At 38.3% G+C, this 144179-nt stretch overlaps 7 protein-coding genes and 1 long non-coding RNA gene across 16 annotated transcripts; 5 read left to right on the top strand and 3 right to left on the bottom strand.

Moving 5' to 3' along the window:
• Positions 1-14001: 14001 nt before the first annotated feature.
• On the top strand, positions 14002-14361 carry LOC138906048 (uncharacterized). The gene has a single exon (XM_070194568.1). It carries the CDS (start codon positions 14002-14004, stop codon positions 14359-14361), a length of 360 nt encoding a protein of 119 aa, XP_070050669.1.
• A 9363-nt stretch (positions 14362-23724) lies between these two features.
• LOC138906047 (uncharacterized) lies at positions 23725-25097 on the top strand. Its single transcript, XM_070194567.1, has 2 exons — positions 23725-23928; positions 24759-25097. The coding sequence occupies exons 1-2, from the start codon at positions 23725-23727 to the stop codon at positions 25095-25097; spliced, it is 543 nt and encodes a 180-aa protein (XP_070050668.1).
• Positions 25098-48121: 23024 nt separating this feature from the next.
• Positions 48122-48592, top strand: LOC138906046 (uncharacterized). Its single transcript, XM_070194565.1, has one exon. The coding sequence runs from the start codon at positions 48122-48124 to the stop codon at positions 48590-48592; it is 471 nt and encodes a 156-aa protein (XP_070050666.1).
• Positions 48593-73277: 24685 nt separating this feature from the next.
• On the top strand, positions 73278-103546 carry LOC104110603 (uncharacterized). Of its 9 annotated transcripts, none has more exons than XM_070196301.1 (9): positions 73278-73413; positions 73501-73556; positions 73661-73807; positions 76836-76915; positions 84230-84269; positions 84361-84468; positions 92985-93065; positions 101830-101952; positions 103283-103546. In XM_070196301.1, the coding sequence occupies exons 2-9, from the start codon at positions 73545-73547 to the stop codon at positions 103343-103345; spliced, it is 654 nt and encodes a 217-aa protein (XP_070052402.1). In that variant the 5' UTR covers positions 73278-73413; positions 73501-73544; the 3' UTR covers positions 103346-103546. The 9 variants fall into 9 exon arrangements, with proteins under 9 accessions (XP_070052402.1, XP_070052405.1, XP_070052410.1 ...); XM_070196302.1 differs by having other exon boundaries at positions 73302-73409; XM_070196304.1 differs by lacking the exon at positions 92985-93065.
• LOC108945359 (uncharacterized) lies at positions 95619-98293 on the bottom strand. Its single transcript, XR_004507301.2, has 3 exons — positions 97611-98293; positions 96759-96844; positions 95619-95920 (listed from the first exon to the last, which is right to left on the bottom strand). It is a non-coding gene; the product is annotated as an uncharacterized lncRNA (long non-coding RNA).
• Positions 103547-114103: 10557 nt separating the features above from the next.
• On the top strand, positions 114104-114487 carry LOC138906044 (uncharacterized). Its single transcript, XM_070194564.1, has one exon. It carries the CDS (start codon positions 114104-114106, stop codon positions 114485-114487), a length of 384 nt encoding a protein of 127 aa, XP_070050665.1.
• A 15461-nt stretch (positions 114488-129948) lies between these two features.
• Positions 129949-130621, bottom strand: LOC104097419 (uncharacterized). Its single transcript, XM_070194563.1, has 2 exons — positions 130436-130621; positions 129949-130365 (listed from the first exon to the last, which is right to left on the bottom strand). The coding sequence occupies exons 1-2, from the start codon at positions 130619-130621 to the stop codon at positions 129949-129951; spliced, it is 603 nt and encodes a 200-aa protein (XP_070050664.1).
• A 26-nt stretch (positions 130622-130647) lies between these two features.
• Positions 130648-131502, bottom strand: LOC104097418 (uncharacterized). The gene is made up of 2 exons (XM_009603968.1): positions 130941-131502; positions 130648-130790 (listed from the first exon to the last, which is right to left on the bottom strand). The coding sequence occupies exons 1-2, from the start codon at positions 131500-131502 to the stop codon at positions 130648-130650; spliced, it is 705 nt and encodes a 234-aa protein (XP_009602263.1).
• Between the last annotated feature and the right edge of the window lie 12677 nt (positions 131503-144179).

The raw sequence follows: 144179 nt of genomic DNA, 5'->3' as shown, positions 1-144179 counted from the left end.
GTCAACTAGATGTTGACCTATGTGTAAATTATCTCGGATTTGAATTTTGATGGTTCCGCTAGCTCCGTTAGGTGATCTTGGACTTAGGAGCACGTCCGAAATGTGATTTGGAGGTCTGGAGTGGAATTAGGCTTGAATTGGCAAAGATTAGAAATTTGGCGATTTTGGTCGGCAGTGGAAAATTTGATATCAGGGTCGGAATGGAATTTTGGAAGTTGGAGTAGGTTCGTAATGTCATTTGTGACGTATGTGCAAATTTTGAGGTCATTCGGACGTGGTTTAGTTGGTTTCGGCATCGGTTGCCGAATTTGGAAATTTAGAAGTTCTTAGGCTTGAATAAGAGGGTAATTTGGTGTTTGGATGTTGTTTTGAGTGATTCGAAGGTTCGAATAAGTTTGTATGTTGATATATGACTTGTTGGTATTTTTGGTTGAAGTCCCGAGGGCCTCAGGGTGATTCCGGGTGGTTAACGGATTTGTCAAAGTTTGAAAATGCAGCTGAAGCTGCTGCTTCTGCTATTTCCGCACCTGCGGAAGGGAGAGTCGCAGGTGCGAGGCTGTTGATGCGCATGGGAAGTCCACAGGAGCGGGTAGTGCTGGGCTAGGTAGGATGTGCAGGTGCGAGACCTGGGGCGCAGATGTGGAAATGAGGGCGTTGGGCAGGCTTCGCAGAAGAGGAAGCAAATGCGCAGGAGCGCCTTCGTAGACGCGGGGTTTTGGGCCGCATATGCGGAACCTGGGCTGCTAAGTGAGTTTCGCACCTGTGATGGATTTTTCGCAGGTGCGGTGGCGCAGAAGCGTAAAATTTGTCCGCAGGTGCGAAAAACCTGGGCAGAAACCATAAATAGAACCATTAGAGAGTTTAATTTAAGGATTGGACCAAACGATGTCGGATTTTGACAATTTTTGTATGTATGGACTCGTGAGTGGATGAGCTTCCTAGTTTTGTAAATTTCGTCAAATTTTGAGACGTGGGCCCGGGGGGGAGTGTTGAGCTAATTTCAGGTTTAGGGCTAATTTGATAGGAAGCATATATTGATGGTATTGTACTGATTGTGAATAGATTCGGAGCATTTGGAGGCCGAGTCGAGAGGCAAGAGCATTGCGGGGTAGAGATTTGACCGGTTTGAGGTAAGTAACGATTGTAAATCTAGTCCTGAGGGTATGAAACCCCATATTTCGTATCATTTTACTATTTTGAAGTGACGCATATGCTAGGTGACGGGCGTGTGGACGTGTACTATTAGGGATTGTGACTTGGTCCGTCCCGTAGCAACTGTGAAGTTGCATATTTTGTTGAAACTATATGATACTTATATGTTTTAGAAAGAGTTTCTATAAATTAGGCTGAATGCCATGTTTTGGGCCTTGTGCCAGTGTTGTTTGGACCTTAGGGGCCTTTTCTTACTATCCTATCACTATTTTCGATTTAAAAAATTTATACTCAGTCATGGTTATACCTGTTTACTGCATAACTCAGTTTTCTTACTCTATTTTGATGCATATAAATGTTGTTTTGGGCGGAGTACCCTGTTTTTACTAAAATGACCGAGTGGCTTGAGAGGTTTATGACTGAGTGAGGCCGAGGGCCTGATTTGTGAGGATATTTATGGGATTGGGCTGCACGCCACAGCATGTTCGATATAGGTCGAGGGCTTGAGTGATTTATGACATGATTTGGCGTGATATAGCGCTTGGGCTGAAGGAGCCCCTCCGGAGTCTGTACACACCCCCAGTGAGCGCAGGTACCTACTGAGTGCGAGTGTTGAGTGACTGGGAGGCATGAGTGATTATGAGGTATGCCCGAGTGGCATGAGAGACTGTGAGGTATGCCCGAGAGGCATGAGTAACTGTGAGGTTTGCCCGAGGGGCTGTATATGAGTGATGTTTTACCCGATGGGTTGTTTATGATTTCATCATTTGTTTCTCACCTTTGCATTTAGCCTCTGTTTGAAAACTGTTGAAAAATATCTTTAAATGATTTTACTGGAACTGGGTTTAAACGAGATGTTTTGATTCAAATCCTGATTTTAAAAGGATATGGTATTTTATTGAGATTTCATGATATGAACTTTTTATGCTTTATTTCTCGTCACTACTGCTCAGTCTTTATTTGTTGTTGTTACTTACTGAGTTGGCGCACTCACATTACTCCCTGTACCTTGTGTGCAGATCTAGGTGTAGCTGGACACGGTAGCGGTTGTTGTTATTCTTGTTGCAGATTCTCGCGGGGATAGCAAGGTAGCTGCTTGGCGATCGCAACCCCTGCTCTTCTCCCTCTTATCTTCCTTTAGTTGTATTTAGATACTTTCCAAACTATGTTAGTCTTGATATTGTCAGACAAATGATAGTAGATGCTCATGACTAGTGACACCCCGATGTCGGGCTTTTCGTTTCTGCACTTTTATTTTGATTTGAACTACTTTACGAGGTTTTTATGTTAAATAACATTGAAGTTATCTTTGAAATGAAAATATCGGTTTGTTTTGGAAATGATTCGGCTTTCCTAGTTCCACAATAGGCGCCATCACAACAGGGGTTAGTTTGGGTCGTGACATCGGTACGTGCGGGATGGTGTTTCTAGAGTATTGTTTGGCTTGCTCGGTATTGGATTCAGCTTGTTCGAGGTAAATAACACTTCTAAACTTGGTGTTGAGGGTGTGATCCCCTGAATATGCATGTTATGTGTTTGGTGTTGAGGTGACGCACATGCTAAGTGACGAGTGTGTGGGCATGTACCATGTGAATTATGACTCGGATGATTCTGTGGTACCGTGTAGTATTCTATCTTGCTTTTATCCATGAAATTCCTACGTGCTAGAATAATTGAGTTGTGATCCATGTTAAAAATCATGTTTAGGCTATGTACTTATTGTGTTGGTGTCACGCCCCAAACTCAGGGAGCGCGACCGGCGCTCAACCGAGATAACCCGGCCGAGCAAGCCTCTACAATACCTTCTACCTGAACTTACTCAAGAATAACAATAAAAAAATCCAATTCATTAATTAAGTGGTGAGGAGGATTAAGTAAACAACAACACTAATTCGTTATCAGCCGTTACATCATTAATAAGTTTCATAATACATACTCTTTCATAGTTTGATATGGAACATGTGATACAATTACAACATTACTAGTTTGAGTTTCCCCACACCAACATACCACCCACACTATGTCTATGGAGCCTCTATTAGATACAAAAGAGTACAATGATAGTGCCGGCAACAAGGCTCCGGCTATACCTCAAAACATGGTGATATAATGAACAAAAGATACATGACCCCGTGTGAAGTGGGGCTCACCAAGTCAGCTGGGAAAAAAGTGTACTGCTATCACTGATCAGTGCCGCTTGTTGTGGAACCACCTGCATCCATTAAAGATGCAGCGCCCCCGGCAAAAGGGACGTTAGTACTGTTGAATGGTAAAGTAAAACGAACTAACTGTTCAGAGAACTCAGTGGAAATCTTTTGTTTAAGGATACCTCCGTAACCAATATCTGAAGCATCTGTTTCAACTATCATAGAAGCTTCTGGGTTAGGGATTCCTAAGCAAGGAAGGTTTTGTACAAGTTTCTTAACTTGAATGACTGACTGCGTCTGTTCTTGACTCCATGGGATAGGATTCTTCCTAAGTCTTTTGTAAAGAGGTTCACAGACTTGTCTAATGTTGGGGATAAAATCAGCAACATAAGACTTCCTAAGAATCTCTGTAGTTGGGTTTTATCACTAATCTCATTAGGAAATTTGGACGAGAACTCTATGGCTCTGCAAATTGGTTTATAAGATCCTTGGTAAAGGTCGTGACCTAAGAATCTAATAGAGGTTTGGAAGAGTTTAATCTTCTGGGCACTAACTACCAAACCTTTTTTCTTAACAACTTTCAGGAAGGTGTTGAGATGCTTGAAATGAGAATCTATGTTATCAGAAAATATAAGAACATCATCTATATAAACTATAGACATATAACTGTAATCGTTAAAGATGGAGTTCATGATATTCTGAAACTCAGATGGGGCATTCTTGAGCCCAAATGGCATTACATTCCATTCGTATTGACCGAAAGGAACATTAAAAGTCGTTTTGTATCTGTCTTTCTCGGCTACTTGAATTTGCTAGAAACCAGATTTCATGTCGAACTTACTGTAAACATTGGCTTTGTAAGTTCTTTTTAGAAGATCCCTTTTGTTGGGGATGGGATATCTGATCCATTTAAGGACAGCATTCAACGGTTTATAGTTTATAACTAATCGTGGGGCACCTCTCTCTTTCTCTGCACTTTTGTTAACATAAATTGCAGAACAACTCCAAGGAGATTTAGAGGGACAAATAATGTTGTTTTATAGGAGATTTGAAATCTCTTTTTTGCAAACTTCCATAATTTCATGGTTCATCTGAATAGGTCTTGCCTTGGTAGGGATGACCTGTTCATTGAATCCTTCAGTGTAAGGGAGTTCAACCAAATGCTTTTTTCTTTCCCAAAAAGTGTTAGGAAAATCAGAACATATTTCTTGTTCAAAAGTGTTTTGAAGAGTAGCTATTTTAGTAACTATCTCCGGGGTTTTTAAAATCTGTTCGATTTTCTTAACTCTAATTTCATCCTTTAAAAAAGGTGATATGCTGAGAGAGTTTATTAATCCGAAAAACAGTGTTTTTTCTTATAAAATCACTTTCATCTTGTGAAAGGGTTTTAACAAAAGGAAAATGCAATTCATTTCCTAGAATTTGTGTAGAAATACCGTCTAAGCCAGTAATGAAAGGTTTTATCTGTGTGATAAAAGGAATTCCAAGAATGATATCTTCATTAAGATCTTCAGTAATAATAAAATTATTTGTCAAGCAAATACCATTATTACAAATATGAGCTTTTGAAAGCTTATAATTAATACGAAGTTGTTCTCCTGTGGCGGAGTATAATTTGGAAGTACTCTTTTCTAAGTACTGGGTTGGAACAATACCTTTCATGATGCAGTTACGATCTGCACCACTATCAAGCAAAGCGATTTTGTTAATAGCGAAATGTTTGCTAATAACAATCTTGATAGGTATATGGTAACTTTGAGGTTTGATACTCGTAATGACCATAAGGCCTGGAGCTTGAGAGGATGAAGTCTTATCTTTGGTAAGACGGAGATCAATAGAGTCTTCTTTCTCAGAATGACACTCACTTTGGCGGGGACTAGGTTCTTCTTCGTTTTCTGACTTATATTCATAAGTCTTAGCTTGTTTGAGAACTTGTTCTGTTAAGATATCAACCTCGACTTTTTCAAGTCTTGATTTAATATCTTTGATTTCATTTTTAAGTTCTGAGACTTCATGTCTCAAATCCGAAATCGATGATTCTGTTGGTTTATCGAAGCGAGCCATGACTTGCTTCATGCTGAATGGTTCAACAACTGGCCTAGGCTTAGGTCTGTCATTCTGATAAGTGAGAATAAGGTTCTTGAGTTCAATCAAGTACTTCTTCCTAGACTCATCGTCTGCGATGTGTTGGACAACATCAAACAGAGCTTCTTTGGAGCTGTCTGATAGTACTTTGATAGAAGCTTGGGTTTTATCACAAGTACAAAAAGCTCCAGAACAATGGCATTCACTGCCAGATTGGCTTGAGTCAGAGTTATAGGCAATGTTGATATCATCTTCATCGCTATACTCATCTGAGGAATAATCAGGAGAAGAATCTGAATTAGGTTCTTCTAAGATAGAGAAGAGTTCCTTTTTGGTATTTTCACTGATTTCTAGAAGATTGATCTTCTTCTTCTTTCTGTCTGATTTGCACTGGTTGGCCCTGTGACCGGTTTTACCACAGTTCCAACAGACTTCTTTGGCATTGGAAGACTTTGAAGTTCTTCGGAATTTAGATTTCTTTCTAGGAGGATCATCAAAAAATTTCCTAGATTTGTGGCGATGGGTCTTTTTGGAAGACCTGTAAGCCTTGTCCTTCTTGGAAGAATGAGTAGAAGGAGCGACTATGTTTGTGTAACCGAAGTCTTGACAGAAACTTCCTAATTCTCTTCTAGAAGAGTGTTGCTCTTTTTTGAGCTAATTTTTAAGCTTGATGTCTGTGCAGAGTTCGAGCCCTACAACGTTGATGATGCTAATAATGTCACCATAGGTCATTTGATGGTAAGGAATCTTACCTTCACAATGATCTTGGATCTTGGTTCGAACTTTGCTAGTGAACAAAGGGGGAAGACTGCTGATGAAGCGTTCTTTCCAGAAGTCTAGATGACAGTCAGGTCTAGTGATAACCTTAGTGATGAATTGGTGTTTATACCAGATAAAGTCATCTAAAGATGGACAAGATAGATTATTCAGAATTTGTAAACTTCTGTCTTGGAAGAATTTTGGCTCCAATGAAGTGTTTTGCTATGTGGTAGAGAAGGGTAGCACAGGCATCTTCTCTAGCTATCTGTGAGGTTGTTTCCATAGGAGTAACAGTCCCACCTATAACCACAGCATAGGAGGTTCCTTCTGATTTAACTACGGTTTCAACAGCCATAGCAGAATAGATAGCGTGTCTAACATCATCAGTGAAATAATTATCCCACCAATGTTTTAGCATGCCAGTAAATCCAGCTACAATCATAGAGGCGGCTTCTTTATCAGAAGATCCTCTTATCTTGTAAGCTGTAATACAAACTCCCATTTCATGGAGTTTATGGTATATTTGATGTTCTGCAAGAGCATCAATGTTCCATTCGATTATGCTTCTTCCTTCATGAGAAGTAGAGGCAAGAAAATGATTTTTTTCGTATTGGATATCTGGAAACGAGAGACGCTTATGATAATTTTTGTAATTATGAAAGCGTTTATTTGTAAGTCTATGAAGGAGATATTCCTTTTCTTGGATGGTAGATATTTTACCATCTTTGGGTTTCTCCTTAGAAATGTTGAGATCAGCCAACTGTTTGTTGATTTTGTCAAGAACATTACCACTGACTTCAAATGTATCTTTGAGTTTCGGATATTTATCCTTTGAAAACTCAGCGATTTTGAAACCTGGGTTCGATTCAATGTTCTGACTTGTACTGGGTTGTGAAAAGATTGGCTTTCCACTAAATAAAGATTTTTCTTTGGAGTCTTCTATTTGTCTGGAAATGACATGAAGGAGCTGATTCGAGTAATTGTTTTGTTCAACAACTCGATCAAGATCAGAACAAGTAATTATGTTCGTTGGTTTTTCGCTTTTTATTTTGAAAGGAGAAGCGGAGATCACAACGTTTGAAATAGGGATTTTTATTCCTTCTAGAGGAGGAGTGACAGATTCAACAACTTTGTTGTTGGCTGTATACCATTTGTTAATGAGGACTTGCAAGCAGTCCTTCTGATGTTCATACTTACCAGATATTTCAAACCATTTAAAGAAATCGATTTCGCATCTCATTCTTTTCATGTCTGATATCCAGCAATCTCTGAAGTCTTTTCTCTGTTCAAGAGAATATGTAGCAACATACCATTTTCTTTTAGGTACGTTATCAGGATGTGACCATTGTTGGTCGATCTTCTTCTGATCTAGGATATATGGATCACCAGATCTGATCATTTTGATATATTCAGGGACTTCTTCCTGAGGAGGATACATATCGCTAGGGGTTGGACTAGCGGGATGATTCTGGTAATAAACTTTTGGGACTGTATGGGAGAAATCTACTCCCGTAACTTTCCCTTTGTTGTTACCAGTAGTTGGGACAGGAGTTTCAACGTTTTCTGTTACGTATTCCTCCGGGGGTTTAGAAGAAAAAGGTACGGAAGGAACAGTAGTCCTTCTTCTAAAGGAACTAGTTCTGCTCGAGAGATTAGAACTTGATCCTAAGAATTTTAGATCAATAGATCCATCAGGGAATTGAATTACCTGTTCAATCTGAGATCTTTCAAGATTTGAAGTGGAAGGTTGAGTTATAGAATCAAAGTGCCATTCATCACTTGTGAGTATATCATTCCAATTAAGGAGTCTAGGAACAAATATTGTGCTATGGTCAGTATTTGCTTCCATAAGCATGGTGACTCCCTTGACACTTTCAAATCTAGCTCTAGGTGCAAGAGTAGTGTCCATGAGTCTATAATAGACTCTGTGAATGATAGCTACTTCACGAGTATTGATTTTGCTATTCATGTTCTTGGTTTTGACGTTCAAAGTCAAAGTATCCATGATGTTAGGGTCATTGATATCTACCGATAAATTCGGATAGCAGTTAAAGTATACCGGGCCATTGGCTAGGTTACTTTGAAGAACTCCTAAGAGAGAGTCATCGAAGTTCAAGAGACGAGCATCTCTTAGAAGGACGCAAATGGGTACGTCTAAACCTTTCCTGAAGAGAGGTTTGACAGCAATTTGAACTAAACCAATATGCAAGTAATTGAATCAATTTTTGTATCTATTCAAATCATGCTCAGAAAGTAATTTAATAATTTCTAAAGAATTATTAATAGCAATAGTGGACTCACAGGTCTTAATGTTATGCTTCTTAACGAAACTGAAATTTCCTAATTCATAAATATTTTTAAAAGGTTCATTAGGGATATTCCAATTTTGTAAATCAGTTTCTAATTTAGCAATCTTAGTTGCTGCAAAAGATAAATTAACACTATTCAAAACATGCTGGTTTTGATTCATATTTTTGGAAATACAGTCTAGGGGCTTATAGAGCTTGAAAATAACTATTCAAGTACGTATAATTAAACAGTATATATGTATAGCAAGGTACAGTACCTTAATTTCTTACATCTAATGGCTTCTCAGTAATGTCCTCTTGGTTTTACATCCTTTTCTCTAAAGTCATCTTAGCGACGGGAACACCTAGCAAGGTCTAAACGCCTACCTCGGCAACAACGACCTATCTCAATCAGGCTTGCCAATGTCTGAACCGGATATTAATCGGTGACTTCATACTTATAGATAAACTACCTCATACTAGAACTTAGAAGCAATTAAAACCAGAAATAAAAGAACTGTAAACAAGACATACATATATATAGTTTAAAATCATATATGAAAGTATTTTGCCATGCCCTAGACAGTATATGTACTTAGCTGCTCATACTAAGTACGCATACTGCCAATCTAGCTCTGATACCAAGTAAAACGGAACGGGATGCAGTATAAAATACTTAACAAGTATAAGAAAAGCCCTTAAAAAACTTACAAGTTTTATTGATTGAAAGTAAAAAACATTGCAGCGGAACTCTGTGTTTGTTTGAGGTGCCACTTTTATGGAAAATACTTTCATTATTGATTTTATCTATAGGTTATTTAAATGGAAAATTTAGTTAATAAGATAAACAAATCTATTTATTTTCTTAAGTTATGATTTAAAGGAGGTGTTGTTCCTTGATGAATTACCTTTCAGTTCATGTTGTTTAAAATTTGGTATTGAATTATAAAGGCCGTGAATCATATTTATTTAAAGTGCCAAATTATAAAATATTATTCGTTTGAGTTGTTCACTCCCAAACAAATTGATAAAATGTTGTGCACATTATGGTCGAGTCGTGGGCTCCTTATTGTGGAAAATAATATTATTGTTGATTTATGTGGCTAGTTGTAATAATTGAGCACTTGAGGTGGAAATTGTGATATCTTGTGATATTTGAGCACTTGTAGTAAAATTTGTGAATGATGTGATAATTGAGCACTTGAGGTGCAAATTGTGATATGTTGTGATATTTGAGCACTTGTAGTTAAATGTGTGAATGATGTGATAATTGAGCACTTGATGTGTAACTTGTGACATGTTGTGATACTTGAGCACTTGTAGTTCTCCTGTTGATGCACATTTACTTTTGGGACTACGAGACGGTACCTCGAGAGATCCCCCTGTCTTGTATATTTACTTTTGGGACTACGAGACGGTACCTCGGGAGATCCCCTTGTCTTGCATATTTACTTTTGGGACTACGAGGCGGTACCTCGGGAGATCCCCTATTGAGCATGTACTTTTGGGACTACGAGGTGGTACCTCGGGAGATCCCCTGTTGAGCATTTACTTTTAGGACTACGAGGCAGTACCTCGGGAGTTCCCCTATTGAGCATTTACTTTTGGGACTACGAGACGGTATCTTGGGAGTGCCCTTTTGTTGATATTTCTCTATGGTTGCACTTGTCTTTGGTTATTTTGTATTTCCGTGATAGGTAAATCCTTGTGTTCTTCTGTGATGTATTATTTGATTTTATTATGTGTTTGTATTCCTTGTTGTAATGTGTTGGCTTTCGTTCTTTGTACTAGACTCTGAGGATTTGTGTTTTTGGTTTTTACTAGTTTTCAAGGTTAAGTTATTTTGAATAAAAGAAACTGTTGTATGCTTTAATTCTTATAAGCTTACATCCAAATCAGCAACTATCGGGTTCTTCATTTTAATTGAAATGTTATTTTCTTCACCCAAATGATTTCTAAAATAAATTCATTTCTTTGTTGATTTCTTACTTGATTTAAAAAATTTACCAACTCACTTTATTGGAAATAAATTGATCGTGTAGATCTTATATACATTGATATTATTGGCATGTGAGTGGTCCATGCAGTTGTGATAGAAATATGGGCACGAGGTGTCGTGAAAATATAAAAGTGGGCTAAGACCCGTATTTTATGATTATGAAATGTGGTGTCACAGGGTGACTTTTATTTGAAGGACTCCCCTACTATATGAAGGGGGTTTAATCATTTGTAAAATGATCAGATTCACTCAATTCAAAGCAATATACTATTCTTTAAGCTCGCAATACTCTGTTACTTTATCCATATCTCATTTTGCTCATTCATTTGGTTCGAGGGTAACTTATCTCGAGGGCCAAAGTTGCACGTCTCATTTCGTTTGCTTTTATTTTTCTTTACAGTCAATTTCAATATCTGTTTACATATTTTCTCAGTTTGTGCCAAGTAAAATCACGTGTCCTTAAAATCACATATAAATTCAATTGTTATCCGTTTTTAGGGTAACCAGACTCCAAGGGACTGCAGCGATCGAGTAGCTCTACCTTGAATCCTTGCGATAAGGAAACTAACACCGCCTAGGTCCACAACCTCCAACACTTGGATCTGCACAAAAATGTGTAGAAGCATAGCATGAGTACACCACAATCGGTACCCAGTAAGTATCAGGACTAACCTAGGTAGAGTAGTGACGAGGTATAAGTCAAGACACCTACTAGACATAATAATATGTACATTATATCAATATAAGGCTAATAATGGAAATAAGAAACAGTAAATGGCATCAAGGAATAAACATGTGGTAAAACAGTAAAGTAATTCGAACACAGTTAAAGTAGTAGTGAAACCAATTAAGGAAAACAAATGACAACCAAATAATCAAGTCGTTCTAACACAAGTTTCACAATAAAATTACTCCGAGATACCAATCCTCATAACCACAAGCCACGACTCCCAAATCACAACTCATATGAACATGGCACCTCATGTCCACATTATCAATCACAACCGCACGGATAACTCACGTGCCAATATCTCAATCCGCCCGGCATGGTCATAGGCTTGCTATCACAATCCGCCTAGCATGGCTAGATGCTCAATATCACAATTTGCACGGCGTAGTCTAAGGCTCAATATCACAATCTGCCCATCATGATCATGGGATCAATATCACAATGAAAGTAGATATACAATAATACGTGTGCATGATCAATGAATATCAAGTTTCATACTCCTAAACTGGTATAACTGACATGTTACATTGTATGCATGTGCAAGTGTACTATTACAGCCCAAGTCAACAATAACATAAAAGACATTGGCCATCACATTGGAAACAACACAACAAATCACGTAATGTGCATTACACACACAAGGAAAATCACATCATCATATGAATATCATCAATAATATGCCCCCAGACCATAACATATCATCTGTGACATAGCCAACTTTATCCCACCGTGCTGACAATATCATATTAGTCACCCGTATCGTTTTGCCCAGACAATAAACACAATAGTCACCCGTATCTCTCCACCTAGACAATATATCAATATCCACCTATATCACTGCACAGACAATATATCAATAACCAAATGTATCCTCCACCCAAACAATATATCAATAGCCACCCGTATCACTCTACACAATGAACAACAGTGAAATGCCACCCTTATGCTCCGCATAACAACAATCAATCCACACAACAAATCCTCATGTGCCAACATCACAACAACGCGATATATCAACTCGTACCACACGTGCCCATAGGCCACTACATTTTTAAAAAACATTACTAATGTCACCACAACACATGGCCCACAGCTCAACCACCATGTGTACAAGAATCTCTATAACAGCAGAATGATACGGAAATAACTCAACAATGAAATATACTCCATAAAACAACAACTTCAACTAAAACAGGTTAATAGCTCTAAATAACTTCAACTTCAATTACTTCCCTAAGAGTAAACATAACAATGAAAGGCATGACATGTAATAACAACCTCAATTGAACACATATAGGAGTAACTCAACAACGAAAGATAGAACCTGTACTAGCAAATTCAATTAAATCATATAAGAATAAACTTGACAATAGAAGATAGATCATGTAATGAAAAATTCAATTAAATCATATAAGAATCCTAAGAGTCTAAACCGGTCAATTTTCACATTTAAGGTTATGTACACAACCATCACCCCATGTACACGTCTTCCATATAATCCAAATAATGCAATTAAACCAAATCCTAAAAGGTAGTTTCCCCCACACAAAGTTAGGAAATATATTTACCTCGAAGAAGCTAAATAAATACTCTAAGAAGCCCTTCCAGTGTGAAACAACCTCCGGACGGCTCGAATCTAGCCAAAATAACTTAATATCACAAATAAAAATCATAGAAAACAATTCTGGATAATAAAGTTTTGATCTTTAATGAAAACCAAAAATCCAACCCCTGGCCCGCACCTCAGAACTTGACAAAACTTACAAAATTCGAACACCCATTCCGATATGAGTCCAAATCATCTAATTCCGACCTCAAATCGGCCTTCAAATCATCATTTTTCATTTAGAGGAGTTTTTACTAAAATAACCAATTTCTCCAATTCAAATCACCAATTAAATGATAAAAACAAAGACAAAATCATGAATATAACCAAATCTGGGTCGAGAATACTTACCTCAATCCAAATCGTGAAAATCCCCTCAAATATCGCCAAAACCTGAGCTCTCTAACTCAAAATATGATATAGTAACTCAAACTCTCGAAATAGAGTACTTTATAATTTTTCCCAGTAAAATACACCGCGATCACGGATAGTATATCGCGATCACGAAGAAAAAACAATGTTGCCCCCAAAATGAACTACGCGAATGCGATACCCACTCTAAAGAGCCCTTCTATGAATTTGAAGTTGTTTCTCTAACCTCTCTGATACTGAAATGTAAAATTAATAATGATAATAAATACAACAAGTCTCAGCACTATCCCATGTAAATCTCATATCTTAATCATATACCATTCCATGGAACCCTCAAATACCACATATATGTCTCAAACCAGAACTAATATACACATGACCATGCAATTTGGCCGTCTTTTGCTACTGAGATCTGGAGTTTTCTATGTTTGGATGGTTATTATCGTCGTTTTGTATAGGGATTTTCATCTATTGCATATCATTTGACCAAATTGACTCAGAAGGGTTCTCCATTTAGGTGGTCCGACGAATGTGAGGAGAGCTTTTAAAAGCTCAAGACTGTCTTGATCACAACTCCAGTTCAAGTTTTGCCTTCAGCATCGGGTTTATATATAGTTTATTGTGATGCATTGTGGATTGGAATTGGATGTGTATTGATGCATGAGGGTAGGGTAATCGCTTATGATTCGCGTCAGTTGATGCCCCATGAAAAGAACTACCTCGTTCATGATTTAGAGTTGGCAGCCATTGTTCACGCATTTAAGATTTGGAGGCACTATTTCTACAGCGTGTCTTGTGAGGTATTCACATATCATTGAAGTCTACAACACTTGTTTAAGCAAAAGGATCTAAACTTGCGGCAGATGAAGTGGTTAGAGTTGTTAAAAGACTATGATATCACCATTCTGTATCATCCCGGGAAGCCTAATGTGGTGGCCGATTCCTTGAGTATTAAGGCTGAGAGTATGGGTAGCCTTGAATATATTCTAGATGGAGAGAGACCATTAGTATTGGATGTTCGGGCTTTGGCCAATCAGTTTTTGAGGCTGGATGTTTCGAACTCTAGCCGAGTTCTTGCTTGTGTGATTTCTCGATCTTCTTTGTATGAGCGCATCAAGGAGCTTCAGTATGATGACCCCCATTTTCTTGTCCTTAAGGACACGGTGCATCACGATGATGCCAATGAGGCTTCTATTAGAGATGATGGGATGCTAAGGATGTAGGGTCATATTTGCATGCCTAATGTAGATAGGTAGCATGAGTTGATTCTTGAGGAGGCCCACAGTTCGTGGTATTCCATTCATCCTGGTGGTGCTAAGATGTATCAAGATTTGCGGTAGCACTACTAGTGGAGAAGAATGAAGAAAGATATAGTGGAGTATGTGTCTTGACGTTTGAACTGCCAGCAGGTGAAGTACAAGCATCAGAGGCTGGGTGGTTTTCTTCAGAGACTTGAGATTCCATAGTTGAAGTGGGAGCGTATTACCATGTATTTCATTGTTGGGCACCCACAGACCTTGAAGAAATTTGATACATCATGGGTTATTGTAGACAAACTGACCAAGTTTGCACATTTCATTCTGGTTGTGACTACCTACTCTTCAAAGCAGCTAGCTCAGATCTATATCCGTGAGATTGTTCGTCTTCATGGTGTGCCGGTGTCTATTATCTTCGATCGAGGCATGCAGTTCACATTATATTTCTAGAGAGTTGTGCAACGTATTTTAGGTACACAGGTCAACCTAAGCACAGCATTTCATCCCTAGATGGACGGGCAATCCGACCGCACCATTCAGATCATAGAGGACATGCTACGTGCTTGTGTTATGGATTTCAGGGGTTCTTGAGATTAGTTCCTACCACTCACAGAGTTCTTCAACAACATCTACCAATCAAGTATTCAAATGGATCCTTGTGAGGCCTTATATGGGAGGCAATGTCATTCTCCAGTTGGTTGGTTTGAGCCGGGGGAGGCTAGGTTATTGGGAACTAATTTTATTCGAGATGACTAGTAGAAATTCAAGTCGATTCAGGATCGGCTTCGTACAGTGCAGTCTAGGCAGAAGAGTTATGTTGATCGGAAGGATCGTGATGTAGCATATATTGTGGGAGAGAGGGTGTTTCTAAGAGTTTCACCCATAAAAGGTATGATGAGGATCGAAAAGAAGGGCAAGTTGAGCCCTAGGTATATTGGTCCTTTTGAGATCCTTGAGAGAGTTGGTGAGGTAGCCTATAGTAACTTGTATTAGATTTCAGCTCAGTCGAATTGCACAAGGATTTAACTTATGTTGAGGAGCCAGTGGCTACCTTGGACAGGCAAGTCCGAAAGTTGAGGTCAAAGAACATCGCTTCAATGAAGGTCCAATGGATGGGTCAAGCAGTAGAGGAGGAGACCTAGGATACCGAGCATGACATGTGAAGTCATTATCCTCACCTTTTCATTACTTCAAGTATGTCTCTATGCATGTTTGAGGATGATCGTTTGTTTTAAGAAGGGGAGAGTGTAATGACCCGACCGGTCGTTTTGTGTATTTGAGCTGCATTTCCCATTTTTGATGCTTCACACATGTTCATTTGTGGTTTTATGACTTGCAGTGTTGGTTTGTTTGTTCAGCGATGGTTTCGGGTTGATTTGGATCCTTTGGTCTCGTTTTAGAAGCTTAAGTTGAAAATTTGAACGAAGTTTAACTTTAGATAAAACAACCCCAAAACAGTGTTTTCATGGCTCTGATAGGTTCTTATCGTAAAATTAGACTTGGGCGTATGCCTGAAATTGAATTTGGAGGTCCCTAGGTTGATATGACTTATTTTGCTGAAATTTGGTAATTTGAGGTTTAGAAGTTTTCTCAAGTATGAACATAGGATGACTTGTGGATATCGGGTTGGGATTTTGTTTTTGGGACTTGGAATAGGTCGTTTTTTGCTATTTGGCACTTGTCTGCAAAATTTGGTATAATTCAAAGTGGGTTTGATAGGATTCAGATGCTTGGTTGCAATTCTAGAGGTTTTTGAGTTTTCATTTGAATTTCATGAGTTTTGATGTCCGATCTGTAGTTCTAGATGTTATTTTGGTGTTTTGATCGCGCGAACGAGTTCATATGATGTTTTTAGACTTATGTAGATGTTTGGTTTGGAGCTCCGAGGGCTCGGGTGAGTTTTGAACGTGTTTCGAAATGATTTTGAGCTGGTTCAGGTTTGTTGTTGGTCCAGTTATTACAATAGTGAGCACTAGCTTCGCAATTGCGATCATAGCAGAGGGGTCTCAAGTGTGGCAATTGTGATACCATGATCACATTTATGAAGTGTGGGCTAGGTTGTGTAGGTATGTAATTGCGACTAATTGGTCACATTTGCGATGGGAGTAGGCTTCGCAAATGCGAAGCCAGTGTCGCATTTGCGACAATCCCTCTAGGCTGTCAGGTGCCGCAATTGCGAGTCCTTCATATCAATTGCGACGGTTCGCAATTTGTGAACCCAGGGTCACAAATACGACATTCACACCTAAACAAAAGGGTTGGGAAGTTGGGATTTGAGTCTCATTCTCTCATTTTAGAACCCTAGACTCGGTAGGAGGCGATTTGGAGAGGGTATTTTCACCTATAATCATTAGGTAAGTGATTTTGATCTATTTTCAATTATATTACAAGAATATACATGAGTTTTAACATAAAATTCATGCAAAATCCAAGAGCAATTTTGGGGATTTTTGCCTATGTTTTGAAAAATTAAAATTTTGGATTTCACAATCGAATTGGACTCGGATTTGAAAACAAAACACATATATGGATTCGTGGGGTTATGGGTAGCCGAGATATACCCTTGGACTCGGGTTTTGACAGGGCGGGATTGGGGTTGACTTTTGGGAAATTGTGTAAAGATCATAGCTTTATTAGTTGTAAATGGTTTCTCTTGCATTGTTTGATGATATTAAGTCATTTTTGGTTAGATTTGACCTGTGTGGAGGCGAATTTTAAGGGAAAAGCTATTTTTGATTGTTGATTTGGCCTAGTTGTGGTAAGTATCTTGCCAACTTTGCGTGGGGGAAACTACTTCTTAGGATTGGGTTTGATTGTGCCATTTGAACAATATGGAAGATGTGTACATGAGGTGACGAATGTGTACACGAGCTTATATGTGTGAAAATTGACTGGTTTAGACTCTTAGGTTACTTATAAGAAATTAATTGATGTTATTATTGTTTGTTCTATCTTTCGTTGTCAAGTTTAGTCTTACATGCCTTATTTGTAGCCGATATTACATGTTCTAGTTTTCATTGTCAAGGTTACTCTTACATGCACTTATCTGTCATTGTTGTTACATGTTATTCTCTCCATTGTTGAGTTATTCTCATACATTTAGTCGCAGATGCTATTTCATGCTACTTCTTACATTGTTAGGCTTATGTTATGTACTTGGATTGAAGTTGCCATTTCATGGTAATACCTTCATTGTTGAGTTATTGAACTTGTACAAGCTATTAACACATTATGGTTGAAGTTGTTGATTATCGAGATATCTTTCCTTGTTGAGTTGTTTCTCATTCATTTTGTTGTCGTTGAGATTCTTGTACATATTGTGGTTGAGCCGTGGGCTATGTTTTGTTATAACATTAGTATTGTTGATTTTGGCAATGTTGTCGCATATGGGCATGTGTGGAGCGAGTTGATTATTGTGTTGTGATATTGATGTGCATACGACGGTATAATAATAGGGGTTGATGTGCATGCGGCGAGATAGGGTGTTAGGAAACTTTTGTTTCTTCATCTCCTATCGTGCAGTTGATATTATGCTAAGTGTCTTTCTTTTATTCTCTCACAGATGGTGAGAACGCACGTTACGGTTGTACCTGGAGGTAGAGGGGCTGCTCCCCTGGTTGTTAGGGGCAAAGACAAAAGCCGAGAGAGGGCCACGACTCTTGCTAGAGGATGAGGGCGTCCTAAAGGTGCTACTGTTGCACCATCAACGGATCCAATGGAGGATCTTGTTATTGAGGAGAAGGATGAGGCGCATGCGGCTGAGCCGGCCCCGGCGGATTTTATGGCCGCACCGAGATTTCAGGAGGTCATGGGTCGTATGCTGCGGTTCATGGATTCTATGACTCAGGTCGGGCTATTTTCCACTGACAGGCCATATCTCAGGTGGGAGGGGGAGCACAAACCCCTACCTCTCAGGCTCCAAGGCACGTTGCTGCCATTTACCAGATCCCAGGTGCACTACCAACGAGCAGGGCCCAGCCAGTTGTGGCAGTTATCCCAGAGCCCAAACCAGCCGCGACCATTGAGTAGAAGAAGCGGCTTAATAGATGGACTAGGCTTCATCCTCCTACCTTTGGCGGTGAGCGGTCTGAGGACCCACAGAATTTTATCGATCGTTGTAGGGAGAGGTTGCATAATATGGGAGTAGCGAAGTTCAACGGGGTGGACTTCACCACATTTCAGTTGGAGGGCAAGGCTCGTAGATTGTGTAAGTCTTATCTCTATAGCAGACCAGCAGGTTCACCTCCCTTGACTTGTGACCAGTTCACATGTCTCTTTTTAGAGAGATATATTCCAACCTCTCGGAGGGAAGAGTTGTGGGGTTAGTTAGAGCGGCTCCAGCAGAGGGAGATGTCTGTGACCGACTATGAGGCGAGATTATCTGATTTGTCTTGCCTTGCACTTATAATACTCCTCACAGATGCTGAGAGAGTGCGAAGGTTTATTGCAGGCTTACATTATGGTATCCATGTTACTATGGACCGAGAGGTTGAGATGGGGAATCCTTATGATCAGGTTGTGGAGATAGCTCAGAGGATCGAGGGTATCCGCAACCAGGGCCAACTGTATATGATAGGGGAGAAGCAGCCTCACCATTTTAGCGGATTAAGTGGTTATCACGCCCCAACCTTGGGGAATGCGACCGGCGCTCAACCGAGTGAACCCGGTCAAGCAAGCCTATTAAACCTTTCCTACCCGACTCATTCATAATCCAAAAAGGGATCGCATCACCATTTGTAAAGCAGGGGAGAGATCAGTTATATAAATATATAAACATTGCTAGTTCATTTTTCCTTATATACATTATGCCATTGTTGAGTTTCCAAAATACAACTCAATCCAACGACCACCCCAACATACATACATGACCCACATAAACGTCTACGGAGCCTCTAAGAGTACAAAAGAGCAACATGACAATGCCGGCAACAAGGTCCCGGCTATACCTCAAAATATGAAAACTTATACAAAAGAAGGACTACATGTCCCCTAGGAGAAATGGGGCTCATCAAGACTGCTGTGAGGAGAGAAAGAGAGCACCACTATCTGCGATCGGCACTATCTAAGATGGAACCAGCTACATCCATTCAAAGATGTAGCGCCCCCGGCAAAAGGGACGTTAGTACTGTCGAATAGTACAAGTATGTAAGGCAAACACCAATCTTAGTAGAATGAACAGTAAAACAAAGAGAAGGCAGTCATAATAATTTAATAAGTACTTCATAGAAATATAAAGAAACACCAAGTAAGGATCACATAGTTTCCAATTCAATCTTTCCATCTTTTTAGATTAATAATCTTTAGTGTCAAAGCCACAACTCACAATGCCACCATGTTTTTACACGGAGTCTGATCTTGGTCCGACCGGCTAAGCCATCTCAAGTGAGACATATCCATATCCACCATGTAAATGAATAATTCCAACACAAATGCCACCATGTGTACAGCATGGCGTCCGATCTCGGTCCGATCGGCTAAGCCATCTCACTTGAGACATAACTTCTTTCAATACTCAATTCACATTTCTTTCCCATCTTTCGTTACATGGCACAAATGGCCTCATTTATTAAGTAGTTCTTGGCACTTGGGAACATTTTCCAATTCAAGTCTTTCCCTTTTTATTTATTCAAATAACATCATCATTCATGTCAATAAGTACCATCACATAAGGCATTTTGCACATAAGGGAAGGAGCTTGGAAAATCATAATTACGTCCTCAAATAGCATGATGACATGGTAACCATCTAAAATAATTAGGGAACATGAATCTTTCAATCCAGCACACTAAGGAAAACAATTCTAGTATGATCAAGTTGGAACTTACACCCATTATTCGGACACCAGGAGTTCGATTCTAGGAAGAAGAGAGCTAGCCATACATACCTCAATTGTGCTTCTTTAGACTCGACAATTATCCGGAACCCTTAGCAACCTCAATCTATTTTAGCAATATACAAATTAAACCCAGAATTAGGAAAACGTTCATGGTTCTAGCCCACTTTTTCCCCACACTCTTTATCACACATGCATGCAAGATAAACCACCCTCATACCCATGAAGTATCACCCTAGTACCCCATTATAGCTATGTTTGAAATTAAGAGTTGGGGTGATGAAGTCTTACCTTTTTGGATGAAGAATTTGGTGCTCTACTTGAGTATTTCCAAAGCTTAAAGTGATGGTTGAAGATCAATTTGATGAAAAATTAGGCCCTCCCTCTAGAACCCTCTCTCTCACTCTAGAAATATCATAAATGAGCTTCAAAATAGACTAAAGGGGTGTCTTAACGGAATGGGGGTCGGGTTTTAAATTAAGGAAAATGGTGCTCCGACACAGGTCTACGGTCGCATATGCGACCACATAATGGTTATGCGGTCCGCAAAGTGACCGCAGAAATGGCCCTCAAGGGCCTAAACTTTCGGCTCAGGTATGCGACCAGTATGCGGTCCGCATACTTGTTCTACGGTCGCATAATGCACCGTAGAACTCCCTCCGCAGAAACCCAAGAGGAATTATGCGACCGATATGCGGTCCGCATATCGATTATGCGGTCGCATAATCAACCACAAAACTGACCTCAAATTGGCCAAACTTCTGCTTCACTCTGCGGCCATTATGCGGTCCGCAAAGTGATTATGAGGCCGCATAATGGGCCGTAGAAATGCGTTCTTCTGCGAAATATTTTTCTCTCAGTCCGTAGGGTACTGTTCAATCCAAAAAGTCTGAATCGCGTATAATAACGCAGGAATCTATCTCGGCGCCACGAAACCCCGAGTTTTAGGTTAAAATTTTTACGGGTTCTTATAGTGGCTCCCCGTCTGGTGACAAAGGTCAGACCATGAGGGGCCAGTCTAGCAGGCACATGTATTCTAACTGCTTAGGGTGCTCCAGCTGCAACCCTACATCATCTCCATTCCATAGAGTACCTACCGTCCACCGGATATTCAGGGTTCCTCCAGTGGGTATTCAGGTCACCAGGTTCAGACTCAGGATTAGCACTCTTCCGCACCGAGAGGTGGCTACGAGTGTGGGAAGCTTAGTCACATGAGGAAGTTTTGCACCAGGCTTTGAGTCAAGTCAATACAATAGAGCCATCAGCCCATGATCACCGCACCAGCTACCGTACTGCTTGTCCGGCCGGCCAGAGGCAAAGGGCAGGGGGTAGGGGTCACCCAAGAGGTGGAGGCCAACCAGGTGGATCTCCAACTAGATTTTATGCTTTTCCAGCCATACCAGATGCAGTAGCCTTAGATGCCGTGATCAGAGGAATTATTTTTATCTGCGGTAAGGATGCTCCGGTACTATTCGATCCAGGGTCTACTTATCCATATGTATCTTCTGTATTTTCTCCTTATCTGTATGTCTCTCATGAGTCCTTGGGTGTTCTTGTATATGTGTTCACACTAGTAGGTGATTCTGTTGTTGTGGATCGGATTTACTGGTCCTGTGTTGTGACTTTCTGTGGTTATGAGACCAGAGCAGATCTTTTGTTGCTTGATATACCGACTTTGAGGGTCATCATGGGCATGGACTAGTTTTCTTCGTACCATGTCGTTCTTGATTGCTATGCCATGACTATTACCTTGGCGATGCCAGAGTCTAATAGATTGGAGTGGAGGGGCTCTTCTATTAGTACATCTAGTCGGGTTATATCTTTCTTGATAGCTCAACATATGGTCGAGAAGGGTTGTTTAGCGTATCTAGCTTATATTTGGGATACTATCATGGGAACTCTCACGATCGATTCAGTGCCCGTGGCGCAGAAGTTCTCTGATGTATTTCTTTCCGATCAACCAGGCATGCCACCAGATCGTGATATCAATTTTAGCATTGATTTGGCGCCAGGCACCCAACCTATCTCTATTTTACTGTATCGCATGGTTCCAAAAGAATTGAGGGAGTTGAAGAAGCAGCTTGAGGAGTTGCTCGAGAAGGGGTTCATCAGGTCGAATGTGTCGCCTTGGGGTGCACCGGTATTGTTAGTAAAGAAGAAGTATGGAAGTTTGCGGATGTGCATTGATTATCGCCAGCTGAACAAAGACACTATCAAGAATAAGTACCCATTAACGTGCATTGCTGATTTGTTTGATCAATTACAGGGTACTAGAGTGTTCGCTAAGATCGACTTGAGGTCTGGGTATCATCAGTTGAGGGTAAGTGCTTCGGATGGTTCGAAGGCGGCTTTCCGGACTACATATGGGCACTATGAGTTTCTAGTGATGTACTTCGGCTTGACTAACGCCCCGACGGTGTTTATGGATTTGATGAATCGGGTGCTTCCATATCTTGACTCATTTGTCATTGTCTTCATTGATGATATATTGATCTACTCACATAGTATGGAGGAGCACGAGCAACATTTGAGTATTGTGCTTCAGACCTTGCGGTAATAAAAGCTATATGCTAAGTTCTTTAAGTGCGAGTTCTAGTTAGATTCGGTGGCTTTCTTGGGGCATGTAGTATCAAATAAGGGTATCAAGGTGGATCTCAAGAAGATTGAGGCAATTTAGAGTTGGATTTGTCCTACCATAACGACCGAGATCAGGAGTTTCTTGGTGCTAGCAGGCTATAATCATCTATTTGTGGAAGGCTTCTCATCCATTGCAGCTTCTTTGACTAGATTGACCTAGAAGGGTTCTCGGTTTAGATGGTCCGACAATTTCGAGGCGAGATTTCAGAAGCTCAAGACCGTATTGACTACAACACCAGTGTTAGTTTACCCTCCGATTTAGGGATGTATACTGTGTATTATGATGCTTCATGCGTTGGCTTGGGTTATGTATTAAAGCAGGAGGGGCGGGTTATTGCATATGCTTCACGTTAGTTGAAGCCTCACGAGAAGAATTACTCTATGCATGATCTGGAGTTGGCTGCGATAGTTCATGCTTTCAAGATCTGGAAGCATTATCTTTATGGGGTTCGTGTGAGGTCTACACCGATCACTGCAGTTTCCAGCATTTGTTTAAGCAAAGGGGTCTTAATTTGAGGCAGCACAGGTGGCTTGAGTTACTGAAGGATTATGATATTACTATCCTCTATCATCCGGGCAAGGCAAATGTGGTTGCGTATACCTTAAGCAGAAAGGCCAAGAGTATGGGTGGTTCTGCATTTATTTCAATAAGGGATAGGTCATTGGCTTTGGACATTCAGTCCTTAGCTAATAGACTTGTGAGGTTAGATATTTTAGAGCCTAATTGAGTTCTGGCATGTGTTATGGCTCAGTCTTCTTTATTGAGCGGATCAAGGCTCGTCAGTTAGATGATCCGCACTTCCTAGTTATTATAGAGACGGTGCTATGGGGTGATGCCAAGGAGGTTACTATCAGTGATAATGGTGTTGAGACTCCAGGGTCACCTATGTGTCCCTAATGTTAATGGCTTGAGGGAGACAAATCTAGTGGAGGCACACAATTTGCGATATTCTATTCATCCAGGTGTCACGAAGATGTATCGTGACCTGAGGCAGTATTACTGGTGCCGACGGATGAAGAAGGACATAGTTGAGTATGTGGCGAGATGTCTCAATTGCCAGCAGGTTAAGTATGCACACTAAAGGCCAGGTGGCCTACTTCAGCAGATAGTTATACCTGAGTAGAAGTGGAAGCGCATCACTACGGATTTTGCAATTGGATTGACACGGACTTTGAGGAAATTTGATGTTGCTTGGGTCATTGTCGATAGACTGACCAAATCTACACACTTTATTCCGGTGGTGACTACGTACTCTTTAGAGAGGTTGGCCCAGATTTACATTCTAGAGATCGTCTGGTTGCGTGGCGTGTCTATTTCCATCATTTTATATAGATGCCCTCAGTTCACTTCACATTTTGGGAGAGCTATTCAGAGTGAGTTAGATACTCAGGTAGAGCTCAGCACGACCTTTTACCCGCAGATCAACGGGCAATCAGAGCGGACAGTTTAGATTCTAGAGGATATGCTCAGAGCATGTGTGATTGACTTCGGAGGGCAGTGGGATCGATTCATACTTTTGGCCGATTTTGATTATAACAACAGTTATTTGTCCAACATTGAGATGGCTCCATTTGAGGCCTTGTATGGTCGGCGATGTCGTTCTCCCATTGGTTGGTTTGAGCCCGGCGAGACTTGGTTATATGGTACTGATTTGGTAAAGGATGCCTTAGATAAGGTAAAGTTGATTCAGGAGAGACTTCGCATAAGTCAGTCTAGGCAGAAGAGCTAAGTGGATCAGAAAGCGCGAGATTTATCATTTATGGTGGGCGAGAAGGTTCTCTTGAAATTCTCGTCGATGAAGGGTATCATGAAGTTCTGAAAAAAGGGCAAGTTGAGCCCGAGGTTTATCGGTCCATTTGAGGTATTGTAACGAGTTGAAGAGGTTGCTTACAGGCTTGCTTTGCCTCCCAGTCTATCGGGAGTTCATCCGATTTCCACGTGTCTATGCTCTGGAAGTACCATGCCGATAGGTCATATGTGTTAGATTATAGTATAGTTCAGCTAGATGAGAGCTTGGGTTATAAGGAGGAGCCAGTTACTATTGTTGACAGGCAGGTCCGTCATCTGAGGTCTAAGAAGATTTTAGTGGTAAAGGTCCAGTGGAGGGGTAAGCCAGTTGAGGAGTCGACTTGGGAAACTGAGGAGGACATGCAGAGTAGATATCCACACTTATTCAGCACTCCAGGTATGATTCTAGACTCGTTTGAGGACGAATGTTTGCTTAAGAGGTAGAGAATGTAATGATCCGACCAATTGTTTTTCTTTCTAGATCTTGTTGCCCCATTTAATACTTCTCGTATGTTCTTTTACTATTTTATGAGTTGCAGGGATGGTTGATTTGGTTTTGGAAGGGTTCGGGTTGAATTCGAAATACTTAGTTCCATAATAGTGGCCTAAGGTGGCTAAATTTGATTTGAGTCAACACTTTAAGTAAACGATCCCAGAACCGGGATTTTAAGATTCCAATATGTTCGTATGATGATTTTGGACTTGGGAGTATGTTCGAATTGAGTTTCTGCTGAACCGGGAGCGTTTGAGCGTTTATTGTTGAAAGTTGATGCATTGAAGGTTTTAGAGTTTCCTAAATTTGGTTTGAAGTAGACTTTGGTATTATCGATGTTCGTTTGGGATTTCGGGGCAGGGAATAGGTTCGTATTGGGATTTGTGACTTATGCGTAAAATTTGGTGTCATTCTGAGTTGTCTAAGCATGATTCACCGCGTTCGGAGCTAGTTGAAGAAGTTTGAAATTCAAAAGTTGATTAATTTGGTTTGAGGGTGCGATTTTTGGTTTTGATGTTGTTTTATGTGTTCCGAGATCCGTATTATGTTTATGAACTTGTTTCCGCCTTTGGACGGGGCCCCGGGTAGCTCGGGTGTGTTTCGAACCACCTAGAGTTAAGTCCAAATTTGCAGATTTCACGGGTGCTGGTTTCCTTCTTCGCGAACGCGGAGGGTGTCTCGCATTCATGATGAAGGATTTGGGGGTTGGGTCATTTTGTGCTTCGCGCTCGCGATGGATGGATCCCATTCATAAAGTCTTGAGACCAATGGCCTCCGCTTTCATGATGTTAGTCTCACGTTCACGATGTTAGTCTCGCGTTCGCGTAAAAAGAGCTGAGTCTAGGGTCAACAGGTCGTTACCCTTCGCGTTCACGATGCATTGGCTGGTCTAGCCTTCACGATCGCGAGGGTCTTTCCGCGATCGCGAAGAAGGACCATTGAATTTAGAAAACCTAGGGTTTGGTAAAAATGAAATTTGGCCACGAAATTAATGTTCGAATTGGGTATAAATTATATATTTGAATTCGTAAGGTCATAGGTAACATTTATCTACGAATATTTACGGAATCCTGGTACGTGGGCCCGAGGTTAACTTTTAGGAACTTTCCGAATGAGATTGAGAAATTACTCTAATAAATGAATTGTGAACTTTTGAGTATATATTGATTAGTTTGTATGGCTTTTGACTAGTTTCGGGTTGCTCGCGTTATTTTGAGGCTATTTGTGTGATTTGATGGATGGGAAGTGGACTTGGAAGCGAGGTAAATCTCTTGCCTAATCTTGTAAGAGAGAATTTTTCCTGTAAGAGCTTAATTGTTATTTTCTAGTAATTATGGGTGCTACATACGCACGAGGTGATTAGAGGTTGCAGGTAGCTAATATCGTGTTTATGTTCGGGTAGACGTAGGACTTTATCATACAATATTTATATTATTTGAACTCAACTTGTTAGTTTACTTACTTTAATTCATAATTCAAATTGATTAGAAGTTATGTTAGGTCGAGCTTCATTATCTTGATTTTGACACGACCCTCAACCTCAGCTCAGTCATCAATCTCTCCAGTCTCTCGGGCTCAAAAATCTTATGCCAATCAGCCCAAACAATGATAACATGATGTAACAATGATGATAACAGAGAGTGAGATGAGATATGCAAATGAATGAATATGACTGAGTATGTAATTACAATTGAAGAAAATAACTCAACAGCAAAAATGACCTCAGTGGGTCTCAACAGAATAAGTACACAGCCTAAACATGATTTCTAACATGGATCACAGCTCAATTATTCTAACACGTAGAAATTTCATGGATAAAAACAAGATAGAATACTACACGGTACCACAGAATCATTCGAGTCATAATTCACACGGTGCACGCTCATACGCCCATCACCTAACATGTGCGTCACCTCAACACCAAATATAAAACGCGTATATTCAAGGGTCCATACCCTCAGTACTAAGTTTAGAAGTGTTACTTACCTCGAACAAGCCGAATCCAATACCGAGCAAGCCAAACAAAACTCTAGAAATACCATCTCGCGCGTACCGACCTCCGAATGACTCAAAACTAGCAAAAAGCAAGTCAAACACATCAAATAATGCCTAAAGAAAAAATTCCAAATGATAAAGGCCGAATCGTTAATCAAAAGCCCAAAGTCAACCAAAAAGTCAAACTCGGACCCGCAACTCGGAACCTGACAAAACATGCAAAATCCGACAACCTATTTAATACGAGTCCAACCATACTAGTTTCAGTCAAATCCGACTCCGAATCGAGGCTCAAAACTCGAAAATTCACTTTATAACATTTTAGACAAAAACCCTCAATTTCTCTTTTGAAATCATCAATCAAATGCCAAAAACGAGGATAGATTCATGAAATATAATCAAAACTGGGAAGAGAACATTTACCCCAATCGATATGGTAAAAATCGCTTCAAACATCGTCTCAATCTGAGCTCCATAGCTCCAAATATGAAAAACAAATGACCAAGCCCTCAATTTTTTATAGCTTATGCCCAGTCATATCGCATCTCCGATAAATGAGCCACTTCTGCAACGTCGCTTCTTCAACGTGACGTCTGCTTCTACGGAATCAGCAGGAGAAATGTCCCCTCGCACCTGAAAAATATCATCCACTCCTGCGACATCGCATGTGCGACAAATAAATGCGCATCTGCGCAAAAGCTTGCTCCTACGCCAATGATCTCTCTTCTGCGCGCACGCATGTGCGCTTCTTACTCCGCATCTGTGATGGTCCCCCAGCCTAGCTTTATTCGCAGGTGCGCCAATGACCTTGCATCTACGACTACCGTACCTGCGCAACACCAATCGCAAGTGCACAACACCAGAACCATCTCCTCTTCAACAATGCAACACGGGACAAAATAATCTGAACCTTGTCTGACACTCTTCCGAGCCCCTCGGGACCCCGTCTGAATATACCAACAAGTCCCAAAGCATAACACGGACATCCTTGAGGCCTCAAATCATGCATAACAACATTAAAATCACAAATTGCACCTCAAATCAAACTTAAATGAACATTTGAACTTTCAACTTCCAAAACTCGTGCCGAAGCATATCAAATCAACCCGGAATGAACGCAAATTTTGCACACAAGTGCCAAATGACATAACAAAGTGATTCAAATTCCCGGAACCACAATCTAAACCCGATATCATCAAATTCAAATCCCGGTCAAACTCATAAATATTTTAAACCTTCAAATTTCCAATTTTCGCGAATTAGTGCCGAAACCTTCTAGAAATAATGAAAATTTGGGCATACGCCCAAGTCCAAAATCACCGTCCGAACCTAACAGAACCATCGAAATTTCGATCCGGGGTCAAATGCACAAAAGTCAAACTTGGTCATCTCTTCCTACTTTAAGCTTCCTAGTTGAGGACCATTATTCCAAATAAACTCCGAATAACCTGAAAATTAAAATCAAAAATTCACACAAGTCATAATACATCATACGATTACTCTCAAAACTTCAAATAGCCGAACAGAATGCAATTGCTCAAAACGACCGATCGGATCGTTACATTCTCCCCCACTTAAACCTATGTTCGTACTCGAATGTGTCAAGAGTTGTTCCAAATCCATCAAATTGTCGTGTAACCTTACTATGCACATAGCCAGGGGTGATCCTGCATCACCCCAATCGAAGTAAGCCTGAAAACTCAACATAACTAAAGATCACTACTTTAACCTTAGTCCGTAAGCCTCAAAACCTAATTTCCAACATCCAAAATTCTATACAAGACCTGAATCTCGCATCTACACATTGTGTAAGTTTGAATAGGCTGTATCAAGCCATAACCATAACCCAAGATGTAATCACATGATATACCACACAACTCACATATTGTAGCAATAATTCCTAATCACAGTAGTTGCTTGAAACAAACCCTACACAGATAACAAACCTCATATAAAACAAAACCTCAGTCAAAACCTTTGTTTACTACCGATGATGAAAGAAACACGCAGAAACTCATAACCACTCATTAGATCAACAAGTTGTGGTCTCTCGTCCGACAAAACCAAAGCCAAATCCAAGCTGACTTCCGATATTATTCCTCCAAACATACCGTAATCAAATCTGATAGTATCCATTCTAGGCCGAAAGACCTTATATCTTCAAACATAACTATTCTACTGGAATGCTACACCAATACAACCTTAAGCCACAAACCGTGCAATCCATGCACCAATATGCAAACATTCAAATGCACCCAAAAATGGAAAATTACTCGAATGAGAGAACCGTCCTGCAAGCTCAACAAGTACCACCACAACGCAATGTTAAGAACCCATCACACACAGTAGGACCAAAACACATGAATCTATCACAAGGATAATATCCCATCATAACCCTGTTACACTACGTGACCCATCCAACCACTGGTCCATATGAAATACCTCAAGTCATAATGCTCAAAATAAACAACCACGTGCAATTCGACATCAAGTACACAAAGCGCATGCGATAACTATGGAGAAGCGAATAACACAATATACCACAGCCTGGAAGGATCATAACCAAAGCACAATCAACCATTCAATACCTCAATAACTATCTCGCTCGAATTCCGCTACAAGGCCCAAATAGAACCACATCATGTGTGCATATAACAAACAAATCACAACCCCTCGTATCATAGAGGAGTAACACATAGGACATATCAGAACACGAACAAGATAAATAACCGAATGCCACACCCCTCAACACAAACAGTTCTGAGTAAAACAATTTGACCCGGTGTAGAATACACATTCTCATTGGGCCTATCAGTGGGCCCTCAAACCAACTCCGGCCATCCCCAAATGGATAATAGCCCACCAAAGGTCCACAATATCTAACCATGACATGTACTACCATCTAGCTAACTTGGCCACATCTTCACAGTCTGCAACCCGAAACAATCTACTTCTGAGAACTCCTAGTCTCCAAATCCATAGAACACATGAATCACCGTAGTAGATCCCAACTCTGCCACTCGAATGACTAACACATCTATCATACATAATCATCCCCACAAGAAATACTTCAAAACACTCGATAACGCACAATGCTCATACTCTATTACTGCCATAATACCACAGTGAGATTTAACTAAATCCTTCATAAGCTCATGTAACACAAACCATATAATACCTCAAATCATCTGCGAAGTTTGCATTCATCCTCGTGACGATCAGGTCAACTTTCTCAACCAAATTAAACTCAAATCGCAACACATATACCCACTGGTAGAAAAGAAAGCCTCCACACAATATCATAAGGATCACACATCCGTAGATCACTCCGCAGGTGATAACCCACTTGTTTAGCCTCAAACTGACATCTCTTTATAACCTTTCACAGCCACAACTACTACGCAATCACTTAATCTTCCTCAGTCCGAACTCATCAACAAGACATGGGAATCTAATTCATTCCACAATGAAATAACACGAAAGAATCTCTCAGAAACCTTCATAACTCAAGACTGTATGACATATCCACAAAAATCGAGCATCCAATAGTCCTTCTCACATCTCAAGCAAACTCTTCTCGTCACATCCAAACCATCTGAACACACCCTGCTGTCACATCCTACTCATCATATAGCCATCCAACCACACATCGAGCCATAATTTCACCCATAAGAACACTACCAAACATATAAGTCCAAAAGCACATGCTCATATAATCAAAATCGATGTTCTTAAGCTACAGTCAAAACCTGACCTCAAGTCCTCCAGACTGGCCTATCATTAGCACACAAAAAACACATCTCGCACCCCATCCATGGATTCACAACCCGTCGAAGCACAGCTGATACCGAGTGCTCACGTACGCATACGAGTGAGTGGAAGGAAATTCAAGCGATATGCTTCAAGCTGAATTAATGTTGCATGATAAAGAAAGAAAGATGGGAAAGTTATCCTAAATGCCCTGTAGCCTCTCGAAGATAGGTATGGACGTCATCATACCGATCCGCAAGACTCTACTAGACACTTGCTCATGACTTGTAGAATCTATGAACCTAGAGCTCTGATACCAACTTGTCACGACCCTCAGCCTCACCTCAGTCATCAATCTCTTCAGTCTCTTGGGCTCACAAATCTCATGTCAGTCAACCCAAACAATAATAACAAGATATGACAATGATGGTAACAGAGACTGACATATGATATGCAATGAATTAATATGACTGAGTATGTAATTACAATTTATGCAAATAACTCAACAACAAAAATGACCTCAGTGGGTCCCAACTGTAAGGCCCCATAAACTTTTTCCTAAAACCCGGGGTTTCGTGGATGCCGAGGTAGGCGTATGTGTTAATGAGGTACAAACTCTTTGGGTTGAACAATGCGCTGGGGAGTTGAAGGAAAATGTTTGGCAGAAAAGGGCATTTCTGCGGCCCATTATGCGGCCGCAAAATCATTCTTCGGGCCGCAGAATGGCCGCAAAGTGAGGTAGTCATTTGGGAAACTTTTGGATGTCATTTCGCGGCCCGTTATGCGACCGCAAAACAATTTTGCGGGTAGCACATCGATCGCAGAACGAGCATGGAAATTTTTCAGAGGGAAAGTTCTGCGGCGCATTATACAACCATAGAACAGGTTTGCAGACTGCATAACGGCCACAGAGTGGGGCAGACCAGCCCAGTTCCGGAGGGCCATTTTGCGGACCGCAAAAGCATTATGCGGTCACATATGCGACCGTAGATCCCATTTCAAAGCTTCATTTTTGAATTTTTATAACCCGACCCCCTTCTCATAAAACACTATTAGGGGTCATTTTAGAAAGATAAAACTATATTTTAGAGAGAGAGAGAGAGAGAGAGAGAGAGGTGTTCTAGAGTGAGAAGAGGAATTCTAAGCCATTGTCATCAATCTTTGGCCAAATCTTGGAAGATTAACAAGGAAAGCACACTAGGTCTTCATCCTAGAGGTAAGATTCTACACCCTAACTCTTCATTTCGAAATTTAACTAGAAATGGGCAATTAGTAAGATAATTCATGGGTATGGGAGTTGTTTATTTTGCATGCATGTGTGATCATGGGATGTAGGAAGATTGTTGAGCTAAAATAGTTAAGAATGTGTTGTGCGATGTTGGACTCCTCCATAAAGGACCTTGAAACCTTAATGTACACCTAGTGCTTGATTAAATGCTCAAATGAGCTAGAACCATAATCATCTTCCTAATTTTGGTTCAATTTGTTACTTTTCTAAAATAGATTGAAGTTGCTAAGATTTCCGAAATATTTTAGAGTTTAAGGGAGCTCAAGTGAGGTATGTTGGCTAAACTCTTCTCTTAAAAAAATTGAACCCCGCAATATCCATGTAAGTCCCGAGTTGCTCATTGTGAATCGATTACCCGGATAAGCTGGTGTCAAAAGACATCCGTGATCAATATGTAATTCAAATGCTCTTATTATGTTGTACTACTATTTGAGGATGTGTTCAAAGTATGGGTTGCATATCTAAATGCCTTGACTTCAAGTTGTATTACAAATGAAAGCTAATGAAAGATTGGGTAAGAAATCGTAATGTGCCTAAGACTACTATTTGCTCAAATATGTGCTTAAAAGTCTTCAATAGAAATGCCCTGTTATTGGAAAGTCCATGATGATGCTTGAAAGTAAAAAGGTGTGCATGAAATACGAAACATGAAATACGAATCACGTAATGCAAAATGTGAAATATGAAACACGAGCCCCACTTCACTCGGGGTCATGTATCTTTTGTTCATTATATCACCATGTTTTGAGGTATAGCCGGAGCGTTGTTGCCGGCACTATCACTGTACTCTTTTGTATCTAATAGAGGCTCCATAGACATAGTGTGGGTGGTATGTTAGTGTGGGGAAACTCAAACTAGTAATGTTGTAATTGTATCACACGTTCCATATCAAACTATGAAAGAGTATGTATTTTGAAAATTATTAATGATGTAACGGCTGATAACGAATTAGTGTTGTTGTTTACTTAATCCTCCTCACCACTTAATTAATGAATTGGATTTTTTTATTGTTATTCTTGAGTAAGTTCAGGTAGAAGGTATTGTAGAGGCTTGCTCGGCCGGGTTATCTCAGTTGAGCGCCGGTCGCGCTCCCTGAGTTTGGGGCGTGACACCAACACAATAAGTACATAGCCTAAACATGATTTTTAACAAGGATCACAACTCAATTATTCTAGCACGTAGGAATTTCATGGATAAAAGCAAGATAGAATACTACACGGTACCACAGAATCATCCGAGTCATAATTCACATGGTACATGCCCACACGCTCGTCACTTAGCATATGTGTCACCTCAACACCAAACACATAACATGCATATTCATGGGATCACACCCTCAGCACCAAGTTTAGAAGTGTTAGTTACCTCAAATAAGCTGAATCCAATACCGAGCAAGCCAAACACTACTCTGGAAACACCATCCCGCACGTACCGATGTCACGACCCAAACTTACCCCTCTTGTGATGGCGCCTATTGTGGAACTAGGCAAGCCAACTCATTTCCAAAACAAATCGATATTTTCATTTCAAAGATAACTTCAATGTTATTTAACATAAAAACCTTCGTAAAGGAGTTCAAATCAAAATAAAAGTGCGAAAACAAAAAGCCCGACATCGGGGTGTCACTAGTCATGAGCATCTACTACCATTTGTCTGAGAATATCAAGACTAACATAGTCTGAAAAGTATCTAAATACAACTAAAGGAAGATAAGAGGGAGAAGAGCAGGGGCTGCGATCGCCAAGCAGCTACCTTGCTATCCCCGCGAGAATCTACAACCAGAATAATCAATAACCGCTACCGTATCTAGCTACACCTGGATCTGCACACAAGGTACAGGGAGTAACGTGAGTACGCCAACTCAATAAGTAACAACAACAAATAAATACTGAGAAGTAGTGACGAGCAATAAAGCATAAAAAGTTCATATCATAAAATCTCAATAAAATACCACATGCTTTTAAAATCAGGATTTGATTCAAAACATCTAGTTTAAACCCAGTTCCAGTAAAATCATTTAAAGATATTTTTCAACAGTTTTCAAACAGAGGCTAAATGCAAATGTGAAAAACAAATGATGAAATCATAAACAGCCCATCGGGTAAAACATCACTCATATACAGCCCCTCGGGCAAACCTCACAGTCACACATGCCTCCTGGGCATACCTCATAGTCACTCATGCCACTCGGGCATACATCACAATCACTCGTGCCTCCCAGTCACTCAGCACTCGCACTCAGTAGGTACCTGCGCTCACTGGGGGTGTGTACAGACTCCGGAGGGGCTCCTTCAGCCCAAGCGCTATATCAAGCCAAATTATGTCAGAAATCACTCAGGCCCTCGGCCTATATCGAACATGCTACGGCGTGCAACCCGATCCCATAAATATCCTCACAAATCAGGCCCTCGGCCTCACTCAGTCATAAACCTCTCAAGTCACTCGGGGATTTCAGTAAAAACAGGGTACTCCGCCCAAAATAACATTTATATACATCAAAATAGAGTAAGAAAACTGAGTTACGCATTAAACAGGTATAACCATGACTGAGTATAGATTTTTAAATCGAAAACAGTGAGAGGATAGTAAGAAAAGGCCCCTAAGGGTCCAAACGGCACTGGCACAAGGCCCAAAATATGGCATTCAGCCTAATTTATAGAAACTCTTTCTAAAACATATAAGTATCATATAGTTTCAACAAAATATGCAACTTCACAGTTGCTAAGGGATGGTCCAAGTCACAATCCCTAACAGTACACACCCACACGCCCGTCACCTAGCATATGCATCACTTCAAAATAGTAAAATGATACAAAATCTGGGGTTTCATACCCTCAGGACTAGATTTACAATCGTTACTTACCTCAAACCGGTCAAATCTCTACCCCGCAATGCTCTTGCCTCTCGACTCGGCCTCCAAATGCTCTGAATCTATTCACAATCAGTATAATACCATCAATATACGCTAATGGAATAAATTTCACAAGAAAAACTATCAAATTAGCCTAAAACCCGAAATTAGCTCAACCCCCCCCCCCCCGGCCCACGTCTCAAAATCTGACGAAATTTACAAAACTAGGAAGCTCATCCACTCACGAGTCCATACATACAAAATTTATCAAAATCCGACATCGCTTGGTCCAATCCTTAAATTAAACTCTCGAAGGGTTCTATTTATGGTTTCTGCCCAGGTTTTTCGCACCTGCGGACAAATTTTACGCTTCTGAGCCACCGCACCTGCGAAAAATTCATCACAGGTGCGGAACTCATTTAGGAGCCTAGGTTCCGCATATGCGGCCCCAAACCCCGCGCCTGCGAAGGCGCTCCTGCGCATTTCCTTCCGCTTCTGCGAAGCCTGCCCAGCACCCTCATTTCCCTATCTGCGCCCCAGGTCTCGCACCTGTGCATCCTGCCTAGCCCAGCACTGCCCGCTCCTGCGGACTTCCCATACGCACCAGCAGCCTCGCACCTGCGACTCTCCCTTCCGCAAGTGCGGAAATAGCAGAAGCAACAGCTTCAGCTGCATTTTCAAACTTCGAAAAATCCGTTAACCACCCGGAATCACCCCGAGGCCCTCGGGACTTCAACCAAAAATACCGACAAGTCATATATCAACATACAAACTTATTCGAACCTTCGAATCACTCAAAACAACATCCAAACACCAAATTACCCTCTTATTTAAGCCTAAGAACTTCTAAATTTCCAAATTCAGCAACCGATGTCGAAACCAACCAAACCACGTCCGAATGACCTCAAATTTTGCACACATGTCACAAATGACACTACGAACCTACTCCGACCCTGATATCAAATTTTCCACTGCCGACCGAAATCGCCAAATTTCTAACTTTTGCGAATTCAAGCCAAATTCCACTCTAGACCTCCAAATCACATTTCGGGTGCGCTCCTAAGTCCAAGATCACCTAACGGAGCTAGCGGAACCATAAGAATTCAAATATGAGATTATTTACACATAGGTCAACATCCAGTTGACTTTTTCCAACTAAAGCTTCTACTTTAGAGACTAAGTGTCTCATTCCACTCTGAAACCACCCCGGACCCAAACCAACTAATCTGGGATATCATAATATAGCTTAAAAGTATAAAGGAAGCAGAAATGGGGAAAACGAGGCTATAACTCTCGAAACGACCGGCCGGATCGTTACAACCGACCTCCGAACGGCTCAAAACTAGCCAAAAGCAACTCAAATATATCAAATAATTCCCAAGGACACAATTCCAAATGATAAAGGTCGAATCTTTAATCAAAAGCTAAAAGTCAACCAAAATATAAAACTCAGGCCCGCACCTCAGAACCCTACAAAACTTATAAAATCCGATAACCCATTTAATTACGAGTCCAACCATACTAGTTTCAGTCAAATCCGACCCCGGATCGAGGCTCAAAACTCAAAAATTTACTTTATAAAATTTTATACAAAAACCCTCAATTTCTCTCTTGAAATCATCAATCAAATGCCAAAAATGAGGATAGATTCATGAAATATAATCAAAACCGAGAAGAGAACACTTACCCCAATCTATATGGTTAAAATCGCTTCAAACATCGTCTCAATCCGAGCTACATAGCTCCAAATATGAAAAGAATGATCAAGCCCTCGATTCTTTTATAGCTTTTGCCCAGGCATATCACACCTGCGATAAATGAGCCGCTTTTGCAGTGTCGCTTCTGAGATGTGACGTACGATAATGTGGGATCAGTTGGAGAAATGTCCCCTTGCACCTGCAGAAAATCAACCGCTCCTGCAATATATTTGAACTTTTTAACTTTCAACTTTCAAAACCATGAATTGCACCTCAAATCAAACTTAAATGAACCTTTGAACTTTCAACTTCTAAAACTCGTGTCGAAGCATATTAAATCAACCCGGAATGAACTCAAATTTTTCACACAAGTCCTAAATAACATAACGAAGCTATTCAAATTCTCGGAACCACAATCTGAACCTAATATAATCAAAGTCAAATCCCGGTCAAACTCATGAACATTTCAAACATTCAAATTTCTAATTTTCGCCAATTAGTGCTGAAATCTTCTAGAAATATCCAAATACAAATTCAGGCATACGCACAAGTCCAAAATCACCATCTGAAATGGAACCATCAAAATTTTGATCTGGGGTCAAATACACAAAAGTCAAATTTGGTCAACTCTTCCAACTTAAAGCTTCCTAGTTGAGGATCATTCTTTCAAATAAACTCCGAATAACCTGAAAATCAAAATCAATAATTCACACAAGTCACAATACGTCATATGATGCCTCTTAAGACTTCAAATAGTTGAACGGAATGTAATTGCTCAAAACGACCAGTTGGGTCTTTACAGATTATTGGCGAAATACTTGATTGCTGGTAAAAATTATGCTTCCTTTATGTGCCCATCCTTGTGATGTAGTTATTTTACCCCTAGTTCGAAGAGTTTCTCTCTTCTAGTGAATCGAGCCGTACGCCTCGGCAGTATATTTGATATGCTTCCATATATCGGGCCATACTACCTCGGTAGTGTATGTACACAATTATTGTGGATCGGGTCATACAACTTTGGCATAACTCGTGCGTAATATCACTAGGAGTCCGAATATACATGATATTTTATTCTTGGCTTGAGATTTGATATTTATTTGATGGTTCTTATTTGTTGAGACAACACATGATATTTGGGGATTTTAAACTATCATTATGTTAAAAGATCTTGTATCCCATTGTTACTGTTGTATTTCATGCCTAATTATTTATGACAAGGTGGGTTGCTCTGATGGTAAGCACCCTCCACTTCCAACCAAGAGGTTGTGAGTTCGAGTCACCCCAAGAGCAAGGTGGGGAGTTCTTGGAGGGAAGGATGTCGAGGGTCATTTGGAAATAGCCTCTCTACCCCAGGGTAGGGGTAAGGTCTACGTACACACTACCCTCCCCAGACCCCACTAGTGGGATTATACTGGGTTGTTGTTGTTGTTGTACTTTATTTATTAACCATTAGTAAGTGTCGATGTCGACCCCTCGTCACTACTTCTTCGAGGTTAGACTAGATACTTATTGGGTACGCATTGATTTACGTACTCATGCTATACTTCTGCACTAATTATGTAGGTACTGAGGCCGGTACATCTCGTGGCCATTCGGGCGCGCACCCCCCTTATTCTGAGACTTAATGGTTAGCTGTTCTTCATGCCAATCTGCAGCATGCGGAGTCTCCTTCCTGTTATATTTTCTATTCTTTCTATTTCATTTTAGAATGTAGCTATAGCGGTTTGTATATTCTACTAGATTGTTCGTGCACTTGTGACACCGGGTTTTGAGAATTTTCTAGTAGATGATTATGGTTTTTGCCTAATATTGTCACCTACCTATGTTATGTTTTACTAATATTTTATATATTCATGATTCTATTTGCATTGATTTCCTTATTTAATAAAAATCCATGATTTTAAAAGTAATAAAATGAATAATTAAGCTGATAGTTCACTGTTGGCTTGTCTTACGGCGACGTTGGACGTCATCATGACCTATAGTGGGAATTGGGTCGTGGCACTAATAGTATCTTTATATTTTTGTATTTTTCATTATGGAGTTATGGGTTCTATTTATTAACTAAAATTTTAAAAATGAATTTTATATATATATATATATATATATATATATATATATATATATATATATATATATATATATATATATTTACACTATCACTTAAAAATATTAGTATTCTTCCTTTATATTTATATGCTCATTATAATTTAGTCATGTGTAATGTATGGATTTTCTCATCATATATCTATTATAAGTCTTATATTTTTATACTTTCTCACAAATTTATATTTTATTTCTTTTTTGTTGTTCCTTGCTTATCTAATTGTATTATCCATTACGTAATATTATTAAATTTTCATATGAACATTTAGTAAATTATAGTTTAATATAATACAATAAATATAAATTTGTATTACTCTTGAAATTTAACTTGAGACTCTCTCGTAATTATTTCGATATTTAAATTTATCAATAATATTTTTGAGTATTATTTGTTTACTTAAGTTTATCAAATACATTTAAAGTGTGTATTATCACATTATATATATATATATATATATATATATATATATATATATATATATATATATATATATAATATTTTCATTTTTTATTTTAAAATTTACTTAAAACTCCAGCTTGAAACTACTCCCCAATTCAAATACAAAAAGAGTAACTAATTATTTATCATACATAATGTATAATTTATTTTTTTTAGAAATTTAAATTCAAAAAGAAATTAATTTAATAATTATTACCTAACTTAACTAAATTTATCCTAAAATTGCCAAGTGGCTTTTTATTATTTTTCCATTTGGCTTAATATGGTGTCGTTGCCTCTCTTTTTATTTCATATATATATATATATATATATATATATATATATATATATATATATATATATAATAGAAGAAGCAAATCATTGTGATGTTGCCATGTGTCACAACAAAAATCCATAAAGTGTCAAAGTTTAGTATAAAATTACTTAGGTTAGATAATAATTAGTTACTCTTTTTTAATTTTAATTAAAATTAATTAAATATCTATATATTTTTAAGGAAACTATTTAAAAAAAGAAAAAAAACATATAGATAAATAACTTCAATATAGAGATATATAAAATTATAAGACTAATTTGTTTTTTTAGATGAGAAAGTTTTTGAATAATAATTCATATGGTCATACTATATAGATATGATCATGTAACTAAAAATATTATAATAGATAAAACTAAAGACAAAAATAGAAATAATAAATAAAATATATATAAAAATATAATTTAACTTATGTAACACCCCAGACTTTAGACAGAGTCCCACATCGTTAAAAAACAAGAGGGGTGCTGGGTATATAAATTAACAAGCCTTAGACGCTGGTGACGCATTTTAAACCCATGAAGGTCTAGGTCCAGAGCGGACAATATCACTAGCGGACTGGGTTATTACAGATGGTATCAGAGTCACTCTTGTGTCAGCCTTGCCGATGGTGGGTCAGAGTTCAACTGAGTTTAGGCAAATCCCGGTTAGGCGGGGCAAACCTCAGTGTTGAGTCTAGGCGAATCCCATGCGATGGGGCAAACCTCAGCGAGGAGGCTGAGTCCAAAAGAAGGGGTGTATCTAACACCCCAGACATTAGACAGAGTCTCACGTCGGTAAAACACCAGAGGGATGCTGGGTATATAAATTAACAAACCTTAGACGCTAGTGACGCGTTTTAAACCCGTGAGGCCTAGGCCCAAAGCGAACAATATCACTAGCGGGATTGGCTGTTATAGATGGAATGTAACAATCCGTCCGGTCATTTTGAGTATTACAGCCTCGTCCCCCCATTTACTACTTATTCTTTGTTCAATTATAACTATGTGACTTGTCAGGGAAATTTCAGAATAAATTGGAACACTTAGTTCCAATATTTAAAGCTTAAGTGAAGTAATTCACCGGATGATGAAATATGTGTAAACAACCCTGGAATGGAATTTTGATGGTTCCAATAGCTCCGGATGGTGATTTCAGAATTTGGAGTGTATCCGGATATTTTATTTTGAGGTATGTAGTTAAATTTGGCTTGAAGTGACGAAAATAGGAAATTGAAAGTTTGGAAGTTTGACAGATAGTTGAGTTTCTGATATCGAGATCGAAATCCGATTCTTGAAATTAGAATAGCTCCGTTACGCCATTTATAAATTGTGTGCAATATTTGAGGTCAGTCGGACTTGATTTGATAGGTTTTGCGATGGAATGTAGAAGTTGAAATTTCTTAGTTTCATTAGACTTGAATGGAGGTGTGAATTGTGTGTTTAGCGAAGTTTGATGCGATTTGAGGCCTCGACTAAGTTTGTATGATGTTTTAGGACTTGTTGGTATATTTGGTTGGGGTCCTGGGGCCTCGGGTATGTTTCGGATGTATTTCGGATCATTTTGGGCTACTTGGGATGCTGATTTTCTGATGTCTGGTGTTGTTCTTCCCATTCGCGAGGATCCCCTCGCGTTCGCGAAGAAGGATTTGGCTTCTGGGATTTTGTTCTTCGCGTTCGTGAAGAAGGAAATCTCTATTGCACATGTCTAACTTTGGAGGCTCATATCTCTCAATCTATAAGGAAGGTGGAGATAACTAAAAAAATAAAAGTTGTAGCTCTTTGTGTCTAGTTTTCATAAAGGTAAATCATTTGTCATTTGGAGTTGTGTACAAAATATTATGGTGGATACACTACAGGCTGTCTGGGAAGAATTTGAAAATTGCTGCTGCACAAGGCTAACTTTGGAAGCTTATATCTCTCAATCTATAAGGAATCCGGATATGAGCAACAAAAGCAAGTTATATCTCTTGGTATCTAGTTTTCACAAAGTCAAAACATTTGTCATTTGGAGTTGTGTACAAAACGTTATTACCAATATACTAGAGGCTATCTGAGAAGAATTTGAAAATCGTTGTTGAGGAATTTGTACATCGCGAACGCGAGGGGTGGGTTGTGAACGCGAAGAACAAATCCCTGGGCAGCAGAATAAAGTCCAAAAATGAGACTTCGTCTCATTCTTCCATTTTTGGACCAAGAAAGCTCGGGTGATGCAATTGTTCAAGAGTTTTTCAAGGAAAACATTGGGGTAAGAATTCCTAACTTGATTTTGGTTATAATACATGAATCTATTTGTTGATTTTATCATGAAATTAGTGAACTAGGTTGAAAATGGTAGAAATTTTCTATACCTTAAATTTAATATTTGGAAGTTGATTTGTTATTAAAATTTAATAAAATTAGTATGGTTGAACACGTATCAAAATGGGTGTTCGGATTTCGTAAAAATTCTGTCGGGTCGAGATGCGGGTCCCGCGTGGACTTTTTAGAATAAAATTTTAAGTCGACGTTTTATTATCCGGAATTTATTTTTCGATGAATTTTAATGAAGTTATACAATTATTTTGGCTAGATTTGAGCCGTCCGGAGGTCATTTCAAGCTAGAAGGCTATATTGGAATATCGGCTTAACTTCAAAAAGGTAAGTATCTTGCCTAATCGTGTGTGGAAGAATTACCCCTTGGGCATTGAGTCTTATGTGAAAATTGTGTGATTGAAAACCATGTACGCAAAGTGACGAGTACATACTTGGTTTATATGTGCAAATTATATCGGTTAAAATTCATAGACAACCTTATGTATTAAACTGGAAAGTTGTTGGAACTTATTAAATCCCTTATTTGTCATGCCTCATTCCTTGTTTGCCGAGGTTAATTTTATATGATAATTTGGTGTGATTGCCACTTGACCTTTATGTGAACTCTGTGTTTGTTTGAGGTGCCACTTTTATGGAAAATACTTTCATTATTGATTTTATCTATATGTAATTTAAATGGGAAATTTAGTTAATAAGATAAATAAATCTATTTATTTTCTTAAGTTATGATTTAAAATAGGTGTTGTTCCTTGATGAATTACCTTTCAGTTCATGTTGTTGAAAATTTGGTATTGAATTATAAAGGCCGTGAATCATATTTATTTAAAGTGCCAAATTGTAAAATATTATTCGGTTGAGTTGTTCACTCCCGAATATTTTGTTAAGATGTTGTGCACATTATGGTCGAGTCGTGGGTTCCTTATTGTGGAAAATAATATTATTGTTGATTTATGTGGCTAGTTGTAATAATTGAGCACTTGGGGTGGAAATTATGATATCTTGTGATATTTGAGCACTTGTAGTAAAATTTGTGAATGATGTGATAATTGAGCACTTGAGGTGCAAATTGTGATATGTTGTGATATTTGAGCACTTGTAGTTCAATGTGTGAATGATGTGATAATTGAGCACTTGATGTGTAACTTGTGACATGTTGTGATACTTGAGCACTTGTAGTGCTCCTGTTGATGCACATTTACTTTTGGGACTACGAGACGGTACCTCGAGAGATCCCCATGTCTTGCATATTTACTTTTGGGACTACGAGACAGTACCTCGGGAGATCCCCTTGTCTTGCATATTTACTTTTGGGACTACGAGGCGGTACCTCGGGAGATCCCCTATTGAGAATTTACTTTTGGGACTACGAGGTGGTACCTCGGGAGATCCCCTGTTGAGCATTTACATTTAGGACTATGAGGCGATACTTCGGGAGTTCCCCTGTTGAGCATTTACTTTTGGGACTACGAGACGGTATCTCAGGAGTGCCCTTTGTTAATATTTCTCTATGGTTGCACTTGTCTTTGGTTATTTTGTATTTCCGTGATAGGTAAATCCTTGTGTTCTTCTGTGATGTATTATTTGATTTTATTATGTGTTTGTATTCCTTGTATTAATGTGTTGGCTTTCGTTCTTTGTATGAGACTCTGAGGATTTGTGTTTTTGGTTTTTACTAGTTTTCAAGGTTGAGTTATTTTGAATAAAAGAAACTGTTGTGTGCTTTAATTCTTATAAGCTTACATCCAAATCAGCAACTATCGGGTGCTTCATTTTAATTGAAATGTTATTTTCTTTACCCAAATGATTTCTAAAATAAATTCATTTCCTTGTTGATTTCTTACTTGATTTAAAAAATTTAAACTTACTTTATTGGAAATAAATTGATCGTGTGGATCTTATATACATTGATATTATTGGCATGTGAGTGGTCCATGCAGTTGTGATAGAAATATGGGCACGAGGTGTCATGAAAATATAAAAGTGGGCTAAGACCCGTATTTTATAATTATGAAATGTGGTGTCACAGGGTGACTTTTATTTGAAATATATTATTTTAAAGGATTACATTCTAAAGATTTTTATTTGAAAAACTTATTGGTGAAAGAATTATATTTGAAGGACTTGATTACTTGGTTGTACTTATGTTCCTTAATCGTTTGAGTAATATTTATGGTGTTCTTGTTGCCTTGTTGTTTATATCGCTGGTTGATTCTTGTTGCTATCATTGCTAGTCGTTTTCCAATACTATTGCATACTGCTATATTGCACGGGTTATTTGACTAGTGAGTGTCTTGATTGTATCTCGTCACTACTCCACCGAGGTTAATCTTGATACTTACTGAGAACCGACAGTGGTGTACTCATACTACACTTCTGCACATTTTGGTGCAGAGCCAGGTACTGGAGATATTGAACTCGAGCAGAGTTAGTGTGTTGATCGCAAGGATTCAAGGTAGAGCTGCTTGTTTGCCGCAGTCCCTTGGAGTCTTTCCATTTTATTGTATTGTTAATTGATATTCAAACAATATTGAATATTCGATCCTTGAGATCATTTCATGTATTCAGTTAGAGTTCGTGACTCAGTATTACCAGTCTTGAGAGGTTGTATCATTATTTTCGTTGTTGGTTTCGACACTTGTATTAGATTCTATTTTTTTTTAAATGGCTTGAATTGTTATTATAATTGGCTTACTTAGTCTTAAAGACTAAGTGCCTCACGACTCATGTGGTGGTATTTTGGATCGTGACAAGTTGGTATCAGAGCTCTGGGTTCATAGGTTCTGCGAGTCACGAACAAGTTTAGTAGAGTCTTGCGGATCGGTACTGGGACGTCTGTACTTATCTTCGAGAGGCTACAGAATTATTAGGAAAATTTCCACCTCTTTCATTCCTTATCGTACGGAATTGACTCATCTTGAAGCATATATTTATGTTCCTTTGCATCCACTCGTGTATGAAATTGCGCACTCAGTATCAACTATGCGCCAACAGTTTGTGATACTACAAAGGGGCTATAAGGGAGCCATGGTTGCTCAACCATTGTTCCAATGTGTCATTGATGTTTGGCTATAATTCCATATTTTTAGTACATTACTTACCTTACATTTAGGTGCTTTAATGCTAAACAATACTATATTTGTGCTTAATTGAGTTAATTTTATGTGTAGATACGTTGAAGATGAAATTGGGAGCAAAGCAGAGATTTTACGTGTATTGTATGCACTACAAGAAGGGCTTGTGATTATTTGATGATGGAAAATATTATGATATCATGATTGGGTAATGAGTGAAGACAAATTTATTAAAGGATCCAAGTGAGCAAATTGACGTGGGAACAATTGGAGAACAAAAGAGATCAAAATTTGAAGACGGAGCGAAGAACCAGGCGAAGCGAGCGATTTTGCTCGCGTTAGAGCTCGCGAGGCCAGGGCTAAAGCGAGATGGTGTCACGCGGTGAAGCTTGCGCTGCGAGGCCTGTAGCGAGATGGAGCACGCGGTAGAGCTCGCGACGCGCGGTCTGTCGCGAGTGTGTTACAGGTTTTAAAGCCTATTTTGTCTCCTTTTGGTTTTGGACTTGGTTATTTCGTCTATGTCTTTTACCTACACATATAAATAGTCATTAAATACAATTTTTGGTGGAGGTTTTTAGACCGGAGGCATGAACAACACATGGAACAACTTTTGGAGGAAAAACTCATCGAGTTCTTCATTCCTTCATCTTTTCTTTGTAATTTGTTTATGCAAAATACTTGGAAAATTATTACTACGAACATGAGTGGCTGAGCACTCTAGTTTCTAGGATTGTGGTTGACATGATTATTAACGTTTATTAATTACATCTTCGTTAATTCGGATTATCATCTTGTGGTTGTTTCTTTAATTCTGGTTTTAACTTGTTAATTGTTGTAGCTACCAATTCACCCTACTATCTATGCTATGCTTGGGAACGCCATGTTAAGATTAGAGTAGAATTAGAGAGAGCTTGTTTCTGAACCCATGGCTCGGGGGAAGATTTCGCGGTTAGGATAGGGATATACCTAACAGTCTTGCTTAATTGAATACCGTATTATATTCGTTCATGATAGACTAAATATCATAGGAATATAGGATTGATATATTGTGGACAGGCGAGTAGTATTGTGGGAACATGTTATTCATGTAAACGATCCGGTTTATTAGCAACCATAGATAATCTGGATTAACGAGTGTGATTATTGAACTTAATAGGATTGATAAACCAACCACAACCCTGGAATTTCCATCTCCTCTGAATTAAAATCTCATCATACACATTTGCATTCTTGATAAGTTAGTTGTTACTTGTATAATTTTCGCAATAGTAGATTAATAGAAAAACATCACTCTTAAATATCTTGGACAATTAACTGATTTCAGTTTGCTTAGTTAACGGTTAATCTAAGTCTTTGTGGGTTCGACATCCGACTTTTGAGTCACTTTATTACTTGACGACCACGTATACTTGCGTGTACTTGGGGAACCAACAAGTTTTTGGCGCCGTTGCCGGGGACTTAGTTATTGATTGTTTATTTAAGTTAAGCTTTTATTTGTTATTTGTTCAAGTTTTAATTTTTAGTTTGCCTTATTTGTGATAACACAAGATCTTCTCTTGAATGCGGAGGAGTAGAAGCGCAAAGAATATCCTTCCTCTTGATCCTGAGATCGAACGAACACTACATAGAGTGGGGAGGGAAGTCGAAGCTATAACTAGAATTGAAAGAGAGTTGGACATCGTAGTTCAACCACAGCCAATACAGATGGCAGGTAATGAAGAGCATCCGGTGATAGAAGTTGCAAGGCCCAATTTGGATAATATGACTCACGCGATTGTGAAGCCTGATATCACGGGTCACTTCGAACTCAAACAGTACATGGTACAGCTGATTCAATCCACAGGGCAATATGTGGGTCTATCTCATGAAGACCCGCAGAGGCACATTTAGAATTTTCTGGAAATTACATACACTTAAAATTATCCGAACGTTTCCAAGGACTATGTCAGGCTGACCATATTTCCCTTTTCACTGCTGGGGGAAGCTAAGGAATGGTTGCAAAAGGAGCCCGCGAACTCAATCCAAAATTGGGATGATCTAGCAAGGAAATTCTTAATCAACTTTTTTCCCACGAAGAAGACAAATTCGTTGAGGACCCAAATTCTTGGGTTTCAACAACGAGATGGTGAGACTCTTCGACAAGCTTGGGAAAGATACAAGAAGCTACTCAGAGACTGCCTACACCATTGTCAGATTGATGAGGTGCTGGGTCACACTTTCATTGATGGGTTGGATGAGGCATCAAAGATGAATCTTGACTCAGCATGTGGGGATAGTTGCATGGCAAGACCATATAGTGAGATCCAGATCTTGCTAAACAATTTCACTGCTAAAGATAATAATTGGCAAGGAGTTGGGGAACCAACAAATTTTTGGCGTTGTGTGATCGAGCTTGATGATTTCTCAGCCATGAGGGCAGATATAGTGAGATTAGCAAATCAGATGAATAAAATGACAATGCACCAAGCACAACAGATGCAACATGTGCAACATATGTCGACTTGCTGCGAGTTATGTAGTGAAGGTCACACATGTGACATATGCCCCGTGAATGCTGAATCAATCTACTACGTGGGGTAACAAGCTAGAGGGTCGATGAATCAAAATGCTCAATATGGTAACACATACAATCCGAACTGGAAGAATCATCCTAACTTCTCTTGGGTGGAAATCAGAATATCAGGCCTCAAGCGAATTACAATCATCCATCTCAACCTCCACAATAAGCAAAAGAGAGTTTGACTGACATGATGAAAAAGCTCTTGATAGACAATCAGAAAGTTATGGTTGAGAATCAACAAGTTAGGGCTGAGAATCAACAATTGCGCATAGAGATTTAGAAATCTAGAAAGGCAGTTCGGGAAAATGGCTAACAATCAAAATACTAGACCTGCTGGAGCTCTTCCAAGTGATATAGAGAAAAATCCTCAAGTCAATGCAGTGACGTTGAGAAATGGGAGAGAGTTGGTAGAAGTGCCTAAGAAGAAAAGGGAGTAGTTTAGGCTTGAAGAAGAAAGAGTGCCAAAACCTGTAGAGGTAGATGAGAGAAACAAAACAGAGTCTGAGCAAATATCATAGAGGGTGTCACCCCCTTTTCCTCAAAGATTGATAAAGAAGAATGAAGACCACATGTTTCACAAATTCCTAGATATGCTGAAGCAGATACACTCGAACATTCCTTTGGTGGACATGCTCTATGAGGTCCCAAAATATGTGAAATATATTAAGGACATAGCGGCAAATAAAAGGAGGTTAACTGAGTTTGAGACTGTAGCACTTAGTGAGGAGTGCACTTCCAGGATTCAACATAAGCTTCCACAAAAGCTTAAGGATCCGGGTAGTTCTACTATCCCCGTGAGGATTGGTGAATTTTATGTAGGTAGAGACTTGTGTGATTTGGGTGCAAGTATCAATGTGATGTCATTGTCAGTATTCAAACAATTGGGCTTAGGATCTCCGAGACCCACCACGGTGATGCTACAATTAGCTTATAGATCTTATGTTTATCCTGAGGGGGTAATTGAGGATGTCTTGCTGCAGATTGGGAAGTTTATTTTTCATGTAGATTTTATCATCCTAGATTACGTGGCTGATGAGTTAGTTCCTATCATCTTAGGATGACCTCTTTTGGCACTTGGAGATGCAATTATCAAAGTCCGAGAAGGTAAGATGATCCAAAGGGTGGACAATGAAGAATCAATCTTCAATGTATATCGATCCATTCAGTTGCCTCATCATTGCGAGGACCTGGCCATGATTTCGGTGGTGGAGATAAATGAACTAGCCGTAGAGCCAAGTGCGTTTAAAGAATATGCATTAGAAAAGGCATTGATGTTGTTCAATCACTTGGAACTTGAAGAAGAGGTTGAGGAGATGTTGCAAATTTTGGATGCATCTTGCGAATACATAAGAGAAAGATCCGAATTTGAGCCTCCGGATAGGCCAATCGGCTCGCCTCCTAAACCCTCAGTCGAGGAGGCCCTAAAATTGGAACTTAAACCCTTAACATATCACCTTCATTATGCATATTTGGGAAGCTCTAACACTTTACATGTGATTATTTCTTCTCATTTGTCTGAATTGCAGGAAGAAAAGCTCTTAAGGGTGCTGAGGGAGCACAAGCATGCCATTGGTTGGACAATGTCTGACATAAAAGGTATTAGCCATGCATTATGCATGCACAAAATACTCATGGAGGAGGGACACAAGCCTAGCGTGGAGCATCAACTCTGCCTAAATCCAATCATGAAAGAGGTGGTAAGAAAAGAAGTGATTAAGTAGCTAGACGCAGGTATAGTATTTCCTATCTCCGGTAGCAAGTGGGTAAGCCTTGTTCAATGTGTACCTAAAAAGGGGGTATGACTGTTGTAGTGAATGAACAAAATGAATTAATCCCAACTAGGACTGTGACTGGTTGGCTAATATGCATAGATTATAGGAAGTTGAATAATGCTATAGGAAAAGATCACTTCCCTCTCCCCTTCATTAATCAAATGCTTGACAGGTTAGCCGGACAGGAATACTATTGTTTCCTTGACGGCTATTCGGGGTATAACCAGATTTCTATTGCCCCGGAAGATCAAGAAAAGGCCACTTTTACATGCCCTTATGTCACTTATGCATTTAAGAGAATGCCATTCGGGTTGTGTAATGCACCTACGACTTTTCAAAGGTGTATGATGGTTATTTTCACCGATATGGTGGAGCGGTTTGTGGAGGTTTTTATGGATGATTTTTCTGTGTTTGGTCCTTCTGTTGATGAATGCTTGACCAATCTTACTAAAGTGCTTGCCAGGTGTGAGGAGACTAATCTGGTACTGAATTGGGAAAAGTGCCATTTTATGGTGCGTTAAGGTATAGTGCTGGGACACAAGGTGTCCAAAGATGGACTGGAAGTTGACAAGGCTAAGGTAGAAGCAATTGAAAAGTTGCCACCACCGATTTCAGTGAAAGGAGTTAGGACTTTTCTGGGACATGCAGGTTTTTATCGCCGATTTTTAAAGGATTTCTCAAAATTTCCTCTCATTTGTGAAGGTTGTTAGAGAAGGATGTGTCATTCAAGTTTGACGATGCTTGTCTGAAAGCATTCAAGGAGCTGAAAAAGAAGTTAGTGAGTGCACCAATCATAGTGGCTCCTGACTGGAACGAGCCATTTGAGTTGATGTGTGATGCTAGTGATGGTGCAATTGGGTCCGTATTGGGCTAGAGGAGGAGCAAAATATTTCACTTCATTTACTACGCAAGCAAGACTCTCATTCCTGCTCAAATAAATTATACTGTGATAGAAAAGGAGTTGCTTGCTATAGTGTGGGCGTTCGATAAATTTTGGGCCTATTTGGTTGGCACCAAAGTCATCGTCTACACAGACCATGCAGCCATCATGTATTTGTTCGAAAAGAAAGATGATAAACCAAGGCTAATCAGTTGGGTTTTACTCTTGCAGGAATTTGACTTGGAGATCCGAGACCGTAAAGGAACAGAGAATCAAGTGGCTGATCACTTGTCCATGTTAGAAACTCGGAATCATGTAGCTGAGGGAGATGTCATCAAGGAAATATTCCAAGATGAGCAATTGTTGGCCATTACTGCTAGGGAGGTGCCATGGTATGCAGATTTTGTGAACATATGGCAAGTGGAGAAATGCTGTCTGATCTTGAACCTTATGCTAAAAAGAAGTTCTTGCGAGAAGTGAGGTCATATGTGTGGGATTAGCCATTTTTGTTCAAATCTTGTATTGATTAGTTAATGAGAAGATGTGTGCCCGAATCTGAAATAAATGTTATCTTACATGAATGCCATGCATCGCCTTATGGTGGTCAACATGCAAGTGACAAAACAGCAGCTAAGGTGTTGCAATCGGGTTTCTATTGGCCTAGGGTCTTTAAAGACGCCCATGAGTTTGTGAGGATATGTGATAGGTTCCAGAGAACAGGAATAATTATGAAAAGGCATGAGATGCCATTGCACGGTATTATGGAGGTTGAAATTTTTGATGTGTGGGGAATTGATTTTATGGGTCCGTTTCCCCCGATCATTGGGTGTAAGTACATTTTGGTGGTCGTTGACTATGTGTCAAAATGGGTGGAGGCCATAGCTCTTCCTACCAATGATGCCAAGGTTGTGGTCAAGTTTGTGAAAAAACATATCTTTACAAGGTTCGGCACTCCGAGAGTGATGATAAGTGATGGAGGCACCCATTTCTGTAACAAGCTCTTGGACAATGTCTTAGCGCAATACGGGGTCAAACATAAGGTTGCAACCGCTTACCATCCTCAAACTAGTGGGCAAGTTGAAGTATAAAATAGAGAGATAAAGCAGATTCCAGAGAAGACGGTTAGTGCAAGTAGGAAAGATTGGGCTGCAAAGCTTGATGATGCTCTATGGGCATACCGGACCGCCTACAGAACTCCAATCAGAACCTCCCCTTACAAGCTAGTTGATGGGAAAGCATGCCATTTACCGGTGGAACTGGAGCACAAAGCCTATTGGGAAATAAAGAAGCTGAACTTTGAAGCAGACTTAGCGGGTAGAAAGCGGTTGATGCAATTGAATGAGCTTAATAATTTTCGCTTACATGCGTATGAGAATGCCAAGTTATATAAAGAAAAGACCAAGCGCTGGCATGATAAGCATATCCACCATCGCGAATTCGAACCGGGCCAATTGGTTCTCTTATTCAATTCGAGGTTGAGACTCAGGGAAGCTCAAATCGAGATGGTCGAGCCTGTTTGAGGTAGTAAGAGTCACTCCACATTGTGCAATTGAGTTGCGAGTCTTAGGTGGCGAGAGAGCGTTCTTAGTGAACGGACAAAGAGTAAAGCACTATTATGGAGGTGACTTTGATCGTCAGAAGTTGAAGGTGTTACTTGCCAATGATTAGATGAGACTCTAGCGACGTTAAATCAGGCGCTTGTTGGGAGGCAACCCATCTTTACTGCTTTCTTTTATTTCTATTTTTTTTCTTATTATTGTTGTAGTGTTGGTTTTTGTTTTGTAGGATTATAAGCATAAGAGGCAAAGCCATTGGAAGAGTGCAAAAGCAAGTTAGATGGTTAGAACTAAGTATGGGGTGCCCACACAAAGGACCATGCTTGGGGGAAGTCTGAGTACCTCGTGAGCCGCTATTGCTTCGACCTTTGGCCTTTCAGGAAGTTTCTTGTCCACCCTCGTTATTGTTTTGTTTTATTTGTGCATTGGGGATACTGCACTCTTTTAAGTGTGGGGTGGGAAAATTCTCTAGGTAATTAGTATTAGTATGTTAGAAAAATGTTAACTTCTTATTTTTATTTTCGTAATTGTGTAGTATTTTAGTACATCCTATGAAAAAAAAAAGTAGAAAAATTGGACTTTTCCCGACGATGGATCTCCTAGACAGTTTTCTTGAAGGATTTAAGTCTAAAGAAAAAGGAAAAAAAAGATTTTCTTTGTAGGTAGTGTAGTAATTTCCTCTTGGTTTTTCTTTGTGCTGCGGTTCTTTTCCAAGGGTTTTGTTTGAACCGGGTGTAGTTAGTTTTATTTTTTTAGGAGTAGGAGCCATTGTGCTATGAATTGAATTGGAGCAATATATCTTGACTTTGTTATGCCTTGAGAATAGTGAGTACTTTGGTTGTGGCGCTTAGGCTCAGTTTTTGACTCTTGTATAAGTACCTTAAATTATATAATCTTAAATTTGCTTAACTGCCTTGACTAGAGTGTCTTGTTGAGTCCAATCCTGAGTGAGTTATGTGCCATATCTGTGTGAGGTTTGTGTGTTATTCTGTGCATTGCATTTGATATCTAGAACTTGCCCCGTGTGTTTGCAAAGCGAAATAGTAGTTTTGTTTAGTCTTGGAAGTGATATAAGCATTTCTTTGTTGAGCCAGACATATATAGTTTACCTGCCTAATTGTTATGTATCGTAGTTAACCCTTTAAGCATGTAATCATATTTCCTTGGCAACCACATTACAAGCCTTACCTATTTATTTGAACTAACCATCTATTTGAACCTTTTAACCTCTCATGAGCACTTGAATTGTTATGAACTTTGTAAAAGTTAAAGTGTGGGGTAGTTGGTTTGGCTTTTGAGTGGAGCTAATGAAATAAGGAGAAAGGTGCACTGTTTTGAAACAGTAAGAGACACTTGAATTGAAAAAGAAAGAAAAGAAAAAAAATAGTTGTATTGCTGTGAAAAATAGTCCTTCATAGTGGTGACTCTTGATTTCGCGGTGCTTAAAGAAGTATGAAGTTAATATACATTGATGTGAAGGTGGAGCTATGGTTTGACATAAATATGGGGTTTAATGTTAAAGTGTATGTATTAAATTTCTTAGGGAGGTATAGTCACTCTTATATCCAAATGTATCCTAACCAACCCACAGCCTACATTACAACCAATTAAAGTCCTACTTGATCCTAGACTGAATGAGCTCGATTAGTAGAGTAGTACACTACGGTCAAGCCTATGGTGCATCTTTTGTGGCATATGAATGTTATTTCTTAGAGTGAGTGAATTCTTTCTATCTTGAGTTCCTAATTGTTCTTAAATTTTATTGTGTGTGGAACTAATCTCTTTTGTTGTGTGAGGGCACTTGATTCATGAAGGAAAGGTAACGTCATTGACCTCTATGTTAGCATAAGTGAGTTAGTTGTGAATAACGCATGGTACTTGTGAGTCAAATATTGACGTGAAGATGGTAAACTCTTGTGCTTAGTCTATTTTAAAGATTCTTGGTGTGATGAGTTAGGAGAATTGTTTAAAAAGTTCGTGCCTATATAAAGTGTAGTTTGATTGCTCGGGGAAGAGCAACGTTTAAGTGTGGGGAAGTGATGTTTGGCTATAATTCCATATTTTTAGTGCATTACATATTTTACTTTTAGGTGCTTTAATGCTAAACTATACTATACTTGTGCTTAATTGAGTTTATTTTACGAGTAGGTACGTTGAAGATGAAATTGGGAGCAAAGCAGAGATTTTATGTGTATTGTATGCACTATAAGAAGGGCTTGTGATTATTTGATGATGGAAAATATTATGATATCATGATTGGGTAATGAGTGAATACAAAATTATTAAAGGATCCAAGTAAGCAAATTGACGTGGGAACAATTGGAGAACAAAAGAGATCAAAATTTGAAAACGGGGCAAAGAAGTAGGCGAAGCGAGCCAATTTGCTCGCGTTAGAGCTCGCGAGGCCAGGGCTAAAGCGAGATGGTGTCACGCAGTGAAGCTCGCACCGCGAGGGCTGTAGCGAGATGGAGCGTGTGGTAGAGCTCGCGATGCGCCGTCAGTCACGGGGGTGTTCTGGGTTTTAAAGCCTATTTTGTCTCCTTTTGGTTTTGGACTTGGTTATTTCGTATAGGTCTTTGCCATACACATATAAATAGTTATTAAATACCATTTTTGGTGGAGTTTTTTAGACTGGAGGCAAGAACAACACGTGGAACAACGTTTGGAGGAAAAACTCATCGAGCTCTTCATTCCTTCATCTTTTCTTTGTAATTTGTTTATGCAAAATACTTGAAAAATTGTTACTACGAACATGAGTGGCTAAGCACTCTAGTTTCTAAGGTTGTGGTTGACATGATTATTAACGTTTATTAATTACATCTTCGTTAATTCGGATTATCATCTTGTGGTTGTTTCTTTAATTCTGGTTTTAACTTGTTAATTGTTGTAGCTACCAATTCACCCTACTATCTATGCTATGCTTGGGAAAGCCGTGTTAAGATTAGAGTAGAATTAGAGAGAGCTTGTTTTTGAACCCATGGCTCGGGGGAATATTTTGCTGTTAGGATAGGGATACACCTAATAGTCTTGCTTAATTGAATACCGTATTATATTTGTTCATGATAGACTCAATATCATAGGAATATAGGATTGATATATTGTAAACAGGCGAGTAGTATTGTGGGAACATGCTATTCATATAAACGATCTGGTTAATTAGCAACCATAGATAATCTGGATTAACGAGTGTGATTATTGAACTTAATAGGATTGATAAACCAACCACAACCCTGGAATTTTCATCTCCTCTGAATTAAAATCTCATCATACACATTTGCATTCTTGTTAAGTTAGTTGTTACTTGTTTAATTTCCGCAATAGTAGATTAATAGAAAACCATCACTCTTAAATATCTTAGACAATTAACTGATTTTAGTTTGCTTAGTTAACGGTTAATCTATATCTCTTTGGGTTCAACATCCGACTTTCAAGTCACTTTATTACTTGACGACCACGTATACTTGCCAGATCGAGGATGTGGAAGTATTGAGAGATCATTCAGTTGTGCACATGAGGGTGCAGTAGGTTCTGACATCTGCCTGATAAGTACGATCTTAAGAAGGTTTAATTAGTTGCCTAATAGTCACAATCTTAGTAGGGTCACGAGGTGGATGTAGATCTGAAGATAGTTGGTGGCATTAGAGACTATGTGATTCATATGGGATTTCCATTTAGCGAAGGGTACATACTAGCAGCCAAGGCACTAGAGGAAGCGAGTTTAACTGTCACGAGAATGACATGCGCCAAATAAATGGCTTGAGGTGTCTTATGACCGGTGGCGTATGCGCGATGAAGCTTAGTATTGTGGATCATCGGACTGTGTCCTATGGATTCACCCCAAGTGAAGGCAGTCCACTATCAACGATCAGATTACGGGGTCATGTGTTATATCAGTTTTGGTCTGAGATTTATATATGTGGTATTGAAAGGTTCTCCGAAACTTGTATATGATTAAGAGATGAGATTTGTATGGGATGATGTTGGGACTTGCAGTATTCCCGTATCCTTAATAAGTCTACATTTCAGTAGTAGCGGGGTCACGAAAATATTTTCAGAATACTCGGGGTGCTCCAGTATATTCTTTTAATGCACCACCGGCACAGGGTTCCTATAATAGTTATTCTGGTTATCCGGCACGGACTCAGTATGAGCAGCCGAACTCGCAGAGGGGTTGTTATCAGTGTGGTGATACTAGGCACATCATGAGAGATTGTCCCAGACTTGGGAGAGACGGATTTCATCAGAATACTCAGGCTACAGGCTCTATTCCAGTTACTACCCCATATGCATAGTCAGTTAGTGTGGAGGACAGGCGGGTAGAGGGTGCCTTAGAAGGGAAGGCCCGACCCATTAATATAATTGATATGGTATGGTTGAGGCCGCTACAACATATGGTGTCATTATAGATATGATTTAATTCATAATAGAGGAGCATTGTTATTATTTTGATTCAATTCCAATTATCGAGGTGAGACCTCCTATCATGCTCCATGTATGGTGAGTTAGTGATTTTGTACACCACTAACATGTTTATCCCTATTGGGAGATTTGATGGTGTTATTCCGTATCTAGCATTTTGTTTTTGTACACTATTGAGGTCTAAGAGTCTAAAAGTGACTTTATGTTACTCACTACAGTGGGTTTTGATATATATTCGGGATAGTTTGATTAATATTTGTAAATTTTATGCCCTACTAGTATGGGGGTTCATTATGTGTTGTAAAAATTATTTATCGAAATTTATGAGAAGAAAGAAAAGAAATGGAAAGATTTCGATTGGAACGATGTGCATATTACTTGTGACTCAGAGCTGAGGTCGGGACCCTCGCATTTTAATATGTTGTGAAATGTTTAAACCGGGCTACAAGCCGCGGTGGAAGTTATATAAAGGACGAGATCCTTGCGATGAAAATTTATGTGTTTAAATTCTCCCTTGTGAAATTTAAATTTGTACTATAGTACTAATAGGGAGTCATGCATGTTAGGCTTATTTGTTAATTCCTTTATGTGTTTTTGTGCATATCTAGCCATATTTGTGCTATAATTATTGAGTTTAAGCCTACGAGGTGAGTGCCCAGGTGGCGTTAAATGTGACTCGTTAATTCGGGTAAATAATTATGAGGTCTTCATGCCTCGTGTGTTGTTGTCAATGTTGTAAAAAAAAATTAAAAAGAGGTTTTGGTTAATATGAGATTAATTGAGGATGCTGGAATTAATTATGAACAACTATTATGACCAGAGATATGGTTATGGGCATACGTATAATGTGTGTGTAGGCACGAAATTGCTATAACCGATTGAGACTAACACAATGTGTTAATATGAAAATCAGGCCTTTTTGAAATTTAATGGTGTAACACCCCGGAAAATTTTGAAGTATTTCAGTGTAAAGCCCCGTAATTTTTGCAAGTGAATTCAAGTTTTCGTGGTGCCGGAGTAGGTTTACGTGTTTGAGGATGGTATAAGATCTTCGCGGCGAGCTTGCTCGCCGTGGTTCGAACTTTTTGGGTTGAACAATGCACCGGAAAGTAAAGGAAAAATTTTGGCAAAAATGCGCCTTTATGCGGCCCATTATGCGGCCGCATAATCACTCCACGGACCGTATAATGGCCGCAGAATGAAGCAGTAAGTTTGGCCAACTTGAGGTTAGTTTTGCGGTCGATTATGTGACCGCATAATTGATATGCGGACCGCATATCGATCGCATAATCCCTCTTGAGTTTTTGCAGAGGGAGTTCTGCGGTGCATTATGCGACCGCAGAACGAGTATGCGGACCACATACTGGTCGCATACCTAGGCCGTAAGTTCAGGCCACTGAGGGCCATTTCTGCGGTCACTTTGCGAACCGCATAACCATTATGCGGTCACATATGTGACCGCAGACCTGTGTCGGGGCACCATTTTTTCTTAATTTAAAATCCGACTCCCATTCCGTTAAAATACCCCTTAGGTCTATTTTGAGCTTATTTTCAGATGTTTCTAGAGTGAGAGAGAGAGAGGGTTCAAGAGGGAGGGTCTAAGTTTTCATCAAATTGATCTTCAATCATCACTTGAAGTTTTGGAAATATTCAAGTAGAGTACCAAATTCTTCATCCAAAAAGGTAAGACTTCATCACCCCAGCTCTTAATTTCAAACATAGCTATAATGGGATATTAATAAGATGGTCCATGGGTGTGAGGGTTGTTTATCTTGCATGCATGTGATAAAGAGTGTGGGAAAAATAATAAGTGAACTAGAACCATGAACGTTTTCCTAATTTTGGGTTCAATTTGTATATTGCTAAAATAGATTGAGGTCGCTAAGGGTTCCGAAAAATTGTAGAGTCTAAAGAAGCGCAATTGAGGTATGTTGGCTAAACTTTCTCTCTTGGAATTGAATTCCATAATGTTTCTGTAAGTTTCAAAGTGTGGGTTACGTATTAAAAGGTTATGGCTTTGAGTCGTGTTTCAATGAAAGATAGAATTATCTAAAAGCTTTTATACTAAATTCATGCCCATTAGTGGCTGCTTTAACTAATGCTTTGATTTATAAATATATCCAGTGTGATTCGAGTTCTATATACTCATGTTGAAATTGTACATTGTCATTTTTGGGGGAGAGTATTGTAGAGTAAATGGTGTATTGACTGTTTATAATTTTATATGTGTGTTTCTATTGTTGGTTGGTATGCTTCATTTTTTTTTGGGAAGAAACCATTTGTGTTTGAAGTTTCCATTTCAAATGGATTTGAAGTATATGATTTTTAAAATATCTCATATGTTGATACTTGATGGTGATCTTTGAAATTGAAAGAGGTGAAAGTGTGGAATATGAAATACGGCCATCGTGCCAGGAATAAAGAATCTTGTGAATGGCCTAATGAGCCAAGGAAATATCGTCATTGTGAATGACCGAAAATACTAATGAGAATTCATACAATGTGAAAGATGTTGAGGTGAGTACAATTGTATTTATGATATTTCTGTTTGTAAACCAAATCAAAACTATGTTTGGGACATCATTAGCAATACCGAGGAAGGGTGGGTCCATAAGGCCACACCTGAAACTACACGTGCCAGTGTAGGGGTAGATTATGATATTATTCCCCTTAATTGGGATGAAACTGAAACCTTTGTGGATTGGAAAAGTCAACCCGCATGGCATATGTGGGAAGGCGGTCTAGCTGATCGGGTGGAGATCAGACGCCATATTGCGCATATGGTGGTACTACTCTTGGTAACAACTTTCTTTTGCATCACATGTCAAACCACATTGTTCATGGGGAGATGGCCTATCCGATCGGGCGTGATCGGACTCCGTGCTAACAAACACGGTGGTATATCGGTGCTAATGATCTCCCAACCAAAATTATATATGAAGTTTGTATTTTGAAAATTATTACGTTGTAACTGGACGATTGGATATTGTTGATTGTGACTTGCTATTCCTATGTGTTGCCTTTTCTTATATGGGCATTCTATTTTGAAAGAGGATTTTTAGCTATACATACTAGTGCTATTCGATAGTACTAACGTCTTTTTTGCCGGGGGTGCTGCATCTTTAATGGATGCAGGTGGTTCTTCAGCAGGCGGCATTGATTAGTGATAGCAGTACACTCTTTTCAGCTGACTTGGTGAGCCCCACTTCATTCCGGGGTCATGTATCTTTTGCTTTTCATGTACAGTGTTTTGAGGTACAGCCAGGGCCTTGTTGCCGGCATTTCCATTTTACTCTTCTATTGTATTTAGAGGCTCCGTAGACAGGTTGTGGGTTATGGTTGATATTGGGAATTGAACTAGAAATGTTGGTACTTGAAAATTATATTTTTTTATTAATTCTATAAACTCGTAATGTTTTGGAAATTATGAATGAAGCTACTAATGGGAATGAAAAGGAAGTTGTTAATAAAATATTTTCAGTGATTGATTAATGGAGTACATCTCCTCTTTATTCATGGATGAGTTTGGGTAGAAGTAAGTCTAATAGGCTTGCTCGGCCGGGTTCTCTTGGTTGAGCGCCGGTCGTGCTCCCTGAGTTTGGGGCATGACAATTGGAGTGGAAGAAATTGGCTTTAAAGTTTATAAATGAGGATAAAAGGAATAATCTCAATTGAGATGGTATTGTCAGACCCATGTTAAATTGCGGTAACGTAGAATCACCCATGAGTATGTGTGTAAGAATGCACTTAGTAATTTAACGTCCTCAAAATAATTCTTGGCACGTTCGAGGATGAACGTATATTTTAAGAGGGGGAGAATGTAACGACCCGGCCGGTCGTTTTGAGTATTATAGCCTCATCCCCTATTTACTATTTATTCTATGTTCAATTATAATTATGTGACTTGTCAGGGAGGTTTCAGAATGAATTGGAACACTTAGTTCCAATATTTAAAGCTTAAGTGAAGTAATTGACCGGATGATGAAGTATGTATAAACAACCCCGGAATAGCATTTTGATGGTTCCAATAGCTCCGGATGGTAATTTCGGACTTAGGAGTGTATCCAGATATTTATTTTGAGGTCCGTAGTTAGATTTGGCTTGAAATGGCGAAAATAGAAAATTTAAAGTTTGGAAGTTTGACCGGTAGTTGAGTTTCTGATATCGGGATCGAAATCCTATTCTGGAAATTGGAATAGATCCATTATGCCATTTATAACTCGTGTGCAAAATTTGAGGTCAATCAGAGATGATTTGATAGGTTTCGGGATTGAATGTAGAAGTTGGAATTTCTTAGTTTCATTAGGCTTGAATCGAGGTGTGAATCGTGTTTTTAGCAAAGTTTGATGTGATTTGAGGCCTCGACTAAGTTTGTATGATGTTTCAGGACTTGTTCGTATACTTGGTTGGGGCCTCGGGTGTGTTTCGGGTATGTTTCGATCATTTTGGGCTACTTTGGATGCTGATTTTCTGATGTCTGGTGTTGTTCTTCGCGTTCACGAGGAGCCCCTCGCGTTAGCGAAGTAGGATTTGGCTTCTGGGATTTTGTTCTTCGCGTTCGCCCAGAAGGAAATCTCTGTTACACAAGTCTAACTTAGAAGGCTCATATCTCGCAATCTATAATAAATTTGGAGAAGATTAAAATATAAAAGTTGTAGTCCTTTGTGTCTAGTTTTCAGAAAGATAAACCATTTGACATTTGGAGTTGTGTACAAAATGTTATGGTGGATACACTACAGGCTGTTTGGGAAGAGTTTGAAAATTTGGAAGTTTATATCTCTCAATCTATAAGGAATGAGGAGATGAGCAACAAATAAGAATTATAGCCCTTGGTGTCTAGTTTTCAGAAAGTCAAACCATTTGTCATTTGGAGTTGTGTACAAAGAGTTATGACTATTATACTAGAGGTTGTCTGGGAAGAATTTGAAAATCGTTGTTGAGGAATTTATTCATTGCGAATGCGAGGGGTGGGTCCCGAATGTGAAGAACACATCCCTGGGCAGCATAATAAAGTCCAAAAATGAGACTTCGTCTCATTCTTCCATTTTTGGACCAAGAAATCTCGAGTGAGGTGATTTTTCAAGAGTTTTTCAAGGAAAACATTGGGGTGAGAATTCCGAACTCGATTTTGGTTATAATACATGAATCTATTGTTGTTTTTATCATAAAATTACTGAATTGTGTTAAAAATGGTAGAAAGTTTCTATACCTTAAATTTAAGATTTGGAAGTCGATTTGTTATTGGAATTTGATAAAATTGGTATGGTTGAACTCGTATCGGAATGGGTATTCAGATTTCGTGAAAAATCTATCGGGTTCCGAGATGGGGGTCCCGAGTGGACTTTTTAGAATATAATTTTAAGTCAACGTTTTATTATTCGGAATTTATTTTTCGATGAATTTTAATGAAGTTATGCAATTAATTTGGCTAGATTTGAGCCGTCCGGAGGTCATTTCAAGCTAGAAGGATATTTTGGAATATTGGCTTAACTTTAAAAAGGTGCCTAACCTTGTGTGGGGGAATTACCCCTTAGACATTGAGTCTTATGTGGAAATTGTGTGATTGAAAACCATGTACGCGAGGTGACGAGTACGTACTTGGTTTATATGTGCAAATTATATCGGTTAAATTCATAGACACCCTTATGTATTGAATTGGAAAGTTGTTGGAACTTATTAAATCCTTATTTGTCATGCCTCATTCCTTGTTTGCCGAGATTAATTTTATATGATAATTTGGTGTGATTGCCACTTGACTTTTATGTGAACTCTGTGTTTGTTTGAGATGCCATTTTTATGAAAAATACTTTCATTATTGATTTTATCTACAGATAATTTAAATGGGAAATTTAGTTAATAAGATGAATAAATCTATTTATTTTCTTAAGTTGTGATTTAAAAGAGGTGTTGTTCCTTGATGAATTACCTTTCAGTTCATGTTGTTGAAAATTTGGTATTGAATTATAAAGGTCGTGAATCATAGTGAGGTAAAGTGCAAAATTGTGAAATATTATTCGGTTGAGTTGTTCACTCCCGAACATATTGTTAAGATGTTGTGCACATTATGGTCGAGTCGTGGGCTCCTTATTATGAAAAATAATATTATTGTTGATTTATGTGGCTAGTTGTAATAATTGAGCACTTGGGGTGGAAATTGTGATATCTTGTGATATTTGAGAACTTGTATTGAAATTTGTGAATGATGTGATAATTGAGCACTTGAGGTGCAAATTGTGATATGTTGTGATATTTGAGCACTTGTAGTTCAATGTGTGAATGATGTGATAATTGAGCACTTGAGGTGTAACTTGTGACATGTTGTGATATTTGAGCACTTGTAGTGCCCGTGTTGATGCATATTTACTTTTGGGACTATGAGGTGGTACCTCGGGAGATCTCCCTGTCTTGCATATTTACTTTTGAGACTACGAGGCGGTACCTCGGGAGATCCCCCTATCTTGCATATTTACTTTTGGGACTACAAGGCGGTACCTCGGGAGATCCCCTGTTGACCATTTACTTTTGGGACTACGAGGCGGTACCTCGGGAGATCCCCTGCTGAGCATTTACTTTTGGGACTACGAGACGGTTTCTTGGGAGTGCTCTTTGTTGATATTTCTTTATGGTTGCACTTGTCTTTGGTTATTTTGTATTTCCATGACAGGTAAATTCTTGTGTTCTTCTGTGATGTATTATTTGATTTTATTATGTGTTTGTATTCCTTGTTGTAATGTGTTAGTTTTGGCTCTTTGTACGAGACTCTGAGGATTTGTGTTTCTGGTTTTTACTAGTTTTCAAGGTTGAGTTATTTTGAATAAAAGAAATTCCTGCATTCTTATAAGTTTACATCCAAATCAGCAACTATCGGGTGCTTCATTTTAATTGAAATGTTATTTTCTTCACCCAAATGATTTCTAAAATAAATTCATTTCTTTGTGGATTTCTTGATTTAAAAATTTTAAACTTACTTTATTGGAAATAAATTGATCATGTGGATCTTATATACATTGATATTATTGGCACGTGAGTGGTCCATGTAGTTGTGATAGAAATATGGGCACGAGGTGCCGTGAAAATATGAAAGTGGACTGAGACCCGTATTTTATGATTATAAAATGAGGTGTCACAGGGTGACTTTTATTTAAAAGATATTTATTTGAAAGGATTACATTCTAAAGATTTTTATTTTAAAAATGTATAGGTGAAAGAATTATATTTGAAGGACTTGATTACTTGGTTGTACTTATGTTCCTTAATCATTTGAGCAATATTTATGGTGTTCTTGTTGCCTTGTTGTTTATATCACTGGTTGATTTTTGTTGCTATCATTGCTAGTTGTTTTCCAGTACTATTGCATATTGTTATATTGCACAGGTTATTTGACTAGGGAGTGTCATGACTGTACCTCGTTACTACTCCACCGAGGTTAGTCTTGATACTTACTGAGAACCGACCGTGGTGTACTCATACTACACTTATGCACATTTTTGTGCAGAGCCAGGTACTGGATATATTGGACTCGAGTAGAGTTAGTGTGTTGAACTCAAGGATTCAAAGTAGAGCTGCTTGGCCGTCGCAATCCCTTGGAGTTTTTTTATTTTATTGTAATGTTAATTATTATTCAAACAGTATTGAGTATTCGATCGTTGAGATCATTCATGTATTCAGTTAGAGTTCGTGACTCAATATTACCAGCCTTGGGAGGTTGTATCATTATTTTTTTTGTTGGTTTCGGCACTTGTATTAGATTCTATTTTTTTTAAATGGCTTGAATTATTATTATAACCGGTTTACTTAGTCTTAGAGACTAAGTGCCATCACGACTCCGGTGGTGGGATTTTGGGTCGTGACAACTTATTATGTACTAATTTTAATAAAAATGTTAAAATTTCATATTAAATACAAAACAACAACAACAACGACATAGTAAAATCCCACAAGTGGGATTTGGAGAGAGTAGTGTGTACGCAGACCTTACCTCTACCCCGAGGAGGTAGAGAGGTTGTTTCCGATATACCCTCAGCTCAAGAAGACAAAAATATACAATATATCAGTACCATCAACAAAAATCATAGAAATAATAACAACATCACAAGAACCAGTAAATAGATGGAAAACAAAAACAATAATCAGTAAATAAGGCTCGGCACTATAAAAATGGAAGAGTAGTGTGAATACAACATTGACCACTAGCAGTCTAAGACAAAATCTTATCAGACTATTCTCACACTGGTACGAGTTAGAAATATGTTAAACTACCTCCTAACCTACAACCTTAATGCTCGACCTCCACAGCTTCCTATTGAGGGTCATGTCCTCGGAGATCTGAAGCCTCGCCATATCCCGCCTGATCACCTCTCCCCAATATTTCTTAGGTCGCCCTCTACCCCTCCTCGTACCCACCAACGCCAACCGCCTGCACCTCCTTACCGGGGCATCTGGGCTTCTCCTTTGTACGTGCCCGAACCATATGAGCCTCACTTCCCGCATCTTGTCATCCATGGGTGCCACGCCCACCTTCTCTTGAATATTTTCATTCCTAATTTTATCCATCCTAGTGTGCCTGCACATCCGCCTCAACATCCTCATTTGCTACTTTCATCTTCTGGATATGTGAGTTCTTACCTGGTCAACACTCAGCCCCACACAACATGGTCGGTCTAACCACCGCTCTATAAAACTTACCTTTGAGTAGGTGGCACATTCTTGTCACACAGGACTCCAGATGCTAACCTCTATTTCATCCACCCCACCCATATACGTTGTGTGACATCCTCATCGATCTCCCTGCCTTTGGCCCCTAGTTCCTCGTACTGATGACCAAAAGTTGTAGTCTTAGCCTCCGTAACCGCCAGCTTCACCTCATTCCTAGATGTTAAGCAATATGTAGTATTGTAATAAATAATGAAACAATAAAACTTTTTGAACAAGAAAAAACAAAAACAGAAAGTTAGCGGCAACAGAATGTCGAAATAATTTCTGGAAAAACAATTTCGGAATAAATCGAGCCCACGGAATGCACAGTGTGTCCTTAAGGAAATTATTCCCCTCAAGTACCCGAGGTGCAGGAATATTATCCTCCCATGATAGAATGATTTAACTCACCGGAGTGTTGGTACCAAAAATGTCGGGAAACAGGGAACCACTCGAAGGCTATAAAGCACACTCGAATTTTTGTGCAGAAGAAAAAGAAGAAGATCAGAAAATTTCGTAAGGAAATATTTTGTGATTCAAAGCATATTTATAGACTTGTTGGCACTGTTTCTTAGAAATAACCATAGTTGTTGGAACAGGTAGGAATATTTCTGTTTGAAATATTGCGGGAAAATAGAAAATGGATTTAAAATAATCCGGGAAAGAAAATGGATCGGATCCGATCGCGTCGTGAGTCCTGGGTTATTCCTGGTTGAATTTTCGTTAATTAATTAAATTAATTAAGTAAATAATTAAAATAAATTTTGTCCAAAAAGATTAATCAATCAATCGATCTTTAACCAAATCCGAATCTGAAGCCAAGCCGAGCGAGCGACGACGACAGCGCGAGGCTTACTTTCTTTCTAACCCATTTAACACCAAGAGAAGTGCTTTCTCAATATAAGCACATTCACTTTTCTTTCCACCACCAATGAGGGACACTTTGCTCTTTCCAAAGCAAAAAGGAGCTCACTTTCCCTCCTCTGTCTTCCCTCTATTTTCCATTTACCAATATTTAATCCCAACAATCCCCCACATGAATGGGGAATGGCTATAAGACAAAGGAATGCATGAACGAGTGTGTGTTTTATATGCAAGGATTAATTATATCTGGATAAGTAGGTTTCCCTTTGAACTTTCCGTAGTGAACTTATATCGGATATACTCGGTCAATCAGTAGATTTGATATCTTTGAACCGTCGAGCTTTGTTATATACCTAGACAACATAAGTCACACAATCACCCTTAACCGTCTATGGTTCTCACGATTGTGTTCGTTTCAGCCACGAACACCGCCTGGTTTCATGTATGCTTAGAAAATGGGCCTTTACTTTCATTCCACTTGAAGCGGCTTACACTTCACACTCACATAGGTGATATCTAAACATGTAATCCTATAGACATACTATCTGGTCATATCCTGCCAGACTTAGCAAATCATTAAAAAGCTTTAAGCTTTATTGACTCATCAAAAAGCCTTAATGCTTTACCTCGATTTTTGAACATTATCTTCATCACGAGAATGGGTTGAGTTATTTGACAATGTTGAACCGTCATTCATAATTTTGTTTGATCTCTTTGAACCTAGCTCTTGGGATCTCTAGTCTGCTAGGTAGAGTTACCGCGATGATGACTTGTCCTAGGTCTTAACCCCATTCCCTTTGATGATCTTTCAACTGCCTCTCTATATAGGCCTTTTATAAGTGGATCCGTCACGTTATCTCTAACTTTACTTAGTCAATCATGATAACACCACTAGAGAGTAGTTGTCTAACGGTGTTGTGTCTCTATTTTTTCCGTTATACATAACGCGCCCTGCCCTTCCTATTGCCGCTTAACTATAACAATGTATACATATAGGTGTCAAAGGTTTGGGCCAAAATGGAATATCTTTCAAGAAATTTTGGAGCCATTCAGCTTCTTCACTGGCCTTATCTAAAGCTACGAATTCATATTCCATTGTAGAACGGGCGATGCACGTTTGTTTGGATGATTTCCAAGACACTGCTCCACCCCAATTGTGAAAACATATCCACTCGTGGATTTAACTTCGGATGATCCGGTGATCCCATTTGCATCACTATATCCCTCAAACACGGAGGGATATTTGTTATAATGCAAAGCGTAATTTTGGGTATGTTTCAGATACACCAAAACTCATTTCATTGCCATCCAATGTATTTGATTGGGATTACTTGTAAACCGACTCAGTTTGCTAATAGCACATGCTATATCTTGTCGCATACAATTCATGATATACATCAAACTTCCCAATACTCTTGCATAATTCAATTGTGAGTCACTTTCACCTTCATTCTTTTGAAGTGCATAACTCACGTCAATTGGAGTCTTGAAAATTTTGAAATCCAAATACTTGAACTTGCCAAGTACCTTTTCAATGTAGTGAGACTGTGATAATGCTAGACCTTGTAGAGTCTTGTGAATTCAGATTCCTAAGATCACATCAGCAACTCCTAAGTCTTTCATGTCGAATTTGCTAGCCAACATGCGCTTAGTAGCATTTATATCTGCCATATTTTTGCTCATTATCAACATGTAATCAACATATAAACAAACACTGACTTCATGTCCTGGAGTGTTTTTAATATAAACACATTTGTCACACTCGTTGATTTTAAACCAGCTTGCTAACATTGTTTGGTGAAATTTGGCATGCCATTGTTTGGGTGCTTGTTTAAGTCCATAAAGCGACTTAACAAGTTTGCACACTTTCTTTTCTTTACCTAGAACCACAAAACCCTCAGGTTGTTCCACGTAAATTTCTTCCTCCAATTCTCCATTTAAGAAAGTTGTTTTAACATCCATTTGATGGATTTCAAGACCATATACGGCCACCAGTGCCACTAATACCCTAATAGATGTTATCCTCGTTACTGGCGAGTAAGTGTCAAAGTAATCAAGGCCTTCCTTTTGTCTATAACCTTTGACAACAAGTCTTGCCTTATATTAGTCAATAGTGCCATCAGCTTTCATTTTCCGTTTAAAGATCCATTTCGAACCTGAAGGCTTATTTCCTGGAGGAAGATCAACCAATTCCCATGTACGGTTATCTAAAATTGATTGAATTTCACTATTGACTGCCTCTTTCTAAAATGCTGAATCAGAAGATGACGTAGCTACCTTAAAAGTTTGAGGCTCATTTTCAAGCAAGAATGTCACAAAATCTGGTCCAAAGGAAGTGAATGTTCTTTGATGTTTGCTAAGCCTTGGATCTTCTTCACTTGGAGTATTTTCCTTTGGTTCTTCTCGTGGTCATTTAGGTCTTTCACTTAATGACTCGCATTCAGTTTTATACGGATAGTTGCTTTCAAAAAATTCAGCATTATCTGATTCAATTACCGTATTAACATGAATTTCGGGATTATCAGATTTATGAACCAAAACCCGACATGCTTTACTGTTTGTAGCATATCCAATAAAACGCAATCTACAGTTTTTGGTCCGATTTTAACCTTTTTGGGTAAAGTAACGTATACCTTTGCTAGACACCCCCACACTTTGAAATATTTCAAGTTGGATTTTCTTTCTTTCTATTTTTCATATGGAATAGATTGCATTTTGTTGTGGGGTACTATATTGAGTATTCAGTTAGCTGTAAAGATAGCTTCCCCCCACAAACTCTGCGGTAATCCGGAACTTATTAATAAATAATTCATCATTTCCTTTAATGTCCGATTTTTCCTTTTCGCAATTCCATTGGATTGAGGTGTGTAAGGGGCAGTAGTTTGATGGATAATTCCATATTCCGAACATATTTCTGCAAACGGAGATTCATATTCTCCACCCCTATCACTTCTAATCATTTTGATCTTTTTATTCAGTTGATTCTCCACTTTATTTTTGTATTGCTTAAATGCTTCAATTGCTTTATCCTTACTATTGAGCAAATAAACATAACAATATCGAGTGCAATCGTCAATAAAAGTACTAAAATACTTTTTCCCACCTCGAGATGGTGTCGACTTCATATCACAAATGTCAGTATGAATTAAGTCTAAAGGATTTGAATTCCTTTCAACAGACTTATAAAGATGTTTTACAAACTTAGATTCAACACATATTTGACATTTTGATTTATTACACTCGAATTTAGGCAATGCTTCAAAATTAATTAACTTCCGCAAGGTTTTGTAATTTACATGTCCTAAACGAATATGCCATAAATCATTTGACTCCAATAAATAAGAAGAAGATGAAATTTTATTCATACCGTCAACAACCATTACATTTAGTTTGAAAAGGCTCTCTATGAGGTAGCCCTTTCAAACATACATTTCATTCTTGCTTACAACTTTGTCAGAAACAAATACACATTTGAATCCATTCTTAACAAGTAAAGAAGTAGAAACTAAATTCTTCCTAATAGTAGGAACATGAAGAACATTGTTGAATGTTAATACCTTGCTGGAAGTCATCTTTAGGAATATCTTCCCATAACCTTCAATCTTGGCTGTTGCAGTATTTCCCATGGAAAGGTCTTCTCCGGGTCCGGCATTAGAGTAAGTCGCAAATGCTTCTTTGACAGCACAAACATGTCGAGTGGCTCCAGAGTCAATCCACCACTCCTTCGGATTTCCAACTAGGTTGCATTCCGAAAGCATTGCACACAGATCATCAATGTCATCATTTTTCTCCACTATGTTGGCCTGCCCCTTCTTCTTATCCTTTTTCGGGAGACGACAATCAGGGGCTTTATGACCAGCTCTTACACAATTGTAACAGTTGCCCTTGAATTTCTTTTTGCTCCGATCCTTAGTCTATTCAGAAGACCTCTTCCTCTTCTTACTTTGTTGGGTAGTCTCCTCAACGATATTAACTCCCATGATCATTGAATTTCCACGAGACTTCTTCTCGGCTGTTTTGTTGTCTTCTTCAATCTTAAGACGAATCACAAGATCTTCCAACTTTATTTTTTTGCGCTTGTGCTTAAGATAGTTTTTGAAATCTCTCCACGAAGGAGGCAATATTTCAATCATTGCAGCCTCTTGAAATGCTTCATTCACGACCATACCTTCAGCAATAAGGTCATGAAAAATAAGTTGAAGTTCTTGAACTTGGGTTCCAATGCTTTTATTGTCTTCAGTTTATAGTCTAGAAACTTGGCAACCACAAACTTCTTCAAGCATGCATCTTTAGTCTTGTACTTCTTCTCAAGTGCGTCCCATAATTCTTTCGAAGTTTTCACAACACTGTAGACATTGTACAAGTCATCCTCCAAAGCACTTAGGATGTAGACTTTGCAAAGAAAGTCTGCATGTTTCCACGCCTCAACAATCATAAACTTCTCATTGTCCGGCATGTTGGCGGCATGCACTGGAGGGTCTTCATGGGTTAGCTTCTACATCCAAGTGTGGTAAGCCATAAAAATACCCTTTGCTGCCATCCTTTGAAGTTGGCTCCAAAATATTTTCCCGATTTCTCGCTCGGTAGAACAACAGTTCGGCTTGACGAGGCTATCGTCGTTGTCGCAACAGTCGCAGAAGAAATACCATTATCAATTACCATTTCTCACTGTTAACAACAGAAGAGTTCAATTAATGGAAAAAACAAAATAGTAAATAGTATTGTAATGAATGATAAACAATACATTTAATAAATAAAAATCGAAGTTTTTATATACTGTGTAACAATAAACGATGAAATTTTTATGTTTTTCAAATCATTTCTGAATTTTAATAATCTGATGAAGTTTTTATATCTTCAAATCAGAATAGAAAAATTCATAAGGAGTAGAAAACTACATAGGTTTTAATCTCCAAAAAACAGAATACAGAATACAATAAATAATTTCCTTAAGATTGTTAAGCAATATGTATTACTGTAATAAATAATGAAACAATAAACTTTCTGAACCAGAAAAAATAGAAACACAAAGTTAGCAACAACAAAATGTCGAAATAATTTCTGAAAAAATAATTTCGGAATAAATCGAGCCCACTGAATGCATGGTGTGTCCTTAAGAAAACTATTTCCCTCAAGTACCCGAGATGATGGAATATTATCCTCCCAGGATAGAACAATTTAACTCACCAGAGTATTGGTACCAAAAATGCCAGAAATAGCGAACCACTCGAAGTCTGTAAAACACACTGAAATTTTTGTGCAGAAGAAGAAGAAGAAATCAGAAAATTTCGCAGGCAAATTTCTGGGTTCAAAGCATATTTATAGAATTTTTGGCACAATTTTCTAAAAAGGTTTGCAGCCTTTCAGAAACAGCCATAGTTATTGGAATAGGTGGGGATATTTCTGTTTGAAATATTGCGGGAAAATAAAAAATAGATTTAAAATAATTCGGGAAAGAAAACGGACCGGACCGGGTCACGGGTCCTGGGTTATTCTGGGTTGAATTTTCGTTAATTAATTAAATAATTGAAAAAATTTTTGTCCAAAAAGATTAATCAATCAATCTTTGACCAAATCCGAATGCGAAGCCGAAGCCGAGCCGAGCCGAGCCGAGCCGAGCCGAGCGACGATGATGGCGCGAGACTTACTTTCTTTCCAACCCATTTAACACCAAGAGAAGTGCTTTCTCAATATAAGCACATTCACTTTTCTTTCCACCACCAATGATGGACACTTTGCTTTTTCCAATGCAAAAGGGAGCTCACTTTCCCTCCTCTTTCTTCCCTCCATTTCCCATTCACCAATCTTTAATCCCAACACTAGCTACCTATACCTCTCTCTGTTCGCTCTCCTCTCCTCCTCACATGTGCTCCCTACTAACTTCAGGTACGCCGCCTTCTTCGCTTCCACTTTACCTTGGACCACTTCATTCTACCACCAGTCTCCTTTGTGCCCGCTAAGGTAACCCTTCGAGTCGTCGACCACATATCGCTCGTGTCCCCACTACTCCTCCGGCTCTCACAACCGATAAACTCTCTTCCAACTCTTGAGCTTTATCCTTAGTCAAGGCTCCCCACCTGATCATTGGTCGTCCTCGTGCAGTCCTCGTTTTCCTCTTCATCATGATACCGACGTCCATCACCCAGAGCCTATGCTGCGTCACGAGGGTCTCACCTTGTTAATTGGGCCAGACTGACCCGTTTACAGCCCGGTTCAGTCCGGTACTGTAGCGTGGGGGGCGGGCTGGGACGGGTTGGGCGGGAAGCGGGTTTCAAAAGAACAGTTTTTTGATATCGGTGCACCGGAACCCGCTAAGACCGTTAACCCGTTAATGGGCTACAACCCGGTTCAGCCCGTTAACCCGTTAACGGGTTGTTAACGGGCTATAGTCCGGTTCAGCCCATTTTTTAACGATTTTTTTAATGGACCAACTGAAACTACTGATATTGACACTTGCATTTCTGATCTACACAAATATTTAGAAATATTATATAATTATTATGCTAATATTGTTGATGCTTCTTCTACTATAGATGCAAATATTTCTTCAAGTTCAGTTTCAACATCTGGGACTAGTACTTTGGATGATAATGATGGTGTTGAAAAGTATTTGATTTGGTCTACACTAGGGGAGCATCAACAAATGAGTAACATGAATGTTGATGAACTTCAATTCTACTTGCAAAAGTCAGCAGAGCCCCGCACCAAGGAATTTCTACCACTGGGTTAGTGGAGGAGCAACTCAAATAAATTTCCTGTTCTTTCGGCCATGGCTCGAGACGTGCTAAATGTGCCGATTTCAACAGTCGCATCAGAGAGCGCATTTAGCCAAACAAGGCAGCAACTAGGAGATACCCGTCATTCATTGGGTAGCAACGCTTTAGAAATTCTAGTGTGCTTCAGAGATTGGATAAGATCATAACGATGAAATCAAGGGCGTGATGAGGTAGATGAAGCGGAGGACCAAGAAATTGGAGATATAATGGTTTATGGTGATGATTCAACCAATGCCGGAAACCAAGAACCTCATGTTGACATGGATGAACTTACAAAAATAATGCAAAGCATGTGATGTACTAATTTTTTTTATATTTTTTATAATTGTCGTAAATTTTTAATTTGCAAGTTCAAAAATAACAAAATCAAAAAAGAACTTGCGACTTAATTTGAAGTATTATATATTATTCAATAAAAATATCAAATGAAAGTCTTCGGAGCTTGATCCTTACATATTGCCAATTGGTCTTATTAAATAATTTTTTGTAGCCACTTACTTTCAAATTTCAATTTTAAAATTATAAAATTCAAATTTTAAATTTAAAACTTTAAACTTCAAAGTTTAATTCTAAGCCTTAAAAGTTTTCAAACACTTAAGTATCAATAACATTGAATAAGAAAAATAAAATTTGCTTTAAAAAAAAAGAAAATTCTAAGGCCCACTAATAGCCCACTAAACCCGAACCCAGACGAAAAAAAAAAATGTGAAAAAGTATAGCTCGCTAAAAGCCGTCAGGCCCGTCCAAGCCCGTTCCAGTTCCCTCGTTAAACGCCCATAGTTTATAAGCATCGCAGGCATTCTTATTTTAAAAAAAGGTTTGTTAGAAAGATTTTAAAAGGTCTCTTCGTGTTTTTCGGAGATAAACTCGTCTCGACATAGAGAGAAGAGAGAATTGCAAGGGAGAGAGAGAGAGGGGTAAGTAATCCTATCACCATTCCATTGATCTCCTTGATTTAGCGTTTGATCTTACTTTTGAGTCCCAATGGCTGTTGTATAAAATTTGCAGGAGGTACCATTGGAATATTCAGAAAGAGTAATAATAATAATATAATGGAAGAAGTGGTAAGAAGCTACTCTATCGGAATGGAACAATATTTGATTTCTGGATTTCGGTGATGTTTATCAATCTGCAATTAATTAATACCGGGATTCACTCTCTCTTTTAGGCACAAGAATCTGAACTCCAATGTGAACATGCTACATTGCAAACTAAGGTTGATGAGTTTGACCAACTACTGCAAAGAGGCAAAGAGGGAAACCTTTTGGACCATACTTTTAGGGATTCCACTGAGAAGCTTCAATCTGCAAAGAGGGTAAGAACATGCTTTACTTTTCTCATTCTGCTAACTATCACAAGCAACTAATAGATTAAATTATGGAATTAAGTTTTGTTTCAACTAGAAGAAAACAGTATCCAAAAACTATTTTCTTTATCATTCTATTTTCCTTTTCTAATTCAGCTTCATAAATTTGGCAAAAATGTTATAATTTTTCCTTGATCACTTTCCTGTATTGAGTTTAAGCTTCTGACGTAAATGTTGTATCCTATCATGTGGATTTATGTTTCGTTATTTTCGATGATGATACTATTGTTATCTAAACCTAGTTTGTAGTTTCAACACCAACTTCGTGTGATTCAATGAGATGTTATTTGCTATATTAAAATAAAAATTAGATGAGTTTGGCTTGTAACTTGTTAAGGTTGTACAAGATTTACCGTTAGTTAGGATTGATTTGACTGATTTATTTGTAATTACACACTTACCACACTGTAAGAACTTGTAGTTGCTATATATTCCCAGCCAAGCTCAAAGGAATAATCAAACTTTTGAGTTGAATCCTCTCTAATCTCTCTACTCATGCCATTCAACGATTAAGGAATCCAAGTCAACTATTGGAATTTGGCTCTAGGCCATCCAACCATAACCTAGGGTGACGTCTTGATTCAACCATTCTATTCCCATCCCGCCTTTAGGTCATTAATACCATTTATGATTATTCAATACCATTTAATGCACCAAACCACTATTTGGATTCAACATTACATCATAACAACCTCCATAAATCCCCCCCAAGTGAGTATCATCTCAACCTTTAAACAATGACCAAACTCCACCATATATCATCTACCTATATTATTATAGCTCATACAACAAGCCCAAGAAAGTGAAATTACCTCAAGGTATCAAAAACCCAACTTCTTGATTTTTGAAGAAACTTTGTGGAATTTGGGTTTCTAGGCAAAATCATATGTTTTTGGAGGTTAAGATTCACATTAATGAGCATTAAATAATCCAAATGACTTAATGATCTCACCTTTTTGTTGGATCAAGTTTTGGGGAAAATTCTTTATAGAAGTTGCGTCCTTGCTCAAAACTTCGAGAATTGGGAACAAAATCTCGACTCTCAGCTTTTATAGTGCTAAGGCCTGATACCAGTCAGCAATGGTGCTCTCACATGGTTAAAGTCTCTTCTTCACATCGTGTGGCCTCGCCATTCATGACATGGTCAGCCTACCACATGGGCTTCATGCATTGGCCACTCAGTGGCCCTCAGGTGTTTTGCCTCGCCGTGTGAACTCCCTCATCCTAGATCATGTTCCACGAGGTGGGTCATGCTGGCACGCTATAGTGTGACCCACCTGTGGCCTTCACGTGGTAGCATGATCAACCTGTAGCTGGTCCAACTTTTTAATTTCATAAGTTTCCTTTTCGCTATGATATTCACCCGTGTCACCTCCAACTCACTTCCACCACCCAAATCAACATCCACTTCAATATTCAAACGTCATAATCAATTATTAACACATAAACATCAACCAATTGGCTCATTTTAATTAATGAAACGTGTTTAAGTGTATGTAAAAACTTGTGGGGCATATGGATTGACCCCGGATGCATAGCCACAAGCTTTGTCAGCTTGAGGACAAGTTAGCAGATGTTCCTACTAAATCCGTAGAGGACCTTGGATTCAATACATTTGTAACAAGCTTGGACTTTATGATATGTATGCTCTAACTTGAGGAGTGGTAAAACTGTGGGAGAGTTACTATTAATTGGAAATTGATTTTATTTGGAATTTGATTATGATTTGATTCATAATTTATACTTACCATACTTTAAACACTTGTAGATTACTCTAAATTCCCTACCGAACTTGAGGGAATAATCAAGCTTCTGAGTTGAGTCCTCTCTAATTTCTCGTGGCCGACCAATTTGAGAGCTTTTCTGTGATACGCCACAGACAGAAGTTTATGCTTTGTTTGTGCGGCTTGGATGTTCATTACACATACCTAGATGCGGCTTCAGTTTTACCGAAGTTATAAAGAATTTGATGGACCCTGAATTAAATCAACTTTTTTATTTAGTCAATGTTCTGTGGTCTTGGCTTGTTGCTTTGTGAGTCTTCTGTATGTCACTGCTACATTAGCATGCCCTTTCCATTTTATGTTTGGAGATATTAGTTGTTACTCGGATTTTGAAGAATCTAGTTGATAAGCTTATTAAAAAAGAAGAATTACTAGTTGATAAGGACCGATATTGATTGTGCTTTACCCCCAGAAAGGAAGTAAATAAATTCACACTTGTTTAGAGTGGATGTCTAGAAACACCAAGAATCTAAGGTAGGTTTTGGCTCAAAAAAGGTAATCTAAGATGAAAGTACGATCTTGAGGGTATAAATTCTCTGTGCTAGCCTTGATGGTTATGGTAGGAATTGAAGATCATTATTGGGATCAAAAGGATGCTTTTGACATTTGTCTTCCATAGCCTGTTGTTATTTGCGGTTTTCATCTGATTATAAGCTTTAAATTACATGCATGTTTTTGAAAAAGAATTCTTTTCAACTTTAAATGTCTGGAATGGACGAAACAAAGGACATAATACAACATCAATTTTCTCCCAGAGTGCTTTGGCCTTTTCATCTCCATCACTAGCCTTCTTGGTTAGGTGATCTTGAACACCTTGACCCTTGCACCACAACTCAACAGAAGAAGCCCATGCTAAGTAGTTTGAACATCCCATTAAGGGTTCCGAAGTAATCATCAAACTTGAATTTCCAGAACCCGTGCTTTTAGAACCAAAAACATCAAATCCTAAAGATATTGTTGGATCAGGTTTGCTAATTTAAGTATGACAGTGTCCTTGATATGCAACGGTGTGATATGCAGTTATTTTGTCTGTCCTTGTAGCTTCACCTTTCAATTTACATGGGATGCATCTTTCTATTTAAATTTACATCATCTTCTTTTTCATAAAGTAAGATTAGAAGCTTACAGCATCTTTCTACTTAAAACACAGCATCTTTGTACTTAAGGTAAGATATACGGTTAATCTTTGATAGGAACTTGCAGCTAAGCTGCGGTCAACTCTGTCATTGAAACGGCTGCTCGAGTATGTGCCATCACAAGCTGAACTCATTCAGTACGTTCTTCTATTACTGCTTTTCCCTTCTGTGCAAAAACTTTTCCTCCCTGCTGAATTTAAAAATTCCTTTTTAGTATGCTCAGAAATATAAGGAGTCAGGCTTTCTAAAAAATGTTTTTTTTTTCCTTAACAAGAAAAAGAAATATAAGGAGCCGTGCATGTTGCGTTGGTGTAGAACTGTTTTATTGACTTAAAAACCAAGTAAACTCTAGCTCTTTGAAAACTTTTATCTGGAGCAAATTCAAGCTAAGGAATATGTGGGAGTCTAACCTTATCTAAAGGTACTTGAACTCTTTAAAGAGTTTCATCATTTATCAATGAAACCTCGTTTCATCGTAGTCCAAATCTGGTAAGCTCTTAAATCTGTGAAGAGGTTTTTGCTTTCAAGAATTAATGGAGTAGCTTTTAGCTACGATATTGATAGAGTAGCATTTAGCTGCGATATGAATAGAAGCAATCGGTTATGGTATTGATTTAGAAAACCCTGGATTGGCTTTTCACCTGCTGTTTATCTTGGTTTTAGTTTGTTAATGTAAATATCTGTGATAGGTGCCTTACTATTTTATATATGTTTCAACTTTCTAAGTGAAAGAGGACCTGTGTACAAAATTTAATAGAGGATTTTCTGTTTGAGATTTATAAATGTCTCAGAGTTTTACTGTTGTGAAGTAGCTAAGCAGGAGGTGGGATCTGATTCTCCAGCATCCCTCCATGATGATTTTGGAGATGAAAACTGCATAAGAGCAAATTAGCTTGTAGGGTGTAGATGTATTCTGATGGATTATGTTCAATGGTCTTTTTAGTTTCTTGATTATTTAGGTAATGTTGAACTTCAGTTGTCTTCTGATATTGTGTAAGCAAGAGCAATGCGCTGTTGTCAAAGGCGCACTTTGAAGCGAGGCGCAAAACATGCTGAGCGCTTCGCGTCGCTTAGCAGGCGCTTCAGTGTTGTCATCAATGCTCTAATGCATACTTTTCCATGCAAATGAGCGTAATCTTGAAGAGGTGACACTAAACAATTGATCACTTTATCGTTATCTATTTCATTTTCTTTATCCATATATATGTTATTCATGCTTATACTTATTAGTCTAGGACTACACATACATCTTTGTATTTTTCCTCCATTGCGCCTTTCTTCATTAAAACCCACACTTTATTAGTGCTTTGCGCTTAAAGCCCAGCGAACCTTAGAGCTTTTTTACGATTTTCGCCCTTGATAACTGCAATGGACACCCTTGAATATGGCTGATTTCAAATTTAGTGCATTCATTGCTTACTACTGGAAGTATCAAGAATTTTTTCCTCATCTTTTTTTTCATTGCCGATGTCAATTCCTTCTCTTAATGTATTAATGTTCCTTCTAGTACCTTATCTCCTAAAAAGTAAAAACGTTAATAGGAAAAGAGATGAGGAAAACTTGCATATACTTTGGGAACATAGAGTCAAATGTTATGTTGTCTGGAATCATTCGTTCCCTATATAAATGTGTCTTAAAACTCAAATTTTGACTCTGCTGCTCAAATAAAACTACTGAAGTTTTTCACTGTTCTTAAAAACTTATAGGAGGCAAGTACATTGTTGTAAACGCCTGCAGTTTTTCTTTAAAAAGGGGCAGGGTGATGGGAGGGGAGTTGAACGCTCTAAATTTTACTTCGTCAATAAGACATTCCCTATTTGATTCTAGAAAAACAAAATAAGGCATTTCCGTACGATAGGAAAGTTTTTAGAACTAATCATTGTAGATGGTTAACTGGTTAATTATCACTTGAAGTTTTGTAAAGATGATACTTGTACCAGCCACCGCGACTTTCTTATACAATTGGATTCTTTGCTTTCGCTGCTTGTTTCTGTTTTCAGTTAAAGAGCACCTTAGATATGTGAAAAAGTTTAAGTGTGGCATGAGTCAAATAAACTAACAGTTCCAAGTAGCATTTTTTGGCTTCATGTATTTATTATTGTCCTTAGGTATGAGAAACTTTGACACTGTGATTTCAAGATCATTTATCATCTCCTCTATCATCTGGTCCAACTTTTGATGTTTGAACATATTATCATGTAGTTGAACAACAAAAGTGGAGCACTAGTTTTGGAGATCCGGAATTGTTCATCATATTTATAGTTAAGGAAAGATACCGGGACAAAGAGTAGAAAATTAGATGGCTTCACATATCAATTACCACAACTCTTGTTATAAAGCCTATTAGTATGTATAGTGTAGTCTTGTCCAACATTGGAAGAGGAGTAATATCTCCTTTTTGTATTTATCATCTAATATCAATAACATATTTTCTCCCGTGCCTTCTCACATGGTATCAGAGCAGTAGTGAGAAACCCGTCGCTGTGCATCATTCCAGCGACTTCCGGGAAGAAAGACCTCTTCGCCGTGCAATTTTTCGGCGACTTAGAAGGCTGTCCGTAAGCAAATCACTTTCTGTTGGTGTTGTGCAAAAACCAACACCACCACAAGACTCCTCAGGCTTCGGCGACCAAACCCCAGTCAACCCCACCGGAAAACACGCGTTCATGCGCCTGGAAAAGAAAATTTTTTCCGGCTAGATCTGACCCACGAGCCGGCGTGTGAGCACTGTTCCGGCCAGATTTTGAAAAAGTTCCAGTTGAACAGTAGGATCGCCTGGTAATTCCGATCCTACCCTTACTGGTTTTGTTTCATTCCGACCACTTTGAATTTTTCTGTGAGCTACAGTGTTCCCGGCGTATTGAGTTTAGCAGATTATATTGAGTTCCTTCAGTACAAAGCATGTAAACAGACATCTCGTAGCGACATGGGAACCGATGCTTTGAATAGTCGGATGGTTTCTTTAGCAGATTATATTGAGTTCCTTCAATACAAAGCATGTAAGCAGACATCATCTGAGATAGCTTCTGTTGTTCAAACAGGTAATAGCGTGACTTGTTTCTCCCAATCTTCATCCTCTGAGTCTTGGGTCATTTATTCAGGTGCATCAGATCATATTTCTGGTAACAAATCTCTTTTCACTACTATTTCGTATTCTCAATCTCTTCCAAAAGTCAGAATGGCCAATGGGTCTCAAACCATGGCAACTGCAATAGGTCAAGCAAGCCCACTTCCTTCCTTACCTTTAGATTCAGTCCTTTATGTTCCCAATAGTCCTTTTAATCTCATAGTTGTTAGTCGCTTAGCCAAATCACTTAAATGCATTGTTTTATTTCTTGATGACCATGTTTTTATACAGGAACGCAGTACGGGGCGGATCATTGGTACCAAGCGTGAATCAAACGAACTTTATTACCTTATCCTTGCTAAATTACATGGACTCACATCTTGTCTTCCTTTTACAACTTGTCCTGTTACTGATTCACCAGATTTATTACATAAACGGTTGGGACATCCAGTTTGTCAAAACTTCAGAAAATGGTATCTGGTTTATCTCACTTGTCAGCTCTAGAGTGCGAGTCATGTCAGCTCGGTAAGCATACTCGCTCCCATTTCCTCGGCGTCTTGATAATCGAGCAGAGTCACCTTTTACTTTAGTCCATTCAGATGTTTGGGGTCCTAGTCGGGTCAGTTCCACCTTGGGATTCCGCTACTTTGTCAGTTTCATTGATGATTCTTCCGGGTGCACTTGGATATTTTTGATAAAAAATCGATATGAGCTGTTTTCTATTTTCCAGACCTTCCACGCTGAAATTCAATATCAATTTGGGGTTTCTATTCGCACATTTCGTAGTGATAATGCCCGAGAGTATTTGTCTTCCCCATTTCAGCAGTTTATGAAATCTCATGGGATTATTCATCAAACATCTTGTCCGTACACATCTCATCAAAATGGGGTAGCTGAAAGAAAGAATAGACATCTTATTGAAACTGCTCGTACCCTACTCATACAATCATGCTCCGTTGCGTTTTTGGGGGGATGCAGTTCTTACATCTTGCTATCTTATTAATCGTATGCCATCTTCAGCTATCCAGAATCAAGTTCGATTCTCTGTCATGTTTTCCCACTTACCTTTGTTCTCTCTTCCACCCCGTATCTTTGGAAGCACTTGTTTTGTCCATAACCTTACTCCAGGAACAGATAAGTTAGCTCCCGTGCTCTTAAGTGCGTATTTCTGGGTTTCTCGAGAACACAAAAGGGGTATCGATGCTACTCTCCTGACCTCCAGCGGTACCTTATGTCCGTTGATGTTACCTTCTTTGAAACCCAATCATACTTCACAAGTTCAGGTCATCACTTAGATATTTCTGAGGTACTACCAGTTTCATCTTTTGGAGATTCAGTCACTCCAGCTGCACCACCTACAGATCCAGTTGTAGCTCCACTATCTATAGCTCCAGTTCCACCACCTACAGCTCCAGTTGTAGCTCCACTACATATAGCTCCAGTTCCTCCACATAATTCAGTTCAACCTTCTGCAGCTCCACCACTCTTGACTTATCATCGTCGTCCACATCCAGCATCAGGCCCAGGTGATTCACGCCCCGCATCAGATTCTGCACCTACTGCGGACTTGTCTCCTCTTAGTCAACCAATTGCACTCCGCAAAGGTGTACGATCCGCACTTAATCATAATCCCCACTATGAATATGGAGCTTTGCATTTGAGGCGTACCAGCGTGCTGGATTCATGCTACCTTTTTGTTCATGGTAGCTTAAAATTTCATTTTTGTTTATGTAATTTTCAAACACATGCAGGTAAGTCTACTGTTGGTTGTCGTTGGGTTTATGCAGTCAAAGTCGGCCCGGATGGCCAGGTTGATCGGCTTAAGGCTCGTCTTGTTGCAAAAGGATATACTCAGATTTTTGGGCTTGATTATAGTGATACTTTCTCTCCCGTGGCTAAAGTAGCATCTGTTCATCTCTTTTTGTCCATGGCTGCTGTACGTCATTGGCCTCTTTATCAGTTAGACGTTAAGAATGCTTTTCTCCACGGTGATCTTGAGGAAGAAGTTTATATGGAGCAACCACCTGGTTTTGTTGCTCAGGGGGAGTTTCATGGTTGTGTGTGCAGATTGCGCAGGTCACTATATGTTTTGAAACAGTCCCTCGAGCTTGGTTTGGTAAGTTCAGCACAATTATTCAGGAGTTCGGCATGACTCGTAGTGAGGCTGATCACTCTGTGTTTTATCGGCATTCTGCTCCTAATCTGTGTATTTATCTAGTGGTTTGATGATATTGTTATTACTGGCAATGATCAGGATGGTATTACTAATCTGAAGCAACATCTCTTTCACCACTTCCAAACTAAGGATCTGGGCAGATTGAAGTATTTTCTAGGTATTGAGGTCGCTCAGTCTAGCTCAGGTATTGTTATTTCACAGCGGAAGTATGCCTTAGACATTCTTGATGAGACTGGAATGATGGGTTGCAGATCTATTGACTCTCCTATGGATCCGAATGCTAAGCTTCTGCCTGGACATGGGGAGCCTCTTAGAGACCCTACGAGATATAGGAGGTTGGTTGGCAAATTGAATTGCCTCACAGTGACTAGACCTGACATTTCTTTTCCGGTGAGTGTTGTAAGTCAGTTTATGGATTCTCTCTGTGATAGTCACTGGGATGCAGTTGTTCGCATTCTTCGGTATATAAAGTCAGCTCCAGGCAAAGGATTACTATTCGAGGATCGAGGCCACGAGGCAGATTGTTGGGTACACAGATGCTGATTGGGCAGGATCACCTTTTGATAGACGTTCTACGTCTGGATATTGTGTTCTAGTAGGAGGTAACTTGGTCTCGTGGAAGAGCAAGAAACAGAATGTAGTTGCTCGATCTAGCGCTGAAGACGAATATCGGGCCATGGCTATGGCGACGTGTGAGTTAGTTTGGGTCAAGGAGTTGCTCAAGGAGTTAAAGTTCGGAGAAATCAGCAAGATGGAACTAGTGTCTGATAACCAAGCTGCTCTTCATATTGTGTCAAATCCGGTGTTCCATGAGAGGACTAAACACATTGAGATCGACTGTCACTTGTCAGAGAAAAAATACTTTCAGGCGATATTGTTACAAAGTTTGTAAAGTCGAATGATCAACTAGCAGATATTTTCACTAAGTCTCTTACTGGTTCTCGTATTAGCTACATGTGTAACAAGCTCGGTACATATGATGTGTATACACCGGCTTGAGGGGGAGTGTTAGTATGTATAGTGTAGTCTTGTCCCACATTGGAAGAGGAGTAATATCTCCTTGTAGTGTATAGCTATAAATATGGACCTCTTGTATTGTATTTATCATCTAATAACAATAACATATTTTCTCCCGTGCCTTATCACAAAGCCCATCAAATTGTTTTTTGTTTATTTATTTGAGTTGATCCCGGTATGAGAAGTGTAGTTCCTTTGATATTGGATCTATGTCAAACATTTTGAATCACGATTAAGGTGGTCTGGCATAGTTGTTTAAGGGAAAGTAATCTAATTCAGAGGTCGTTATGTCATGATATCGTATTTCTGGTAGGAGTTTATCCATAAGCATACTGATTATTGCAGATAGCGAATTGTGCTCATGTTTTCATTCACTAACCACAACAATCAAGTGGTGGAACAACATTTGCTATCCTTAAGTGGTTGAAGCATGCTCGTTGGCTCACACACACACTCCCCCCCCCCCCCTAACCTTAGTTTGATGCTCTTAGAGTCCCACATTGGTTAAGTATATTAGTTATAGTTTGCTTATATGGTTAGGCAATCCTCATCAATCTTGAGCTAGCTTTTGGGGTCTATTATGCCCAATGTCTATTTTTTCAACATGGTGTTAGAGTTAGACCCCTCTCTGATGTTGGGTTAGGGCTACCCAGTTAGGTTTCTACATGGTCCAGATGTTTAGTCGTAAGCATGCAAGAATCCACAATCAGTAAGAGTGTCTATTGCAGTCTCCTCATAAGATGTGCAATTCTCACCGCTTGAGTTAGCTTTTGAGGTTTAAGTTATGCTCTAGGTCCATTTTATCAATGGGTATCTACCTGAAATGAAATTCATAAATCATATGACATATTTTAATTGTCTCCTCATCACCTCTCTTGAAAATTGAGCAGCAAATATATTCACTCCCATAGAATTTTCTTTATCTCGAGAATCAAGCTCTTTTATTACTGGTTAGTTATGTTTTCCAGAATGTAGCATAATGTTTCTTTGGAGGAAAAAAAGGATGCTATGTTGTAGTCTACATGGTGTCTTACATTGATCCTATTCGACGTCCCATTGTTTCTTTTACTAAATATTTATAAACTTGAAAAGATTTCTCTGTTCATGTGCCTATTATTAGCCATGAATATTGTTGGATTTATCTTAATATGCCTGGTACATCATACTTCTGACAGAGCTTTTTTGACGCAGGTATGAACTCCGTTTTTCTGAACTTTATACTCATATCCAGGTACAAGCATAGTTAGTGACTTAAACCATCATTTGACCATGACTAACACTTCAGCTCCTTGTCAATCACTTTGTTAACACTGAATATGCAGGCCAAGCATCGTCAAACTCACAAATACTATGCTACTTACAACATATTGTTGGAGATAAAAGAATTGATGCTAAAGGAAACATCGTTACTGAATTCCATAAGCTCACAGGTATAGTATGGTTTAAATAGAAATAGGTCGAATTTTGTTGGAAAGAACATCGTTACTGAATTCCATCAGCTCACAGGTATAGTACAAAGCAAAATATTACCTTTATCCCTTTTATGAAATTAATTTTATGGGAAACCGTGCATACACGATGTATACAAAAAGTAGATAGCCTTACAAAAAAGACATGATTCTCTTCAAAGAACATTTAATTATCAACACATGTAGGGATATCGAAAGTGACTCAAAATTATACAAAAAAACAGAAACCGAAAAACTAATGTACTAAAAGCATTTTCCACCCCTTTAAATGCTCTTTTTTTCTTTCTCTTTCCAAATTGTCCATGTTAAGGGCGATATTTATCCCCATACTCTACTTGTCTTTCTTCTGAATTTCCAACGCAGGAGTAATTCGCTTATCGTCTATGGTGTCAGGCCACTCCACCCCAAATATTATTCACATCATATACCATAAACTGAAGGCAACCAAGAAACAATAGTAAATGGGCTCTGCCTGCTTGCACATGACGCACAAATAGAGGTGGATTATCGTTCTTCTTTTCAAGTTCTCCTGTTAAATGGTTCCCATGCTGCTGTTCAAGTAAAGATTGAAATTTTCCTTGGTGTCCTCGGGATCCATATGCCACGACCCAAAATCCCAACCACGGGGCCGCGATGACGCCTTACATCCGCTTGCTAGACAAGCCAACATTAACTAAACAATTTTAAAATACAATAATAATAAATTAAGGCTGAAATATCCTGAAATGTGTAATAATTCGAAACCATCACTATCTAGACAATTCCCTGAAACTGGTGTCACAAGTACATGAGCTACTAGAATACTACAAATTAAGTCCGAAATAAAATACAAAATTGTCTGATACAAGGTTAACATCAATAAAGATAGGAGGGGGACTTCAGGGTCTGCAAACACAGTGTAGCATTACCTCAAGTCTCCTGGGAGAAAGGGTTCGAACAATCACTATTGTACGCCGCTGGGACCAATACCGGGATCTGCACAAGAAGTGCAGAAGTATAGTATGAGTACAACCGACCCCATGTACTCCGTAAGTGTCGAGCCTAAGCTCGACGAAGTAGTGACGAGGCTATGACAAGATACTCACTATAACCTGTACAAGTCTAAGCAGAAAAACAATAATGAGATAGAGAAATGAATAACAACATGATATAAACGGAACAAGAAGGTAAATTACAGAGGGCCTCAGATTATCATCACTTCACCATCCTTCAACACAACACGGTAGGAGTCTAACAACCAAGAATAACCACAATACATCCTCTCCGTTGCGGCGCGCAACACGATCTACATATCAATACCAATATCGTTGTGGCGTGCGACCCGATCTACATATATATAATATTGTTGCGCCGTGAAATCCGATCCAAGGTCCACTCAAAGCAGGAGCAGAAAGGGGAATATCGACACGGGGAATATTGGCACAAGCTGAGGTGGTGTCATCTTGCGTGGAGATTAAAGGAGGAGTAGAGAAAAACATGCAGGGGAAAGAGATGACAATGCTGACAATAGTTACTACTGGGAAATCCCTTCTTGATAATGGTCTCGTGCAACAGCAAGCACTGAACTTTCACAAAGAAGGCACCAATATTGAAGAATGGGAAGTGGAGGATGCTGAACCTTTCCAATATCAGGATTCTTTTTCTTGAAAAAGAGATGGAAGCGACAATTTTGGTCCATCAAAATTTGCTAAAATTGGGGAAAATGTTCGGGGTTGATTTATCGGGACACGAAGAAGAAGCCTTGGAGTTGTTAAAGCAAATTGACAGCTACAGATAAGCCAGAAGAATGGAGGAAGATGAGAATATTAAGAAAGCTAGATTCAAAGGTACGCAGGAATTGAAAGGGCTAGCTTCTTTCAATGTAAAATTTAAGAGTATGGTGGAAGGAACGGGGGGGAAAGGTATTCTATCTATTGAATCATGAAGATTAAATTAATCTCATGGAATGTAAGAGGATTGGACGACATGGAGAAAAGAAGGATTGTGAACAACTTAGTGCTCAATTGGAACACTGATATTCTCCGTTTCCAAGAGACTAAATTGGAGGGGGAAGAAAAGGAATTTGTCAAGCAAATACGGGGAGGGAGATAGGTGAGATTTGCTTGTTTGGAAGCCAGTGGTACTACGGGGTATCATGATGTTATGTGATATCAGAATTTGGAGAGGATATGTACTGCAAATTGGAGCATATACTTTGACTTGCAAATTTGAGGCTCTTTTGCAAATTTTTTGAATCACATTACATGGGTCTATTCTCGTAAATGCAATATTGAAAGAAGAGCAGTTTGGAGGGAAATAAGTGCTATTAGGGGGTTATAAGACTCTCAAGATGAAACGGGTCTGGAGGTACTCTTAAGACCCTCAATCCTTTTGGGGAAGTGTGATCAAAACCAAATATGGTGAGAAAGAAAAGTGGATATCAAATGAAGTTAACACATCATATGGAATTAGTATATAGATATCCATTAGGTCACTTTGGCATGTTATGGAGAGTCATACTTCTGTTAAAGTACTAAATGGAAGCAAAACTTCCTTTTGGTACGATAACTGGCTGGGAGCTAGTTGTTTAAATATGCATATTCCTGATATATATGGTTTGGTCCAACATCAACAAAAGACAGTAGCTGAAACATGGACACTTCAATGTTGGGATCTCATATTTAGGAAAATGCGGAATGACTGGGAGGTGACTAGGTTGACTGAGTTTTACAAGCAGCTCAAAGAATAGATTACAAAATAGGGTTGACACATTATGGTGGCAGGGACACAACAATGGTCTCTATAAGGTGAATATAACTTACAAGATTCTGAACCATCCTAATCAGCAGATTACTAATTGGCCATGGAAACATATCTCGAAAGTAAATCTACTACAAGGTGGCTTGTTTTATTGGCTACTAGCAAAGGATCTTGACTCAAGACCATCTCATGAGAAGAGTAATGCCACTTTGTTCAAGGTGCTTCCTTTGTGGGACAGTTAGCCATCTATTTTTACACTACAAGATAACAGTCCAATTGTGGAAGATCTTTATTAATCTTAGAGGTATATCTTGGACAATGCCTAGCAAGACTACTGAAGTTCTTTTTAGTTGGGATGAAACTGGAGCTGGAGCCAGAGATAAAGATAGATGGAGGACTGTCCTAGCTTGTATCTGGCGGACAATCTGAAAAGAGAGGAGTTCCAAATGTTTTAAGGACAATAGCAACTCAGTGCTGAAGATCAAACTAAATTGTGTTCTCCTTTTTTCTTTTTGGTGTTAATAGTTTTACATAGAAGATACTGTATCAATCCTAGAAATTCTAGAAAACTTGCTAGGACTGCGGAATAGTTTCTTCTATCTTTTGCTCGCTTGTAAATATGGTTTTCAGTACAAACTATTGTACTGACATCTTTAATATACACAAATGTTACCTGCTAGAAAAAACAAAAGTAAATTTGATGAATATTCATTTTATTTGATCTCATTTTTATCACCCTTCTTTGTTTTCCAACTCAAAATTAGTTTAGTTCTAAACTCCTTTCTTTTTCCATTTAGCTTTTATTATTTGTTTGAGTTTGTAACTGTGACCACTGGAAGTGGAAGAGCATTTGATGAGACTTTGTAAGATGATTATCGTGCCTTTATTCCTCACATAGTATCAAAGCATTAGTGAGAACCATCTGGGCAAAAAAAGACGATCGCCGTATTTTTTTTCCCGGTGACTTTTAATTGTTGTTTCGCATCATCTCTTTCCGTGGGTGTTGTGCGAAAACCAACACCATCACCAAGTTCAGCAAGCTCTAGCGAGCAAACCCAGAAAACCACTTCGGTCCGGTGACTCTTCACTGTTGTTTCACATCATCTCTTTTCAGCAGCCTCTCAACTATATTTTGTGATTATTTGCTTAGAACACTCTTCAATCCAACCATATCTTTCGAGTTTAAAGTTTTTGGTTCCAAAGACGCATGAAATGGAAATTCAAGTCCTATGATTACTTTGTAACCCTTAATGGGAAGTCCAAACTACTTAGCTTGGGCTTCCTTGGTTGAATTATGGTGCAAGAGTCAAGGTGTTCAAAATTACTTAACATAAAAAGCTATTGAGGGAGACGTAAAAGTCTGAGCACTTGGGAGAAATGCTGATACTCAATTATATAGTTACCTATGGCGATCTATTGATTTCAAGTTGATGCTTTTATCTCGTCCATTCGGACATGCTATTCAATTTGGGAAATGGCTTGCACTTCATACACGAATGACATATAAAAAGATTAACTTAAGGAAGCAAGAAGTGATTGTTCTGCTTAAATGGGGCAGGTACTGATAATCATGGAAGAAATTGAGAAGTTGATGCCAGTCACTGCTCGTGTTGAGAAACAACAGGAGCAATGACAAAAAATGTTTCTAGTTCTTACACTTGATGGACTTCCTAGTGACCTTGATTTGATGCTTTAACCAAATTTTATCTAGTCCTGCTATTCCTATCGGGGATGAGCTATTTTCTCGATTACTTCGCCCTGTTGTGCCATTCGGTCATAGAGTTGCATCTTAGACAGGGAAAATCAGATATCTTAGACTATGAGAACCGAAGCGGAGGTTGTTCTGGGAAATCTCTGCCCATGTATGTTGACGATATTACAGTTAAAGTGGCTGATAGGTTCAGCTGAGATCCACAACGAAATAGGTTCTGACACACCATCGGAAAATACAATTGTTTTTGGAAAAAAATTGTTCACGCCTGGAAAATACTGTTCATGCCGGAAAACATTGTTACGTCGGGAAAACACTATTTCAGTGACTGCAAATTTACAATATTTATGTGTCAAAATAAGCAGGCGAATACCACATAAGTAAAATCGAACTCGGAATATGTTAGAAAAGGGTCTCACTCGCCAGCATGTGACGTGACGCGCTCGTTGGAATCTAGCTGCCAGATGCATGTGATAGTGCATGCAAGGTCGGATGCCGAAGAACCTGGCTGGGGTTTGGTCGCCTAACGATAACGAATCTTTTAGTAGTGTTGGTTTTCACACAATATTGAAGGAGAGATGACAAAACAACCATGAGAAGTCACTGGAAATTCGAGGCACGGTGATTGTCTGACTGTATTCTTGTTCCCAGATGTGTCTCACCACGACTATGATACCATGTGAGAAGTAGCACTGGAAAATATTATTTATATTTTATAAAACTATAACTTTACACTGATCCCTATATATATATATATATATATATATTTTACACAGTACATACTATCTATTTTCCAATATGGGACACTTAACATACTACACAAACTATCTAACAAGCTATCTAACAGAGATGTTGTAAGTCAGTTTATGAACTCTTCTTACTATCGTCATTGGGATGCAGTTGTCCGCATTCTTCGAATATATAAAATCATCCCCAGGCAAAGGACTGCTCTTCGAGGATTGAGGCCATGAGCAAATCGTTGGATAGGCATATACAGATTGGGCATGGTTACCTTCCGATAGATGTTCTACATTTGGATATTGTATAGTAGAGGTAATTTGGTGTTTCGGAAGAGCAAGAAACATAATGTGGTTGCTCAATCTAGTGTAGACGCAGAATATAACAACTTGTGAGCTAGTTTGGATCTAACAGTTGCTTAGAGAATTAAAACTTGGCAAAATCAGTCAGATGGAATTTGTGTGATAATCAAGCGGCCCTCCATATCACATCAAATATGGTATTCCATGAGAAGATTAAACACATTGAGATTGACTGTCACTTTGTTAGGGTAAAGATGCTTAGGAGATACTGTTACAATATCAGTGAAGGTAAATGATCAGTTTGTAGATATTTTCGCCAAGCCCCTCATTGGTCCTCGTATTAGACTATTAGTTACATCTGTAGCATTCTCGATGCATATGACTTATATGCACCGGCTTGAGGGTAAGTGTTAGATAGTTAGTGTATATAATAATATACTTAGTATCCCACATTAGGAAATAGATATTATATTTTGTGTGAAGTATGCATATAAATAGGGCTCAATGTAAGACAATTACGTTACGCATCTTAATAATATTTTTCCGTGTCCTTATTTCTCACATTAGGAATGTAGAATCTCTCGCTTCTTGATGTACTTTCAAGGTTTTGGACCTCTCAGCACAAGAAGAAAGAAAAAACAAAAGCACCCCACTAAAGTTTTTCATAAAACTAGCAAAAGCGTTCTTCAAACTCATGTGAGAAGAATGTTAGATGTAAAGAACCTTACCACTCGCTCCCACTCGTTCTTCAATCCCGCAAGATTGCAAGGAGCATTGAATAAAGGAAGAAGAAACAAACAAAAGATAAATCACGTTTTCGAAGCATGAGCTTAGGAAAACCAATCACCAATGTTTATTTTCAGCATATTGAGACCTTTATATCGGCCATAAAATAAGTAAAATTGATGAGATTAAGGAAAACTAATCTTAATTAAACTAGAATAAGAATTAGGTTAAGAAAAATCTATCCTAACTAAATTCGAAAAAAGAATTCTAGTAGGAATGGTATACCAACTAACAATCTTAGTATGACTAGAACTACAAGTATAATTATACCAAAACAAAGAATCAAATTACTAGGAAATAAGAATTAAGAAATCCTAATCTTTAAGGAAAAGAAATCCTAAAATCTTGAATGGATTGTTGGACTTCTTAAATTTTTTGATCTTGGGTCTCATTTGGACCAAGGCTAATTGGTGTATGCATTTTAAATTTGTGGCCCGGTTCTCCAAATTCATTGGCACCTTCGTGAGCCTAATTAGCCTCCATTGCGGTAGAAAGCATGATTTCCACTTGTGCTTCTCTAACATCGCGATTTGAGCTTGTATGTTTATCACTTCTCCTTTTTCAATAGTCATTATAGAAAAAGTTAACGCCGAGCACACAATTCTTTTTCTCTTACCATAAACCTTTCACTTTCCATGGCTGACATTCTTTGTTTTATATGATATTTCCCTAACTATTCAGCTCTTACGTATCTCAGTCTTGCATGTTTGTTTATTCAGAAGTTCAAATCCCATACTATTGTTTCTCCTTATTCCTTGAAATCTAGGCAACTTTTGCTGTCTTCTTGCTCGATGTAGAGTATATTGGTTGCCAGGAAGGCATCACTTTTGAGCATATCCCACATTCCAGCTTTCCTGCCAAAGCTAATTGTGGTGCCCCTTCTTCGCTCTTTCACAATGCCTCTCCATAAAGATACTCCATAGGCATCATATTGTGGTTGTTCTCCATCATCCCATTTGTTCTCATAATTGTTAGCAGTGATATTTTTCCACAATGCTTTCTTTCATTCTGTACCTCTACATCCATTTACCTAGTTGAGCGCTCTTGAACATCCTCAGAATTCTCACTCCGAGATCCCCACTTCATAGGAGCCGTAACTGTTGTTCAATTGACCAAGTGAAACTCTTTTAACTCCCGACATGAGTCTCTCTCACAGGAAGTTTCTTTGCAACCGTTCTAGCCTATCTGGATGTTTCTCGGTATACTCAATAAGGAGATGCAGTAGGTTTGAGTGCTGGATAATCTCTAACGGTACTATCTTAGTACTGTATATCATTAAAATCTTACCTTTAGTTCAAATGCTGGATAAAGTACTCTTGGTCAATGTCTCCTTTGTCCCTTTCGGTAGGTCTCTTTCATGCTATCCAGTAACCTATTTTTCACTTTCTCAACCATTCTCCACTCTCCACTGTCCTTACGTTTTGCACCCAAGGATAACCCATTTGACAATTAGAGCATCCAACCGGCATGTTTTTGGAAAGCTCAATCTGTTTCCATTCCCTTATTTTATCACCCCGAAAAAGAAAAGGAAAATATCCTTCTCCTTCTAATCTCCGACAACTCTGCAAAATCTTTTTAACCTTGTCTTTGGCTTAAACCATTGGTTTCTTTCTTTTTGCTTCGACTTTCAGTAAACTTTCTAATCTCCTTTACAAAATGCTTATGGAATTAAAATGGAAACTTATCTTCCTGCACTGAATAAGTCGATATTACTCCTTAGTTACATAATATGCAACCTAAACACTTTAAAACTCTGTAAATTGTTGGACCATGGCTTAGTTTAATGAGTACTGATTGGCTTAGTTCTTTCTCTGTCTTTTTTAGTGGCTCTCTTCTTATTTTCTGAAAAGTTGTCTTTAGCTGGTAGTGACGTAGTTGATGAGTGAGAGAGTGAGTTATGTTGATTGTTTGTTCTGTTGATGAGTGGAAAGACTTATGGTGCTTTTCTGAGTAAATATTCCTCTTTTTATGGACTGACTTAACACAAATTATATTGAAAAGAATACTTTGTTATCCATCTTACACACTTTGTGCTTCTCTGATAGTTTTCTTAGGTTTCTACCATGTACGATGTATATTGATCATTGTTGATATCCAAACTTTGTTTGCATCTTCTCCCTTTATGTGCTGATCCATCCTATTTGTTGCGTACACAGTGTTTATTTCTTTTATCTTGCCACCTTTTGTGTCTCTTTGTATAGTTTAAAGGTGCTCTTACTAGCCCTGCTGGTCGAAAGAAATTGATTGATTCCATGGAAGGAATTCTGCACGGGACTCAACAGGTATCTATGCTCCTCCTCATTCAAATGATATTCTATAGAGTGATGGTGGATTGAAAATTAAGATCTAGAATAGGCTCTGCCTATGGGGGCTTTCACAAAGTATAGCCAGTTCTTAACATGGAAAAGTTGGAGAGTTGTTGTATATTGACAACTAATGTAAAATAGCATAATTATGGTGAATTGACTGAACACACAGAGACAGAGAATTCATAAATTAGTTGGGATTGATATTGATTACTAAATCCAGTTTGAAAGAAGAAAAACAGAGAATCAAGACTCTCCTGGAAGGGAATACAAGAGCCAGGGCAATAAGCAACAAATAAGTTGAGCCAGCAGTAAGAAAAGTTCTCAGCATAACCATTGTTGAGCAAGTGGCAGTTAGAAAAGTTCTCTTGACAGCATAACCATTGTTGAGCAAGTGGCAGTGCATCTGCCAAGGTTGAAACCTCTGTTGATGCAGTGCTGCTTGTTCAACAATGGTTGTACCGTCAAAATAATTCTAATAGAGCTTACGCATCTCCAGTTCCACATCCAATCCCCATTCTTTCGGCGATCATGTCTTGAAGGGCCATAATATCAACAAGATTTTGCAAAAAAAGTATATGATTAGTCACCAAATGTAGTTTACAACATCAACATTTAGAGACTCCATACTTCTTCAATAAGTTGGCCCAGTGCACATGAAAACACAGTAAGTCTAAATATTATTAAAAGGAAAAACATATTATTAGAATAGAACCTTCCTACTTCTAGCTGAGAAATTAAAGGATATACAACAACATACCCAGTGGAATGTCACATAATGGGGTCTGGGAGGGTAGTGTACGCAGACTTTACCCTTACCTTGTAGAGATAAAAGATTGTTTCCAATAGACCCTCGACTCAGGAAAGCATAAGCACAACAATAATGAAAAGAAAAACAACACGAAACAACAACAAGAAGCATGGAGAAACAGCATAAATAAAAAGACAGTAAGATGACCGAAATGAAAGGAACAACAGGTAATAATAAAAACCTAATACCAACAAAATACGGGAGTACGTACTAATACTACCGGTATGAACAAGGAAAACACTAGGCTACCTAACTTACTACCCCAATCCTCGATCTCTACACCTTCCTATCAAGGGCCATGTCCTCGGTCATTGGAGTTTCACCATTTCTTGTCTAATCATCTCTCTCCAATACTTCTTCGGCCTACCTCTACCTAGGGGTGTCAATGGTTCGGTTCGGCTAGTTATTTTATAAAATTTGTACTATACCAATTTTTCGGTTATTTTATTATGTATAACCAAAATTAGACTTTTCGAAACCGTCTCAATCATGTCGGTTTCTCTTCGGTATCAGTACGCTTCGGTTAATGTTCAGTTTTTTCCAATGTCTTGTAAAAGTCACTAGTAGAATGCAATAACATACGTACTTTTATAGGACTTAGCAAAACTCTCTAGACTTTTTTACTGTTTAAAGGGTGATGAATTAAGAAAACATGAAAGATGGCCAAAGTATAGATCCATTAACTATTCCACAGTAGCGTAAAAGAAACTAAGTAAAGACAAAGAAAATATAAATCAAACGAGCGGAAAGATATTAACCAAGTTGGAACTCAAGAATAAAGTATGTAGATGATTAAATATTCAAAAAGATAAATCTAAATCATACGATAACGAAACATATTCAATACATTGTAGTTTGCTACTCATAGTCGCTAGAATACTTTGTGTCTTGCTAGTGAATATGCGAGAAATAATTTAGTTTCAATTGGAGTAGCTTAATAGGTTTGGGAATTATGATTTTGAGTTTAATTACTTGTTGGCTTGTAACCATTTTCATAACTTCAAGGCCCAAGGAAAAATTTAATGCTTTAGTATTTTTAAACTTAATATATAAATATATTTTCCATATGTAAATTTATTCGGTACGATTTAGTATTGTTTTTGGTTTATTTTCATAAAATAAAAATGTACCTTAATTTTCTAGTTTTTATGATGCTGTTATTATTTCTATGGTTTCTGTTGATGGTACTGATATATATTGTCTCTTTTCGTCTTCTTGAGCCAAGGGTCTATCGGAAACAACCTCTCTACTCTTTCGGGGTAGGGGTAAGGTCTGCGTACACACTTCTCCTCTGGTGACCTTTGAGAATGAAAACCTCTAGGTAGGTTGCAACAAGAAAAGCTTTATAGATTGAAGAAGGAGCCAGCAACATAGTTGCTGTAGCGATTCAATTAGCATACCAAAGTAAAGAAAGTTTTGATTGGCATGCTAGCAAGTCATTCAACAATGTAGATGTTTTATCAGGCGGACCTATTATTGATTCAGAAACCAACCAGATGAGTAAACTCTTATTTTCTAGTATGTGTACTCTTTCTTTTTTGGATATATATATATATATATATATATATATATATATATATATATATATATATATATATATATATATATACACACACCTTAAATGTACTGGTTAATGCAAACTTGGGAATCATTATGATTCCCACCCAAAACCAAATATTGTGCCAAAATACTAGAGCTATTACAAATTACTGTATGTCTTTCATACGAGTTCCTAGGATGCTGCCCAAAAAACTTCATTCACAAACACCGGAAGAATTATCACCATATTTGGATTTCCAAAAAGTTACTTCTTGGCACCTTCTTTCGCCATTAGATCTGCCACTTTGTTTTGCTCCCTATAGGTGTGCTTGATCATTGGGCTTCCCAGCTTTTGCGTCAACTGCTTGCATTAAAAAATAATAGGGTTATAATTATCACTCCCCTGCCATTCGGATTACCTCCACTGAGTCTGTGGCTATTTCCAGTGGTGTGAGCTTCTATCAACTGCTTATTTTAGTCCCTGCCTAAGAACGGTTAGTCCAGTTAATGTATTGGTGGCATGAGGAAGGCCACCCATAAAGCCAATGGCCCAGTCCAGTTTATATGTACTCTCTTATTAGTAAAAGAGCTCACATGTGGTGATGTAGGCTAACCCAAAGAGAAGTACATCAAAAGCAAAGGAAAATCGTATCTGTTATTAAAACAATAATCTGTCTTCCTGATGAGATATGGAAAGAACAAAGCTTCCATACCATGGATTTGTTGATTTCAGTTCCTACAACCCTGGTACTTCTGCCCTCTGCTTGCAGAAACAACAACAACAACAAACCCAGTATATTCCCACAAGTGGGGTTTGCGAAGGGTAGTGTGTACACAGACCTTACCCCTACCTAGTGAAGGTAGAGAGGTTGTTTCCAATAGCTCTGCTTGCAGAAAAAGTACACAAAAATTTCACTTCTGCCATAGATTTTCTACTAAGAGACCGTGCATTCAACCAGTTGTACTAACCAAATTTGGTGGTAGACCTAGTGAACTATTGTGGCAATAATAATTTCTTTAAGATGATTCAGAGTGGCTATGGACATTTGACTCAATATATCTTTACAACTGATTGGGAATATTATTGGATAGTCAAAAAATGCATGTATTAAGCTGGAGAGAAATATAAAAGTGCTACACGGACACACAAAAATAGAAGTTACTATGTATAAATTAAATGATAAATGGACCAAGTTGTTCAATCTTACTGTATTAGGCCTTAGAATGAAGTAAATCAATCATAACAATTTGTTACTATCAAGAATGATAAACAAACATTATAAACTTTTTAAAGTAGAACAACATCGTTTGAAGCTTACCTGCTGTAATGTTGATGCGGAATATGTTATGCAGCCTTCAATATACTGCAAAGTAATAAACTGAGATAACTTCATTAGGTGTTTCACTCAAATCGGTGTTTTAAAAGGCGTTTTCGGGGCGAGGCGCACCAAAAATGCCCCGAGGCGATGGTATGGGGTGAAAATCTCAAGAGGCGTACGCTCGGGCGTTTGAGGCGCATTTTTTTAGTGAGGCGTAAGCCCCAGAGACTTTTTCAAATTAAAACAAAATTTGTTGAATAATCCCTTCATATAATACCCAAATTCTCAAAAGTTAGCTTGTAATTACTCAAAAGTTTTAAGAAAGAACTGAAATGTATTAAATTTAAAAGCCAAGACCTTTTTTTATTGATTGAAGCCCTAATTTATGGTCTTTCTCAATTCTTTATCTTGTCTGCTAGTCTGTAATATCTCCCAAAAGCAACTAATATTTAAATTTTTTTACAAATACAACGAGAACTCCATTCTCCTTCATAGCAGCAAGTTCAAAGTTCAAATTGCAGGTTAGTCATTATTTTTGTTCCTCCATATAGAAAACTTTATTCTTTTCGACTCAAGTTACTTGTACTTGTAAGTAGCGTATAATAGATTGTATTGACTAGTTTTTTGTGGTGATGTGGCACATCTATATATATATATTGTTCATATATTTATAGTTTCTTCCATTTTTATGCAATTTTACTTGTTTAAAAATATTTACTGTAATTATATTATTTAATAAAATATTAAAAATTAAATACCCATGGGTCTTACGCCCCGTGCCTCGAGGCTTACGCCTCGCTTAGGCATATGTAAAATGCCTCGCTTTACGCCCATGCCTTTTAAAACACGGACTCAAATACAAAAGCAAACGGGGAGATAAACCACAAACAGGCACATGGTCACGAATGTAACAATTGAAACGGGAAGCCAGGAACAGAGAGGGAAAAAGGAAGTCGCGGCTAGCGCTCAGCAGCAGCAGGTGCAACCCAGTCAAATCTTGAAAAGCACCGAACAGAGCAAATTGACAACCAGTTTTATAAAGCTATTTTTCTCGCGAATGTCTTTATATTAAAACTGAAGTAGATGGAGAAATTGTACATTCCCGATCTACTTCATCAAATGTTTACTCTGATCAAGATCTCTTCAGCATCAAGAGGCTACCATAAAAGGGTTTGTTTTGAAAATCAAAGGACAAGCAAAGGGAAAAATTGAAGCCAGTTAAGGAAGCTCTCAGAAGCACAGAGAACTGAAATGATAGAAAATTACTGAAAAAAACACCAAACATGTTACCAGCAACAGTCACCCGCTATAAGAGGAACACGGGGAATGGAGTATAAAACACAATTGGAAGAGAGAAGGAAGCAGGACGATTAGATACAAACCAAGCAACCACATTCCTATTGTCATCTTAAGAACACAATAGGGCTTCTGATGTGCAACAACTATCATCGGGGTCCATCATGTGTTAATGTTGTGCGACACCTATACTTGAAATTAGACATGAAATGACTAAAATAGGCCTTGGTCGGTAAGCAGGCAAGACAACACCCACCAGCTACTTCCAAGGCTCTTCTATATATTAGAAACTATTTTTTGTAGTAAAACATATACCATTTTGCGGCGTATTATATAATATTCTACAATTATTCTTCTAATTCAAATTCAATAAATCTTGACATATTGTGAAGTCGAGTATACTGGATTGCCTTTTATCTCTTTGTTGTCGTTGTGAAACAAAACTAGCTCGATGTTGAGTGCATTTAGTATGAAGGAAATACCCATAAAATGTTTTCTTTGAAAATAATTTGTTGGAAAATAAGTAATTTTCTTACTTATTTTTCTGTGTTTTGTTAGTCAGCACAAAATATTGTCCCAACAACATTTTTATATAATCTAAGCAAACACTATAGGAAAAATGGGAGGTGTATGAGGGCGGTGAGGGGAGGGAGGGGAGGGAGGTTCGAGGTTTGGGGTCAAGGATCAGGATCAAAAGTTGGGTTCAGGGTGTGGGGCGTGTTTCGGGGTGCGGGTTCAGGGGTCGGGGTTCAAGGTTTGGGGTCCAATGTCCAGGTTTCGGGGTTGGGGGTCGAGTGTCGGGGGCCAAGGGTCAGGATCTGGGTCTAGGGTCGACGTCAGAGTATCAGGGGTCAGGGTTCGGGGGAGAGCGTAAGAGGGATTGCGGGAGTTGGTGGGCCGTGAGGGGTTGGCCGAAGACGAGCGTCGAGGCAGGGAGAAGGGATGGAGGGAGGAGTGGGAGGTGGACCGGGGGTGGGGGAAGGGCAGTGTAATCATAGGCAAAAGGTGCAAAAAAACTCTAAGGTCCATTGGGGTTTTAAGCGCAAAGTGCAAATAAAGCATGGACTTTAATGAAGAATGACGCAAACAGAGAAAATAAATACAAATATGTATGTGTAGTCCAAGATTAATACTTATAAGCATCAATAACAAATATATGGATAAAGAAATTGAAAAAAAAACGACAAAGTAAAATATCAGTTGTTTACCGTTATCTCTTCAGGATTAAGCTCATTGACACAGAAAAGTATGCCTTAGAGCATTGAAGATAACACTGAAGCGCACGTTAAGTAAGACGAAGCGCTCAACATGTTTTGTGCCTCGCTTTAAGGCTTAAGTGTGCTTTAAGTGCACCTTTGACGACACTGCGGAAGGGTGGGCGGGGTGGGGGTCAGTGTGGAGCAGAGTTGGGGAAAGCGAGCTCTTCGTCGCTTAAAGCGAGAAGCAAAGCGATGCGATGGGTAGTCCGCTTCAGATCACTGATGCGAAGCGGCTTTAATGAAGTGGGCGCTTTCTCCACTTAAGCGTGTGCAGCGACTGAAGCGAGGGAGACGTGTGTTTTTTATTTTTTATTTAAAAAAGGTGGACTTTTTAGTTTTTCAAAAAGAAAACCATTGGTGCGACTTTCTTCTTTGAGTTACGACTAAAGTTGGGACTTTCTGTTGCTCTTCTTCAAGCTCCAGGTATTGCTTCTTTTTTTTCTTCTTTATATTTTTCTCCTCTTTTCTTCTTCTCCTCCTTCTCCTTTTCTTATTCTCCTTCCCTTCTTGTTTCACTGTTGTGATATCGTTGTTGTTGTGATTTCTTTTTCTTTTCTTCTCGTATTCTTTCACTTCTTCAGCTTTTATTTTATTTATTTGTTTGTCTTTTTGTTTCATTTTGTTAATTTAATTGAATTTTAAATTATTCTATTTGCTTTTTCTGTTTATTAATTTAGTTGAATTTATTTATTTGTTTATCTTCTTCTCGTTGTTTTTTTTCTTCATGTGCTAATATTTTTTTCGGCACGGTATCAACATCACTAAAATAAGAGTGCTTTCGTTAGGATGGTCATCGAAAAAAGAAGGAAACAATTTGGCGGGATAGATCGTGTAGTTCTATCGATAGAACCTCCTTAAATCTTCGACCAAGGCTAAGTGAAGCTCTGATATCATGTTAAAGAAGGGAGAAGCTTCTTATTGAAATGATGGTTAACAATGTACAAGAGGGACTCGTTATATAAGAGTCACAGGTTATATTGTATATCATAGGTTATAATTCTCTATAACTTATAAGGTAAGTATTTCCAAAATTAAGTACAAATTGTTTTACAGTTTTTAATATATAAGTATTCTATAATATTTTACTTACCTTTATTGCTTTTCTATACTTGTAGTACTAGTGCATTCTCATATTTCCTATTCGTAGATTTCTAATACTACCTGCTGCTTTTTTGTTTCGGTTATCTTTTTTCTGACTGTGGTTACTACTTTTCTTTAATGGATTCTCCTTTACTGTATTTCTTTACCTAAACTGCTGTGATTATTCTTTTCTTGAGCTGAGGGTGTATCGGAAACAACTTCTCTACCTTTACAAGGTAGGGGTAAAGTTTGCATACACACTACCCTCCCCAGACCCCACTTGTGGGAATATACTGGGTATGTTGTTATTGTTATTGTTCTGCTTGCTCAAGTAAAATAAATCTAGATCCTTTTCAGAAAAAGTTATATAAATCTAGACACATTTTGAATCTAGGCACAGATAACTTCATCAGTTCTCTCGGCTTTCAACTTGTTTAATAACTTGATTTCAATGTTTATAGACCAAAGTCTGTATGCTAAATGTGTGGCTAGAGATGTGAAGGGGCAATCCAAACATTTCCAGAGACCTTGCCCTTATGCTGATAAGATACTAACATGCAAATGTTCTTTTGATTTATTAGCAACCACATTCTAGTATCTAGTTTTCCATTTTGTAAACATGACATGTTTCATGCAGTTCTTGAAAATTATATTGCTGATCTCACTGAGATGGTATTTTTTCCGAAAAGTTCAGTAATGTTGTATTTACTGAAAACCGAATTTTTTTTTTTGGGGTGTCCGCGCCAACTTGTACCCACCTCGACTATTCGACCATCTACCTGCTACCTCCCACGAGGTACCGGGTAACTCAATAGGCAGATGGGTTTTGTGAAACTGATTTCTACGACTTCTCAATCTGAGAAAGAGACGACTTGGGATATTTATTTGAAAACTAACACCATACCAGTATATTTTGAGTGCAGTATTCCCTTCTCATTTTTTTGTTTGCGTTAATGCTGGTTATAAATTCTGACTATCTCTGTTAAAATTAAAGGACCTATTCATCTGCACTGGCCATTTACAGGAAAGCTTGAAGATCTCCTTGATGGCTTTCCTTTGATTACTTATTTCTCTTTAGTGGGCAAGTTGTGTGTAGAGGAGTACTGGATCTCTGTTCTGCCAGTCATTTTTGCTTGACTCATATTTAGGAGTTATTAGTAATCTGAAAGGTTGTCTTGTACATTTTAAAAATATTTTGGCATTTCTAGATATGCCCTACATACAATTAACAAACTTGATTTTTATGTCTATCCAACTGAATTTATTTTCACTTTGAAGTTCTATGCTTTCCTCTTAACAGAAACAAATTTCAGTGTTCTAAATGTGCCTCTTTGAACATCATTTATTGGTCAATAACATTAAAAGATCGAAACATGGGTTAGTGGCATTTATCTGGTCAGTAACATGAACACTTACTGGTGGGCTGCATGTTCCAGAAGCTGGAAAAGGTGCAAATTGCTCTAGAGTCGGAGCAGAAAGCTCGTGAAGCTCTCAAGGCGACACATGCAGCTGCTGTTTCAGAGCAAAGACATTACAATTCTATCTTAAAAGCTTTCCAGGTAAGGTCCCTACTAATATGATCTGAAGAATATAAATCTAAAAGTTGTATTTGTAAATGAATCTTAAAACTTTGTTTGTTTCCTTTTTACTTAGAGTTTTCTTGAGATGTTGCACTTGGACAACGCATAGCATCTAACTGACTCGTTGAGGGACACATTTATCTGCACTTCTAGAATACATCCAGCTAAAGTTTGACTCATTGAGGGACACAATGTATAAACAGAATCACTGCACCTTTTTATCTCTGTAGCAGTAGGCTGGCCTGCTGGGTTAGAAACGGGCAGGTTTCATGCGGGTTTTAAAGAAAAGTAGTCTATCTTCCCAAAAGGGATGCCTTGGAGCAACGGTAAAGTTGTATTGTCACGTTCGAGCCGTAAAAGCAGCTAGTAATATTTGCATTAGGATAGGGTGTCTACATCACACCACTTGGAATGCGGCCCTTCCCTGGACCATGCATGTACGCGGGATGCCTTGTTCACTGGACTGCCCCTTTTTTTAGTAGTTCTTCCTACTCATATTCTTGCAAGCTAAGTGTGTGTTATAATTGCTCCTCTAATTATAATAGCTTAAGAACACTTGTGCCGCAGCACGCAGGTATTATACAAGAACTTAATTCATCAAGAACCTTGGGTTTCTTTGGTGCTGGGGGTCGTTGGTACGGGTATAGATTCTTGCTACTGCTGCCTTCTGGAATATATTTGCCACCAGACAGTTTTAGTAAATCATTCTGCTCATCATACTTCATAGTTCAGCTTCTCTAGACTATGAAGCACTGGCGAGTCTGCCTTAATAGCTCCTTAAGATTTAAGAATGTAGTGTCTGTGAACACCGTAAAACACTCATTTCTAATCTTTAATGCATTCTCGTAACATTATGTTATGGCTCAAACAGTACTTTATTTTACTCCAGTTGTTAGTGGCTCTTCAATGAGGAAATGTGTGCTTATGTTGACGTGAAAACACCCATAAGTCATGTTTACTCCACTTGTTAATGGCTCTCCAACGAGCAAAAGTGCACTGATGTTGACTTGATTACACCCTTAAATCATCTCCTGTGGTTAGAAATTTATTCTTTTAGATTTTGGGGAAGAAGATCTGATTTGGTGAGTCTGTTTTTTCGAATAGCAGGAGAGGCAATGTTGTGAAACGTGGAAATTGTTGAAAAGAACATCTCCCTCTCTTCTTTTCATTTTCTTTTGATTGGAGTTGTCCAGTTATAGAGCCCATTCTAGTTTAACAGTCGTATCAATGTGAATGTTCAGTTCGGATATACTAACTATTGTCAGCAGCAAATGAGTGGTTCCTAATGATATTCTTCTGTTATTTCCAGGTGGAATGTGCAAGGAATGAGAGACTTCGCGTGCAGAATTCACAAGTACATTTACCAAGTTGATATTTATGACTGGTCGAAGAAGTGTTCCATTCTACAAGCAACGGATGGCTACTGGGTTTGATTACCTTCTATTGTTTGTACTATTTATCTAGCTATACTATATATTAGAAATTTATTTATTCCTGCTAGAAAAGTTTCTTAATTACAATTATATAAACTTACCAATTATATACAATTTAATAATTGTAAAGTATCCCTTAATTATAGGGCATTGGTAGGAGTGGCAAAATGGTTAAAAGAATACCGTTAACCACCCATATTATCCACTAAAAAATGGGTTGGATAATTAACTTTTTAAAAATGGGTCAAAGATGGATAAGAATCATATTATCCATTTAGAAAATGGATAACCAATGAGTAACCAATGGATAACTAATGAGTTTAACTTTTACATTTATAAAGCCTCAAATTGGGGATTTCTCAAGTTTGGGAGACTATGAATTCTCCCAAAAGTGATTATATTCATAAATCCATGAATAATATGGTTATCCAGTCGGTTAACTCGTTTTTTATCCATATTAAATATGGGTCGGGTCAGATAATTTATCCGTTTTCGACCCGAACCATATTCAACCCGACCCCGTTTGCCACTCCTAGGCATTAGTAACCGAATCCCACGCCTTCAACTAACATACCCACCCCTCACTCCAACATCTCTCAGCCAATCACGTCCAAAAATTACCCATGTAATCATTTCTTCCCCTTTTCGAAAGACTAGTTTTGGACACGTGCTTCACACGTGTATTCTAAGTATTCTTCATTATTTAACGTGTAGCAAAAACAATATTTCATTACTTAAACTGTATAGATATTCTATAAGTATTTGAGGTTAACCCAAATTTATAGCGTACAAAAAAGATGCACCACTTTTGGCTGTAGATAGTTATAATATGTTAAATCATACGTGTTGTCTTATTTAATTTTTAAAATTGTAATCATAATACACTAAAGAACGAATTAATTACAGTCTTTCAGAGAAACCAACCCCTTCTCTTCATTCATAGCTTACGAATCTTCGCTAACCCCACAAATGGAGATGGTGATCTTCATCATCCGTGAACCTTCAAGGTGGTGGGAGTTAATTCTAGCGATTATACTAATTCCGACTGTCACGACCCAAAATTTCACTAGGTCGTGATGTCACATAATCCAACCCGCTAGGTAAGCCCAACAGCATAAGTCACTATTATAATAAGAAATAAATCGAGATAATGAATAAAATAGTTAAAAGAGTTCAATACAATTATCTCAAGGACTAGTAGTACAAGTCACGAGCTACTACGAACCAGTTTGAGGAAAGATACATCATTTGTTTGAAATTTACATAAACAGAAATATGAATTCTAAACTAACATGAACAAATGTTAGCTTGTATCTAGAGTGCTGGTACGACTTCAATGCTAGGCTCTCGAATTCCGCGGTCGCTCATCTTCGAATATCTGCACGCAAGGTGCAGAAGTGTAGTATGAGTACAATTGATCACATGTACTCAATAAGTATATTGATTAACCTCGGTGAAGTAGTGACGATGTTTTTAAGTCAAGATACTCAATAATATAACCTATACAGTTAAATTGCAATAGAGACAACAATTGAAAATAACAATGTAGATGACAAGAACAAATACGAGAATAGTAAAATGATTAACTAAAAGGAATAACGAACAGGTTCCTCAATATCACAACTAAGGGTGGCAAACGGGCGGGTCGGGTCGGATATGAGCGGGTGAAAACGGATAATTTAAAAAACGGAAAAATTATCCGACCCGACCCAATTCATATTTAATACGGATAAAAAACGGATTATCCGGCGGATAATATGGATATCCATATTATCCATGCCTTCTTGAATATGATCACTTTTGAGAGAATTCTTAATCTCCCAAATTTGAGGAATCTCTAATTTGAATCTTTAGAAATGTAAAAGTTAGCCCATTAATTATTCATTGGCTATGTTATTCATTTTTTAAGTGGATAATATAGTTCTTATCCATATTCGATTTGTTTTAAGTTGGATAACATAGGAGGCACAAAACGGCCGGCTAGTTCGTAGCACGAACTATTTGTTTGTATGAAATGTGTGTGTAATTAACATGGTACTGTTTTCTGTTCAGTCCACCATGTGCAAAGTAATGTACCTTAAATTTGTACATACCCTAGTCTAAATAAAGACTACACTGCAGCTAATGGACAAACTAATGCTGAAACGCAGCTCTGTACTACTGCCAGGCTAAAACAATTTATTATTGTTTAGATCGACTATTGCTATAGAGTAGGAAAGAGAAAAAGAGGTCCATTATCCAAAGACTTTCTGACGTGGACATCATTCAATATTTTTAGCTGAAATAAAGTAGGTGATCAATATTTCCTTAAATTAAACATAATTACAATATAATAATTTATAAACAAGACATTAGTTGCTGCGGAATCTTTAACGATTTCCAAACAATGGCTAAATAATACCAGTAACTCAATGGTTCAATTTAGTGCGTAGTTAGGTGGTCACTATATCAACAATTACTAATATTTAAGAATTTCACATTTAACCGAAATACTACCTAATATAGAATAGTGTTGCATTTTAGGGGGGTTTCTTCCTCTCCCTTTGTTTCAATTTATTTAATACATTTCACTTATGACTTATCGGGAGTAAATTTAACTAATCTTTGAATCTAAATATTTTGACTTAATATTTTAAAATTAAAATTTAGATACTCAAAAACTATAAGACCGCAAGTTATAATTTTTCTTATGTTAACATGATTAAAAAATATATTTTAAAATGTTAGTCAAATTACATTGTGTGAATCTTGAGAAACGGAATGTATCACAAATATATTTTACTAAAAGTGGAAAGTCCTTAATTAAAAATAAATTACATAAATAATCTTCCTAAAAACCTAAATATACTACATAAAAAATAAAAATAAAAACACGAACCCTATAAACTGCATCCAAATCAATTCATACCCTTTCCTTAACAGTCATCTTGTGTCTCTCTTTCATGAAATATTTAGACAGCAGCGAATAGCTTCAGATATGCCTTTCTCTAACTTTTACTGCTTAATTAGTTGGAATCTTTTGTGATCATATATTTTGCGGTAGCGGGAGCTACAGCAGTGGATATTTCATTTCTTGAAGAAAAGGGAGTGGAGAACCCCAGCACCGATGTGTCCCTAGGAACAGAGCTGGATTGGTTCAAAGAAATGCTGCCATCTTTTTGCAAGACTCCCTCAAGTAAGAGTTCGCACTTTCTTTGTACTTACTCCATTTCAATTTAGATGACACACGTTTTTATTAATCCGTTGCAAAAAGAATATCACTGTAAACATTTGAATTCTATCAGATTTAAATTCATAAAATAATTTGGACCATATAAATTCAAGATATTAATCCAAATAAATATTGTGACTAGTAAATTGGGCTAATTATTTAAATTCAATATATATGTGTTGGGTTAGTCCATTAAACGAGACTACAAATTAAATGATAAGCCCACTTCATTAGCCCAAGGTCCAAATGGCTATTAGCCCATCTTAAAGCCCAGGTTCATGCCACGTACCAAGTGATGTGTCAATCCAAGTCAAAAGAACGAGCCAATAAAATCATGCGACGTATCAAGTGACGTGGCAATCCAAGCCAAATAAATTAGCCGATTAAATCATGCCAAGTGCCTAGATAGTATTGGTCAGTTCAAACGGACCAATCAAATCGCAATGTCACACCACTCCCTACAACTATAAATAGAGGTTTTCATAAATCTAGAAGACATCATAAGTGATAACAAGAAGCAAGCAGAGAGCTCGTGGATCAAACACCGCATATTTCTCTACAAGCTACAAGTTCAAGCACTCAACCTACAAGTTCAAGCACTCAAGCTACAAGTTCAAGATCAAGAACGAAGGCAAATCAAATACCAAGGTGTTCAAGATCAAATTACTTGTTCGTGATCAAATCCAAATCCAAGTTCAAGAAAGAGATTCAAGACCAAGCTTTACAAGCCCTTGAATCAAAATCAAAGTCAAGCTCATTAAGATACTTTACATTCTTGAAGAATCAAAGGAATACCATAGAGATTGTAATACGCATCTTCTATTGAAATCAAATACTATATTTGTTACGCAATTTTCCAGTCTTGATTATTTATTTTTCTCGACGCGAAAATTTGTTGTTACAAATTTCTAGCACGCCTAATGAGACAATCTTTACCTCTCATCTCTTCAATTACCAAAATTCAAGAACACTGAAATGGCTCCTAAGAAGATCAACTTCAAACTCACTATTGCTAAGGCTACGGATTTCAAATTTTCCTCTGATGTTGAAAACTTGTTGGATGCTACTATGGAAAGCGTAGGACATGTCACTAGGAACAAAGCAAACTTGTTGGGACAACAAGCATTTCAAATGCTGTCTGCATCAGTTCCTATCTTTGATTTTCGATCCTCAAAGGGAGCAAGATCCTTTTCAGCTGAATTGGAAGAAGGAGCGAACATTGCTGAAATTGTTGAAAAGACATTGGCTCTACTTAGCCCATCTAGATCTAAGAATCTCATCACACAAGATGAAGATGATGTCTTGATCACTGGATTTGCTCCAATCACTCCATGTGAGTTGTTTCACTCAAAGTATGGTATACCAGAAAATTTATGCTTTGCTCCACCATCCACAACGATTATCCAAGCAATGGTGACTAACACTTCAACCATTGAAGAACAACTCACAAATTTAACAAAGGCAATTGAGGGGTTAACGAGGCATATGCAAGATCAAGATAATCAAATTGTCAAGCTAACAGATAGAGTTAAAAGCATGATGGAGGGAGATTCAAGTCATGCACCTAGAAAACTCCCTATGATGCAAGATAAAGGAGACTCATCTGCAAAACAAACAATGACTCCTAAAGAACTTCATATTTTATCTAACGGGGTTATTCCCATTGACCAATTGAAAGACTTCATCATGAGAACCATCAAAGATAAGTGCGATGTTGCTACCAAGTCTTCTCTCGCATATGCGAAGCCATATACTACGAGAATTGATAGTTTGAAGATGCATGCAGGTTATCAACTTCCAAAATTTCAACAATTTGATGTTAAAGGAAATCCAAAGCAACACATTGCATACTTCGTAGAAACTTGTAATAATGCTGGAACCTATGGAGATTATATTGTCAAGCAGTTTGTACGCTCTTGAAAAGGAAATACTTTTGGTTGGTACACTAATCTCGAGGTTGGTTACATTGATAGCTGGGAGCAACTTGAACATGAACCAATTGTTGATTTCATTAATCGATGGAGGAATGCGAGCCTCAACTGTAAAGACAGACTTAGTGAAGCTTCTGGAATATAAATGTGTATCCAAGGAATGCATTGGGGACTTCGCTACATCCTACAGGGTATCAAGCCTAAGTCTTTTGAAGAATTGGCTACACGTGCTCATGATATGGAGTTAAGCTTGTCTTCAAGTGGAAATCAAGGGCCACCTATTTATGAACCTCGCAAAGTGAAGGATATACAAGAAATAAAGAAATGAGGCAAGTTTGTGCCGAAGTCTGAGAGAAAGGAATCAATGAATGTTAATGCCTCGCCATTAAATGTCACTACAAAAGTGAGTAAGAAGCAAAGTCTGAAGACAACGTCCTTACAGGATAAAACTGGCCGAAAGTAACTCTAGAGGAAATGCAAGCAAAAGAATATCTGTTCTTCGACTCTGATATTCCAGTAATTTTTGAAGAACTCATTGAGTTACCTGAAATGAAGCGGTCGGATGAAGCTGGAAGGACTAATGATCCAAATTATTGCAAGTACCATTGGTTGATTGGCCACCCTATTGAAAAGTGCTTTATATTCAAGGAAAAAGTAATGGACTTCGCTACTGAAGGAAAAATCTTGCTCGAGGATGAGAAGGAAAGTTCGAATCAAGTCTCCATTACTTTTGGTTCACTTGAGCCCATTGTCCTTTGCAATTTTGTCGAAGTACATAAATGTGATGGCGTCCAAACTACATCATCACCAAATATGATTAAATTTGGTGACATTGAACCTATCGATGTAAGCAAACCATTGCTTCTCCCTATAGTGGATAAACTAATAGTGGAGGAAAGATCTCAAGAGGAAAGTGAATCATGTGATGGTCAAACTGATGATGAAGGTTGGATTCTTATGATTCGGCGGAGACGCTGCAAAATAATTTCACAAAGGAAGTCAAGTAAGCAATTGACTAGGGGGAAATGGTGAAAAGACCCAAGAAGAAAATTATAAAGAAGAATTGGAAGGAAACAAAAATGGAGGAGAATCACTATCAAAGACTACGTCGTCCAGTTACATTGGATGAATTCCTGCCAAGATGGTTACGCCTGCAAGCTTCCTGTGAATATATCAAGGCCTCATGTTGTAAGGTAGATGAAGAAGAGACAAATGAGGAAGATCCATCATTGCTGCCACCTCCCTTGTTTGAAAAACTCACTAGGAATCTCTCTAAAGATGTGGACATATGTGATGCAAAACTCACATTTACTAATGATGATCTTTTGCTTGGTGAAACACATCATAATTGTCCCTTGTTCATGGTTAGATTTGTGCGTGCGCGGAGAATAAGTAGAATTTTGATTGATGATGGATCCGGCGTCAACATTCTCCCAATTCGTACTGTCAAAGAGCTTGGCATACCAATGGATGAACTATGTGAAAGTTGTTTGATGGTTCAAGGGTTCAATCAAGGGGGGCAAATATCTATAGGGGCTATCAAATTAGAAATAAATATGGGAGATATGCGTTCGAGTGCATGGATGCACATGATCGATGCAAAGACCTCATATAATCTGTTGTTAGGAAGGCCATGGATACACGAGAACAAAGTGGTTTCATCCACCTGCCATCAATGCTTGAAATACTGTGAAGATGGGGTCGAAATGAAGATAGTTGTTGATGATAAACCTTTTACCGAGGCTGAATCATACTTTGCCGATGCAAAATTCTACTTAAAAAATTTTGTCTCAAAGGAGGTTAAGGTTGATGACGTGACGTCGACCAAAATTATTGCAAATAAGGCTGACGTTACAATGGGTAAGGCAAATATTACTGTTGAAAAGGATCAAGTGCTTTATGATAGGAACAAGATAAATGAGGCATCCTCAAGTAAGAGAGTGACTCCTAATCTTCGTTATGTCCCAAAGACAACGAAGACTGAAGATCCATCTTCTGAACTACAAGGTAATGTGTTAGGAGGCTTAACCCTTCCTATCAAGCGAATTGATGCAATTAAGTCGTCCACAAAATTGTTTAAAGGGTTTGTCAAATCATCAAATCACAATTCGCTTCTAAATCTAGCACTTCCTGCCAAGCTCACAAATAAGGGCTTTAACCCAAATGCCTACAAGTTGTTAGCAAAAGATAGATATGATCCCAATGAACCATCCAAGTTGGAAAAGCTCCCACCTGAAGCTTCAAGCCCTACTCAAAAGATGATGATGGAGAAAGGGTACCCACTGAAGCAATCACGTGAAGGTTTGGGTTACAAACAACCCCCGCCAATCTGTATCTCTATTAAAAGGGCAAGTTGTAACTACATTACTGCTAAAGAAGTGTCTACGATGCTTAATGAGAAGCCTTCTGTGTTTGATTGACTTACGAACCAAGGACCTTAGTCTTTGATAGGCTGGGACCACTGAAGAAGGAAAACAAGCATCATGGAAGTAATAAAAGGATTGGAGCACCTATCTTCGCTAAAAAGGAGATTTTGGCCACAGCCTGTCCAAGTCTGATTCCTTCTAGAATGTGTCGGGAGACAAAACTTGTAGTTTCGTGCGGAGAGGTCCTCAAAGCAAATGATCATACTATAGTCCACACTAAAGAACGGGAGGAATATGAACAAATTGTGGGGTCATCATATTATATCACAATTCATGACGAACAAAATCCTTTATCTCGTAGGGAAGTCGAGGAAAAATGGCTTGATATTCATTTATGCCATCATATATCTTTCAGTGATAGTGATCTTAAAAAGGATGAAGACACCAAAGATGCACCACCTGAGCTTGAAGAAGGGGTAAAGACAACAGTTGATGCACTAAAAGAAGTCAATCTCGGAGGTGTTGAAGATCCAAGGCCTACATATATAAGTGCCTCGCTAACTGATGATGAAGAGAGCAAATATATTGAGCTACTTAAGGAGTTCAAAGATGTATTTGCTTGGAGTTACAAAGAGATGCCAGGCTCAGATCCCAAGGTGGTTGTACATCATCTTGATGTCAAACGAGGTGCTCATCCCGTGAAGCAAGCACAATGTCGCTTTAGACCCGAACTGGTTCCCTTGATTGAAACCGAAGTTAACAAGCTTATTGAGGCTGGTTTCGTTCGTGAAGTTAAGTATCCTACATGGATTTCAAGCTCGTCCCTGTAAGAAAGAAGAATGGTCAAATTCGAGTTTGTGTTGACTTTAGGGACCTAAATAATGCTTGTCCAAATGATGAATTTTCTCTTCCCATCCCGGAACTCATGATTAATTCCATGACTGGATATGAGGTGATGTCTTTCATGGATGGTTCGTCTGGTTATAATCAAATTCGCATGGCACCGAAGGATGAAGAAATTACCGTCTTTCGAACCCCTAAAGGTATATACTGCTACAAGGTAATGTCTTTTGTTTTAAAATGCTGGTTCTATATATCAACGTGTCATGTAAAACATTTCTGACGACATGCTTCACAAAAAACGTGGAGTGTTATGTTGACGACTTGGCGGTAAAGTCAAGGAAGAGAGATGATAACTTACAAGATTTGAGGATGGTATTTGAACGGCTTCAGAGATACCAACTGAGAATGAATCCGTTGAAGTGCGCCTTTGGAGTTACTTCTGGGAAGTTCCTCGATTTTATTGTTCGACACCGAGGTATCGAAATTGATAAAGGTAAGGTGGATGCTATCATGAAAATGCCCGAGCCTAAGGATATTCATGAATTAAAAATCTTACAGGGTAAGTTGGCATATCTTAGAAGATTTATTTCGAATCTGGCTGGAAGATGCCAACCATTTAGTCGCCTAATGAAGAAAGGGGTTCCTTTTGAATGGGACCAAGCTTGCAGAAATTCTTTTGAAAGCATTAAGTCTTATCTGATGAAACCTCCAGTACTGGTAGCCCCCATACCTGAAAATCCATTAATATTGTACATTTCAGCACATGAAAGGTTAGTAGGAGCGCTTTTGGCTCAAGGAAACAATGAAGGCAAAGAAAATGTACTTTACTACTTGAGTAGGAAGATGACGCCAAATGAGCTCAAGTATTCACCTATTGAGAAGTTATGTTTGGCACTTGTCTTCTTTATTCAGAAGCTGAAGCATTACTTCCAAGCTCACGTTGTGCAACTCATCTCAAGAGCGAATCCCATCAAGTTTGTCATGTCTAAACCTGTCCTAAGTGATCGACTAGCGAGGTGGTACCTCTAATTTCAACAATTTTAAATTGTGTAGGTTCCTCAAATGGCGGTAAAAGGACAAGCATTAGCAGACTTCCTAGCTGACCATCTGATTCCAGATGATTGCGAGTTGTCTGATGAATTGCTTGATGAAGATGCAATGGTCATAGAAATTCGACCTCCTTGGAAGATGTATTTTGATGGCGCTGCACATCGTGAAGGAGCTGGTGCTGGAATAGTTTTTATCACTTCTCAAGGAGAAGTTTTGCCATATTCTTTCACTCTGATACAACGATGTTCCAATAATGTTACTGAATATCAAGCGCTCATACTTGGGCTTGAAATGGCTGTGGATATCAAACAATTGCAACTACAAGTGTTTGCAGACTCCAAGTTAATGATCAATCAGATTTTGGGTAGCTTTGAGGTCAAGAAGCCAGAGTTTGTCCCATAACACAAATATGCTCAAAGATTGATAAGTTGGCTTGGAGAGGTAACTATCCAACATGTGTCGAGAAAGGAAAATAGGAGAGTTGATGCATTAGCAGCCTTAGCTTCTACATTATCTTTTCCTGACCAAACATAAGTTGTCGTTTGCCAAAGATGGGTAGTTCCTCCACCAAATGACTACGAGGAAGAAGAAAGCAAAGTTGAGCATCTTGCTGCCGTTCTTAAGGTTGAAATTGAGGATTGGCGACAACCATTAATCGATTATCTTTGTTATGGGATATTGCCAAAAAATGCCCGAAGGAAGATAGAAATCCGAAGGATATCCCCTCGCTTTCTTTATTACAAAAATACACTCTACAAACGATCATTTGATGGAGTGCTCTTACGTTGTTTGGGGGCTGATGAATCCTTTCAAGCCCCGCAAGAAGCACATTCTGGAGTATGTGGAGTGCATCAATCTAGGCAAAAACTTCATTTCCATATAAAAAGAATGGGGTATTATTTGCCAACCATGGTTAAAGATTGTTTAGATTACACTCGAAGGTGTAAAGCTTGCCAATTCCATGATAACTTCATACATCAACCACCTGAAGTATTACACCCAACTGTTGCTTCTTGTCCATTTGATGCTTGGGGTTTGGATGTTGTTGGTCCATTGCAAAACTCTTCTGGTGGACATCTATACATTTTGGCCACAACTGATTACTTCTCGAAGTGGGATGAAGTTGTTTCTCTTAAGGAAGTAAAGAAGGAAAATGTGGCTAACTTCATCCGAGTCAATATTATCTATTGTTTCGGCATTCCTCGATATATATTGACAGACAATGGTAAACCATTTGATAACAAGCCGGTGAATAAAATATGTGATCTTTTTGGCTTCAAGTAACGTAATTCCTCCATGTATTATGTTGCTGCCAATGGACTTGTTGAAGCGTTTAACAAGACGCTCTGCAACTTGTTGAAAAACGTTATCTCTAAGTTTAAGAGAGATTGGCATGAGAGAATAGAAGAAGTTCTTTGGGAATACAAGACCACATATCGCTCGCCAACGCAAGCGACTCCTTATTCACTTGTTTATGGAGTTGAAGCAGTCCTTCCACTTGAGCGTCAAATCCCATCGTTGCAGCTTGACATTCAAGAAGAACTCATTGATGTAGAAAATGCTCGCTTACGCCTTGAAGAATTGGAATCTCTTGATGAAAAGAGGCTAGAAGCTCAACAAAGCCTTGAATGTTATCAAGCTCGCTTGTCTCGATCTTTTAACAAAAAGGGTGCGCCTTAGACCTTTCCAAGTGGGTGACCAAGTTCTTGTGGTAAAAAGGCCTATTATCACCTCTCGTCGATCTGGAGGTTAATTCTCTGCTAAGTGGGATGATCCATATGTTGTACAAGAGGTATACTCAAGTGGCACTTACAAGATAGTTGAATCAGAAGGTTTGCGGATTGGCCCCATCAATGGGAAATTCATGAAGAGATACTATCCTTGAATAAAACAAAAACGCTCCTTAATGCACGAGCATAAACTGCATGTTACTCCTAGCCCGCAAGAATATAAATTGTGCACGACCCAAAAAAAAGTCCGCTAGGTTGAAAACCTCGAAAGAGGCGTCCTAGGCAAAAGTTAGGACATTAAAAAAAACTCACCCATTTCAAACTACGGTATGACTTGATCCTCTTCACTAAGGTACATAAGCAGCTTAGAGTTTCATTCTAAGTTCAGTCATTGAGTTCAAAAATATACATATACCCAAGGCATTATTCGAATGAAGTATGATGGAATATAATTCACTTGATTGACACTTGAAAATTAGGTATATATGTTCTTTCGTTGAACTCTCTGTCTTGTCAGATATTGATAGCTCAATGAGGGCAATCTCTTCATGTCAAATTAAGGTCTCTGATGAAATGATTGTAGTATTTTAGTAAAAGGCTAAATCTTCAAGTTAAAATCTTCAAATTTTGCAAGTCGTCAAGTTGAAGTTTTTAAATATGCCAAGTGAAGTTGAGACCTTCGAATTCGCCAAATCTTAAAGTAGAAGTCATCAAATCTATCAAGTCTTCAAGCAAAAGTCTTTAAGTCTGCCTAGTCTAAAAGTTTGAAGTCTGTAAGTTAAGCTCTTCTAAGACATCTAGTCTTCAAGTGAAAGCCAACCAGAAGCCACCGATATAGTCTTTAAATTGATATAGCCTTCAATTGTTTTTGTTGGAAGCTTCAGCATATCTCCAAATGTGTGGTAGAAGCCTTTGATATAGTCTGCACGATCTTCAAATATTTATATCTTGAATTCTTTGAAGGAATGTGTATACGGTCGAAATCGGGCTCGATTATTACATGACATATCGGACTCGGAACATGAGAGGTTGAAGATCGACCCCGAGTCTCGCCGAACCAAAACACGCGGTCAGAATGTCCGTCCTCAAGAACATTGAGTCCATGATCCAGGAATCGACCCTGACCCCGAGTAAGCTCGAGAAAATATTGCCGATATAACCAACAGAAGATCGGAATAACGGAAGTCCGAAACATCTATAACCGGTCAGATATCACGGCGGAAATCTCGGCACGTATCGATAGGGAACCGACAAATCAGCAAACTAGGAGATTTTTACCTTTTATAGAATTGTACCTAAAATAGGACTCCCCCTACTATATAAAGGGGGCTGATTACTTTTTAAAGGACATGGTAACACGTATCCTAAAGAAATATATTGTTATTTTTAGTTCTTATTATTCTCTTGTCATTCCATTCTGATATCGATAAAAACTCTTTCGGCTCAAGGGTGGCTAACCTTCCAAGGCTAAAACTGTTCAATTTGTGTGGTTTGCATTTACTTTCCCAGTGCTTATTTCAATTTCAATCTGATTTATCGTTTTGTATCAAATTAGATCATATATCCTTAAAACCACGTACAAATTTAATTTTTATCCGATTTTGAGAATAAACAGATTGGCGCCCACCGTGGGGTTAAGGATAATAATGGTTATTTGATACAAATCCCTATAACATACACTACTTTACGCTTTCTCTTTGAAGTGTCTTTGACTCCAGGTTAAACCGCAAAATGTCAAACTCTCAATTAGCACCCCTACATATTGACAACGAGTTCAGTCATCAAGGCGAAAATAACAACATAGCGCCTGGTAACGAGGCACCGCCTACTGATCCCGTCGAAATTTTGGTCGCAGACCCAATTGATGCTAATTCACATGTGGCTATCGACGAGAACCTGCCAACCGATCCCGAAAATAGCGTCCGTGGTGGATTCCGATCAGCGGCTCAAAATACGCAAAACATTGGTGGATACGGGATCAGTTTAAGGGTGATCTTCAAAATATTGCAAGCTTAACAAGTGGCGATAGTCCAGTTACAAAACCAGGGCCGCACACTGAGCAGAGCCGAGCCCGATCCGCCCCGAGAAGTTACCGCAGGGACGGACCGGTTGCAGAAAGATCTAACGAGAATGAATCGGGGAATAACCCCGAGATCATAAAAATGCTCGAGGAACTGATAAAACGAGTGGAGTCGAGGGAAAAGAAAATCGAAGCTAATGATAAAAAAGTGAAAACCTATAATTCTAGGGTAGACCAGATCTCAGGAGCACCTCCGATATTGAAAGGCCTGGATTCCAAGAAGTTTGTGTAATAACCTTTTCCTCCGAGCGCGGCTCCGAAGCCGATCCCCAGGAAATTCCGTATGCCCGAGATACCTAAATATAGCGGAACGACCGACCCAAATGAGCATGTAACCTCTTATACATGTGCCATCAAAGGGAAAGACTTGGAGGACGATGAGATCGAGTTTGTTCTGCTGATAAATTTTGGAGAAACCCTGTCAAAGGGAGCTATGATATGGTATCACAACTTACCTCCTAATTCTATTGATTCATTTGCTATACTTGCAGATTCTTTCATGAAAGCACACGCTGGTGCCATTAAGGTCGAGACCAGGTAGTCGGACCTTTTCAAAGTAAAATAGAAAGATAACGAGATTCTCAGAGAGTTCGTGTCCCGGTTTCAAATGGAACAGATGGACCTACCGCCGGTTGCTGATGACTGAGATGTTCAAGCTTTCACTCAAGGACTCAATATTCGAAGCTCGGTGGCTTCACAATAACTGAAGCAGAACCTGATAGAATATCTGACCGTTACCTGGGCCGATATGTATAATCAGTATCAATCAAAAATCAAAGTCGAAGATGATCAACTCGAGGTCCCTTCGAGGTCTGTTTATCCTGTCAGAAACGTTGATAGATCCAAGAGAGACATTGACCGTGAACCAAGATCGAGCAGGGATTGCTATCAACCGTACAATGGGGATCGAATAGGTAACGGATCTGGGAGAAATTTCATAAGAAGCGAAAGGAGAAACGATCGAGGTCAACACAGTCGGGGACTTATGAGTAAAAACAGCTTCGACAAGCATGTCGGGCCTAAGGAATCATCGAGGTTATCAGAATACAACTTTAACATTGACGATGTTGCCATCGTATTAGCTATCGTACATATCAAGAACACCAAATGGTCTCGACCTTTACAATCCGATCCGTCCCAGAGGGATCCAAGCTAGATGTATAAATATCACGGTACTCACGGCCACAGAATGGAGGATTGCCGACAATTGAGAAATAAAGTAGCCCGATTATTCAACAACGGGCATCTTCGAGAATTCCTGAGAGATCGAGCAAAAAATCATTTCAGGAATAGGGATTCTAACAAGCAGGATGAGCAAGAAGAGCCTCAACACGTCATTAACATGATTATCGATGGGGTCGATGTTCCTCAGGGGCCGATGTTGAAACGCACCAAAATATCTGTCATGAGGGAGAAACAAACTCGAGATTACATACCGGAAAGAGCCTTGACTTTCAATGATGAGTACGCGGAAGGAATCGCGCAGCCCCACAATAATGCACTGATAATATCTGTACACATAAATAAATCCCGAGTTAAACGTGTGTTAATTAACCCAGGTAGCTCCACCAATATCATCCGATCGAGGGTCGTGGAGCAACTCGGTCTACAAGACCAAATCGTGCCTGCAGTCTGAGTTCTAAACGGGTTCAACATGGCGTGTGAAACTACTAAGGGCGAGATAACGCTACCAATAAACACCGTCGGGATCATCCAGGAAACTAAATTTTGTGTGGTCAAAGGAGACATGAGGTACAATGCTATATTCGGAAGGACATGGATCCACAACATGAGGGTGGTGCCCTCGACACTACACCAGACATTGAAATTCCTGACATCTAGTGGAGTCAAAACAGTCTACAGTGAACAACCGGCTGGCAAGGAAATGTTCGCGGTCGAGGAGGTGATACCGGTATCTACAATCTCAACGTCGAAGGATCCGAACCAGATGGTCAAAGACGGGGCCAAATATCAATCACTGGAACCAGCCTCGACAGATTCGAACAAACAAGGGGAAGGCAAGGATGATGATTACGGGGTTCCCAGATCTTTTATAACCCCCGATGATTCCGACGCCACTAAATCGATGGTCGAGGAGCTGGAGCAAGTCATATTGAGAGAAAACTTGCCCGATCAAAAGGGATATCTGGGCACGGGGTTAATCCCCGAGCTCAGGAAAAAACTCATTCAATTTCTTATAACTAATGAAGATTGTTTCTCTTGGTCCCACCTTTACATGACAGGGATCCCGCCGGAGATGGCCACTCACAAGCTAAGCCTGGACCCAAAGTTCCATCCGGTCAAACAGAAGAGGAGACCCCAGTCGGAGATCAATCATGCTTTCATCAAGGATGAGGTATCTAAACTCCTTAAAATAGGGTATATTCGGGAGGTTAAATACGTGGATCGGATAAACTAAGAATGCGTGTAGATTATAAGGATTTGAATAAGGCATGTCCAAAAGATTCTTTTCCTTTGCCCAACATCGATCGTATGATCGATGCCACGGCCGGCCACGAGATCCTCAGTTTTCTCGATGCCTATTCCGGGTGCAACCAAATACGGATGGACCCTGGTGATCAGGAAAAAACTTTCTTCATCACTAAATACGGCACATACTGCTATAACGTGATGTCGTTCGGATTAAAAAAAACCGGTGCCACTTACCAATGCCTAGTAAATCGGATGTTGGAGGAACAAATAGGAAAATCAATGGAAGTTTTCATTGACGACATGTTGGTTAAGTCCCTACGAGTAGAGGACCATTTAAAATATTTGCAGGAAACCTTTAGCATATTGAAGCGATACAATATGAAGCTGAACCCAGAAAAATATGCGTTTGAAGTTGGGTCAGGTAAATTCCTCGGATTTATAGTATCCAATCGAGGAATTGAGATCAATCCCGACAAAATCAAAGCCATCGAAGATATCGCGGTCGTGGATAACATGAAAGCCGTGCAAAGACTAACTGGGCGCATATCCGCCCTAGGACAATTCATTTCGAGGTCGTCCGATAAGAGCCACCGATTCTTCGCACTATTGAAGAAGAAGAATAACTTCTCATGGACCCCGGAATGTCAATGAGCTTTGGAAGAACTCAAACGATACCTATCGAGCCCGCCGCTGCTTCACACACCAAAGGCAGACGAATAATTGTACTTGTACTTGGCGATTTCTGAGATATCGGTAAGTGGAGTCCTAGTCCGAGAAGAGCAAGGTACAAAATTTTCAATTTACTATCTTATCAGGACCCTAGGTGAGGCCGAAACTAGGTACCCTCACCTAGAAAAAATGGCGCTCGCTGTGCTAAGCGCCTCTAGGAAGCTAAAACCATACTTTCAGTGTCACCCCATATGTGTCATAACTATTTACCCACTGAGGAACGTTATGCATAAGCCCAAGCTCTCGGGCTGCTTGGCCAAATGGGCCGTTGAAATAAGTGGGTACGATATTGAATATCGATCCCGGACCGCCATTAAGTCTCAAATCTTGGCAGACTTTGTGGCCGACTTTACGCTGGCCCTAATACCCGAGGTCAAAAGAGAGTTATTAATTAACTCGGGGACTTCCTCGGGAATTTGGACCCTCTTTACAGATGGCGCCTCAAACGCAAAAGGGTCCGAACTTAGCATCGAATTGAAGCCACTAACAGGAAATGTAGTTAGGCAATCTATTAAGACTGTGAAATTGACTAACAATGAGGCCGAATATGAGGCCATGATTGCAGACCTTGAACTAGCCAAAATCTTGAGGGCAGAGGTGATCGAAGCCGAGTGCAACTCCCTCCTTGTGGTAAACCAAGTGCGTTCGAGGTCAGAGAAGAACGAATGCAAAGATACTTAGACAAGTTGGAGGTAACATTACATAGGTTCAAAGAATGGACTTTGCAACACGTACCTCAGGATCAAAACAGGGAGGCCAATGCCCTCGCTAAGTTAGGATCATCGGTCGAAGACGACGAGTTCAATTCGGGGGCAGTCGTACAGCTTATGAGATTGGTGGTGGAAGAAGGCCACGCCGAGATCAACTCAACGAGCCTAACTTGGGACTGGAGAAACAAATATGTAGAATATTTCAGGGCCGAGAAACTGCCCTTGGATCCAAAAGAATCGAGGGCTATGCGTACAAAGCCAACATGGTTTAGCCTGTCCGAAGACGGAACCCTGTTCAAAAGAACATTCGATGACCCACTTGTAATATGTCTAGGGCCAGGGGATACTGAGTATGTTTTGAGGGAAATCCACGAAGGTACATGTGGAAATCATTCGTGCGCCGAATCGCTTGTTCAAAAAATAATCAGACCCGGTTACTACTGGATCGACATGGAAAAAGATGCAAAGGAGTTCGTTCGAAAATATGATGAGTGCCAAAGATATGCTCCGATGATTCATCAACCCGGGGAGCTGCTGCATTCAGTTTTATCACCATGGTCATTCATGAAGTGGGGAATGGACATCGTCGGCCCCTTCCACGGGCACCCGGTAAGGATCAATTTATATTGTTTATGACTGACTATTTTTCTAAATGGGTGGAAGCTCAGACGTACGAGAAGGTCAGAGAGAAGGAAGTCATTGATTTCATTTGGGACCACATCATATACCGGTTCAGAATACCGGCCGAGATCGTATGCGACAATGGGAAATAATTCATCGGCAGCAAAGTAACCAAATTTCTTGAAGACCACAAGATTAAAAGGATCCTATCAACACCCTATCACCCTAGTAGGAACGGACAAGCTGAATCTACCAACAAAACCATACTCCAAAACCTTAAAAGGAGGTTAACCGACGCCAAAGGGAAATGGAAGGAAATCCTACCCGAAGTCCTATGGGCATATCGTACGACCTCAAAGTCCAGTACCGGGCCACCCTATTTTCATTGGTCTACGGCGCCGAAGCTTTAATACCGGTCGAAGTCGGAGAACCAAGTATCAGATTCCAATATGCAATGAAGGAATCGAATGTCGAGGCCATGAGTACGAGCCTGGAGCTATTAGATGAAAGGCACGGAGTCGCCCTTGTCCGGTTGGCCGCCCAAAAACAGCGGATCGAAAGGTATTACAATCGAAGGCCCAACCTTTGACACTTCAAAACCAGGGACTTAGTACTAAGGAAGGTCATACTTAGCACCCAAAACTCGAACGAAGGGAAATTGGAGCCGAACTGGGAAGGACCGTATCAAATTATCGAGATCACCAGAAAGGGATCCTACAAACTCGGAATAATGAACGACGAGCAACTACCGAACAAATGGAATATAATTCACTTGAAACGATATTATTGCTAAGGTACGATCCCATTCTTTTAGATTTTAAACTAACGCTTGCAGGTAACCAACAAGGAACGATACAACATTTTAGGTCTGAAAGCACGCGTTGCACTCTTTTTCCCTTGAACCGGTTTTGTCCCAAATGGATTTTACGGAAAGGTTTTTAACGAGGCAACAAGTAAATCATGCTAACTTAGAATTGAAGGCCGGCTACGAACCGGCGATGAAGATCACAACAACATTCGAGGCCTCTCTTCGATCAACCCCGAACACTGGGGGGCATTACCCTCGGATATCGACTTTAGCAAGGAAAGAAACTTCGTGATCGAAGGGTCTCGATCGATAGGATTTATTGTAAGATTGTAAGGGCCAAACGGTCAAATGAACCGTGCCCGCATAGACTTCTTGTGCCCGGCACAAAGCATGTACACATGTATAACTATTCTGCACAAGAATAAAAAGAAGTCTCTTCCTTGCGCGTAAACATCTTGTCCTTTACATTTTTTTGCATTTCTCAAAGAATTTCCTACATCTGATCCCCTAAAGGTATCGAGCCCAAGGGCCACCTTAATCCGAGTTCTAACAATCACTCTTACTCGCGGACTACCATCCGAAAATAAACTCGGACGGTCCGAGTTATCGGACATCGGGTGCATAGGCAACGCCCGAATTTTAAAGGTCAGGCCACCCTCACTCGGGGATTGTTATCTTAGGCAAGCCCGAATAACTCGGGATAGCAAGCCTCCTGGGCAACACCCGAACTAAAAAGGCTACAGTCTTATTGACGCGGCTCAGAGACATCCGAGACCCGTAACAAAAACAACAAGGCCTTAAAATTATTTCATCACCTTCAGACTCTCCGCCACCCTCGGACTCGCCCAAATCTTCAAAACGTTCATCATCTTCGGGAAAGGCCAGTTTTTTAGCCTCGACTTCGAGCTCTTTGGCACTCTCAACCTCAGCCGATAAGTCGAAACTCCGAGCATGAATTTTCTCGAGGGCCTCCCTTCGAGATTGCCATTTCGCGTGCTCAATAAGGTCCTTTGCTAGAACCTGAGCCACCTCGGCATCGGCCTTATAAACAACCATCATCTCGTCGGCATCGACTTTAACTACTTTGGCCTCCGGCTTGGCTATCTCGAGCTCCTTGGCCAGGTCTTCTCGATTGGAAATAGCCGAATTTAGCTGAGATTGAAGCCCCTCAATATTTTTGGCCTGCACCAAGGTCTTTTCCTTCATAGCTTGAAGTTGGACTTCAACCGAAGCCAACTGTGCATGGGCAGTCTCCTTTTCTAAGGCCAAGCGGTCCATGTTTCTTTTCCATTCTCCGGCCTCGACCTTTACCGCATCCACCTCCGCCTCGAGCTTCTCGATCTGATTAAGTTTCTTTTGGACCTGCGATTTCGGACCGTTAGCCACCGTATCTGACTCATCATCACTAACCTCAAATACTCTTCTTACCTGCTCGACCAGGTCGACGTGCTCCTTTCGAGCCGCCTCTAGCTCAACCCGGAGTTTCTCACTGAGAAGTTTGTAAGCATCCCTCTTATCAGTAAGCCTTAGAGTCTCGGCCTCATGTTGGTTTAAATCTTCCCGATATTAGAGAAAAGTCTCATGATGAAGCACCGAGGCCTGCAAGCACAAAGAGAAAAGTTACGATTATTTACAACTTAATCTAAGTACATAATAGAGGTCGTCAAGAGGCATCTGAAGTTACCCGATTTAACACTTGTTGTGCTTCGTTGAACAGGCAGGGCGCTTCCGCCTTGTTCATCTTGGCTTGATCCTCGTTGGTCACCAGACACCGAAGATAACTGGCGATCCCTACGGGGGCAGAAAGGACACGGGCATCCTCCGAAAAATACATGATGACCGACCGCTTCCGGTCAGGATTCGCGCTCAGAGCTGGGAACCGGTCGACTAGTTTCGGACTTGAAGAAGGCCTGCTGGTCCTCGAAGACGGACTCTTCCTTGGCAACGGTAAGTCACCCAACCCGGTGACGTCCTCCGTGGCGGTAGAGTCTAGGCCGTCAAAAAAGTTGTGAAAGGGCTATTCCACCCCTTAGGGCCCTTCGTTGAGGTGACGTTTCAGCATTTGAGCCTCGTTGATCATGGAGTCGGTAAACGAAGGTGACTCCGAGAGATCTATCACCCCAAGTACGTTCTTCGGGGCATTGGCTCTTCCCGAGAAGTATCGACTGTGGTCTCCTTGTCGGCCTCCCTAACTTGAGGCAAAACGACCTCGCTCTTCTCTAGTTAGAAGGCCTCGACCACTGCCTCTTCTTCGCCCCCTGATTCGAGGTGATTCGGTGTCGCTTCTCTTTGAGGGCCACCAGTTCAGAAGTTTCTTCTTCTTCTTCTTCGGACTCATCCCTCAACCGGTGGAGTGAGTCCGATAGGAGCTCTCGGGCGCTGGTACTTTCTTTGGATTTGCGCACCAGCCTCCTCCTCGGTTTTTCTGCTCCGAGTTCGGAGAACTCAGAGCCCTTTTCCGCTTCTTCTCTTCACCCTGTCTCGGAGCAGGGGACTCGACGGGGCAATCCTCGTCACCGGATGGAGGCCTCATTGCGACATATTTGGGAAGACCTACAAAGAAAAAAGAGATGAGTAAGGGTTCGGCAGCACGGAGGAAATCTAAGTGTTGTCCACTTAAGAAAAGAATCTCACCGCGAGAACGGGCCTCCCACCGGCCCTTCGAAAGTTCACTCCATGCGCGCTCAAAATACGGTTTCTGTGACACAATGCCCTCGACCCACTCCTTGAGTCAAGGGACTGCTTCCGGGACGCGAGCAACAGCTCCTGCACCACCACCAAACACCGGTAAGAAAGAAGGAAAAGAGAGTAAAAAATAAAATTTTGGGAAAAATGAAACTTTACTTGCGTTTCATGTTCCACTTCTCGGGGAACGACATGTACTCTGCTGGGAGCAGGTCCGAGGCCCTCACTCAGACAAAACGGCCTAGCCAACCTCGATCCCAGTCTTCATCGATGCTCGAGAACGGGGCTTTAGTAGCCCGGCATGCAAGTTTAATCAGTCCCCCCCCCCGAAGAGTCGGGGACTGTATAGGTGCATGAGGTGGTTGACGGTGAACGAATATCTATCGATCTTGCTCACAAAGAACCGAAGAAGAATGACGATCCTCCAGAACGAGGGGCGAATATGGCCGAGGCACACCTCGTACCTTTTGCAGAAATGGATGATTATCGGGTCCAACGGGCCCAGCATAAAGGGATAAGTGTAAACACTTAAGTATCCCTCGACGTGGATAGTAATATCTTCTTTGGCCCTGGGAACCACCACGTCTTTGCCGATCCAGTTGCAATTTTTATTGACCGTAGGAAGAATATCTTCGGTGATCGAGCAGATGTACCTCGAGACCTTCTCACATCGGCCCGAAACGGGTGAAGGTTTTTCAACCTTAAAATCAGCCGTCACCGAGCACCCGCCAGGAATAAACATGCTAAGAGGAGGTTCCGCCGCTGGTTCCTCGCCGGCCAGCCGTGATGTAGAAGTAGCTTTTATTTGGGGAACTATTTTTGAAGTCTTCACCATTTTCTTTTAAATAGAGGGTAGAAAGATGAAAAAGAGGAAGTTAAAGGGGTACACTTGACGGTTCGAAGTGAAGACAAGCGAAAGTTCTTATAAAGATCTCAAGAAATCAGGATGCAAATGCTAGAAAATGTAGAGATTTCTAAGGAACAAGAGTAGAGAAGGTTCGGATGAAAAGTTTGAATGAATGACGAAGAAGGTATTTATAATTTTCAAACGACGGTTCAAAGCCAGGAGTGGCCGACCAGCAACTGACGAGCATTTAATACCATTAAGACATGATTGATGAGACGTTTCGTTCATTTTGTCGTTTCTGACGCGGAGTATCGAGGTGAGAATCGGAAGCTCATATCGTTTCTCGTCGATTACTCTCCGAAAAATGAGGGGACTATTTGTATATGGTCAAAATCGGGCTCGATTATTACATGACAGATCGGACTCGGAACACGAGGGGTTGAAGATCGACCCCGAGTCTCGTCGAACCAGAACACGAGGTCAGAATGTCCGTCCTCAAGAACATTGAGTCCATGATCCCGAAATTGACCCTGACCCCGATTAAGCTCGAGAAAATACTTCCGATATAACCAACAGAAGACCGGAATAACAGAAGTCTGAAACATTCGTAACCGGTCAGATATCACGGCGGGAATCTCGGTACGTATCGATAGGGAACCGACAAATCAGCAAACCAGGAAATGTTTACCTTTTTATAGAATTGTACCTAAAATATGACTCTCCTACTATATAAAGGGGGTCTGATTACTTGTAAAGGACACGACAACATGCATCCCAAAGCAATATATTATTATTTTTAGTTCTTATTATTCTCTTGTCATTCCATTCTGATATCGATAAAAACTCTTTCGGCTCAAGGGTGGCTAACCTTCCAAGGTTAATTGTTCAACTTGTGTAGTTTGCATTTACTTTCCCAATACTTATTTCAATTTCAATCTGATTTATTATTTTGTATCAAATTAGATAACGTATCCTTAAAACCACGTACAAATTTAATTGTTATCCGATTTTGAGGATAAACAGAATGAAGTCTTTAATATGTTTGATTACATGACTTGATTTATGTTGGAGAAATATGATTCTTCAACTGTGAGGTTTTCTTTGCTAAGTGAAATCTTTTAAGTTGATTTCTTTTTCTACTTGCAATAGAGAAGGGAGAGACATATCCATATAAAGGAGATCATAAAATTACCTATGAAGACTGAAATTGAAGAGATGCTCTTAGTGGTCAGTTTCTTAAAGCAAATCATGTTTTTCATGCAATTTCTGATTTAAGTATCTTGAAATGAGTACGAATTTCCATTCCTTTACACCATAATGTCAATTTTTTGGCGTTAAAGTAAATTTTTGGCTTAGACGATGTAATGGTCTTTATCTCTGACAAAGTAAAAATCTTTGGCTTAGACAGTGTAATGGTCTATACCTCAGATAAAGTGAAGATAAATCTTCAGACAAAATAAAAATCTTTGGTTTAGATGGTGTAATAGTCTTTGCCTCAAATAAAGTAAAGTCAAATTTTCAAAAAAAAAAGAAGATCTTTGGCTTAGACGGTGTAATGGTCTTCGCCTCAGATAAAATAAAGTCAAATCTGTAAATAAAAAAAGATCTTTGGCTTAGACGGTGTAATGATCTTCACCTTAGACAAAGTAAAATCTTTGGCTCAGACGGTGTAATGGTCTTTACCTTAGATAAAGTAAAGTCAAATTTGTAAATAAAGTAAAATCTTTGGCTCAGACGGTGTAATGGTCTTCACCTAAGACAAAGTAAATTTTTGGCTCAGATGATGTAATGATCTTCACCTCACACAAAGTAAAATCTTTGGCTCAGACGATGTATTGGTCTTCGCCTCAGATAAAGTAAAGTCAAATCTTTTAAAAAAAAAGGATCTTTGGCTTAGACGGTATAATGGTATTCGGCTCAGATAAAATAAATATTTAGCTTAGACTGTGTAATCATATTCGCCTGAAAAAAATAAGTCTTGTGCTTGAGATGGTGTAAAGTCTTTGCCTAGTTAAAAGTAATTCCATCATCTTGTATAAAGGGACAGCCAGGTTAAAGGTGATACTTGTGGTTCAAGCTGCTACAAGAGCAGTTAGACTTCTAATGCAATACAAATTGTTCTCCCCTAGACGATTTAAAATCGTCCGACTTTATTCAAGAATTACAAAAGATGAAAAAGAATTCAAGCAAAAAAAATTCATTTACATACACTGGAATGGACCCCGAGATTTCAAATCAAAGAAAAGCAGCAAAAGCAAATACATAAGCCATAAATAGAACAAATGCTAAAGTTGAGAGTGTACTTGGTTCTATTGGAAGTTGCCATGAACTAAAACAATATTGGCTGCAAAGGTGGTTCAATGATATTCCTCCAAAGTCCGAACAGTTTTATTCCAAAAAAAAACGATCAAAACAAATATTGAATGAGCTGTGTCTATTTTTTTCCTTCTGAAAAGAAAACTCTACTGAAAAGTACATGGCAAAGCTAATTTTCTACAGTTGTCATATGCCTTAGCTCTTATGGGTCCTCTCAACAAAAGAAAAGGGACAGTAAAAACAACACAATATGTGCTGCTACTCTAAATAGTAAAGGCATTTTTTTTATAAAAAAAAAAAGAGAAGAAAGAATATAAGCCGTCAAAGTTACCAAGTCATAAAGTTTTTTTCTAAGAAATTGGCATGTCACTTGGGTGGTTGCAAAAGTTTGCAAGGGAAAATGAATAAAGACAAAAGAAAAAAAAATTGACATGACAAGAATTGACATGTATCACCTCAAAGTACATATATAATTCAAAGAAAAGTACAAGATTTGGCATGACATATTCCTCTTATGGAAAAAGCTTTTATCTTCCTACAAAAGAAGAAAAAAAAGCGACTTACTGATAACTACTTTGCAGCAGATATTGTGATTTCCTTTTTCTTCTCTTCTCTCGATTCGTTTCGCGATTTAGATTCAGTTTGGATTCGCTTAAAATAAAAATAGCTTTTAAGCACAAAAATAAATAGTTATCTGTTTGGATAAAAGTGTTGAACCTTAAAAAAAATTGTTGAATTGTTTGATAAACAAGTGCTAGTAAGCACTTTTTTCTATTAAAAAAATAAAAATACCCTTAAAGCTATCAATATTATAAAGGAGCTGATTACTATAATATATTTAATTATGAATTAATGCAAATAAAAATTAATTTATATTTTAATTTAATTTCAATTCCTTTTCCCTTTAGTTTGGAATACTCAATATAGTATTACTACTAGAGCACCATCATTCTCTCTGTATAGTCAAGCAACCCAAATGGATCAAATCATTAGTAATAAACAATACCAAAGAAAAGACAGAAGAAATCCTCCAAAAATATAACTATAAAATCAACTTTGTCTAAAACAGTATAGAAAGGGGCGTGATGCTTGACGAAAGTGCAGAAAATGGAGATGAAGCAGAGAGGAAGAGGAAAGAAGAGGAAAGGTTGTCTTCAGCAGTGAAGGAAATAGGAGATGTAGATATTTTAGATTTCTTTGACTGAGGGTAATTTTGGTATTATGAAAACTTATACTCCCTTTGTTTTAATTTATGTGAACTCATTTGACTGGGTACGGAGTTTAAGAAAAGAGAGAAGACTTTTGAATTTGTGGTGTAAAATGAGTCACATATATTTTGTGTGGCTATAAATCATTATATAAAAGTAAATTGTTTCCAAATAGAGAAAAATATCATTTTTTTTGGCACAAACTTAAAAAAAAATAGGTTCACATAAATTGAAACAGAGGGATAATAGACAAGAGAGTAATTTTATTGGTCAAAATAAAATGGCTTTTAAGCCAAAATCGAAAAAGTTGGATCAGCCAACTTGTTGGTTTTTGCTTTTCTTAAGCACATTTTAACCTTTTTTAAGCAGCTTTGTTTTTTGCCAAACACTTCATAAAATAAAAAGGTGCTTAAAAGTTTGTTTGACCAGCTTTTAAGTCCGTCCAAATACCCTCTTAGTGTGCTTCAATCAAGGCTCATGGTTCTATTTATAGTTGCTTGAAAGAGTTCTCCTAATCCGGCAAGATGTGCAGTGATTGAAATCTTCTCAAAAGAATAAGATTTTATCTCCTAAAGGATAGGAGAGGATAATAGAGTGGGGAGTTATCAACTGAGATTAGTAGCCTGTTTGGCCAAGCTTCTAAAATCAGTTTATTTCGAGAAGTGCTTTTCTCAAAAGTACTTTTCAAAAAAGTAAGAAGCAGTTTGGGTTTGACTAATTAATTTGAAAAACACTCTTGAGCAGTAATTAATATTTGGCCAAGTTTTTAAAACTACTTTTAAGTGCAGAGGCGGACCCAGGATTTGAGCAGGACGGGGGCACCATTGTCTTAAACATGCCAATTACTAGTGATAAAGTTCGGCGCAACTCTATGAAAACATATATGATAACTTATCAGCAAAATACAAACTTTAATATTATCGAACATCATCAATGTGATACTAATATAACAAAAGTACATCATTTATTCATACTTAAACTCGACGCGCTTTCATATTTTGAAAATGGTCAATAATAGCATCATTACTTACATTTATAAATACTTCCTTCTCAAAGTAACAAACTAAACAATCATTTAAAAATGTATCACTAATACTACTATGAAATTCATCTTTGATGTACTTCATGGATGAAAATGCTCTTTCCACCGTTGCAGTCGCGATAGGTAAAATTAGAGTTAACTTTACAAGTAAATAAACAAGTGAATAACTCTCTGCAAGATTTGCCTCAACCAAGGCTTTTGCCAAATCACCAATTCCTTTCAAATCAGAAAACCTAAGGTCACCACGTCGCATGTGCAATATGAAAGTATCAAGTTGGTGACTAAGATCTCGAAGCTTCAATTCGCCAAACTCATCTGGATAATACTTAGCCAATGTTATTATTTTTTCCTTAATCAAAATTAACAAATGAATTAACCAGATTCAAGCTAGCCATATCAAGAAGCAAGTTACCACTCACAACATCAAAACGACTGTTAAGCTCCTGAAGTTGCAAATCAATCACAGAATAAAAAAGATCAACACGTAAGTGATGTGAATACGTAACAGTAGAAGGTCTACGCTTTGACTTTTCAGGAATATAGAATTCTTCCATATTGGGTACCACAATATCATGTTTAGCACAAAATGAAGAGACTCCATCCATCAATGACACCCATCTATCTTCTCTTATTACTTGCAACCTCTCAAAGCTTTACTCAACTCGTTCGACATCATCAACACTTTCAACATCAAGTGAAGCAAGAAAACAAAGTCAAATGCATTGGTTTTACTCAAAAATGCTTCTGCTTGTAATCTATCATCAGCCTCAAAACCTTCACATTCAACCACCTCAAGCACATGAACAATAGATGAAAATAAAATAACAAAGTTATCCAATGTTCTACAATGTGATTCCCAACGAGTGTCACTTGGCCTTTGAAGCCCTCGCTCTTGATTTAATCATTTCCCTCTTTGAAGTTTACCACTCTCTAGCAATTTCTTCAATAATTCTGCTTGATGATCACGAAGTTGATCTCTACGCTTAAAAGATGCTCCAACTACATTCAACACGTTAGCAATTATAGCAAAGAAATTTTTCACCTCCTTATGTTTTTTAGCCACAGCTACAAGTGTCAATTGCAATTGATGCGCAAAACAATGAATACAATATGACGATGGAGTTTGTTCTAAAATTAAAGATTTAAGACCATTCACCTTTTCTTTTATATTACTAGCTCCATCATATCCTTGTCCACGTATTTTGGATGGACTTAATGAGTGTTTCAATAGTAAAGAATACATTGCTTCCTTCAATGACTTTGCAGATGTATCACCAACACGAACAAGACCAATAAATGGCTCATTCACTTGGCCTTTTTTGTCAACATACTGTAAAGCAAGGGCCATTTGTTCATGGTGTGAAATATCCTTAGACTCATCAACTAATATCCCAAAATAATCCCCACCCAAGTCATCAATTATAGCTTTCACAGTTTCTTGTGCACAAGCACTAACAATATCCTTTTGAATTTTTGGTGAAGTCATTATATCATTTTTTGAGCATGTTTTAATATAACTTTATCCACATCCGGAAGCTTCTTTGCAAGTCATTCCAATAGCCCTAGAAAAAGGCCTTTATTTTTGGAAGATTCACTTTCATCGTGACCTCGAAAAGACAATCCAAATTTCAAGAGGAACCTTGCAACATCAATTTCGAACCTTGCAAGACATAATCATTCTTGAATAAATAGCAACATAAACAAAATGCCGCATCTTTCTTCACACTATACTACAACCATATAGAGTTTGAATCTTTAAACTAACCCGAACTAAATTGAAGCATTTTCTTTCCGAATAAAGTTTTAGGAAATTTGTAATCAACCGGTTGGCAAGGCCATTGTTTAATGTAATATTTTCTCACTTCATCTCGTATTCTAAGGCTATATTTATCAATGGGTATTCTCTCTCCGGGGTCGGAATTTAGTGATTCCACATCAAATTCATCGACTAGAAGGGAGGAATTCTCTCTAAAACTAGAACTTGGTTGAGAAGAATTAAAACCTCGTCAAAAATACATCCATTTCAAGTTACAAGAACAAGAACTTCCTACAAAACAATGATTCAATTCAATTTAAGTGTCCATCAAGAATAAAAGCAAACTTTCAATAGTGGAATCACACCCCATCTATCAAGAACAACACTAAGAGAATATAACAGAGGAATCACTCAATCACACCCCTTCTATCAAGAAAAAAGAAAATGCAACATTTACAATAGAGAAATTACACCCTTTAAAATAGGAACACTTACCAATTTGTGAAATTTTTTATCCTTGAAGTGAAAAGGCTTTTAGTTCAGCAAAACATAATATAATTGATCTTGTCTTGTAATATGCAAACGGCAAACCCTGCAAAAATATTAAAGTTATACTACGACACTTTGTGAATAAAATTTTTTTCATATTCAAGTTATAATAAAGGCTTACTGCTTAGTATAACTACTATGAGAGCGTCTGACTTGTTTTTGTTTATTTAGGGGGCCTGATAAATTATTTAAGGGGTCCTCAGTGTGTATATAAATATATAAAAAATATATTTACAGTATTTTTTCCGAGGCTAACGGGTTCCGGTGACCCCCCTAACTCTAAGGTAGGTCTGCCTCTGTGTAAGTGTATTTTTCTCAAAAGTGTTTCTCAAAAAAGTGTATTTGGAAAGAAACTATTTATTTCTACTTCTCAAAAACTGCTTCTGCTTCTCCTCAAAAATATTTTTTTTATCTAAAAACTTGACTAAACACCTTAATTTTTTGGTCAAAAGTGCTTTGGGCCAAAAAAGTATTTTTGGCCCAAAACAAAGCTCGGCCAAACCGGCCATAGATAATGCTGAAGCCTGAAATTCAAAAAGGAGAAAAAAAAAATTCAAATGCGGAGGAGGAATAGGAGACATCACAAATTCCTTACAAATTGAGGAAAGAATGTTGTCACTTTGAAAAGAATCAGGTGATAAAATGCTGGGTAAAATATGTTGATCATTGCAAATTCTAAACATTAGCATTATTATATTATTTTAATGTTAAAGTTTGAATTAAAAGATGGACTTAGCAGCAATATTAACAAATTCCCATTAGCTGAATGCACTTTTCGTAATTAAGGACATTATTGGTACTTCAAGACTAATCTTCGAAGGTCAAATAAGACTTAAAATAGGGGCATTTGTAAGCATTTAAAATTTATCGGATTTAAATTCATAAAATAATTTGGATCATATAAATTCAAGATATTAATCCAAATAAATATTGTGGCTACTAAATTGGACTAATTATTTAAATTTAATATATATGTGTTGGGCTAGTCCATTAAATGAGACTACAAATTAAATGATAAGCACACTTCATTAGCCCAAGGTCCAAATGGCTATTAGCCCATCTTAAAGCCTAGACTCATGCCACGTGTCAAGTAATGTGGCAATCCAAGTCAAAAGAACGAGCCAATAAAATCATGCGACGTGTCAAGTGACATGGCAATCCTAGCCAAATAAATGAGCCGATCAAATCATGCCAAGTGTCTAGATAGTATTGGTCAGTTCAAACGGACCAATCAAATCGCAGAGCCACACCACTCCCTACAACTATAAATAGAGTTTTTCATAAAGTTAGAAGACATCAGAAGTGATAATAAGAAGTAAGCAGAGAGCTCGTGGATCAAACACCGCAGATTTCTCTACAAGCTACAAGTTTAAGCACTCAAACTACAAGTTCAAGTTCAAGTTCAAGATCAAGAACGAAGGCAAATCAAATACCAAGGCGTTCAAGATCAAATTACTTGTTCGTGATCAAATCCAAATCCAAGTTCAAGAAAGAGATTCAAGACCAAACTTTACAAGCCCTTGAATCAAAATCAAAGTCAAGCTCATTAAGATACTTTACATTCTTGAAGAATTAGAGGAATACCATAGAGATTGTAACACTCATCTTCTATTGAAATCAAATACTATATTTGTCACGCAATTTTTCCGTCTTGATTATTTATTTTTTTCGACGCGAAAATTTGATGTTACAGTCACATTTCTACAATTGAAAATAATTCAACTTTAAATTCTTTATTTTACCCTTAATGAGAAACTTTTATAACCACACAAATGTCATGACCATATAAAGCTTTTACACCTTAAGCTTTTAAGATCACAAGTTTTAATTTTTTTTTTTTTTATAAATTTCGTTGCGATTCAATTTACCTCATCTAATTTGAAACGGATGGAGTATAAATTTATCAAGGACTATTCCTTTATAATGGATATGCTTTTATGAAGAATTTGCGCTTCCACGCCCCCCTCCACCAAACCGACATCGTGTGGTGCTAATGATTTCATTTAGAATATAAGGTTCTGAAAAGTAACGTCAAGAAACAAAGTGCTAGCAATGAAATGGTTCAAAAATGAATTACTCCTATTTGATTAGTTCATTTTTTTAAATTCTTTTTTATTCTTTTTTATTTGATTAGTTCATGCTTCAAGCGCCAAAGAGCGTACTTCGTTTTTCTTTTTCATTTTTTTTCCTCTGTAGATAAAGACGTAAGAACTGATTAAATTTCTTTTATTCATTTTTTTGTCTGGCTTTGAAGTGATGACAAAAATAGAGAAAATGATAAAAATAATCCCTCATGGTTGGGGTAGGTCTAAAATAATCCTCTAGATGTACCGTCGAGCAAGTTGATTCTTTAAGTTTGTAAAAAAATAGCTTTTTTTTTATTTTTTTTATTTTCAACAATAATTTAACAAAGTCTGGTTGTTAAATTTAATAAGAACTGTGCAAAAGAAAAGATTCAACAAAAAATATTAGAAAAATCCTGTCAAATCCCATAAATTACAATACCAAAAACTGCACCAAGCACAAAAGAAATTAAAAATTGCAGAAATTGTACCTTAAAAACTGCACCAAATACTGTAGATAGACCAAAAATGATAAAAATTCTTCAAATGCGAGTTCCTTTTAAATCTTCATTTTTTACGGTCCTTATTAAATCCAACAATCAAAATTAATAAAATATTTAACGAATATTAAAAAGGCTAACTTTTGACAAATTAAAAAGATAAAATTGCCCCTGGAAAATTAAGTGACTATTTAAATGTACCCAAGGACCATTTTTGTCATTTTATCGAGAGGAATAATAGTCTCTCCATAAAAAAAGATACAGTCATGCCCGAGAGCGTGGTAGGTGGGGTATAGAGACGCTTGAAAGCAGTCCTTTTTGATTTCTAAGCATATATATACATGTGTTATGGTAACCATATAGATTCGAAATTAGAGACACATCTATATACATATTAAAGGAATAAAGTTTGCATTATGGTTAATCCAAGTGGCTAGCTATTACGAAGTCACATGGAAAACCAAGAATAAAGAGATGATTAATTAATGAAATCAAAATGGAAACAAATTAATTCAAATTTTGATTTACATATATATATATTAAAGGAATAAAGTTTGCGTTATGATTAAGCCAAGTTGCTAGCTATTAAGAAGCCACTTGGCAAACTAAGAACAAAGAGATAATTAGTTAATGAAATCAAAATGGAAACAAATCAATTCAAATTTTGATTTACATTCTCACACATTCTTCCCTTTAATAATTAACGGAAAGAAGAAGGAAAGATAGTGAATGCAAGTAATCTTCAATCTAAATTCACGACTTTTCTTAAGTAGTTCAAATCAAGTTTTACACTGTAAAATAAATGTAATAAATATATTAAATTGAAAGATAAGAAAATTTGAATAAAAATTAAATAATTTGAATCTATATTTATATCTATATTATATTAAAAGTTGGGTAGTGAAACATGTGGTTAAGCCAAGCGGCAAGCTAAAATGAAGCCACTTGACAATTTTAGAACAACATTAATAATTTAAATTATAAATGAAAACATAATGAATGAAAGTAATAGTTGAATGAGAATTGTTTTTTAATTATGATAGGAAATATATTTGACGTTTGTGACTAATCAGAATCTATATTATATTATTAAATATAGATTTTAATTTGGAAAATAAATAACATAGAGTAGTACAATTTAGTTAATTTTTTGTATAATTAAGTTATGGTAGAGACGTTTGTGACTAATCAATTAAAGATTGATGAAGTATTTTTTATTTAGTACAAGCTTTGTATCTGACCGTATTTGTGTACAATATACATTACTATAGGTATCTTTAATTAAACTTTTGTGTATAATTCAGTTATGGTAAATATCTTTTTACCCAGGTAAAATTCTCATACAGTGAAGAAACAATATGAGAAAATATGTCAAGTTTTCAAGATTGTATATCTCTGCAATTTGCAGGGTGAATAATGATTACTCTATAGCTTGCTAGATGCAATGTAGTCTGTACCGTCACAAGCTGTTGTCATTGGTGTGAGTTACAGATCGGTATGTCCCTTACAACTTGTTTGGATGGTTGTTACGTATCGTTTCACAATGTATCGTATCGAACTGTATTATATTCTACTATATCATTTGATAATTACAATATTTAAATAGATTGTGTCATTTGTCATCATTTCATGATATCACACACCAATAATATAAAGAATAAACTTGTAATATTATAAAGAAAAATTATGACATATGATAAAATTATTATATAAAAAAGCAGGGTAAATAATAAAATAATATTATTTAATAATAATGAATGGTGGGATTGAGATAAAAAGACAAGGTAACAACGCGACCACACCAAATCGGTCGTTACATAAAGTGGCACATTTCGTCGTTATGTAACGACGGATTTAACCATACGATACAATAAAATTTATGTAACAATCAAAACAAACATTGTATTTAAAGTAACAATACGATACGAAACAATGGGTAACAACCATCCAACCAAGCTGTTAGTTTTAGCATTATTATTTTTTGACGTACGTTCCATTTCTCTATGAACCATACATGCTCCAACATCATTATGTCTAGATGTGCTAAAAAATATACTAGTATAGTTAAGAAAACTAATCAAGGCCACGTAGAAGGTGGTGGATAATCAAAGAGATTTCTCATGTTTTTAAACTGATTTAGGTAAGGAAATTAAAGGATAATGTTCTCTTAAGTACAAGCTTTATATCAAGCAAATTGTATAGCATCATTAATTTTTGTGAAATATTCATATCAACCAAATTGTATAGTATCATTATTTTTCATGAAATATTTATTAGTGCGATGGAATAAAAGTTTTACTCGAGTCTCAAAATATTTTTAATGTTTGGTTATAAAGATGTAATTAACACTAACAAATTAAATTTTATGGTGTAGATTGTACTTTTTAATTATCCGCGCATCGCGAGGTTACTAATACTAGTTAATCTTGAAAGCAGCCTATTCTGAATGTCTAAACTCTTGAGGCGGACAAGAGGGATTACTCATATGGCCAGTATCCACCCCCTACAATCCAGGATCGTGGATTTTGAGCACCAAAGGAGCAATAGCTCTAACAAAAGGGGTCAAAGGGGACGAGAATCAAAAAAAGAAAAAAAAAATTGAGGTAGGTTAGGAATGAGAGAAGTATTTTTTTCAAAATTAATTTTATGATAAATTTATTTTCTTGTGTTTAATTATTAAAAAATATTTATGAATTTTTTTATCTAAAGGAGAAAAATGACTTCTCATTATAACTTATTGGCGAAAGTTATTTTTCTTACAATTATCTTAACTTTTATCTAACGTATTACTTATTCGAACTACATCTATATTAATATTTAGTACTCAAAAAATGCATCAAAAGAATACATATATATATATACACACACATTTTTTGGCACGTGCGTTGCACGTGTATGTCAAGTTATGTCATATAATTTTATAAAATAATATTAAAATTATTAAAATATTATTTTTAGGGGATGATTATACATAAAAAAATTAAGTACATGTTTCTGTAAATGACCGGTGTAGATGGTCGTATGGTCGCTTGATCAGTATTGATTTATAGTTCATAACACCAACCGTGAAAATTAAATTGAATAGCTATACATAATAGTTATAACATAATAAAAACATATAAAATAACTAAAAGGTTATGTCTTTTCTCTCACAAATAATATCCTTAAAATAAAATAAGTGACCCTTTGAGAAGTTCTTTTCTTAACAGCTAATATTTTTTTAAAAATAATTTACTAATAAAAGAACATAATTATTTAGAGAAACACAATATAAATAAACTTTTCAAGTTATTATTATTATTATTATTGTTAAAATAAATTAAAAGGTTATTTGGATTTTCTCTAGTCAAAGAGATATCAAATTCATGATAAAAGGACAACAATATTTAACTAATGTTTATGTGGAAACATCATTAATTTATTCTTATGATTTCAAAAATTTATTCAAGTTAGTATGTCTAATTCACATATTACAACTTCGAAATTATAATCTTTCACATAATTTCATGTATGCTACTAAATTATATACCAACAAATCAATCTCAGTTGTCAAAAGGAATAACAAATATAATTTTTTTTCCTTAATTGTAACATGCATGCAAGACACACTATCTAATTATAAGTTTCAAATATTTTTTGTCTATTCAAAAATTATATCACAATTAAATAGTCTCTTTTATTTACAAATAATTGGGTAAACATAGTTTAACAGAATAAGGAATCTCTATTATTAATTCAAACATAATAATCAACCAATATTAAACCCAATTAGATGTTTAAATCATTTAAACATACATGCAGACATACCAAAAATAGAAATCTTAACTTTAAGTAGGAATCACACTTTCTCTACCATGGACAACATCCCTCTAGTGTTAAAATTGTTCAAAGTCTATCTCTAAAAGAGTACTTTGAACTCCAAAAAGTAAAATTGCTCCAAGTCTATTCGTAGAAGACTACAAAAACAAAATTGTTTGATTTTAAAAAATCAAAAATAAAGAAGGAATGCTAAGAGATTCAAGAAGTAACATGATCATCAATTGAATTAGACGAAATGAAGATAGATTGAATAATGAGATTTTTATACAAATAGCCGGTCATATTAATTGTTTACTTTTTCTAGTCATATCCATAAATTATACATAATTATACACATTTAATACATAAATTATGCATATAATATACATTCGCTGGCTATTTTTAGTTTAAGTTTTAGGGTGAGCGGCTATTTGGGTTAATTTTTCTTGAATAATCATATTAGAGTTCACAGTGTACTATGGGAGTTGCCGCGTTAGTATTGAACATTTTTAATGAACTTTGTAGATAAAGCAAAATCAAAATTGTATGGTTAAAATAAGAACCAAAAAACAAAAGAAATGCTAAGAGATCATTAAAAAACGTAACATAATTACTAATTAATTAGAACTCACAATATATTATAATAGGAATTTACCTGACATTGGAAGAAAAACAATAGCCGTTGGTAAAACTCTACGGATCAAATGTATGGCATTGGCATGTTTAATTTACAGGTTAACCACTTTCGATGGATCCTAGGGTTCTATATGCTGATTGCATTTAACTGAAAATCTTTATGTGAACTTGATAATACTATATTTACTTGGATATATTTGGGATGCTCTAATTATATCTGAACACGTGTGGGAGTAGTCTTACTTTGTACAATTAATTTGGGTTACACTGCTTCTATTATATACGACGCGTCATTCTATTTTTTTTTTATTTTTTGAATAATCTTCGATTGCTTCTGAAGTGCTAGCTGTTAGGTAAGAAAATAGTGCGGAAAAGAACGCTAATGAAAATTATATAATAGTTGTGTCTATTCACATTATTATTATTAATTTTTTTTTTAAGCAACTTGTGTCTATTCACGAAGAAGGATGTAACGCTTTTTTTTTTTCACCTTACAATTTACAGATGTAGGGTAATTAGATTTTTAAAAGGGTAAAAAAGTAACGCTAATGAAAATTATAGAATAGTTGTGTCTATTCACGAAGAAGGATGTAACTTTTTTTTTTCAAGTTACAATTTACAGATGTAGGGTAATTAGATTTTTAAAAGGGTAAAAAAATAATTTAACTTTTGACTAGGCTTCCCGTTTTTAATATATATATATATATATATATATATATATATATATATATATATATATATATATATATATATTGAGCCCAGTTGTCGATAGAAATGAAAATGATTAGCAAAGAACCAAAGGTGTGTTGGGTAATATGTGCCTCAATTGAAGTAAGGATTAAGAATTCATAGCAAGATATTTCATTTGCTAAGTCATCTAGATCAATTCCTTATCTTTTTCTTCTCCGGGATCAATTCTATATCTAGGGCATGAAAAAGTCAACTTTTTATTGCAATAGGATTATATGACTCTCTTTCATGCACTAGTTTTTAGGATAAAACCTTTCAGGTGATCACCCTGTGTACGGTCAAAACCGATTAAGTCAGTCGTACGGACTGGTCAAGGTGATAATACTTCGATCAAAGAGTATCTGCGTGACGACGGGTCGAGGTCCGAAGTAAGGGCAATATCGAACAAGCTCGGTATCATTATCGAGCTAATATCCAAATCGAACTACGAGGCAAAGCGGAGATTATCGAAGATGCATAGACCGACCAACACTCACCCCGAATATCGAGACTCCGAGTCAGAGTCGAGCTCGAACCAAGGCCGAGGGCTTGATCCAATACCGAGCTTGAGCCGGTAGCGAGCTCACAGACAAGAGCCGTTGCAACCGCACTAGGGGAGAGAATCTTGGCAGGAATCAATGAAAAGACAATTCATCATGGGTTCTCTACTATATATTTTCTATATAGATAAAGTAGGATCCCTCTACTATAAAGAGAAAAATTCTTGTAAGCATAAGGGGGCATTGTAAAAAAAGACAACTTCAGAGAGATTAACACTTTTGAGCTCATTTACTTTGCCTTGTTCATCAACATTTCCTTTTTCTCTGCTTTATATTTCATTCCATTTGTCAAAGAATATATATATTTCTATTTCACTCTGCAATTTGTACCAAGTTATATCACGTATCCTTAGAACCATATACAAATTTAACTCTATCCGATTTTTCGGGTAAACAGTTTGGCGCCCACCGTGGGGCTAAGGATAACAATGGTTATTTGATACGAATCTGCAAAAATACACCGTTGTGTTTTGCGCTTGCTTCCGAAAATATCATGGATTTCGGATTAGCAACGACTAACTACCAGTCAAATGGCCACGCCGATCGACAACGAAGCCGGTCTTCAAGATGAGGACAATAACTTGACACCCAGCACCGAAAGACCACTTATCGACGCCGTTGGAGCCCGAATCGGAGCACCGATAGATATCAATTCGCATGTGGCCATTGAGGCGAACCTATATTCTGAACCCAAAAATAGCACTCATGGAGGCACTCGATCTGCAGCTCGAGATACCCATAACGTCGAGCAAAACGACGTCAACTTACGTATGAGTTTCGAAATATTGCAAGCTTAATAGGAAGTAATAGCTCAGTTGCAGATCCAAACCCAGCTACAAAGCAGGCCAAAGCCCAATCCATCTCGAGAAATCACCCACATAACGGAGCCATCCATAGTGAAGTCAAATGAGCAAGAATCGGGGACTGCTCCCGAAATTGCTAAATTCCTCGAGGAACTCACAAAGCGAGTCGAAGCCAACGATAAAAAAGTAGAAACATATAACTCCAGGGTCGATCAGATCTCGAGAGCTCCACCAATGATAAAAGAGTTGGATTCAAAACAATTCATGCAAAAGCCTTTCCCCCCAAGCGCGGCTCCTAAGCCGATCCCAAAGAAGTTTCGCATGCCCGATATTCCTAAATATAATGGAACGACCGATCCCAACGAACATGTCACCTCTTACACATGTGCCATCAAAGGGAACGATCTAGAGAATGATGAGATGGAATCTGTATTATTGAAAAAATTCTGTGAAACCCTGACAAAGAGAGCAATGATATGGTATTATAATTTACCGTCTAACTCTATCGATTCTTTTGCTTTGCTTGCAGATTCTTTCGTAAAAGCACATGCTGGGGCCATAAAGGTCGAGACCAGGAAGTCGGACCTATTAAAGGTAAGACAAAAGGATAACGAGACGCTAAGAGAATTCGTATCTCTTTTCCAAATAGAACGAATGGATCTACTTCCAGTCACAGACGATTGGGCTATTCAAGCTTTCACTCGAGGACTAAACGAACGAAGCTCGACTGCTTCATGACGGCTGAAGCATAACCTGATCGAGTACTCAGCTATTACTTGGGCCGATACGCATAATCGGTATCAATCCAAAATAAGAATCGAAGACGATCAGCTGGGTTCTGGTTCCGTTATTAAAAGGGCTGCCAACCGAGAATAGAGATCGATCGAAAATCGATACCGGCCCTATAATGGAAATCGTACTAGCTCGATGTGATAAACGGCTAAAATGATACTACTGCTAAGGTACGACTCCCCCCCTGTTCAATTATATTTCAAAACTAACCAATGCAGGTGTTCGACCAAAGACGAGGATTAATGAACTCGATCAGGAAGAAAGATGGATTATTCAACACGAAGCCTTAGGTCTGAAAGCACGCGTTGCACTCTTTTTTCCCTTAGACTGGTTTTGTCCCAAATGGATTTTTCGGCAAGGTTTTTTAATGAGGCAACCATTGATCGTGCTAACTCAAAACAATTCAACAGTATTCGAGGCCTCCTTACAATCAACCTCGAATACTGGGGGGCATACCATCGTCATCAAATATATCAATGACAATTATCAAGTACGATGCAAAGGAAGTTACTTCATCATTTCATGACAAACAGTGTCTCGACAGGAAACATTGTAATAGCCAAATGGTCAAAACGAACCATGCTCATGTAATTGGCCTGAGCCCTGACGCAAAACATGAACACATGTATAATGACTTGCAAAGAAAGCTCTCTTCTTTACCGATATCTTATATCCAAAATTTACTATGCAAACAGGATCAAGTTCGAGCAAGCACTCACTCGACCATTATGCCTACGGGCTACATTACTTCGAGTTCGAATCATTCACTCGACTACTAAGCCTACGGGCTACTTTTATTTCGAGTTCGAGCAAGCACTCACTCGACCATTATGCCTACGGGCTACATTACTTCGAGTTCGAACCATTCACTCGACTACTAAAGCCTACGGGCTACTTTTATTTCGAGTTCGAGCAAGCACTCACTCGACCATTACGCCTACGGGCAACATCACTTCAATTTCGAATCATTCACTCGACTACTAAGCCTATGGGCTACTTTTATTTCGAGTTTGAGCAAGCACTCACTTGACCATTATGCCTACGGGCTACATTACTTCGAGTTCAAATCATTCATTTGACTACTAAGCCTACGAGCTACTTTTATTTTGAGTTCGAGCAAGCACTCACTCGAACATTACGCCTACGTGCTACATTACTTCGAGTTTGAATCATTCACTTGACTACTAAGCCTGCAGGCTACTTTTATTTCGAGTTCGAGGAAGCACTCACTCGATCATTACGCCTACGGGCTACATTACTTCGAGTTCGAATTATTCACTCGACTACTAAGCCTATGGCCTACTTTTATTTCGAGTTCGAGCAAGCACTCACTTGACCATTATGCCTACGGGCTACATTACTTCGAGTTCGAATCATTCACTCGACTACTAAGCCTACGGGCTACTTTTATTTCGAGTTCGAGCAAGCACTCACTCGACCATTATGCCTACGGGCTACATTACTTCGAGTTCGAACCATTCACTCGACTACTAAAGCCTACGGGCTACTTTTATTTTGAGTTCGAGCAAGCACTCACTCGACCATTACGCCTACGGGCAACATCACTTCAATTTCGAATCATTCACTCGACTACTAAGCCTATGGGCTACTTTTATTTCGAGTTCGAGCAAGCACTCACTTGACCATTATGCCTACGGGCTACATTACTTCGAGTTCAAATCATTCATTTGACTACTAAGCCTACGAGCTACTTTTATTTTGAGTTCGAGCAAGCACTCACTCGAATATTACGCCTACGGGCTACATTACTTCGAGTTTGAATCATTCACTTGACTACTAAGCCTGCAGGCTACTTTTATTTCGAGTTCGAGGAAGCACTCACTCGATCATTACGCCTACGGGCTACATTACTTCGAGTTCGAATTATTCACTCGACTACTAAGCCTATGGCCTACTTTTATTTCGAGCTCGAGCAAGCACTCACTCGACCATTACGCCTACGGGATACATTACTTT

Source organism: Nicotiana tomentosiformis, chromosome 2 (assembly GCF_000390325.3).
Source record: "Nicotiana tomentosiformis chromosome 2, ASM39032v3, whole genome shotgun sequence".
Classification (NCBI taxonomy): domain Eukaryota; kingdom Viridiplantae; phylum Streptophyta; class Magnoliopsida; order Solanales; family Solanaceae; genus Nicotiana; species Nicotiana tomentosiformis.
This window is presented reverse-complemented; position numbering and strand designations above follow the sequence as displayed.

Bases quoted from the DNA above. Each gene is read 5' to 3' on its own strand.
- LOC138906048 (XM_070194568.1), top strand. From the start codon at position 14,002: ATGAAGTGGTTAGAGTTGTTAAAAGACTATGATATCACCATTCTGTAT.
- LOC138906047 (XM_070194567.1), top strand. From the start codon at position 23,725: ATGGTGTTGAGACTCCAGGGTCACCTATGTGTCCCTAATGTTAATGGC. The intron at 23,929-24,758 runs GTTAAGTATGCA...GGTTGCTTACAG, and splicing joins GATGTCTCAATTGCCAGCAG to GCTTGCTTTGCCTCCCAGTC.
- LOC138906046 (XM_070194565.1), top strand. From the start codon at position 48,122: ATGCTGAAGCAGATACACTCGAACATTCCTTTGGTGGACATGCTCTAT.
- LOC104110603 (XM_070196301.1), top strand. The intron at 84,469-92,984 runs GTATAGTATGGT...CTCTTTGTATAG, and splicing joins TGAATTCCATAAGCTCACAG to TTTAAAGGTGCTCTTACTAG. The intron at 93,066-101,829 runs GTATCTATGCTC...TGCATGTTCCAG, and splicing joins TTCTGCACGGGACTCAACAG to AAGCTGGAAAAGGTGCAAAT.
- LOC138906044 (XM_070194564.1), top strand. From the start codon at position 114,104: ATGTATTATGTTGCTGCCAATGGACTTGTTGAAGCGTTTAACAAGACG.
- LOC104097419 (XM_070194563.1), bottom strand. From the start codon at position 130,621: ATGGATGGAGTCTCTTCATTTTGTGCTAAACATGATATTGTGGTACCC. The intron at 130,366-130,435 runs GTGAGTGGTAAC...ATTTTGATTAAG, and splicing joins TTAACAGTCGTTTTGATGTT to GAAAAAATAATAACATTGGC.
- LOC104097418 (XM_009603968.1), bottom strand. From the start codon at position 131,502: ATGACTTCACCAAAAATTCAAAAGGATATTGTTAGTGCTTGTGCACAA. The intron at 130,791-130,940 runs GTAAACTTCAAA...TTGAATGTGAAG, and splicing joins GAAGAAATTGCTAGAGAGTG to GTTTTGAGGCTGATGATAGA.